Below are 144,179 nucleotides of genomic sequence, written 5' to 3' on the forward strand. Positions count from 1 at the left end.
ATTTGAATTTGTTTTTTGTTTTTTAAACCCTTTTTCCGCAGATGCCGTCTGATGGTTATTGCGCTGTAGTTGGCACCAGTAAGGGCCTTCATTTGGGTCGAAGACCGCCCTGTGTCTTGATGGACAGCCAATCGAATCCTCCGGCTCAGCGCAGTTGTGATTTTTGTGGTCTACCATTTGACCTTTTTGTTCCATAATGCTCAGGATCTTTAAAAATAATTAGAATGACTGATTTACTGCACCCAACCTCAGCAGCAATGGCACGCTGCGAGAGGCCTTGCTTATGCAGCTCCACAATCCGACCACGTTCAAAAAGAGAAAGCTTCTTAGCTTTAGCCATCAGGAAAGCATGACAGTGTGAATGCCTGACAGAAAATAAAAATGTGGAGCAGATTTTGGCTTTTATAGCCTGTGGTCTTAAACTTTTGATCAGGTGATAAACAACTTATTTCAGTTTTTTTTATTGTTGTTTAAATTACAAGTTCCTAATGTTTTTTTGTCTCACTCCCCCTTCTTGTTTTTGCATATTGTAGCTCTACTTAAAACCTCATTAAGATCCAAATGTGCAAAATGCAAATTGTAGCAGTTTTCAACTGATCTTAAGATTTTGATCAGAAGTGTATCACATATAACAAGGATTGCAATGAGATACAGTTGAGGTCAGAAGTTTACATACAGTTGACCCAAAAATATTCAACTCTAATTTTACCTTTTAATTTCAAAGAATTGAATCCAACTGCTCATGGTAATAATTGGGCACAGTGTCACCTTCATTTTATCAATGATCTTTCATAGATTAAAAGCAAAGGATAAATTTGTTAGCTCATTTAATGGAAAATGTCAAAATCATGATGGGTCAAAGGTTTACATACACTGAATAACTTGGTTCAATTCCAGTAGTAGATGGTAAGATAATGTTATGTAATCGTTGGTAATGGTCCACTGCCACCAGGTGACAACCTCATTGATGACTAATTACATAATGATATTTACATAACCATGCCATAGCCCTCCTGAATGTATAAAAGGCCACTCCCCAGTGCTAGGTGGCCACTATGACAATTCTGCAGCATGGGGAAGTCGAAGGAACTTAGCCAAGACCACAGAAGGCGTATAGTGGAGTTGCACAAGGAAGGATTGTCACTTGGAGCAATTTCCAGGCAATTAGATGTGCCACAACCCACCACTCAAACCGTTGTTGCAAAATACAAGAAGCTTGGGACAACAGCTACCCTGCCAAGGAGTGGAAGGAAGAAGAAATTGACGCCAAAAGAGGAGCGAAACATCGTCAGAAAGTTGCAGAAGAGTCCCACAACCACCAAGAGGGAGCTCTGTCATGATTTGAAGGCAGTTGGCAAAGATGTGTCTGTCTCCACTGTTAAACGAGTTCTGCACAAGAATGGTCTCCATGGGTTCCAAGCCAGAAAAAAGCCATTACTCACAGAAAGGCATCGCAAGGCCCGTCTGAAGTTTGCAAGAGAACATGTGAACAAGGAGACTACATTCTGGAAGCAAGTTCTTTGGTCCGACGAGACCAAAATGGAACTGTTTGGCCACAACAAAAACTGGTGAAGCCTTCAATCCGAAGAACACGATACCGACTGTGAAACATGGTGGCAGCAACATCATGTTGTGGGGTTGCTTTGCTTCGTCTGGCACTGGTACACTCCAGAAGATAGAAGGCATCATGAAAAAGGAGCATTACATTGAGATTCTACAGAACAACGTCAAGACGTCTGCCCAGAAATTGAATCTGAAACGGAACTGGATCTTTCAACAGGACAAGATTCTAAACACACAGCCAAAATTGTGACCAAATGGTTCGAAGACAAGAAAATCAAGGTCCTGGACTGGCCTTCACAAAGTCCTGACCTTAATCCTATAGAAAATCTCTGCTCTGAGCTAAAAAAACGTGTCCGTAGACGCAAACCATCAAATTTGACTCAGCTGTACACTTTCTGCCAAGAGGAATGGCCAAAGATTCCAGAAAGCTACTGCAGGAAGCTTATAGACAGTTATCCCAAGCGATTGATGGCAGTTATCAAGGCAAAAGGTGGTTCAACCAAGTATTAAATCATGTTGGAAGGAGGTGTATGTAAACATTTGAGCCGCTGAACTTCAGAAAAATGTCAAACTATGTTATATAATTCTTGAATAAAAAAACTGTCTTCAATAAATCAATCAAGAAAATGAAGTAGACATCTGAAATATATTGTCATAAGAAAACAATATTTGTGGCATAACTGTAACCCGTTAAAATTGTGATTAAATGTTTTTTCCAAGTTGTATGTAAACTTCTGATCTCAACTGTGTACGTCTACGAACAATGAAAAACGGGAGAGGTCCCACCGAGATTTGAACTCGGATCGCTGGATTCAAAGTCCAGAGTGCTAACCATTACACCATGGGACCAAGGGATGGCACTTGCTGGAGTACAGTTGGTTTCTATATGTTACACAGAAACCGTGAGTACTATGTTTTTTGTAAAACGTAAAATTTGTAAAATTTTGTAAAATTGTAGTTCTATTACACGTCACTATGCTATATATATTAGCCATTTAGCAAGTACGAGCCGCACATCAAGCGCTTTGCCAAACATATATTAAAGCGAATATAAACCTATATTCACAGAAGAAAGCATCATGTTGTATACTGTTAATAATGTAATTATTATTAACTATTTATGGTTTAAGCACTGAAGAAGGCGAATTTTCCCACCAATTTTAACGCTAACATTTCTTCATATTCTATTCTTCATATGCCAATCCACTTCCGCATTGGCAAGCAAACATTACCTCTTCCGGTATTTGACAGCATTTTAACAACAAGTCAGGTACTGTACTCTTTCTTTGTAATTTATTATTAGTTTACGTGCCTCGAACAAGCACTCAATTCGGCAACAACGACATGAAACCGCATGAAATGCAACGGTAAAGGGAAAAACGTTCAAACTATAGAATATGTATTAATACACTGTTGGTGTCGCCACTTCCTGTATGTTCTTCGCTTGTTTTGATCTTGATAAGATGTGTTTTCTCACACGTACATCACATTAAAACCGTGAAAACGAGCAACAGTAAGTAAAACGTGTTTAAAAAGAGTTGTCGGGGGCGTGTTGTAATGCTTGTGATAGCTAACTGTTACAGCTTGGGGGCAGCAAATAATCAACAGTTCATTAAGCCCACTATTAGACAAGTCTGTCCAGGAAAGAAAAATCTGTCTTTAAACAGATAAAAATGTTTAGGCAGTCATACAAGTGTTTATGTAACATGGTCTTATTGTGGTTGTAGATTGGCTACATAAGAGGGGCAAACTGTTATAAACAGCTCTGTATGAGGCTAAAGTGCTATATTATCACAATGCAGTATATTTACTGTATCAACTAATGTATACATCAGCAGTTGCATTAAATCTGTCTGTCTTCATCCATACATGCCTCCATAGCTTAAGAGCAAGGTGGTGTGAGGATATGTTAACCTGATGTCCCCCAGCTTAGTCTGTACCAGCAGCAGCTTAATGGGAACACACACACACACACACACAAACACAGTCCTGTAGTTGCAATCCCAAACAAATGAGTAAAAAACTCCTCCCACGTGACCTCCCCTCACTGCAGCTCCTTTTGACCCATTAATTAGCATGAAGACTGGTCAATCAGTTGGACTTTGGGTGAACAGGAATGTGATTGGAATCAATACTTGAAATTGGTCAAGCACACTGAGGGGAATTGATGTTGCTATATTCAAGTAGAAAGTGAAATAATTTATTCTGCTGCCATAATAAAACCCTTGTTAAGATGCACAGGCAATGTTTGAAATAACATTGTAACAGTCTTAACTGTCATGCAAGCGTAAGAAAAAGTTAACCACAGTATAATAAAACTAAAACAAAGTAAAACACTATTTGAAGGTGCCTGGCATAATGGAAAGGAAACAGGAAGGTGTTTGTAGACTGATACTGTCATCTAACGGTGTTTTATAGGTACTGATGGAGTTAATAAAGCCTTGTGTATGTCACAAAAAAGTCAAAGAAATAGCTATCATAGAGTTAATCCTTGAGATCAGCCATCACCAAATGGCAGACGTCGGTCCGGATCCGGACCCAGTGATGACCCTTTACGGACCCGTGACCAATTAAAATAAATGGGAAATATAATAACGTATAAACATGGTCGTGGACCGCTCACAGTGGCAGTCTGAGGACATAATTATTTCAGTTATTACGGTTACATGACAAACGCAGTGACATCACTGCAAATGTGCCAATGAAATGGTTTGTTTACTTGCAGAGCGAAGGAGAACTCCTGGCTTGCTCAAAAGTAAGAACAGTTGATCGAGAAAACCGGACATTTAAAATTGAAAGAACGGGCTACGATCTTCATTCTTCCAGAATCCAGTGCCAAACCGCTGTGTCTCATATGCTCTGAAACTGTAGAGGTGGTCAGAAGCGGAAATGTGACACGACAACCTGACAAAACACACATCATTTGAGGGGAAGTATCCACCGAAGTCGCTTTGAGCCTCGTATGAAAAATCTACGAGAGTCTTAACACATTAATTTACAGCACAGCAACGTGCAAATGAGTGTTCACTAAGGATTGTATGGATATCGGAGCAAAACAAAACATCTTTCACTGACAGGAGAGTTGTGAAGGAGTGCTTCTAGAGATCTTACTCAAAGGTAAACAAAAAGGAATTGTGTGACAAATTTAGGGAAATCTAAATGTCAGCTACAACAATAACAAGAAAATGTTAAACGTTAAGAGAATGTACTGTTGCAGCTTTGTGTTAAAGAGAAGAAATGTGGTCCTGTTTTCTTTTAAATGTAGGGTTGTAGGGTGATGCACAGGGTTTCATTACATTTGATATTCATATGAGCTAGTCTGTTTAAGGCAAACTAACGCAATTTAAGGCAAAATAAATTTTGCTGTACAAAAAAATTGCATAAACAGACCTTACTCAATTTTAATTTAATACCCCTGCTTTAAATGCTCACTAAACCGAAGTCCTGCTGTGGGCTGGCGATCAGTACAGGGTGTACCCCGCCTCTCGCCCGAAGTCAGCTGGGATAGGCTGCAGCTTACCCCCGCGACCCTAATGAGGATAAGCAGCATAGAAAATTGATGGATGGATGAACCGAAGTCTTGCAAGTTTTGCTGACATCAGATATGATGACTGTTTAAACTCCCAAGTTTTGTGTGACTCTTGCGGCATATTTTCCAGAAAATGTTAGTTGAATTCCAAATTGTACAACTTTTGAGGTGCTTTTTTTTTTCCAAATTCCAAATTATATGGCTTTGGAGGCATACTTTTCCTGAAGGTTTGTGCTGCATTCCAAACTGTAGAACCTATAAGTATATTCCTAAATACTGTATGCCTCACATGCTTACTAAACAATTTTTAAAGTATCAAAGTATAAAATGTATAGGTATCACCACTATTGAATCATAATGTAAGATGATCGATGAACAGATGGAATCTGAGTCACAGCTGCCCTGGGATAGACTGACGAAAAAGTGGCTGCGAATGTGCACCTATGGCTCCTCGACCAGGCAAGGTAGGTGAAGTGTCTTGCCCAAGGACACTACAACAGTGACTGGGATGGAGGAAGCAGGGATCGAACCATCACCCTTCCGCTTTCTGCTCTACAATAAAAAATTGTGGGCTTTCTTACAGTGGTACATGTATGCTGTACGTTTTACCTTTATTATCACATCTTTATAAATTATTACTGGAGGGGCGTGATTGGGAGGAATGGCCTCCCAGATCTGAACTCGTGCGGTGTGATGCTATTGGATTTCTGTGAGAACCACAGTTTGTCCATAATAAACAGCATGTTTGAACATAAGTGCACTTGGCACCAGGACACCCTAGACCGCATGTCTATGATCGACTTTGTAGTGGCATCATCAGACCTGCGTCCACATGTTCTGGACACCTGGGTGAAGAGAGGGGCTGAGCTCCGAAGTGATCACCACCTGGTGATGAGTTGGATTAGATGGCAGGGGGGGATGCTGGACAGACCTGGGAGACCCAAACATGTAGTGAGGGTGTGCTGGGAATGTCTGGCAGAGTCTCCTGTTCGTCGAGTCTTCAACTTTCACCTCTGGCAGAGCTTCTCCTGCATCCCAGGGGAGGACGAGGATATCCAATGGTCCAAATGGGCCATATTTTGTGCGTCTGTTGCTGAGGCAGCCGATCAGAGCTGTGCCAGTCATCGGTGCCAGTCATGGCGGCAAGCCCCATACCCAATGGTGGACACCAAAGGTCAGGGCTGCCATCAAGCTGAAGAAGGAGTCCTATCAAGCATGGATGGCTTGTGGGACTTCTGAAGCAGCTGACAGGTAACGGTAGGCCAGGCGGCACGTGGCTTCAGCGGTGGTCGAGACAAAAACTCGGGTGTGGCAGGAGTTTGGTGAGGCCATGGAGCATCACTTTTGGTCAGCCTCAAAGAGGTTCTGGCAAACAGTTCAGCGCCTCAGAAAGGGGAAGTCGTGTCTGGTCCACACTGTTTACAGTGGGGACGGGGGCCTGCTGACCTCGACTGAGGATATAGTTGGACGGTGGAAGGAATATTTTCAGGCCCTTCTCAATCCCGCTGACATACCTTCCATAGAGGAAGCAGAGTCAGAGGACACGAACGCTGACAGTTCCATCACCGTGACAGAGGTATCTGGGGTAGTCAAAACGCTCCCCAGTGGCAAAGCTCCGGGGGTGGACGAGTTTCACCCTGAATTCCTCAAGGCACTGGATGTTGAGGGACTGTCTTGGCTGACACATGTCTTCAACATTGCATGGAAGTCAGGAATAGTACCTCTGGATTGGCAGACCCGGGGTGATGGGATTTTGTAGAAGGGTGTTCGGAGCGTGTGTTCCAACTATAGGGGGATCACACTGCTCAGCCTCCCTGGGAAAGTCTATTCTGGGGTGCTGGAGTCAAGGGTACGGCCGTTAGTCGAACCTCGGTTACAGGAGGTGTAATGTGGTTTTCGTCCCGATCACGGAACACTGGACCAGCGCTACACCCTTGCGAGGGTACTGGAGGGTACATAGGAGTTTGCCCAACCAGACTACATGTGCTTTGTGGACTTGGAAAAGGCATACCACCGTGTCCTGTGGGGGGTGCTCCGGGAGTATGGGATTGGTGTCGCGCAACCTCGTGCCGTTCGGTTCTAGTACAACAGGAGCAGGAGCCTAGTTCGCATTGCCAGCAGTAAGTCGAGCCTGTTTCCGGTGAACGTTGGCTTCCGCCAAGGCTGATCTTTGTAACCAATTCTGTTCATGTACAGAATTCCTAGGCGCAGCCAAGACGTCAAGGGAGTCCAGTTCAGGGGCCTTAGGATCTCCTCTCTGCTATTTGCAGACAATGTGGTCCTGATGGCCTCATCGGGCTGTGACCTTCTGTGTTTACTGGGGTGGTTTGCATCTGAGTGAGAAGTTTCTGGGATGAGACTCAGCACCTCCAAATCCGAGGCCATGGTTGTTCGGAAAAGGGTGGATTGCTCTCTCAGGTTAGGAATGAGGTCCTGCCCCAGGTGGAGGAGTTCAAGTATCTCGGGGTCTTGTTCACAAGTGAGGGAAGGTTGGAGCGTGAGGTTGATTGGCGGATCGGCGCAATGTCTGCAGTGATGCGGTCGCTGTACCGGACAGAACAGAGAGCTGAGCCTGAAGGTAAAGCTCTCAATTTACTGGTCGATCTATGTTCATGTTCCCACCCTCACCTATGGTCATGAGCTTTGGGTCGTGACTGAAAGAACGAGATCGCGGATACAAGCGGCTGAAAGGAGTTTCCTCTGTAGGGTGGCTGGACTCACCCTAAACTAAGAGATAGGGAGAGGAGCACAGTCATCCGGGAGGGTCTCAGAGTAGAGCCGTTGCTCCTTCACATCGAGAGGAGCCAGTTGAGATGGCTCGGGCATCTAGTCCGGGTGCCTCCCGGACGCCTCCCTGGTGAGGTGTTCCGGGCGTGCCCAGCCGGGAGAAGGCCCCGGGGAAGACCGAGGGCATGCTGGCGGGATTATGTCTCACACCTGGCCTGGGAACGCCATGGTGTTCTCCCGGTGGAGCTGGAGGAGGTGGCTGGGGACCGGGAAGTCTGGGCTTCCTTACTGAGACTGCTGCCCCTGTGCCCCCTTACCTGGATAAGCGGAGGACAATGGATGGATGGATGGATAGATATTATTACTGACTATTACTGAATGAGGTGTGTTTTCTGCGAAAAAAAAACAGCCTATTTTTGGAGAAAAAAAAAAAAGAAAATATTTTTTGGATCAAAAATCCACAAATTTGCAGGGCAGTTAATGCTGAATAGCGAAAGTGCAAACCCAAATAAACACCTAAATCACTCACATACAAAATACAGCAATAAAAACACCAACTAACTGGAACTACGTTCCTCATCACTGAAATCTGACCAGAACTCGGCTCACGGGACGAAGGGGATAAGCAACTGTTGATGCACTACACTGCTGATGGGGATGTCATTCAACTTCATGTAGAAAAATTTGAACTAGCCCTTTAAACGGACAAGAAAAGGAAGGACAAAAAATGTTTGATGGAAGCAAAAGAAAAGGATTTCAACTGCAAAAAAACAGCATTGTGATTCACAAGCAGTCAGATGCTAAAGTGATAATGCATTTGTGTTGAATTATCAACAACATTCATTTGTCATCATGAGGCCATAGTCGTTATTAGACATAGCCATCAAAACAGGAATGTTTGTTTTTTTTCACAATCTGGACACTGCTTTGCGGTCTGGCAAAAATTTAACTTTTTGTTTCTTTTTGAGCATTTTTTTTTTTTGCTGGGTTTTGCTTTGCTGGAACTCAGTACTAACCTTGTTCTCATCAAATGGGCTTTTATGGATATGATACAGCCTGTTGCCTTGTGGAGAAACAGAGTGTAAACAGGTATTTCCCACGCCAATAAAAAACAATTAAAAAAAAAATCTGTATAATTCAGGGTGTTGGCTGTGTTTATTCTTAATAGCGTGCTATGTGAAATGGGCTGTGTTTAGCAATACTAATGCTGTGCTATGTGCAAAGCAAACCTCATAACATCTGCGCTCACAATATATTCATTCCTTAGTATGGTTTAGGTTACTCTGTGTGTGCAAATGTAATCGGCCATTACAACGACAGGAAGTGCAAATGGACCAAAAGCGGCGAAAGACAAAACTGTGATAATGTGGGAAGACAGGAGGACCAAGTGCAGGAAGCCAGCAACCTTGGTTTAGTCTGAAGAGGAAGCTAATATCTCATTATGGTGGAGAGACACAGATGTCTTATAATTTTGCAAGGGTAAAAATAAAAAGACTCCTGACATCCTATCCTGATTTATGATACAACTTCTTTCAGATCAAGAAATATTAGTTGAAGACCAAACTGTATGACTTTTCAGACATGTTTTGCCAGACAAATTCCAAATATTGTAATTTTTCTGGCATATTTTCCAGAATAGTTTGGTTGTATTCAAATTTTTAAGACTTTGTCCCAGCATATATATATATATCAAACACATTTAAATATTAGTCAATGTCAACACAACTGAACGCAAAATGCAGTTTTTAAATGAAACGTTTTATTATTAAGGCAGAAAAAAAATCCAAACCGACATGGCCCTGTGTGAAAAAGCCCCTTAATCCTAATAACTGGTTGGGCCACACTTGCAACAAATGCAATCAAGCGTTTGCGATAACTTGCAATGAACCTCTTACAACACTGTGGAGGAATTTTGGCCCAATCATCTTTGCTGAATTGTTGCCACATTGGAGGGTTTTCCAGCATGAAGCGCCTTTTTACGGTCATGCCACAGCATCTCAATAGGATTCAGGTCAGGACTTTGACTAGGCCACTCCAAAGTCTTCATTTTGTTTTTCTTCAGCCATTCAGAGGTGGACTTGCTGGTCTGTTTTGGATCATTGTCCTGCTGCAGAACCCAAGTTGGTTTCAGCTTGAGGTCACGAAACAGATGGCCGGACATTCTCCTTCAGGATTTTTTGGACAGCAGGCCTTCCAGGTCCTGAAGCAGCAAGACAGCCCCAGACCATCACACTACCACCACCATATTTTACTGTTGGTATGATGTTCTTTTTCTGAAAAGTGGCATTACTTTTACACCAAATGTAATGGGACACACACTGTCATGAGTTGTGGTGCTGCTTTGTTGCCTGTTTGTTACCTGTTCTTTGTTGCAGCACACTGCCGACTCATGTGAAGAGCTCATGACACACTTGCAAGCAATTACTCACCTGGACTATTTAGACCCTGGTTTTTCTCTTACCTGTTGCCAGATTGCCTCCTCATGCTCGCGTATTCCTGCACTCCTAGCCTTGTTACCTACCTGTTCCTTAGTACTCTGGTCGTCCCTCCCTTGCTTATTGTAGTACTTGTATTGCCCTGCTTGCCTATCTGCAACAGTGATTTTTGGTTTACACTTTGCTTTGTTTCCTGCTTGGTTTTCAGCAGTGTTTTTTATTCTAGTTAGTTTTCTCCTACTTGGTTTTCAGCAGTGTTTTTTGTTAGGTTCATTTTTCCCATCTGCTAATTCCGTGTTTTTTGGCTCTTTTGTATTTTTTGTGTGGAAATTATAACAAATTTTTGTTATACAGAAACAGTCTCATCTTTGCATCTTCGGATCCTATTACTGGCTACACGCCGCACGTGACACACACCTTCCAAAAAGTTAAACTTTTGTCTCGTCAGACCACAGAATATTTTCCCAAAGGTTTTGGGGATCATCAAGATGTTTGCTGGCAAAAGTGAGACAAGCCTTAATGCTGTTTTGTTCAGCAATGGTTTTGGTCTTGGAACTCTGCCATGCAGGCCGTTTTTGCCCAGTGTTTTTCTTATGGTGGAGTCATGAACACTGACCTTAACCGAGACCTTCAGTTCTTCGGATGTTGTTGTGGGGTCTTTTGTGACCTCTTGGATGAGTCGTTGCTGCGCTCTTGGGTTAATTTTTGCTGGCATCCACTCCTGGAAAGTTCACCACTGTTCCATGTTTTCACCATTTGTGTGTAAAAATGGTGAAATAGCTGTCACTCTGGTTCGCTGGAGTCATATAGGTTTGGATTTTTTTTTTCTCCCTTAATCATTAAAAGTTTCATTTAAAAAATGCATTTTGTGTTCAGTTGTGTTGTCACTGACTAATATTTACATTCGTTTGATCATCTGAAACATGTAAGTCTGACAAACATGCAAAAAAATAAACAAAGACCGTATTTGCCAATTTGTACTAATAGCCTGTCTGACCACAACCAAACATTCATTCACACTGATACACAAGAGGCAGATCTTTCCTGAAAATTTTGTTTCAACTCCTAATTGTTTAACATTTGAAGTATATTTTGTTGGTTGAATCCCAAATGGTATGATTTTTGAATCATTTGTTATCTAAAATGTTTTCTTTGAATTCCAAATTGTATAATATTTGAGGCATATTTTTGCCGAATTGGCTGCACGGTGGCCTAGTGGTTAGCATGTTGGCCACACAGTCAGGAGGTCTGGAATATCTGCCTTCGAATTTCCGTTGAGCACCTCTATGTGGAGTTTGCATGCTCTCCCTGTGCACTGTTGGTTTTCTCCAGGTACTCCGGTTTCCTCCCACATTCCAAAAACATGCATGTTAGGTTAATTGGCGACTCTAAATTGTCCATAGGTATGAATGTGAGTGTGAATGATTGTTAGTCTATATGTGCCCTGTGATTGGCTGACGACCAGTCCGAAGTCAGGTGGGATAGGCTCCAGCATACCCCCGCGACCCTAGTGAGGATAAGTGGCATACAGTAGAAGACGGATGTATGGATTTTCCCTGAATTGTACAATTTAATTTTACAATTTAAACCAACAATTTAAAAAAAATGTTGGCTGAATTCCAACTTCAACTACCATTGAGGTATATTTTTACACAATAAGTTGGTTGAACACCAAAAAGTATGACGTTTGAGGCTTTTTTTTCTTTTAAATTCAAATTCTCCAAGTTTTGGGGCACATTTTTCCAGAGCGTGTTGGTTGAAATATAAAGTTGTTAATTGAGCCATAAATAAGTATCATGGAATTCTGAAGTGATGAGCAAGCACACAAGGGAATGATTCCATAAATAAGAAACCACCAAAGTGCACACCACTGGAGGAAAATTAAATGTGCGGTTTGGGCAAGATCAAATACTACTACAAATAATGATGTAGTGAGTCTGCAGAGTTCACATTAGGTTAATTCCTGTGTGTGCTTCTTCTCTTTTGAATTTGTCAGTGACAACATTGTCTCTGCCCCCTGCCGCTCCTTCCCTCCTCTCAAGCCTGTTATGTGCACAAGTGTAAATTCAGACACACTTTGAGTTAAACATTCACCCCAAGCAGGTTAAGGAGACGACTAAATCCTAGCCAAATTGTCTCATCACACGTTAGCTAAATTATTCTGCATTAAACGTTTACATATAGGGGCTTATATACCTCCTCTTAATTGCTTTTTACCCCCAGATGTCTCTTCATGTAACCCCGCCCCCACCCTCCACACCCCCATGAATGATTTAACCTTGGAATGTCAGGGAGCTTATTGCTTCGCCTGAGGAGGCACAACACAACACCAGCACAGTTAACTCTTTAAAAAATTTAAAATCAGAGTTGGCTTTCATTGCATAACAGCTTACACAGATGTTGTAAGACCTCTTTGGGATGTCACAACAACACGGCAAACAAGAAGCTCGAGTGGAACCTCTGAAGTCAAATTCACTTTTACTATTAACTAGGGATGTCACGAGACACCCAACTCATGGGACGAGACGATGCACGAGATTGGGTCCACGAGAACGTGACGAGTCGAGATGTTAACATTTATTGATAAATTGAATTTATGTAAAAAAATATGACTGGACAAACTTTTACATTTAACTGAATCACAAAACAGTGCAAGTAGGTTTTGAAATGTTTCTTGTCCCACAAATTGACACTAAATTATATTATTGTCAACACCAAATACATAAAACACTAATGTTATGATAATATATAATATTATTACTGTATAATAGTAATGCCATATTTCCTTTAATATGTCATCTTTCACTCTGTAAAGTTGTGGAATTGCCATTGGTGGCATGTATTTTCTCACAGGCAATTTGTATTTTTTTTATTATTATTATTTGTAATTTGTCTGTAAAACGTTTGCAGCATTTCTGGAAATGCTGGCTTTTCAACTGTATTAAAGAGCAGCAATTCCTATATGATGGAGGAAACTACACTTTCTGTGAACACACAACGTTGAACTGCTCTGTTTGTATTTACTTTGACGACCAAACGTCTCAGTGAGTGTTGACTGTCGGGACAAAGGCTCTACATCTTCATATGTAGTTTTTTTTTTTCCCACATGGGAAAACTGGGTCGAGTGGATCTGTTTGAGGTGGGCAAGTTTGTTGTGTTGCCTTTTATGTGGAAACATGCACCAGTCCAGATGATGTCCCATTGACAGACACAAGACATCTTTGCTGTTGGACACAATACGGCAACACCACCATGCTGTCATAGCTAACATTTATTTGAAATTCATGTTCAATAAATAAGTCATTTCTTCTGTAAATGCACAAACTGTATTTTCATTCTTGTGTAAAATGTAGCATTGTTGTAAACTTGTAAATATGAAGTACAACTAGAGAAGCACTAGGGACAGTGCAGACCTCCGCCAAGCACCATAGTCCCCCCCCCATATTGTGAGTCACGCCAAAATAGTAATCCTACATTTTTTGGATTCGTCTTTGATATTTTGTAGAACCTGTTGGTAAGTTGTACTGTATTTTTTTTCCAAGTGCTCTGAGCATTTTTTGTGGAGTTATATTCACAAATGCCGAAAACCTACATGGCCCTGTGTGAAAAAATGATCGCCCCCTAAACCTAATGACTGGTTGGGGCACACTTAGCAGCAACAACTCCGATCAAGCACTTGCGAAAACTTGCAAAGAGTCTCTTACACAGCAGACCAATAATATTGTTTGGCTTTTGTAACAAAACTCATTGAGTCAGGTCCCTACTCCAATAAAGATCTATCCAATAAAAAAAAGTCCATACTATAAAAGATAAAATTGGAAAAAATGTGCGTGCAACATACGTTTAAGGTAGGACTAATCATTTCACATGGTCATAGATCAATTTGTGGTGTGATTTACAATATATGACATTCTTTTTTATCAAACTCGCTTCAGCACAATAGTAATTTCTTGACGTTCCCTAGTATAAACAACCAGCGGTTAGAGCAGCACTTCCTATGCGAGCAGTAGCGCAGGCAGAAATTTTTTATTGGGGTGGCCAAGGTGAGACCATTACTCACATAGTTATGGCAATCAGGCCATGGCCACCATTGGCTACCACGTACTGTAGCTCCGCCACTGCGTGCAAGCTCCCCGCACAATGACACAGCAGTCCAGGCACAGTGAGGTGGAACTATCGCTGTAGCTACAGAGCCGAATATCCGAAGTGCAACGTGAAACTAACTTCACCGCGGACATGTCTGCATGGCGGTGTTGCTGCGTTTTCTTTTTCTTGCAGGTGGCGGGAGTCGAGTGGCAACCAGCTTTGAGCATTACTGCACCTGCCATGTTGGAGTGTGGCTCAGAGTTATCCGCCCGATCTCGTGGCGGAAGCCGATATTATCCCATCTTCAAAATACAGGCGATTGGCAGCCGATCCCGATCCTGAAGATTGAATCGGGACATCACTACTGTATACTGTATGTATGTATGTATTTTTATATGAGTCTTTTCTTTACAGTTTGTTGCCCTCTGGATATTTCTGCTGCTTTGTTTGACCTGTCTACTTTTGTGTTTGGATCTGGTTTGCATAAGAAAAAAAAATACAGTGGTGACCCAGACCATAGTGCCTTGGAGCCAGAGTTATACATAGAAAATTACACACTGGCCTTCCAACCTCTTGGCTGGAAAAGCTGCAACAACACGACACAGTGCACACACATGCATACATGTGTGCAAATACTGTATGTAGATACTGAGTGCATGTATTCCTATTATTGATATGATTAGACATTTATAGTCCTCAATTATGCAAAATGACTTGTTAATGATGTTACAACAGTAATATGTGTCCCTAGAGCCTGCTTATGAGCACTGAACCTGAGAAAAACTGATTTGCTCCCTTACTTGGTCATTTCACTTTTGGAGGACGGATGAAGACCTTCTTTAAAAAGCAGGCTTCGCTACACATCTTAAAATAAAGATAATATGGTGCTCTACCAACTATCCGACAGTCAACTACAGACGTGAGAGCTGTAGGTTTGATCATTTTGTTTTTCAGGCTAAACTGATTTTGCAGTTAAAATGTGAGTGTAATATTAACACTGCATCTCACATAGCTATGCTAGTGTTGCTAATGTTCGTGTCCTTCCCCACTCTTAATGTTATTTGTTAATGCTGAAAAAGGCCACAAAAAGCCAAAGAAAAAACAAAACATGTGAGTGTACCTGACTATAAATAAATACAAAATATGCTCAAAAATTGAACAATTTGGAATTCGACTACAGTGTTCCCTCGCTCTATGGCGGTTCACCTTTCGCAGATTTGCTGTTTCGCTGAACTTTTTTTGTGCTCCTTTTTTTATTACAGCATATGAACACTGTTACAGGCCAAGCCTGGCCCTTTAAGAAGAATTGCATTGTGGGAAGTTGAGTGTCTCTTGACTGTCTCGTCCGTCTGCACCGCCCATTGTTTTCTGCGTCCTGATTGGCTTTAGACCATTGTCAACCAATCCCCATGGTCCTGTGTAATCGCTAGCTTGCTTGCTTGCTACCTTGTACATGAATCTTCGGTTCGAAGGAGGAGGACTGTAACAGGAAGAGTACTGCAGCAATATGTTTCAACAAGGATACAAAAATGCTACAGTACAGCGGACCAGCACCAGGATAAAAAGGCATGGTTGAACTTTTTTGAAAAAAAAGGTGAGGAAAATTTTACTGCCTGTCTAAGAAAAGTGTATAAAGTGTATGGTGAGGGGTTTTACAGGCTTAAAAAAAAAAGAAGTTGTCTACTTCACGGATTTCACTTATTGCGGGCTATTTTGGGAACCTATCATAACCTATATAAACCTATATACTGTACAAGATTTCAGAAAATTCGTCTCAAAAGGTGTACATTTTGCAATTTGGCCATGTTGTTCTGGAAACTGTGCCTGAAAAGTTGTACAGTGTGGAAAATATATGCCTCAATTGTCATGTAATTTCAACATTTTCGGGAAGAATGCGTCTAAAAAAGTACAAAATGATGTGAAAAAATGCCTCAAAAGTTGTATATTTGTAATGCAATCAAACTTTTCTAGAAAATAATGACTTAAAAGTTGTGCAGTTTGGAAATTCAACCAGCATTTTCTGGTATGGAATGCTGATGTGAGTTAGCATTGTTGCTCACATAGCTATGCTAGTGATGCTAGCATAGTTCTCCTTACGTTGTTACGTTGTTGTATGTGATATATGGCATGGCGTCTGTTACGTTGGACAAGTGCAGAATTACAGTGTACAGTCTGAAAAATACAAAAATAAAAAATACTAATATATGGGTGGGGATCTTTTGATTCGTACAACACTAGAACCAGTGCTATAAATAACGATACATAAAACCAAATCCGTTTTGGGTAGGCCTATGTGTATTTATGCAAACCACATTTCAAAAACACCTTAGTAAAAAAAACAGGTCAGTGACCTGCATCCAGTGTGCTGTTGGTTGCAAAATGTGGTTTGAGTGGTATTTTGTAGAACAACAGGAAAACGTCAATGGGAGGAAAGTCACTTGAAATGTATAATTTCATCCTTCAGTGAGCCTGAATCAAAAGAAGACCAAAATTCCTTTAAAAAAAAAAAATTAAAAACAAATAGTGGACACTGTGGAAGAGAAACACTCAGCAAAACGTGTCTGCATTATAAAAAGGACAAACTTAATTTTTTTCTACATCAAGTTTACATGATGACTCGCTCCTCGTGCTGAAGGATGTCATCTCCTGACTTGAGCATCTCTTGATCACTCCTGTCAGCTATCATGTCGGCGTAAATGTCTTTAGAGAGGGGCGGAATAACGATGTTGTTGTTGGGCCTCTTGTCTGACAGAATATTAGGGTCACATTGGAAAAAAAAAAAGAGGGATTTTGAGAATAAAGTCGCACATCTACGCAAATTTAGGAGTCGTAAATTTACAAAAATAAAGTCATAAATTTACGGGAAAAGAAGTCATAACATGACGAGAATGAAGTTGTAAATTTAAGAGAGTAAAGCCGTAATGACGTGTCACACGTGTCAGAGGGAAAATAGGAGTATTAGGGCCACGTTGAAAAAATAAAATAAAATCGGAGATTTATAGTGGTAAATTTACAAGTATAAAGTAGTAAATTAAGAAGAAAAAAAATTCATTTCTGAGAATAAATTCATAAATTTCTGAGAATAAAGTCGTAATATTACATGTAATTGTGTCATACGTGTCAGAGGGAAAATAGAGCATAACTCTTCAGGAAGGAAGGAAACGTTCCTCTTGCTTCACGCAAGCTTTTATTTATAACGTGGCAGCAAAAATGAGCAGTTGAGTACAAACACATCAGCGTGTCTAGCCCTCTCACTTCCACCTTCCTTACCCCGCCTGGTCCACATGCCCAAGGCCAAAGGTCACATAAATCCCTCCTTTTCATAGCTGTCTCAGGCAATGCTTGTAAATACGTTTTTTCTTGTAAATTTACGACTTTATTCTTGAAATCTCAGATTCTTTTTTTTCTCGATGTGGCCCTAGTACTACCTGAGACAGCTATGAAAAGGGTGCACTTATGTGACCTTTGGCCATTGGCAGAGGTGAGAAGGGCTACACATGCTAACCTGTTTGTGCTCAACTGCTCTGTTTTGCTGCCACGTTACAAATAAGAGTTATGCTCTATTTTCCCTCTGACACGTATGACACAATTACATGTAATATTACGACTTTATTCTCAGGAATTTATGAATTTATTCTCGGAAATGAATTTTTTTTCTCCTAAATTTACTACTTTATACTCGTAAATTTACCATTATAAATCTCCGATTTTATTTTTTTCAACGTGGCCCTAATACTCCGTCATACTCTTGAGTGTGTGAATTTATCAGAAGTGATGCTCAGCTTGGGACAAGCCCACTGGGTCAAAGGTCAAAAGCAACATGAGGGAGAAGGGGGGGGTTTAGTGGGATGAGGCAGGGGGCGGTGGTGGTTAGCCTGCAGCGTAAACAAGCAGCGACAGGGATAAAGGAAAGCACCATTGTCAATTTCATTCTGGCCACGAGACGCCCAGCCAAGGAAACGTCCACTAGAAAGAATGGAACAGGAAAAGAATACAAAAGGAGGGGATGGGGGTGCTGTTGTGCAACAACTTGACATTGATCAGTTGTCCAATGATGACGCCGCACCACATTGTCACATGTCTGCAAGCCTCTCACTCACCCGTCTGTCTTGTCTGGCTTCCTCTCTGTCAATGCTGCCTCCACTCAGCAGTAATGGATCCTTTACAGGTTTTTTCCTGTAGGACGTTGCCTGTAGTGTACGTAGCGACATGTTGCCATTTCATCCGAAGCCCAACAAAATGTCTGCATGGGAGCTATGAGCTTGAAAACTGGTCTGAAAAGGAACTGTTTAGAATAAACTCTAAAAAACGTATCTGCATGACAAAAGACAAAAGAAAAAAAAACACGCGCAAGTACGTCACACCGAAAATAACTTTGGTGGAACACAGCGCAGGCAGACGACTTTGGGTTATCATACCCCTCATAAAAAACGGAGGTCATGCGTCACATTCAAGACAATCATGCTCTAACACATATTCAAAAAGGAAAATCCATACTTTGGTACCTTTTAAGAACAATCATGGTATCGTACCCATATAAACACTGAAAAATGCTCATTCCTAACATTCAAAACAATAATGGTGGAACTCAGGGCACATGGAAAATGCAGCTTTTTGAAAATGGGTCCCAAAGTAGAAGATTTTGAAGATGATTGTGATGTCAAAACCATCTAAACACTGAAAAATGTTTGTCTGCGATAATGGAGGAGATGCGCATATGTAGTGTGACCATATTCCAAAAAACAGGACACTCGGCCTGGCAATGAGGAACTCAAAAGAAAATTGTTATACTACAATATAATACAGTATGTACAACCAAAGATACAAGTTCAGAGAGGTATGTTTTATTATGCCTTAAATAATACATATTATATATATATACTTATATATTAATATGCTTTAATAATAATAATAATAATCTTTATGAAGTTTCAATGGGCCGTTCTTTGGAATGAAATAATGATAAAAACACAACAAAATTTGTGGAACACAGAGCAGATGGAGAACACAAACTTTTTAAAAACCGTCCTCAAAATGTACGTTTTTGAAAGCAATTGCATCATCAAACCTGCCAATACGCTGAAAACAATACGAAACAAAACAATAGTGGTTTAATACACGGCAGACGAAACACGCAGACATTTGAAATCGGGTCTCAAAGTGGCAGCTTTTAAAAAATAATGGCGGTATCATACCGGTCCAGTCTCTGAAAAACACTCAACTGGGACAACTGAGGACGCGCATGCGTGACTACGTCCTATTGAAATGGAAAATGGGTGTTTTTTTTTTTAAAGGATGATGTCACACCCGTCTAAACACTGAAGACCACTCTTGTATGAGGACGTGCACATGTGCGACGACCACAAAATCTCAACCCAAATACACATATAGTATTATATAGTCGGATATGCCCCTTTTTCTGCAGTGTCTGATCGATACTGAAATATCGGTACTCCTGATACCAGCTGTTCAGGCTCTGAAATCGATTCTTCAAATCAAAGTACTTTTGATCCTTCAGTCATTTGAGGTAAGGTTTGTCTGAAAACGATAGCGGATCATAAACGGAACTGTGTGAATTGTGAATGTTTTCATTCTTATAGTAGTTCTTAATAATTAATCCTTTATTTTAATAGATTTATTGTTTTACTTATTTTCTTGTTTATTGTTTAAAATACCATTTTCACATATTTTACATGATTTTGTTGTCTGTTTTTACTGTTGTATGTTAGCTTGGCTATATTGTAAATCACCCGGCCACCTCTACATACTTCAGGGTTTAAAATGAATAAATAAACACATGAACTTCATTTAATTATTACACTATTTTTAAATCAATAATCAATTTAATCAGTAAATTTATTATTTGTCTTGTATTTTTCATGTTTTGATGTGAAATACGCAACTTTTTAAGTTTACCAGACACATTAGGTGAATTGGCGCAAAGTATCGGTATCAGATTTTACGCATTACGATATTACGATGTTGCTGCTAAGGGTGGCCCAAACAGTTATTAGGTTTAGGGGGCAATCACTTTTTCACACAGAGCCATGTAGGTTTGGATTTGTTTTTTCTCCCTTAATAATAAAAAGTTTCATTTAAAAACTGCATTTTTAACACATTAAGATGGCAGGAAATATACCACTTAGGCTGTAGAACTTGCTTTATATCTCCTGAGACAAAAATAACGTCAGCAAAACGGCGTGACATTTAACTAAAAGAATAAACTAGAAGGAGAAAATCAAAGAAATGCCACATGAATGTCAGCACAATGTAATAATTCTCACTAGCAATCACAGCATGCTAATGATATGGGAGCGGCTTCGTAATGCTGTTTAGAAGAATGCAAAACAAGATTGTGCTGAGATTTGTCAAATCATGTGTGTTATTTTTGTGCTTACAGTGGACTGCAGCATCAGTGGGATCTTGGTGGTCACACTTTTGCCCTTTTTTGAAAAATTGTTGGTGTCAGATGTTCTAGGATGTAGAAGGCCCTCCATGTACAGTAAGTGAAGAAGTCCAACAGGTGATGTCTGCTGTAAAATACTTAAAAGAAAACGTTGCGATGTTGTTGAAGTGAACTTGTAGACGACAGCTGCATACCAGCGTCTGACTGATGGAATGAACATTAGACACGTTGGACACTCTGTTACTGTTTTTGTTGTCTCTTCCTTGTGCTTATTATGTAACCACTGTTGAACACAAACCAGTATGCTGGTGGACTTCAAATTTGTTTGTTTGGATTTTAACTCAAATGTTCCCGTTGGAAATAATGGGAATCGGATTCATCCATTCCAGGGCTCAACTGTCACCACCATTTAACCCTTTGTTAACTGTACACACAAGTATTCGTGTGTAAAAACTAGTTGGTTACTGTTGATATCAAATACACAATTAGTAAAAGTGTCATTTTTTTTTAGTAATAATAGTAATTTAAATATTATTAATTGCCTCACAAATGTAAAAAGAAAGTAATCTCTGTGAATAATAAAATACAACAATAGAACGCATCCTTTTCAAGTGATATATCAACATAAGTAACTGTCATAAAAGTGTATACAAATGTTAAGGGAAAAAACAATATGTCACAGTTTGCCCTTGTCCGTGCCCTCTGCACTTTCCTGCCTTCTCCTGGGTGTGTCCTTTGTTGCAGGAGCCCTTTCTCCGGCTGGAGGCAGGACTACTGGGCGCACCTGCCCCTGATGATCGTCAACCTCATTTAAGATGAGGGATTGCACCTGGGAGACGCTGGATTATTCTTGATGGTTTGTGCCGCAATTACGGACAGCTCTGTTCTGGCTTTTACCCTGTACACCTGCTCTCTGCAGTTTAGTGGAACTATTCCTTCCCTCCTGTGGACTAAACTATTCCTGGCGTCTCCCAGAGTGTGCGCCCAGTGCTCCTGGTTCTCCAGAAGGAAACCCCAGGCCTCCTCCAAGTCAGGTCTTCATGGTGCTTTTGTGTTCTGCCTTTTTCTCGTGCACCATCGCCTTTTGTTCCATTTAAAAGACATTATTAAAAGACTTGATCACCTGCACACCTGCCTCCTGCCTCTGCATTTGAGGTCCAGCGCCTACCCACACGTAACACAATAAACCAAATTGATTGGCTGTTGATTAACCAGCATAATAATCTTTAACATCTTTCACACAGAAATCACACACATTGAGTGCATCGGAACAGAAGATCCAACATTTATTTGCTGGTGTCTGTGTAAAAGGCACCAGCGGTATTCAGATTGACAACTGCCGAGTTGACTTTGTTCCCCCGTTCTGTGTGGTAGGCGTTCATACAAAAAGTGACACACATGTAAGGTGTACAGGGGCTCAAAATAAGGCTTACCCATGCAGAACTTTAGTCGCAAAATTTTAGCTGTAAAAGAACAGCCAACATTTCTTGTTGTAGCGGAATAGCCTTCCACACAGATGCCATCCCTCTTCTGTTACAGCACTGATACTACCTTGGAAGGAGGAAAATTTCTGACTCGACTTCATCCCCGCATTCTGTGTCCATGTCGTAATGTAACAACATGAAAAAAAACAAAAAAAAAGTTGGGTTTTACTGACAGTGCGAATAGGACTCAAGATAAAAAAGGGTGGCTAACCTAAGCAAAACATTTAGCCTCAATTATACTCCAGCGCAGCGGCGCTAATATAAGTTACGTTGGCAGACTCTGGTCAAAGCCTCAAATCCTCTGGCGAAGCTTGACATACGCCTCCAAAGTATTCTAACTTCGCATCAACGGTGACACGGACTGCAGAGCTGTCTTTTCCTTGTACAGCAGTGCCAAAAGTCTACCATAAAAAGGCTACCATAAATGAAACAATGGAACAATTTGAGGAGCGTCTGACTGAAGGAGTTTGCAAATATGAACACCTATATCGGGGGTCTGCAACCCGCGCCTCTTTCTGATGTGGCTCCAGCTGGTTTATGCTTCTGTGCACTCACTGATGCCGTCACGAGCCTTTCAAAGTTCTGCGTTGGAGTTGAGTGTTATTAGCAATTCTCCACCGAAGTGCTAATGGATCTTTTGACGTGATAGGTCTATGTAATACATACTGTATGTGGATGTCGCTTCAGTCGCCATGGTTTACGACCACTGGAAGCTAAATAATCCAAAAAATTAAAAAAAATAATAAAAAAAGAGAAAAGAGAGTTATGGTTGATCACCCTGTCAATAGAAGATTTGGAATTTATTCGCAGGTGTCAATCCTGCAATCATATAACTGGATGTGGGATGATGTCAGCGCAGTGTCTGTGGTGACATACGAAATACTCGTCGGACTGTGACAGTTTCTTTCAGCACAACAACCTTGCAGAATACCCGACACACAGACATTGTGCTGCTTCTGTTACAGCGCTGATATTACCGCAGAAGGTGGAAAACTGCCGAGTCGACTCAGCCTCCACATCCCCACATTTCCCCCCCATTCTGTGGAGGTGCTGTTTACACTGAACAGTAAAGGTGGAAAAAAGAATCCAGGCAGTGGGAAAGAGGTTAAACTAAGCCAAACACGTGTTGCGCTGTGCAGCATTATGTGACTTACTGACCTCCTGCTCTACTTTTCCACAGCTTGGACAAAATTAGACAAAATGAGGTGAATTCTCAATCGGTTTGTTGAGAGTGGAAGTTGATGAGTGCTGAGAAAGATGAGACATCAGCGAAGAGAATCAAAGTGGCTGTGTGATATCCTTGTGTGTGGGCCTTAGCTCTGGGGAAAGTTTTTGCACCCGCCACTCCCCTCTCGCATTTTGATTGTAGCTAAGGAATTAGTGTAAGGACTGCATTCATCCAAGTAATGGTCCAGTCATGTGTGAGAGCAGGCAGGCCATCAAGAGGCCTGCATGCTTTGGACTGTTTGCTTTTCCAGCTGTTTCCACGACTCAAGGAGAGAGTGCTGTGTGTGTATGTGTGTGTTTGTTTGCAGGGTTGTTAGCTAGTGTGGGGCTATTGAAGTGAGATGGAGGGATTCCAAATTCACAGAGAAGCTTGTTTGTGCTTACTTTGAAGAGGGGGGTTCCCTATTCTATCGGAGTTTATTTACACTGCAGGATGAGAAGGATGTCGTCCTCTGTGTGCGTGCGTGTGTGTGTGTGTGTTTGCGCATGCTCCCCATATAAACACGCCCATATGCCTGGCTGCCCCCCCTCATATAGACTGATCCGGCTCTCAGACACAAAGCCACAAGGGATGGCCTAGATTCCAACGCATGCACACACAGGCACACACAAGCACACAGACAAATCACGCAACCTAACACTTGAGGGGATCACCGTATAATGTATATGTTAAAACCATTAGCGCCCTTCAGTTTAAGTGTATAGTACGTTCCGTAGATCCTTACAGGTTGCTTAATGTTGAATGCTACATGCTGAAAACGTGTCACAAGACTATCCATCCATCCATTTTCTATGCCATCCATCCATCTATTTTCTATGCCGCTTATCCTAATTAGGTCATGGGGGTATGCTGGAGCCTATCCCAGCTAACTTCAGGCGAGAGGCGGTGTACACCCCGGACTGGTCGACAGCCAATCGCAGGGCACATATAGACAAACAACCATTCACACTCACATTCATACCTATGGACAATTTAGAGTCGCCAATTAAGCTAACATGCATGTTTTTGGAATGTGGGAGGAAACCGGAGTACCCGGAGAAAACCCACGCACGCACGGGGAGAACATGCAAACTCCACACAGAGATGCCCAGCAGAGATTCGAACCCAGATCTTCCCGATCTGCTGACTGTGTGCGGTGTGACAGGGCCGTGCGGCTAGCAGAGACAATATATATGCATGTTTTTTCCAGTGCCTTTTACATTATATTTGGAGACAATTGCCTTCAACACAACAGGATGGGAGAAGTAATCTTCACTCCCATGTCTCAGCTTTGCGGGACTGCCCTAAGCACAGGTGTCGTCTCACCTCTGTTCCAGGATGTGAGGATGTGTGTGCAACTATATCAAATTCAAAGTTTTGATAACTGGCCTCAAAGCTGTGTGAAAATGGTCGGGCTATCATACCCATCTAAACACACAAATATGTTCATGAGTACCACCTCTTACTGTTATCAAGACGCCGACACATGCACATGTGCTAGTTATGTTTGTTGTCAGCTAATGACAACATAATGGTCAAGTTTAGCTACTAATGTTAACTATCATGGAAAGAATAGCCTATCATAACCACAAAATGAATGCAAATTGTTGATCGCTTCTGTGAGACTGCTCTTGTGTGTGTGCGTGCATGTGTGTTTGTGTGTGTGTATATGCCACAGACATGTACGTGAATACCAACAGCTGTAAGGGACAGCCATGAATGCCAGTTAATTACGACAATTTTAATGCAGTTTAATTCGTACAGTCGTCCCTCGATTATTGCTGTAAATTGGTTCTCGACCTGACCGTGATAGTGGCAGTCCCCTCCGTGATTTCTGTGAAGTAGGGTTCAATATTAATAAACTGATTATTTTAGCAGTTATAGCATAGAACATCTCTTTATTGCTTCCTAAATACTTGGGATGCTCAGATCAGGGTTTTATGCTGCCGACTGAAATCGAAAAGTCAGGACAGTTAAGGTCCCTTGACTTCCAGGAGGACCCAAAAATAGGTAATTACTAATAAAATTAGTAATTAATTAATAAGGGAGTGGGGGGCCAATGTGTTTTTTTTCATGGGACCCAGAATTCCTGGCTGCACCCTGGCTCTTGCAGTCGATTTGACTAAGACTGTTCTATGAATTCAGCATCTATTTGATGGCAGTTCTACACAGAGCTCTGTTCTCAGCTGTTGACTGGCAGGTATTCAGGTCAATGTCTTTCCATTTCATGTATCCTTTTGCCACATCTTTGAATCTTAAACGCGGTTTTGCTTTGTTTCTAATTCCCTCACAGAGCTGAGAGTAGAGCAGTTGCCGAGCCATCTGAGGTTTTTCTGGATTAGGATGTCAGCCATGCCTGGCAGGCTTGCACAACGCAGAATTTCCTCATTTGTGATCGTCAAACCACTTGATATTCATGATTTCTCTCAGTTGTCTCATCATATAGGCATGTAGCTTTAACCTGTGTCCTGTATATGGTCCTTGCTTCAGCGCCATAGAGGAGGCCACTTCCCTGTATACTTTGCACTTCACCCTGATGGAGACACGCTTATTTTTCCACAAGCGCCATTGAAGTTTGTCAAAAGTGACACTTGCCTTGCTCGGTCTGTTTCGTAGCTCCTTGTCTATTTTAGAAGTGTTTGAGGCTGTGCTTCCAAGGTATGTGAAGTCGGCGGCTTGAACTAGCGGCTCCTGGTCAATTGTGATTGCTTCAGGCTCAGGAGGAGGGTGGAGCAGCTTGATGGGCTGGTGCAGGCATTCTGTCTTCTTCATGATTTTTTTCATGGACCTAGAATTCCTGGTTGTATTCCCCAGATACTGGTTATATGATATGATAAAAGGAGCCATAAAATCACCTTCATTTAGACAAAAACATATTTGACTTACTTTTTGAAGAGAACATATATCACTGGTGAAACTTCCAGAGGATGACACGCCTTCTTTAAGGAGACTTTGGACGTGAGAGTACATTGGTGGAACTTCCAGGTAAGTGAGAGAGCATTCTGCGAACCCGGTGTCATCCACTACTGTGTCATCTTGTCCGATAAAATCAATAATTTTTCGGGTTATTAGCTTAGCCTTATGACTGCCACACACATACGCGCGAGTGTTAGCCACATGGCTGCGTTAGCTGCCGTTTGACTGATGATCACGCCGTGAGCCACGAAAACTCACCGTACTCCGTCAATTGTTTGTTCTTCAAATGCGGTATTAAAGCTTTTTAATGTGCTACCCCCTCAAAATTGTTTCGTGGCATGTGATGGCACTTAAGTTCCATACGGTAGACATGATTGTTATTATTTTGAAGGAAAGCGGGAGTTAGGGCAAGACACTACACCGCACGAAAGGATCGTTGTGAGCTGCAATAGTGCTAGCCACAGGTGATCGGCTTTTGTGATCGGCGTTGAAAGGCATTTATCGGCATATGCCAATCACATGATTTTTCACGGAAATCGGCCGATACTAATCGGTGGCCGATCGATTGGAGCACCACTGGCTTTTACCAAAACGAGGGCCTTGTAAACATGAAATAACACTGCTATAGTCACCTTTACACCGCTATTATTCTTTATTTACACCACATTGCGCAACACCAATATGCAGGCTACATAAAAGATGGCCGCCACTTGCTGCATATAGCAAGCTGGCGAGCAAACAAGTTACCCTCCAATTTATTTGTTCTAAACTTAAGAAGGTGTTTCAAATGGAGTGGGCAAGAAGGAGAAAGGAAGAAGCCAAACACGTAACACTTAAAATAGGCTAGTCGGTGGTGGTGTTCTTATATTTTTTGTTTAAAAAAAATTTGGAGCGAGTTGCATACAGTTCCTTTATGGTGAAAAAAACACAAGTAATTGAGAAAAATGTCTATTTTTTTATAGATGCCATTTTGTCAGTCATACAGTCGCTTTGTCTTGATGTGTGGAGGTGGGGTCGGTAGCATACACACAGAGTGCAGAAGAGTGTAATGTAGTAGAAATTAAATTAGTAGATTGCGATATATTGTCACGCACTTTTCACATTTTTTCATTGTACTTAAAGGTAATGCTAAAATCTCATCTCGTCTCGTCATTGCAGACTCAATCTTGTCTTGTCACGTGAACTGAGTGTCTCGTGACACCCCTAACAGGTACTCACCACTAATCCACCAATGAATGATACTGTCAGATGATTGATGAACAAAGGTTTTTCTTCAACTGTGGCATCGTCTGAGAAAGTTAGATGTAAGTTTCACTTTCGCATAACTATGGTGCGTTCAAGGACTGATGAACAAAGTGTAACATCCCAACACTTGGCGAAAAAACATCAGTGAAGACAGTAAAAATTCTGGGCTGGTACATGTATGCTGGACATTATACCTGTATTATCACATATTTACAAATTACCGGCATTACTGACTTAGGGTGAATGAGATGTCTTTTCTGCTGAAAAACAATTAGAAGAAGAAAAATGATTAAAAAAAATGTTTGACCAAAAATTTGCAAATGGGACAACACAAGATACAGAGCTTTGTGGAATTCCCTTACGCACATGTGCCGTCTTGCCTCTGTTACAGCTCAGATGATGGAAAATTGGTGGAAAAAAGGTCGACTTCGTCCTCTCATTTTGTGGCAGAGCTGTTCTTACAGAACAACAAAAAAACTACTGTATGTCTGAGCAAGAACTATGATAATACTTGAGGTAGGGTTCTAAAATAATTTTAAAAAATCCAAAATGTAAAAAAAAATGAAGAATATGTGTTCTCATTACATAGTACCAATAATAAAACCTTGGGGGTTTGTCATACAGTATAGTGTATTAGGACTCCAACTTATTAGCCTAATAATAAGTATGTACTGTACATGTATACATTTTGGATGTATGTTTATTCTACAGTATCTATATAGGCTATGGGCTACTATCAGTTACCAGTTGTTGCCAACAGAGAGAGGGGATGCTGGAAGTTTCATATATTATGTATAGGTAAATCTTAAATAATTTATTTTCTGCTATGCACAGTTTCAAACACATTTAACATTCAAAAATAAACTCAAGTTCACGCATATTTGATATGCAATTTAAATGAATAACAATGCTAGCAATATAATGTGTGCATTGCTCGTGTTAAATTATGTGTGTTCATTTTTTTATTATTAATATTATGCCTTTTTTGTGTCTTAGACTGTCTCCCCGGATCCTGGCTGCCTGTGACGTCACGACACACCCCTATATGGTAGGGTAGACAGCTGGCGACACAATCTTGATTGAACAGTCCCTCGACCAATGGGAAAAGCGATAGCGCCAGAGTGGCGAGCAGTGATTGGACGCCAAGGGATTATAGATATGTATAGATATGTCTTGTGGCTCAACAGAGGGGGGCGGGGCATTTTTTTTAAGGGAGAGAAGTGCTTGTCCATTTACATTCATACGTGCAAGAAGACTGGATTAATGTTATTTTTCTTATGGACAAATGTAAGTTGTTTTACTCGTTTATGTGTCGTTTGCAGCTGGGTGTTTTTGACTCTGTAGGTTGACGTATTTCTCCATCTCCTTTCGATTCTGTTGAGAAGTAGCTTTAGCAAAAGAAAAGTATGCTAGCTATGTGTTATTGTTCTTTTAATTTTGTTTACTAACAAACTATGCAACGCGGTAATTCACGCACACATGTCCCTGAAAAGGTGTCCGTTTGGCTGCCCACCGGAGATGATTACGTGTGTGACATTGTCGCTTGCTAGCTCCCTTGTAATGGCTAGTTAGTTCGGCTCACACACACAAGCGCGCACGCAGGCACGCACACGCGCGTCAAACTCGGTTGAGAAAAGCGCAACTTTTAGTCAGCACCGCTTGTTTTCGCCTCTTTAACTCCCATAATGCGACATTTATCACCACTTCTCCTGAACGCCGAAGACGTACTTTTAAATTCGGCTGGGACGGACGGTTTTGGACCGCCACGTTGCGTGATTGTTATTATGTTAAAGGTGAAGTGTTGCGTCATGTGCAACTTGTTTGCCTAGTTTGCCCCCCAACCCCCACCCCAAAATACTATTCTTTTCATCGTGGCTTCAGTGAGTTTCTTTTTTTAATCGGTTACATTGACTAAATGACGTGTTTGCATATATTCCAGAATCTACTACCAAGCTTCCTTCTTTCTCCTCCCCCTTGATTGACCGTTACTCTGCCTAATTCACTCCCCCTTTTTTCCCCTCCCTCTTGTTGACAGTTTATACCGAGAAAAAGTTTTTCAGCGGGGAGGATTTCTTAAGCCTGCCTCGGAGAATTTGCCCACCTTGTCTGCAACATTTTTGCCTTCCCCCACCCGTCCTCCTCCTTCTGATACTACGGCACAAAGTGAACGTTGATATGCCACATCAGGTAAGATACAATTGCACTAATGCACGCACACATACATGCTTGGCTATACGTATAATGCATGCTGCTACTATGGAGCACATGGTCTGTACATCATCATGCAGAACCTCCCCTCTCTTTGTTTCCCACCCTCTAAAGCGCCTTCAGTGCACTCTGCAAAGGAGACAGCCCGTGTGATATTTCGCATTGCAGATTGCACACTTTCCAGCTCACACTGGGCCCTGTAATGTTTTTTTATACTTGGTGTTATTGTTTTGGTATGTATGTGAGACAACTGCTGCTTCCCTTTACATTCCACGTGTGTGTGTGCCTGGTACAAAATGAAGACCCCCAAGAAGAGCATTGGATTAGCGTGCATTTGTGATTTAGGCGTGTGAAGAAAAGAAGTGTTGCTGTCATTGGCTAGGATAGACAAAGCGGCATATTTCCATGGACACGAGTGCAGCAGGATTGACTCTTAGCATGAGACAATGCTGTCTATACAAGATTGGATGTGGCGTAAAGCCTAATTTCTTCTTACAAGTCTTTTTCTTATAGCATATAATAGAGAATATACAATATAGCCTTTATTGGTCCTGCAATGGGAGGGAATTCAAGTTCCTCGGCAAAAAAGTAGACAGCAGCAGCACACAAGAACATAGAAGCATGAGTTAGAATTCAAAAAATTACAAATCTAGAATATTTCTGTACACATACACACACATCAGGCTCTGCAGCAGTGTGCGTAACTGTACACACATAATAAAGACTATATATGCAAGTGTGAATGGCAACTGTACATCAGAATGATCAGAATGGCGTTTACATGACAAGTGACTGCACGTCACAAAGTAAATACTAAATATTAGTTGTGTAACGAATACAAATGTTCATATTCGGATCCGACATAAACATACATTTGGCGTTGTGATGCATCTCCACGAGCCCGGGTAGTGTGACTGAAAGTGTACTACACTTTGTACTATATATTTATTTGAGAATTTTATTTATCGGAGAGTTACCTGCCAGCAGGTTGCAATTGCATTTTCTTGATTCATTTTAAAAATCATCACAAAAGTTAAGCAGTTTATGTTTTGCATTTTGTTCCCTCACTGTACCGAAAATGAACCAAAGAGTGGCTTTAATACAGAGGAGCGTACCGAGCTGTGATGACGACGGACGGTTACAGCTCTACTAAATATGCAGCTGTACATTATGAAATAAATACAATACATGCATATGTAAATGACAATTGTACATGACCAAATAAAAGTACTATAGTACTTATTTCATAATGTAGTTGTCATTTACATCTCCATATGGTACTTTAAAGTTTAAATTGCTGTTGTATTTGTTAGTGAGCAGGATTTTTACTCTTTTTCATAACCTTGCATGGCATTTTCTGTCGTTTTTTTAGTTTCTGTGAATAACGCACGAATGCTCAGGGACAAAATAATAATAATGAAAAATCAGCCATATTGCATTGGATATATTGCAGTTTGGTGCTGGTCCAAATGAGTTGTTTGTCTTTGGCGCAGGTCTGTGTCATAGTAACTTATAATAGTGCTAACAAATGCATTCAATTAAAGTAATGGGTGGAGAAATTGTCTGGTATAGGGTCAAACTGTTTATTGTTTTTTCAGTTATGGACATTGTTCACTTTACATTATTCATATAGAATAGATGTTTATTCATATTTATTAACTGTGATTTTAAGTAACATTTTAACATTTGTCATGTAAGTGTAAATGTAAATTAAACAGAGGATAATAAAAGTAAAAATTGGGATTTGGCACTCATCCATGGATGCATGACAGACACGCATCAGCAGATACGTATTGTAAGCAAAGCATTGTGCTCTTTCAGGGTATCCGTGGGGTTGTAAAAAATCAAAAATTCAATCATTTGAATTGAATGCCTTTAACATGTCATAAAATATTGTAAATATGATTTTGAAAGTTTTTTTAAAAAGTATTCATATTACTTTTATTTAAAACAAATGCATACACATAAGTCTCGCTTTCAAATGTTAAACATTTTTGAGGACGCTATAATATAACTACAAAACGGAACTAAAGTGTCTGTGCAACCCGGTCAGAATTGAGCACAACCAGCTTCTGTGCTGTGCATGTGCTGCGGTGTGCAGAGGAGCATGGCAGCGAGAAAACTTAACAAAAGCCCACAGCAAAGCCAAGTTAATTGTAGAAGATGTTTGAGATGATTTAGATATGTTAAGCATTTTGTATTTCACTGTGAAAGACCCATGAATACATTCATATATTTTATAAGTAATCTTGGGCCTTCAATTTTCCTGTACTCTTTTTGACGGTATGAATGTGAAATGTTTAAAATTTTATTCATCATGGTCTTAAAAAGTCTTATATTTGACTCCCTTTGATACATGACATGCATATTGCAGAAGGCGAGTTGTTTATCCTTCCGCCTGAATGCACTGTGCTTTTCAACATTCTTATCTGTCATACAAGTGTAAAAATAAGTTAATTGCTGCTCATAGTAAGTGTGAAATGATGTGTACAGGAATACATTAAGGCCATGTTTTCACAAGAACAAAGTACTAGTAGTAGTTTTTCTTGTCAATCATGCGTACAACGAACAAAGTTCTTTGAAAACGATTCCTCTTCACACACCTGGAGACACACTAATTTGCATACCATGCCACTGCTGTCTTCAAAAACAGCCGTGTTTTTTTTGTTGTTCTCTAAATGTCTTTTATCCAGGTTTTATTTAAAACATTTCCTGTATAATCAGCACCCCTAAAACAAAAAAAAAAATGCATCTCACTGTGTGACGTGCATTCTGTCGTTATTCTTTTATTATCATTTTGGCTTTAGCCATGTTGTACCGAGTAGCCACAACGGGAACATTTGGCGCAGCGCTACCTGTACCTCGCAATAACTTCCATTTCTGGTTCTCTGGTTATCATCATCATCATTTTTCCATCATTGCGGTGCCATCGCAATATTTTTTTCTTTTTAAAAACCCAAAGAAAAAGCAAAACACATCTGATTGAATTGCGACTAGTGTGATGTTAGAGTTTCCACTGTACAACATGGATGGTTTGGTTCATATTGTTACAATGCAGCAGTGCGATTGACATTCCTTATTTACTTTTTTGCAATGTTGGAAATGTAATGTTTTTTTTTTTTTTTTTTGCATTACAGTATATATCCATTACATGGTGCTGTTTCTTAAAGCTCCACTGAAGTACATCAAGCCTCGAGTTTTGTCACATCACTGTGGTGTCCTATAACGGTTGCTCCTACACACCTATTACCTCAATGGGGGGATAGAAGAGCATGTGTGTATTTTTTTTGTCCTCTAATGAGGTGCTTAGCTGAGCATTTTGTTGCTCAGGAGGTTTTTGGACTTAGCGGAGTTGCAGACAAGTTGTAAAATGATAACAGATGCATGCGGGGCCTCACAGTGCAGCGCCCTGTTTTGATATGTAAGCGAATTCCCAACAATGTGTAGCGCACGTGTGCACCAATACTGTACTTACAGGACATACAAAGAATGCTTGCTGCTCACTGTGTTTCTTGTTTACACAGAAATGTGTCATGACAATACAGATGCAATATGACCGAGCTTGTTGCATAGCATCATCTCTGACTTAATGCAGATGCAGTGATAGATGTGCGTGCGTGTTGTGTGTGTGTGAGACTGATTGATGACACAGCTGTTTGTCAAGCCCATGTGACAGGATTCAAAGGTTGTTTCAGAGGTCTATTGACGTGAATCAGTGATTTATTCAGATTTAGCTTAGCGGGACGGTGAGGATGTTGAGGTTGTGCCCTAAATAGGCACTGTTGTCCAGGGAAAAGATTGATTAAAACTGATTTTAGTTTGGGCTGCCATGTCATCCAACCTTTACAACCTTACGTTCAAGCATTGACTCGTGTTTTGCTGTGTTAACATCTGCTTCCATAGTCTTGGGTGGGTGACAATTTTAATTGCTCACACTTTTTCAGCCTGCAAGCTACTTTTAAAATGACCATGTCACAAAGATCTACCTCCTACTCCAATCACAGATAATATATATTTAGTAGTTTTATAAATATGAATATTTAAGGACATCGTACATGTATATGTATATCAGGGGTGCACACTTTGTAGCTTGTGAGTTACAAGTCACCATGATCTACCGCTCACTATAAAACATATAACACGTGTGTGTGTGTGTGTGTGTGTGTGTGTGTCCTGGTCCTGGTCAAAATCCTAAGACTAGAATTTGCATTTTGCACATTTGGATCTTAATGAGGTTTTAAGTAGAGCTACAATATGCAAAAACAAGAAGGGGGAGTAAGACAAAAAGCCTTTTGAAAAAGTAATTGATAGTAATTGATATATACAGTGTATATATATATATATATATATATATATATATATATATATATATATATATATATATATATACACACACACACACACATATACATTTATGTGTATATGTGGGTACACTAAGTCCCCAACTAATGAACACAATTGGTTCCAGATGACCGTTCTTATGTCGAATTGTTCTTAAGTAGGGGAAAAGGTAATATTACCAATTATATAGGTACTACATGTACGTGTATACATATACAGTATATGCGTTTAAGTTTATGAATAGTTAATAGGCCTGCTTAATTCTACACCACCCACAGAACACTACCTCTTTTAGAAGAGTGTAACGACAACGATTTGTCCTTTTTTCAATAACTCCTCCTCCTCCTCCACCACAACGACGTATGCTCGACCACTCCTCTTCAAAGGTAAATAACATTTATCATTACGTATTATTATATCATTTTTATTATTGTTTTTTTCATTAATTATCCTCATTTAATATTACTACTACATCCAAACTCATATTTACATACATGCACATATACTGTATATGTATACACGTACATGTAGTACCTATATCATTGGTAATATTACCTTTTCCCCTACTTAAGAACAATTCGACTTATGAATGGTCGTCTGGAACCAATTGTGTTCGTAAGTTGGGGATTTGGTGTATATGTTTGGCGGTTTGGGGTGGCGCTGTGTGCGTTGCCTCCGGTGGGGCTGCGGTGTTGGGCGTGCAGGGGGTGTCGCCTCTGGGGGTTTGGGTGGACTGGACTGGACGTCCTGGTGGGCCGGGTAGGGCCTGTGGTGTGTCCTCCGGCCCGTGGCTTGCACGAGCCTGTGCTGTGGTGAGTGGTCTATCGGTCATGTGTCCTTGGTCCCTTCCGCTCGGTTTGGGCGGTGTTGGGGTGTGGGCTTGTGGTGCCCTCATCCTTCCTGTTCTGCTGCACCACCTCACATACATATAGGACTTTGGGGGTCGGTCTACGGTCGGGCGTGGTGGGGGAGTGGAGTTGCCTTGCGGAGGCTCCCTTCCCCCCTGCCATGCCACTGACCTGTCGCCCCTCAATTTTAATCGCACTTAAGGTTTGGGGGTGCTGAGCAAGTGAGGGGCCGACCGTGCTGCAGCTGGCCCCCAATTTTAATTGCATCGTTAGCTATCATCCACATACACCCCTATTATATACATGCACACCCTCCCAGGGACACAGACACCACTCCATAATAGACACAATCACACCTTATCACATACACGGGTGGAGCGGGCTGGATTGGGCTACCTCCTGCCTGTTCTGCGGCGCCGGTCCGTCGGGGATGTGGGCGCGGACCTGTCTGCTGGCCATCGCGGCGCAGTGCTCGCCCAGGGTGGCCTGACTTGTGGGGTGCTTTTTTCTGGTTCGCCTGCCCTTCCCTGGGGTGGTCCATTGCGGCCTGTTGATGCTGGGGCCTGCGCTGGGGGGGGGGGCTTGCGGTGCTTCCCTCTGACTGACCTGGGCCGTGGGCACCTCTGCGCTCTTGGGGCGGCAGTCTCCGGGCGGAGGTGCTGGTACTACGGATGGCCCGCATGCCGCTGTGGTGGCTTGTGGTTGCTGCGCTGTGCTGGCTGCTGGGGCGCTGGGCTGTCTGGTGGGGTGGGGCTTGCTCGCGGGACCGTGGGCCTGGGTGACGGGTGGGGGCAAGGGCGTGTGCCCTGGGGCCGGGTCTGCTGGGGGAGTGGTGCTCTGCTGGGCGCTTGGGCATTTGTCGCCGCTGGTCCTTGTGCTCTGCTGGGCCGCTGTCTGCGTCTTTGCCTCCCCCGGTCTGTTTGCGGGCTTGTCGGGGGTGGGGCTTCGGTGCGCAGGTGGTGCGCCGTCGGCTCTGGTGGCATGTGGGCGGTCTGGCTCCTGGTGGCAAGTGGGGTCCGGCTGCTGGTCTCGCCTTCCTGGCTCTGGTGCATGGCCTCCCTGCGGCTTGGGGGTGCGGCACTCCCACTGCCTCTCCGGGATTTGCTGCCCTGCGGGTGTCGGTTGGCGCTGTGTGGTGGTTCGTCTGGCTGCTCGCCTGTTTGCCCACCCGCTTGCTCATTTGCTGGCTTTCCTCCTTGCCAGCTCCTCTGTCTGCCTTGCTGGTAGCGTCCTGCCGTTGGGATGGGGTGGCCTGGGGTTTTCCTGCTCCCTGGTGGTCCGTGTTCTCCACCCCTTGGGTTCTGGGTTGTGTGTCTGGTACCCCGGCGGGGGACGTCTGGCAGCGAGGCGTCCGGGTATCGGGCAGTCGACCACAGTGTGGGTGTGTGTGCGTGTGCATGAGGGTGTGTATGTGCGTGCTTTTATTTATTTATTTATTTATTTATTTATTTATTTATTTTTACTTTTTTTTATAATTTGGGGGGGGGGGGTACACAGGGGTTTACTCCGTGGGGTCAGGTGCTGGGTGTTACATCTCTGCCGCCCGGGCCTCCGTCGGGGGTTGCGGTTGTGGGGGCATCTCTGGGCCTGCTGGTGTGTGGCCCCCGGTGCCCGTCTGCCTTTGTGGGGTGACTGTTTCAATGCAGTATTATCATTGTGGTTGATGATATTATTTTTCCCCTTCCGTCAGGGTCTTTATAGTCATCACAGGGTCCTGTTTGTTTCTGTTGTTGTGTTATTGTTGTGGCTGCTGTTGTCCTTGTCTCTGTCTTTTTTGTCCCCCTCTTATCCCCGCACTCCCTCTCCGTTATCTTTTCTCTTCTTTTCTGTCCCCTCCTGCTCCCGTCTGGCTGCTCCAAATTTGCAAAATAACAAAACATCCAAGTCAAATAAATTCTGTATAACAGGGGAAGTGTATCTCACACTTTTTCCTGGCAGAGTAAATCTGTTGAGCATGGGAGGGCATTCAGATCTACAATTCTATCTGCCTTAAAGGCTGGACAGGACTGGGGGGGAAAAAAATAAAAATCAATTAAAAAAATCAAACTTTACAGTTAAACAAAGTACATGATATCATTCAATAATTCACAATAGCAATATGGAAATGAAGATAATTCCTCAATAGTTGTGCACATAACCTGAGTAGTATGTTTAAAATAGCTACACAGCTTTCAATAGACGTACAGTTCATTTATTGAGTCCCGCTGGCATTTGCTGTCAAATATTGCAGATATACAAGAAATGAAAATGATTATGCAAAAGACTAATGCAGCTGAAATCAAGGCAACATATTAAAAAGGTTCAGCAATGGGCATATTTAAATGAATCATGAAATAATAGTTTCACAAACAAAAGTGTAGAAAACACCCATTTCTATAGAGTAGTTCAGGACACAAATCACAGGCATTAAACAATTTACTTTTCTTTTCTACATAAACAGCCGCTCCAAGTGAATGGATAACTTTTATGATAGATATAGGCATCTTACTGCTGAGTTATTTCATCCGTAATCGTAATAATACAGACGAAAGTTGCATATCCGTGCTTCGCTGGAGACAATCGATTCGCCACTTTACTGCGGAGGCGTAACAACGAATCAGGACGGGATCTTAATGTCAGCTGACTGATGTCTTATGACATCTACAAAGTGAAGTTTATGATGTCAGTGACACGTGATCGACCCACGTTACCTTCGCGATCGACCGGTAGCTTTCCATTAACATAATGGGAACCCCTGCCCTAGAGCCTGTTTATGAACACCAAACGTGACTAAAATCTGTAACATCTTTGCTCAACGTTTGAGAGAAGTGCCGCTTAAACAAGCTCTTTTCAAGTTGCTGGTTTTCATGTCCTGAAGGAAAAACCTTTTTCCTCATTGACATGATACCGCCTCTGACCTGCCCCTAGCTAAATGAGCCCAGCTTGCCCTGTATATACCACCACCACTTCACTGAGGACAGGTTCTTAAAAAAAAAAAGAAAGGAAAAACAGGCTTTGCTTTAAAATAAAGCCTGGAGCTCTGCTAATTATTTGTCAGTCTGTTACAGACGTCAGAGGTGCAAGTTCGATTGTTTTATTTTTCTTCAGCAAATAGGCAAAGCTAGCATGATATTGCTGTTAGCACTGTAGCTCACTTAGCTATGTTAGTGTTTCTAGCATCGAATCTCATGCATTAAGGCTAGATTTTGGACAGCACACTTCCAAGATACTGTTGTGTGACCCCTGAGACTTTGTTTGAGACTTGAGAAATTGTTACCACATTCATTGACATCCAATAGCCTTCATCTTGTTGTGAAAACACCAAACAATGAAATAGAGACGCTCACAGGAATAAAATGAACTAAAATTAAAGGAAACCTTTTTTTGTTGCCATTACCTCTGGTTTCTGGAGCAGAACAAAAACCACAGAGCGGAAACACTACGGTGGCTATTGACTTTCTCGAAGGTAAAAGAGGAAGTGGTCAGACTGTAAACGAGAGACGACTGGAACAACTGCGGTTGCAAATGAACCGCAGCTATTGCATACAGATACAGCTATTTGAGGAGCCCACACTAAACATAACAAAAACAACATAAGATTGAATTTCAGCTGTAGCTGGTCTTTGTTGGATGCAACAGCATAACAAGTTATTATACAGTAGATTCACCTTATTTTAACCTGAATTTCCACTTCACTATATCAAGATGACATGCTCGAGTGGGAAGTCTGTTCACACATGTCATTTATAAAGTCTTTCATGACGCGGCCATGGTGCAAAGAATAAATCACCACTAAAGGAAGTTGGAAAACTCATATTATTTTAATACTGCTTTATTGCATTCACATGTGACTGCTAAATCCTTTACGAACAGGCTCTAATGGGTTCCTTATGGGATGTAGTTTGTGCGGTCACGATGTAAATGTAGCAATGTTGCGGCTGGTGGGATTAGGTCTGGTTTCAAACACTGCCGCCGTAAGGGGCTTGGAGAGATCAGCTGAAATCACAAGCTCACCTAACCGTTTAAGTAGAGGCCTTTTGGAAACTTCAGCATCAACGGACACAGCGTGGAGGTGAACAATGCTAATGACTTAACTTTAGCCTAAGCGCTTCAGTTTGATGCTCCGTTCCCACGAGGCCAAGAATGCGCTCACCACAAAAACCTCTTTGGCGTGCTCAACAGGATACACAGTACTGCCTTTAAACGCTGTTGCACTGCTCCGAGGTGATGAGTTTCATGCTTAATGTTTTTTAAAATTCCTTTTTAATGCCTCTCTCTAAAGACATTTGGTTTGCTGGAAGGAATGGATTCACATACAGTATGTGGTACAACAATGGCAATACTGAAGTAAGAATGCATTTTTTATTGTTTATCCATTCTGCGCTTTTAATAATCACGCCAAGTCCATGGATGTGACTGATTTGACATTATTGCGGGTGCAGAGAGGTGCAGCAACTTTCGTTTTGAATGTTTATTAGCTTCATTTTTATCTCTCAGAATACCTTTGAGCCACTGTTGTTTTAACATGGTCATGCAGGCTCAATGAAGCCAGACAACAAGAGATTGAAATTGCTGCATTTGCAAAGGAAGAAAAACTAATACAGTGAGTAAAGTGAATTAATTTGGCACTCAACTGCTGTAAATGTTGCCGTCATAAAACCTTTAACTGTATGGACAGAGTTTTTAAGTACCATTTTAACATCGATAACTGTCTTACAAGTGTAAAGCAAATGTAGCCTCTGTACAATAAAACTGAAAATATAAAGTGGAACTACTCGCCCCCTTGAAGTCTCCTGACAGACTTTTTTAAAAGCTGTTTAAAAAACAATAATGCATTGCCAGATAGACGGTATGTTTATTTGTAATCAGATTTTTCAGTATGGAACAGTGGTCTTAAGACAGAGGTGCATAATCGTCTAGTTTGCATAATTGGCCATGACAAATGTTCATCTAATTTATATATAATAATGTGTTTGTAAGGAGAGCTAGCAGGTAGTGTGGAGTATTAAACTCTGAAACTGGTGTATGAAATTATTGACCACTTTGGGTTTCCGGTCAGAGAACAGAGTCATCAGATGGACTCATCAACTTTAATTGTTGACATTTAAAGTGTACACACGGGGCATTACTTTAGTTACAGTAAATAAACTCAGTGTCTCCATCTCATATACATATAATAATATATATTATTATAAAAAGTGGTAGAAAATATACTTGCACATAATTAGTAATTAACCTGTATTCTTAAATCAGGTTAGCAATATTAGCAAATTTGTTTAGCAGTCAGATGCTATTTTCTAAATAAACACAGCTGCCATTCCAATGAGAATGATATCATAACATTAGAAAACTCACTTTGGCAATGACTGAAGCACAGATAAATCATAGAAAGCAACTGAGAGAATAGCATTACGGATTGCAACACACACACACAGAAGAATTAATATATGGGAAACACTGACAGAATGACTAATTGACAGACTGATTGGATGTGTTATTGGGCATATCAAAGAATCTTGGTGTATATTTACTGTATAAAAAGTGTATCCAGACCATACACATATTTTATCTTTTGAACTTTTCAGTCCTCTCCTAATGGAAGCTGCATCTAAGTCTTTCTTCTATTGTGAATATAGCCTTGGACTCATTAACTGGATAAGCTACATTTTCACTTGAAGTAAAAAGCTGTTTGATTTCTTGGACTGAATGGACGAGATCTTTAACAAGTTCATTATTGTAGATTTGTAGTTCTAGTTCTTTATCTTGTTTTGTTATTTTACCAGATAATTTACGAATGTGATGTAGAGATAGTTGAGACATGAATAAATCGTTCAGAACTCGCAACTTTTTTACTGAAACTGGGACTCGCGGTAACTCGTCTGTGTTCACTCATTCACTGACTCACTGCTGCTCCTGCTAGCTAAATTAAAAAAGGAAATCAGGTAACGTAATGAATTGTGCGACTGTCACTTTAACTGCATTTGTATAAATGTATTAGCCCTGTGGAAAAAGCGACAGATCTGTTCCTTGCCTCAAATCAACTCTCCTTTTCCCTTCCTGTCTGAGCTGAATCACCGGTGCTTGACTCGAGTTTCACTGATTCACGGATCCTCCACTAAGACTCAAGTGTCACAGGCTCATTGGAAATTGATGTAGAGGAAGACTTGAGTTACAGTGATTCACACTATGTGAGTCATGGTATCATTAAAAATAAATAAATAAATAAATACAAATTCAAATTCAAATATAGCCATTATAAACTTCTTTCACCGTTCCTCCTCAGTGAGTGTAGTCATCATTTTACATGCCACCCCGGAGGTGCTTCTCTCGAGAGTCACAGACAATTGCCCTGAAGTAGAAAAAACAAACGCCACACTATGGCGGACTGGAGCGGTGAAGTTAAATTGAAAGATGTGCCAGCATAGTTTTAAATTAAAAGTGCAGATTCATTTTGGCTTTTATCGTGTGGCTGGGACAAAGCTGGAGCATAAGGACTTTGCATTGTGTAAGAAGTGTCTCAAGAAAACACACAGGCAGCACGACAGACATGCACAGTCACCCCGTTCGTCACCACACTCACGGAGAATACTGTGCCTAGTAAGAGAAATCTTGATTTTTCCATTGAAACGCTAAGTGTTTTTCAATCAAACACGTGTCTACTTAATAGATTTTATATACTTGAGAGTCACGAGATGTTGTGTTTTCTGAATGAGTTTAAAATAGTATCACTGTTTGTCAGACACCTAAAATAAAATCCTCCTTGCAGTTATGTTGCACTAAAAGAGTACTACTGTTTTTGTATTTTTGCTGTTTGTACTCTGATTTAACAATGCTGAAAAATATAAACTTGTATCATATCGTGAGACTCCCAACCCTAATATTTATTCTTTTACATTTTTTTGTTGACTGTACGTAGTTTTATCTTTTGTTTTTATTTGCATTTTTACTATACTCAGCACTTACAGAACTGTAATCTGTTTTTAAAATGTGCCGTATAAATACAGTAGACGCTCCTACAACGTAAATAATCTGTTCAGAGAATGTTTATGTTATCGGGTTTTTATGTTATACGAAGCGTAAAATACATACATACCTAATCCGTTCCAAGATCTTCCCAAACTCACCCCTTTGGCCCTTCAAAATATTCAAAGTCCACCAAATATGGTGGGAAAATATAAGAAAACGTTATCGTAAACATAGTAGAGTAACATTCCAATATAAAATAAGGTAACAAATAAGATTACTGTAAATGAAAGGTGTCACCAAGTGTACCGTACTCTGTTAGTCTGAACTTGCACCGACTTAAAAAGAAAAAAAAAAACTTGCACCGACTTTACATTTGCCAAAGTGAAACCCCTTTTTTATGTTTTCATGAAAGAACTGAAGCTGTACTATAAATCAATATCCTCGGCTAATAACAAGAAAGCTATCGACTATAAATCTGTGCTCCCACTTCAATATCCTTAATTCAATTTAATTTTCATTGCTCATGTCCCCTGGTGTATCTTACTTTAATTCGTATTATTATTATCTTTATTTTTAAAATTTTTTTAAATTTATTTATTAATCAGTTTTCTGTTACGTTTTTATTTCTTTAATCTCGATTTCTGTGTGATTTATTTTATGTGTTTTTGTTATCCAACTGTTATTTTTTAATGCCCATGGTTTGATGCACTGTTAGTGTAATTTGTAAGGCAATAATGAAGTTGATTGGAAAAAAAAGACGCTTTACGTTATATGGAATTTCCTACATAATACGATGCAAAAGCTTTACGTAAATTCTTTACGTTCAGTGGAATTTACATAAAAGGAGGTTTAAGTTATGCAAGGTACTACTGTAAAGTGGATTGGATTGTAATGTTGCATTATTGTGTGATTGATTATTTGCATTTAGTTTTTAATTTGTCAAGAGGCTTCATATCAAGAGGCAAAATATTTTGTACCTAGTTATCTATGTACAAATCTGTTGTATTCATTTTATTATTTTTTTGCATTAGGAGCCGACAGGCGCACCAAAAGACTGAGGATTGGTTTGCTAAAAATGCAACGTTAACTGCAGATTGACTGTCAATAAAGGGTGCAGTTTATCAAGACCAAGTGAGGCTGTCTTTTAGTTTTTCCACAAAGTAATAATTTTGCTTCTAAAGTGTGCAGCATTAACTTTTGCGGGTGTGATTAAATGCCGTTCACCTCGGTGAGTGACTCATAACAACTTGAGTCAGTAAAAGGAATTGAGTTTACCATCACTAATGTGATACCAGATCTTTTTGCCATTGCCTTTAGCAGACTGAATTATTGACAATTATTGCCTTTGCTTTGCGTATTGTTTGATCTACTTTGTTTGTTTGCAGATGTAAAAGTCCAGTTTTAAGCAAATTTTTAAATAATTGGTCCCTAGTCTTAATTCATGTTCTGCATTCCTCATGGAGCCATGGTAGATCACCTTCACTGTTTTTTTTTTTTTTTCAATCATTCAAGAACCTGTTAAGCCAGGTTTTTGTCAGCCCCAAAAAGGTCATCATTAGACTCAATCAATAAGTGCCCCATTTGTCGTTTGGGAACCATGCTTAGCATATTAAGAGTAGCAATTTGGGTTTAAGATATTGGTTCCAGATAGTCCGTGTTTGATTTAGGAAGATTTGCAGAGAGATTTTTTATTACTAGATTTCTCTTTGGGATGTTTAAACATGACTGAGTGTCCTCTATGATTGTTTGACTTTGTTTTATATTGGTTTTTATACACTGGGTAAAGTGATTTGGTCTGGCATTGACTGACCTGAAAGACAGTACTTTTAGACGCAACACGTATCACAGACGTGCCTCCCTCTGTATTGCTTTTGGGGGAACCTGTGTGTAGCTGAACAGCTGGTTGTAGCCCAGCTGGTGGTGCTTGTACCCCAGGTAATCTTTGGAGCCCAGCTGGAGGTAGAGGTAGACCAAGTAGCTGTGGTAGTCGTACAGTCGCCTGCCACCCACTGCGATGATCATTCAGTAAACCTACACATTTTTCAAGAGATGAGATTGTAATGCCTCGTCTAGGGTTAAATTGTTTGCATCATAATAAACTCCTCGTGATAGCTTCTATTCATCTCAAAGTGCAAGAACTGCAATAAAATAAAAGAGCAACACATCACATTGAGGGCAGCTGCACTTCCCTGTTGTTGAAGGCTGGAGGTAGTAAAAATGCCCCATTTCTACAGTGTCTGGTAATGGATCAAACTAAAACACTTGGTTGGTTAATCTCGTAATGATTGACAAAAGCAGTGTTCTTGGTTTTTGGACACTACAGTCTGCCTTGAAAATACTGGGACACCTGTATTGCTTGTGAAATCTGGCCCCTGAACCGTTGCACACCAAAGAGTGAACATTTTTTAAAACATATGCACGCCTTCTGTGTAGCCTCTGCTACTATCTTTTTTGTCAATATATGACATCGTTTCGCTCACCCCGTTATTCAAATTGACTTGAATTTCTCACACAGCTCAATGCGTTCTACAAAATACCCACTGAAACTTTAGAGTGTTTAGCCAAATCACCACCAAATTTGCTACACACCTTTTAGGGGACTGATGAGCACATCTGTACCATTCGAGCAAGATTGGTCGAAAAACGTGGCTGCTATCAAGCAAAACACCTTTGCAGGGCACGGAAGGGACTTAGCAACTAATTGGCCATACAGTGCGTCATTATTGTAAAACTACTGTTTTCCATATACAGTATGCTAGCATGTCTTAGAAAGAATTTTGAGGAAAACCCATGGAGGTGCCACAAATTCCGATCAAACTGTTCACACTGCTGATGCTAACACACTTGGTCGGTTGACCATGTGATGGTGGATACCTATTGACCCAACCACTCCAAGCTGTGCCCTTGATTGTTGGAGGCTTTCTGTTTAACAATTAGCACTACTTCTTTGCACATGTGATGATTTGATCACTATTGTCCTTGGCCTGTTCAAAGCAGAATAATTTATGTGTGTGTCTTTCTGGATCTTTTGTGTGAGAGCCACAAAGTGAGACAGACCAAGATGGACAAGCATGTTTTCTTTTATGGGCCTAAACAATAACTCATTTTGAAAGCCACAGTGTTTCTTATTCACACTTGGATGTTATCACGTTGTTTTACACCCTTCTGCGGTATGTCTCCGTGACCTAATAAAGCGGCGCACTCTGGTGTTGGTCTCCTCAAAATAAAACCCGAACTATTAACATCATAGGGGAAATAGTGGAGTTAGTTCTTGCTTGTATCCATGTTTGTTTCATGTATGCTCACTATTTTAACCAACTTCATCTTTGTTCACTTTGTGCACTATCGGTGTAAAAAGTCTACCATCGTGCGTCTGTGTTTTGTTGACACAAGCTGATGAAATGCTGTACCTTTCTGTCATTCCGTAATAGAGATTACTGTTTCTTCCTTTTTAAATAACTGCTGCAATTGTGTATTATTTATAATAATAATAACAACAACAACAACAATAATAATAATAATAATAATAATAATAATAATAATAATAATAATAATTATGCATTTTATTTGTAAGCCCCTTACAAGGAACCGAAGGACACTGTACATAGACACAGTTAAAAGCAACACATAAAATAAAAAAAAAAGCATGAGGGGGGTGTGGCTGATGCCAATGGAGTTAGTCTATCAAGGAGGATGGAGTGAGAGATTGTGTCAAAGGCCGCACTCAGATTGAGGAGGATGAGGATGGTAAGTAGGCCGGAATCCGCTGCCATGAGGGGGTCTTGAGGAGGGCGGTTTCATTACTGTGTTGGGGGTGGAAGCCAGACTGGAACTGTTCATAGAGGGCATGAGCGTGGATCTGAGAGACAATGTTTTTTTTCCAGTATTTTGGAAATGAATGGGAGGTTTGAAATGAGGCAAAGGTTATTGTAGTTGTTGGGGTCTAAACCTGTTTTTTTGAGTAACGGGGTGACAGCTGCAGTTTTGAATGAAGAGGTCCAGAGGTTAGTGAGGAGTGGTTGATGGTGGAGATGAGAGGGAGCAAAAAGGGGAGGCAGGCTTTGACCAGAGCTTTGGGAAGGGGGTCGAGTTGGCAAGTGGAGGGTTTGAAGAACTGCAACAGGGAGGTGCAGGAGTCCGATCGGTATAAGTGGGGGGTGTAGGTTGTCAGGGGGCTGAAGAATTTTGTTGGAAGAGATGAGTCCAGAAAAATAGGCAGATTTGGCTTGGCCAATGGAGTCCTTGTAGTGGTTTGTGGATAGGTAGACTGGTTTTCCTGCAGAGGCGCTCCAGTTGTCGTCCTCTGGCTTTCTGAGTTTGGAGTTTAGGAGTAAACCATGGGGAAGATTGGGAGAAGGAAACAAGGTGAGTTTTCACAATTTACCTAGTAGTACATCACATGTTTACACTTGCACAAGTGTAAGTAGTAATGTAGTAGTCAAGTTTGTACAGTGGGACCTTGTAAGCGTCATTAATTTGTTCCAGAACGTCCGACTCTCACCGAAACATGCACCAACCGAATCAATTTTTCCCCAAAGAAATCATGTAAATCCAATTAATTTGTTCCAGAATGTGAAGCTTGTTAACACAACACGTTGTTCTAGTTTTACAATTAGAAAACACTTCAAAATGCATATAAATAACACATGAAAGGGATAAATGATGATCTGCTCTGTTTTTAGAATTTTTGTTTTTTACCACAGCTGTCCCCTACTGATTCGGAGGCATACAGCATTTGGCTAACAACCTCCTTAGAAAAAGTGCATGTAAACTGGGACTTCACACTTAGGTGTGAAATGAAAAAATTAACAAACCAAACTATTTTGGTTATCCGGCTAGTTTAGTGCATTGAAACGTAGTCAGTGATCCATGACACCAAAGACTGTGTGTACTTGGTGACGTTATTCAGCTGAAGAGGCTTGATGGTCTGGAACACAGCGCTTACAGTGCTCTTAGTTTCACTCCAAGTGTGAACAAGCTCGGTGCAGCAGGTAGATAACGGCATCATCATCATAATCCATCACCTTAAGTTAACTCTGAACCCTATGGTGCTTTCTCCTTGCCTATTTGCTGAAGAAAAACTAAATGAAGAAGAACTAAATGACTGAGAGCTCCCATGTCTGTAGTTGACTGAGTAACAGCTCCAGGTTTCATTTTAAGATGTGTAGCAAAGCCTGATTTTAATAATTTTTTTTTTTTTCCTACAAAGCCCTTTATCATTGTGAAGTGGTAGGTGTGTACACAGGGCAGGCTCATCTAGGTAGGCGTCAGAAGCGGTATTATGCTTGGGGTTAAATAACGACAAAATAATAATGACATAGTAGGGGTGCATGTTTTGACAAATTGAGTGTGTACCCTTTTTGATAGCTTGGCATACAGAGTGACAAATCAGTTGTAGTCCCAGTTTGAATCACCTTTGGTTTTGTCCATGTGTTTTGATTGACAGCTTTGAAGCATATCTGGCTTTCCTGTGCTAGTTGTTGACGTGTGGAGATGAGGTATATTTGTTGCAAGTGTGTGATTTTCTTGATCAGTAAAAAATAATTGAGAAGAAAAATGTTGTCACCTTCACAAACATGGTTGTGTTTTTGCCAGTCTGGGTTTATTACTCTTCTTCTGTATGCCAGCAAGACTACGTAAAAACTACGTAAAAGATTTTTCACTGAACTTAGTTGAGGGTGTAGTTTATGAGCCCAGGACGAGACTATTAAATTTTAAGGCACAGTTAAAATAAAATACATGTTTTTTTTTTTTAAGACATCAGCTGCTCCCAAATGTTCCTCCACCCCTCCACAGAGGCCTGCAGTAAAAGTTGTCACAGAACGTCCAGTCATTCAAACAACAACCCCCCCATGCGCTCAACTTTAACCCTTGAAAATGCTTAATTTTGGCCATGAATACGTACAATTTGCTTAAGTATGTATATATTTTTTCATTAATAATAGACCATATTCAACCACGAAAAAGCAATAGTTTATTAATTAATAAAATTTTGAAAAACCGTGATAGAGTGAGGTCGCGATGCTCGAACCGCGATGTGGCGAGGGACAGCCTTAAAAAAACACAATCCAAGGTGATGAAGTGTAAAATGTATAATAAAATGGAATAAACATTTTTTTAAATGGAATTTAGGGAAAAATAAAACGGAATTTGGGAAAAAATAGAACGGAATTCAGAGGGCCCTGATAGTCTTCAGGATCTTGGAAGTTTCAAATGACAATCTGATCGTGTTCAAATAAATTGCTTACTCACTCCCATTTCTTCTTTTTGCATTTTGAAGCTGTATTTAGAACCTCCTCAAGATCCAACAAAGCAAAATATAAATTCATGCAATTTTTCAGTTGGTCTTAAAATTTTGATCGGGTGTGCATATATATCTTTTGCATTTTTGCAGTGGATCATTAAAAAAAAAAAGCAGAACACACCTGACATATAGAGGATCTTTGATCTTTTTGGTTAAAAAATATGTTTGACTTGAGCTGTTTTGGAAACCCAGCGTCAGATAACATCTCAAATGTTTATGGTTGTTGCTCTAACATGGATCAACCACCATTTGAAAGTTTGAAGGTCAGTTTAAAGTTAGGGTTGTTGCTAACATATTGATGTTAATTACTTTTGAGAAATGTGACGTACGGCATTGTAAGATATACCACAATTTTGAATTAAAACCTGACTCTTTCTGAAGGACTTCAATCCCACAGTGTCACATTTTTTCTTCAACCTTAGTGCTTGCAGCTTTGAATGGTGTTAGTATTGGTTACATATTGTAATTCCATGAATACCTTGTATTACAGCTCCTCTTTCCCACACACATTTTCCCTCTCACTACTAAAGTTTTACTCCCTTTTTTTTCTTTGAGGAAACTTGGAACTAAATCTGTTTGTGCACTTATGGACTGTCTTGCTGTCTCTACTTATTCTTCTTTGGTTCTCAATTATGGACCGCCTTGTGGTCACTTCATGTTACGATGCATTGTTCACATTGCCATAGTAATTAGAGGGAGTCATACAGTTAGACTTAGTTAATGACGATACACTATAAATGCATCTATTTAAACCACCAAGCTAGTATGTAATGTGTTGTCTTTATTAATCCATATAGACTGCCTACAGCGTTTCTAGTTACTGTTGTTGTATGAAACCAAGAACGCGGTTTTGAAGTTAGCTTTAAGATTTGTTTGTTTACACAGGAAAGTAACAACATGCAGCAATCAGCATCTTCTACAAGTCTATACAGTTACAATAAGTACTTTATCCTCCCCATTGCCATATGGTGTCGATTGCTTGTGTTTGCATTTTGTAATTCTATGCATACATACGGATTTGGGGGAATTAATGTCAGGATTCGGCTGATATGGTTGGAAACATGTACAGTGGATTTTTGTAGTGAACTTCCCCCTGTAAAATGTTCCGTATTATTCAAAATGGGCATTTTAGTGATGGTCTAACAGTGATATGTGTCACGAAAGCCTGTTTATGAGTGTCAAACATGGTCATCTCCCTCATTCGAGGCACTCAAACTGTCGCTTTCTGTCCCGTATTTTCATGATGTCATTCTTCCTCATGATGTAGGATCTTGATGATTTAAACTGAGTTCACACTTCCTAGGTTTGGTTTGGTTTAAACCAGTTCTGGTGTGACTGGTCAAGTTTGAACACTATCATCCGGACCGTGGAATTTTGGAATGGCAAAAAGAGTGTGCAAATAAATTGTGACAATGTACACAGACTGAAAGTCAGCACACTTTACCCATCCCTCATCCCACGTGTTTATGGCAATGCTGGTCACCACAGAGCTGAAGCTGTCACTTAGACTCCGATTCTGTTTTCATATGTGGTGATCCAAACCACTTGTTTAAAAAAAAGCAATATCGCTCATATTTAACAGATGTGGATGTGATGGCTTCAGCAGAGCGTTTACAAATTCTATTTCCATAGTTTCCTGTTGCTTTGTGTTACAATGGTGAAAGTTATGCCTGGTAATGTTGTTATGTGGTTGTTTTTTTTGTTGTTTTTTTTACGAAAATGTTTTTGTTTTTTTCTAATTCCTCTGTCTTCGTTTAAGCCACACAAAGAGATAATACTGCTTGAAAGTGTTGATGGATTGTGTGACATCTTCTTTAGAGAATATGGAGGAACCTTTCAGGGAAAAAAAATAATTTGGAGAAGCCTGACCACAAAAGATTCAACATAGTTCTATGTTCTGATCTTAATTATTCCATTATTTTTCCCAGTTTTCTGTCTGGCCCTGTACTCTTCAGATTTTATTCATGCTATTTATCACTGGTAATAGATGCTGACGTGTCCTTAAATCTTACGTGGATTAATGCAAATCTGAGACAACATTAAGTACCGCATAGATCACTCTCTCACTGTCATCATAATTGATGGTTCAACATGTTGAATAATTACCATGAAGCTGTGGGACCTAGCTAGCTATGGGAAGTTGAGCAACATCCACACAGACCTCCTCCAAGCATAAACACCAGAATGGAAACAGGAATTCAGAACATTCAGAGAGAGATTTTCCCATTTAGTTAAAAATCATATACACCAAGTCCCCAACCAACAAACACAATTGGTTCCAGACGACCGTTCTTAAGTTGAATTATGTCAAAAAAAAATTAATATTACCAATGATATAGGTACTACATGTACGTATATACATATACAGTATATGTGTATGTATATAAATATGAGTTTGGATGCAGTAGTAATATTAAACGAGGATAATTAATGAAAAAACAATAATAAAAGTGATATAATAATACGTAATGATAAATGTTATTTACCTTTGAAGAGCAGTGGTCGAGCTTACGTCGTTGTTAGTGGTGGAGGAGGAGATATTGAAAAAAAGGACAAATGGTCGTCGTCGTTAGACTCTTCTAAAAGAGGTAGTGTTCTGTGGGTGGTGTAGAATTAAGCAGGCCTATTAACTTTTCATAAACTTTAATCACACGCTCTGTCCGGGTTGTATCATACAGCTACAACTTAGCTTTCTCTCCCCTCTTCCTGTTCTCGACCTGTTGGTCCCATTAGCAGTGTCACAGTGCCCTCTACTGGTCAAGCATGTAGCAGTATAAATAATGGAGTTACAGTAATACAAGGCAAAATACATGAAAAAATACACCAGTCGGCTTGTGTTCGTATCTCTGAAAGTTCGCATGTCGGATGTTCGTAAGTTGGGGATTTCATGAGTTCAGCTCATGAAAAATGGGAGCAAAAACAAAAGTGTTGCGTTTATATTTTTGTTGAGTATAAAACAGGTCTTACCTTGTTCTTTTTTATTAAAAAAACTATATTAAACTAAAACTCCTCATTTGATTTATTTATCTTATTTACACGGCTGCATGTCATTTCTCCCCTGCTTTGTGTATTATGCAAGGTGGACACATCTTTATTTATGCAAACATGCTGTGGGTTTAGACTTGGTGGATTATGTTGAAGTCTTTGATTTCTTTCATGAGAGGTGTGGACTATAATGTATAACTGGACTGGTGAGGAGCTATCACATTACAGTAATTAAATCACTCTGCTGTGCTGCGGGCATGTACGTATTTGTAACAAATTTGTGTCGGTGTTCGTCAAAATGTATTCGACTGTATATTGACCATATTGTTATGAGTAGCCAGGACAGAGACATGTGTAACCTTTCGATTGCTATATTGCAGTTCCACTTCTGAATTTATGTTTATGGTCATAATTATCTCCTTTGCCATCACTGTTGTCCTTTTTGCGGTTACAAAAAAACTAAAATGCTAAAGAAAAAACAAAACACACTTGCGGGGTTAACCCTTACTCGGTTGAAATTTCTAAATTCTTAATCCCCAATGGTTGAATCGGGCAACTGGATTCTTCATGTTTGTTGAAGATGTTTCACTTTCAATTAACCTAAAAGGCTTCTTCAGTTCAAAAGTTTTAAGTGTAGTTTCCCTATTTCTGTCCCTTGTGGGTGTGTCAACTGGGGGCGGTCACAATAAGGTTGTTGTTGTTGTTGTTGTTGTTGTTGTTGTTGTGGCTTGGTGTGGCTGGTGAACGAACTACAGTTCGGTAGTCTCGATTCAACCTCTGTGGATTACCATGACCTGGATGACTAAGAATCTACAGACATGTTATCTCTTTGTAGTACAACAAGTGTGTAGTCCATGTCTGTCTAGTGTACAGTCTTAGCCGGTAGCCCTGTGGTAAATATCTAAGTCTGGTTCCTTCATATGTATTGAGGCATTTGTTCTGTTGCATGGTTTATGCTAACACCACAGCTTCCCACTATGAATATTTGTGTTGTGCAACTGAGGTAGTCAGATATATATTTTTTTTGTTTAGCTTTTGCATAATTCATGTCTGAAAGCAGGTGTTGCCGCATGTTTGTAAATGATAGAAACACTGTTTTGACACATGTATGTTTGTCATGTTGTTGTTGTTCAATGCTGCCAGGAACCATATGTTTTTTAAAATAATAATAACATAAATTTCTCACGGTAGCATTTTTTTTCTTCATATTTTAGCATTTGTTAGCGTTGCATATTTCTGCCAATCCAGTCGCCAGTTTTAATAACAGAAGACTGGGCCCTTAGTGTGTGTGTGTGTGTGTGTGTGCGTGCGTGCGTGCGTGTGTGCGTGCGTGCGTGTGCGTGTGTGTGTGTGTGTGTGTGTGTGTGTGTGTGTGTGTGGCAATTTAAGTGTTGCTGTTGTTGTGCACAGGATGTGCTTGGGCTGGTAACTAGACAAGTGCGAGAGAGATGGAGGGACTGAGCATGATGAGTCATTTTCTCTGTAAGAGACTGTTGTTTTCCACTAAGTTATTTTCTTTTATTAATGGGTGCCAGGTAGTGGGTGGGTGGTTTTGTTGTTTTTAACATTTGGTGTAACTTTATAATGCGGAAAACTGGATAAATATATAACATTAGCAAAGACTTGTCCCTATGAAACCCTTTATTCTTTTAATGTGTACCAAAATCTGTGTGAAATGACTTGGCAGAAGGATAAATGCATTTTTTTGAAATTCCATCATGCATTGACAAGTTTTTACCAAAAAAACCTCATCAGTCCACTTTCAACTCGATGATTGCAAAACTTTTGCTCATTCTCTTGTGTAGTCTATGCTATGCAGGGCCGTCTCTGACCAAATTGGGGCCCTAAGCACTATATTTTTTTCTGCTATGAACATCATACACAATAATTGCAATAGGTAAATCTAAGATTTTAGGAGAATGCTCATTTAAAGGTCCTATATTATACTCTCTTTCAACAATTTTTCAAAGCATCTGTGGTCCCACAATAATGTATTGGATGCATGTCCCAAATGCCTAGTCCTGATGCTGGAATTTAGTTAAAAATGTAACGTAGCATTTAATAATGGGACAGTAGGACACAAATGTTAGCAACACCAGCATAATGTGAGCTACAGTGCTGACATTGCGCTCACATTTTAACAGCAACATCATGCTAGCTTAGCCTATATCGCTGAAGAAAAATGAGCGTCCACGTCTGTCGCTGACCTATGGATAGTTGGCAGAGCTTCGGGCTTTAAGATGTGCAGTTAAGCCTGCTTTTTAACAAAGTAGTGATTTCATACACAGGGCACACTCATCTAGCTAGTGGCGAGTTAAGGCGGTATCATGGCTAGGGCTGGTCAACATATATTGATATTTTTTAAATATCGATATTTAATTTAAGCACGATATCAAAACCAACCATATCGTTGATATCGATGTAGACTGGACATGCGCTGTATCTCCCTCATCCCTGCATGCAGGAGAGGAGGGGTGGAGCAGAAGCCCGGCGGCTCCAGTCGAAGCGACAGCGTCGCAATAAGCGGTAGCTCAGTAATGTGGAGGTACTTTGAATTCAGAGCATAAAAAATCCTTTTCACCATCTTAAAACTTGGCACAAACTCCAATACAAGAAATGTGTGGAGCTGCGTGCTGTCTGCCGCGCTCTTGTTGCATTCTTCATGAAAGGAAAAGCAAAGTGGTGTGCTATTATAAAGAGGTGTCCTATCACATTGCGAAGATATGGTCCCTGTTGCAACAATGGAAAAAAACAGCTTTAAAAACCTGCTGAAAACAATGAACTTGGAATGTCCAGCGAGCTTCGCAGTCACTATTATTTAGCACGGCAAGCTCTACCACAAATGTACAAGAAAGTTAGACAGACAGATTTGCTAAGCCTGATGCAGTTGACAGGTTGGTGTTCCTGGCACAAAAATGTTTACCTAAAAATACTACTATTCAATACTCAAAGTATTTTTGAGTTACTGACATTTTAAACAGACCACTCCTTCATATTTTGTTCTTTTGTTATTAGCTGAGGATTTGAGCATAGCTAAAAGTTTGTTTCATCGATACATCAATGTATCGATGATTCCTTACACCCCTACTCTGTTGTGCTGAAAAGCCGCATGGTGTGGGGGATTGAAGGATTGAATGACGTGCTCAGTCTTTCATTGGAGCAGGGAAGTGATAGTAATCTGCCACTGAAACTGCTCTTCTGTTGGGAGATGGTGCTGTGCATTAGATGATGCTGGTTGTCCATGATGGAAAGGAGCAATGCAATGCCTTTTGCTCTGACACAGATGTCAGGCTGTCCAGCTACTGTACTTTACTTCCCAAATAGGACAAGTATCAAGAACAGCATTTTTTCACTGACGAAACATAAAAAAAATCTGAAATTTCCTGCCATTACCAAATGCCAAAAAACTTGTTCGTCCTTTTGTGATCTTCAGGTTGGATTATTGTAACTCTTTGTGAATAGGTTGCCCTAAGAAATCTTTAAAGACCCTTCAGTTGGTCCAAAGCAGTGCCGCACGAGTCTTTTAACGGAACCAGAAGAAGAGATCATATTTCACCCGCACTAGCCTTATTACACTGGTTACCTGTAAAATGTAGAATTCAGTTCAAAATTCTCCTTGACGCTATACAGGGGGCAGACACCCTTTCTCTATTTAAACGTTAACCTGAAAACCCACCTTTTTGCTAAAGTATTTTGTTAGAACTGCCCCCTGATACACTGATATGTATTAGAAACTCCTCTATGTTCCTTGGACTAAGATAGAGGATCTCCTGTTTTCTGGCTTGATCTACCATCTGTCACTCTACTCTATTTTTCTATCTCAATCCACAAGGTCGAGACAGACGGCCGCCCCACAGAGCCTGGATTCTGTTCCAGGTTTCTTCCTCAGAGGGAGTTTTTCCTTGTGTCCATCGCCAATTGCTTACTCGTGCATGTTTTCAATTGGTTCTCTTTTTTTTCCATTTATGAGTGTGACCTTTATGTGTGCCATGAGATAACTGTTGTTGTGATTTGGTGCCATATACATGAATTGAATTCAATTAAATGTGCTGAAGGTTAAGGTATTGAAACGAATGTATTCAGGCTGTCAACAAAATAGCCAGGGATACGGTATACAGTCCAAAAATTGAGAATAAAATGTAGAAGCATCCTGAAGGAACCTTGTAACATGCAAAAAAATGTCATAAATGACCACCTCAATCTGGCGCAGAGTTGAAACCAGTAATTTGAACAACGTTTGCATGACAGAGCTTGGCACTGTAACTCGTTACCAAAGTCATCAGTATTTACAAATCCAGACCTGACAATACGAACGCATTTTTAAAACATGGCACACATTTTGACCCTTGAACACGCCTGGACGTTTCACTGCTCTCAGGTAAGCATTTTGTTGCATTTCAATGGTTTCAGTTTCTTTGTTCAGCCAGCCATTGCCATATGACGCTGGACCATAACAAAGACTTCACTCTGCACATAGCGTGACATGCGCCTCAACATTGACCTTTGAGACTGTGATTGGTTGGCTTGGAGAACATTGGAGAACCCCACCCCCCACCTCAGTACTCATAACATCAGTGATGTTGGGGAGCTGGACACATAGGGAGATGGGGAAGCCTCATTTTTGTCCAGAGTTTTCTAGTTTTCTTGTATCCAGAAAGTCCAAATCGCATCGAATGAACTGTTGGACATACGCTTGTGGTTGTTGCATCTCTGAGGTGTTTACCCTTGCTCAAGAGCGCATTGGCACCTGTCTAATGTAGAATCCTTTGCCCAAGTGTTGAGCTGTTGTCATTTTTATACCGTTGTCTTTTAATTATCTTTTTTTGTCACTGTTTTGGTGCTTCAAGATGGAAGTGGTTTGTGCTATTTAAAAAAAAAAAAAAAAAAAAAAAAAAAAGCAGCACGTGCGCTTGGATGGGTGGATGGTGTTAGTGTATAGAGTTACACTCACATACTTGGCAGTCTAGACGTTCTTAAGGAGCCCCCCCATATTACACGGCTTGGGGGGGGGGGGGGGGGGGGTTTAGCATCCCTGGATTGGATTTTAGGATTAATCTTTATTACTGCTCAAAAAAAGTGCTGGCAGATGCATACGGAACCTTTCCTGTGCCAAATACCATGTAGAGGAAAATGATGAAGTCATGTTTCCATTCAGAATGACTTAAGTATGTATTTATGGCTGACTTAAGGGTGCTGTGCCTCTTTGGCTCCAAATTACACTTTTTTTAAACCAAAAAATCGAAAAACACCACCGGGTAGAAGATATTACCAATCATGGTTTAAAAGGAGAGATTGAACAAATAAATGTCGATATTTGTCACAACTCGAAGTTAAACATTGTAAAAAATGTTCGGCTTGATATGATTTGTGATCATGGCTTTTACACCCTGCTGTCTCGTATACACGTACATGTCCGTAGCACATGCACCGTACACAAAGGCAGTCTCAGAGAAGTGGCGGACAATTTGGAGTCATTGTGTGGCTATGATAGGCTATACATAAAAGTATTAGGTAAAAGTAGCATACTAAAGACAGGGTTTCCACTAAGATTTTTTGAAGGTGTGGTGGTGGGCTGCATGGGAGGGCGGACTGCCGCTGCTCCGTCGTGCTGCTGCTGCGTTTGCAATTTTTTGTTATAACAAATAAAAACTTTTTATGACTCATTTCTTTATTAACTCATTTATTTAACTTTTTCAACAACCAGCAGAACATGAACAGAGAACATTGCAGAACTGCTATTTTAATGGCAAAGTTGCTGAGAGCACTTAAACTGAGAGTCTAAAATGTCAAGCCTCCTTTTGTTACCAAAAGTACAAAATTTTGTACTATTTAATACAAACCTAAATTTAATTTGATGCCTGTTTTAGAATAATCCGAACACATGGGAAATTAATTGTTCAATAATATATTTTTTCATTCAAAATAACACAGTTAACAAAAAAGAATTTAAATGTTTTTGTTATAGAAATCTGTCCTGTATAAACACAGTATAAATTCAGAGTCCAGGGTCATGGTAGAGCAGGTGTATCCAACTTTCAGCACTATTAAAGCTACTTCAGCAAAGGAAAGAAGATGTGATCTATTTGTGTTTTATGTGACTGCCAACATTTAAATTGTACTTTATTTGTACTATATTGTGCTCATTTGTCATTAAATACAGGCATCATGTTTAAATAGAACACCTATATTCTTTGGTGAGCTACTGCTAGCTGACGAGCTAGTGGTTGGAATCCCTTGTGATAGCGTCACTATCATAAAGCTGGACAACTTAGACACACATCTAGTGTTTTGAAGAAAAGCCATAAGTATTATAATGATAACAAGACAGCAAGATTGTTAAGTGACACCTTAAAAAAGTAAGTTGTGATATTGATTGACGATTGATGTACTCCCTGTGCGTGATAGCCACTTGTAGCTCGCCTGTGGGACAAAAACGAGCTGGCCAGCTGCCGCTAGCCAGGCAAAATGTGTAAACAAAAATGCCAGAAAGTCGAATAAGACTGAAACGTGAGCGATCACACATGCTGGCAAGATAGGCTTAGCCTCTGACAAGCTGTCGTCAATTCACTACACATTTTATGGGCGCTGCAATGCTGCCTCTGCCCACCAGAGGGAGTCAGAGGAGCCCAGACCCAGGAGGGAGGCTGACATCATTGCAGGCATGATAAGATGACATTGTGAGTGAGGCTGTTATATTGAGTGGCACAGTATTTAAAAGATTATTAGGAGTTCTGAAGTAAAGGAGATGTCATGTGATTAGAACTTAGCCATAAATTAGCCACACCATTGTATAAGCCGCAGTGTTCAAATTTTAAGAAAAAAGTAGCGGCTTACACACCGGACATTACGGTAATTAAGCTATATATGTATCTATATAGCATATCCATTCATACAATATATTACTTAACATTTTTTTCAAGTTTTTAAAAAAATCTATTTTTACGGTGTGGCGGCTTTTATTTTGTAGTGGCAGTGTGCCACGATCAATTACATGTATTGGAAACCCTTAAAGACAACAATTAAAAAAATAAAATAAAATAAGGTGAAAGAAAAAAATGCACACGCCCCTTTTAACCACCCTTTTCATTTTTTTTATATACTCACCATTATCCAACATCAATAATAACACCTACTTACCATTCCGAAATAAGGAACCCTTTCAGAATTTTTTTTCTGCATGCTTTCAATGGGGAAAAAGTACCTCCATCTGGTGGACAAATTCCTAAATTAAAAATTGAAAGCCAGTAGTCCAAATCAAAATTTTCGCATAAAGCATTGCATTAGATTAGGTTAAGATAAATGAAAAAGATAATTTTCAATGGTTTTCAATGTGTCACTTTTTGCATAGCATCATTTTAGGCTAATTTTAAGGAACAGAGAAGACAACTGTAAAGTGTTTTAAAAATGAATATCTAAAATGGCACACATCGCCAGTGTCTTATAAAGGGACTGTATGAAATGGGTTCCCTGACTGCCTAGTGCTTTTACTGCCTGCCTTGTGAAAAGTATAGATAATTTTTATGTACAATCTGTTGTTTTAAAGAAACCATGACTGGTAACATATACTATAAGAAACCACGACTGGTAACATATACTATCTGGTGGTGGTGGCTGAAAAAATGTAATCTTGAGAAAAATGAATACGGTCACTTTTAAGGGTTAAAGTCAATAATAGCATTCATTTAAGACTGTGTTGTCAGGTTTGGTATGGCCCAGACGAACTTTAGTGCAAAGTCTCTGATAGTGCCGTGCGTTTAGTCAAACGTGAACACTATCTTCCAGAATACGCTGCGTAACAAACAAGGACACCTATTGGAAGAGGGCCCAACAATAGGGAAACAAAGTGGTTCTATGAGCAAAGCCTTTTGAATGACCAGCATGCGGAGCAGGTGTTTGATAAATAACCATATTTTTATTACTCCTGCTTTATTGCCCCCAACAGGCAGTGTTTTCCTTTTTCTTGTTGGGCTGAGTGGAACTTTTTATTTCCTCCAGTTTAGCTGACACTGCATCCTCTGTTGGCTATGTGTAAAAATCCACTCCTGAAACGACATAAGGCCACCAATATACTTCCTGTCGTTCTTTTATTTTTTTTGGTCTATTCTACTTTGACGCTGTGATAAATGATCATCCAATCTCATTTGGACCATGTAGTTGTAGATTTATTTCAAGACTTTACCACTGCCAAATATTTAGTAACTTCAATCTCTCAAAAAAGATGATTTTCATCACGAACAACTGAGAAAAAACAGCATGTGAATTAAATATACTCTGTGAACATTCTAGCTCGTCTAATCTCCTTTACAAACCTATACCGCAATACTTGAAATATAATCAGATTATGCAGTGCTGTGTTAAAGTCTCTCTGATTATGCTTGATTTGGCAATCTCTTGTCACTCCTTGGCTGCAAATGATTTCCTCCCCACCTTTTTTATTTTATTTTGCTAATTATTTGCTGATATAACAATTTCCACATTCTTGTCCCTCGTCTCGGCCCACTCATGCACATTTTACGTGCTGTCTTATTTAGCTGCGGCCGGTGCTGGATTGGTGTGGTTTGTTCTCACCCAGATAACCCTGTCTATCAGGTTAATAATTCACCTTCATTGTTGGCCCTTTGGCCTTATTCCATGTAAACACAAACATAGCGACATGCCAGTTTCATGACACCACATTTGCAAGCTTCAGGTAGAAAAAGGCATTAGATGAATGAACAGTTGTGGTGTAAGATTAGCAGGGAGAAACCTGCTATCATTTAGAATATTATAGAAGCTGTCGTTTAGTCTGTATTTACATCTGTTGTATATTTAAGTTACTCATAACTTGGATGATATCCCCCGCCCAATGATGATTAATAAAGCCTTGCCTTTCTTTGATAAAACACAAAAGTACAAAAGTATTTAGACATAGACAATGACTTCCTGTATGGTAATTATCCAAATACATTGTAGCTCCTTAAAATGGAGATAAACTGCATAAAATTCTTAATTTTTTAAATTCTTGATTGGTAAATGTTATGTTTTTTTGAAACCCCTTAAACCCCTGAAAGTTTGCACTACAATTTCCTCTTGGTTGTTTTTAATATAAAACCTAGTGTTTAAAGGCAAAATAATATAACAATTTCCAAATACTTCTGGACCTTGTGTAACCTTTTTCAACTCTTTCATTTACATTGTGAATAATAAGTCCATAGAAAGTGAATCAAACTAGAGAAACATTTTTGCGCATCTGTATATAAATCTACAAGTCTGCTACAACTTTTCTTTTTCTTTTTCTTTCCAAAATACAGAACTCTAGCGTGATGACGTCTCAGCCGCACAAGCTGCACTGACGTAACTAATTGTTATCAGTTGGATACTGGAGCGTTGGGGGAAAGATGGTTGACCTTGTGTCCGGTGAAAAATAAAAATCGAGTAATGTTTTCAAAGTGGGACCAAGGAGGGAGAGGAAACTGGTGAGAGATATCTAGGATGACAGCCGAGCCAGAGGAGATAGCAACAGCTAGGTTTAGCACTACTGTTACCGACAATGCTAGCAAAGTCTAAATCAGATGGGATCAAACTCTTCTCTTGGCTAGAGTTTGACAACAACCTCATGTTGTGCAAATATTGCAAAGGACTGAAGCATGTCATGTAACTAGTAACATATAACTAGACAAAACAAACCAGCCTCGACGGTGACTGCTACCCTGATAGGCAGGTGATGTTTTCCGAGGTGAATATGAGGAGGCTGCTGAAGATCAAAATGAACATGGCCTACTTGTACACATGCCAGAATGACATTACATTGCATTGGTTTACAAATTCACTTTATACATAAATAGAAGGTATTAATATTATGATTGCAAAAACATTACCTGACATTGTTGTCGTCAGTTGGGTTGATATCAACGCCGTTCTTCTTGTGCAGTGTGATAATTGTTCTTTAGTAATGTAATTGCAAGTCATGTGATGTCAGTCATGTTATGTGAATGTATGTGTAGCTTATTACATGTGTGTATGGCATGCAGTATTCCAGACGATGTATGACACATTAATATTTGTGGACCGCAGAACCAGGGAGATGTAGGCATTATCATGGCACTGTGTTTATACGTATGAGTGCACATGTGTGTTACTGAGTACTTTGTTGCAGTGTTAATAATACAATTGTGTTATTTAAGAAATTTCACATTGCTCCTAAATTTTTTTCTGTCATTTAGGAGCACCTGTGCTCCTAGTGAAAAGGATGAGCGTACAGTCCTGCCTATGGTTTGACACCCATGAAGTTCATCAAAACACAGGACTTGATGGAAAAAGTCCTCTGTGCCAATAGATGGTAATCACATGAGGCGCGGATGTTGAGAGTAGCGTGGGAACTTTATCTCAGCCATGGGAAGGATGTAAATTTTGGGACACATCATCAGTAGTGTACCTTTTGAATCAGTGGGTGTTTCGGCCTTTCAACACTGGACACCCTCATCAAAGGCGGCCAACTTCAGGGTGATCAAGCCTGAACCTGTGTCCCATGCCCAATCATGAGTAAACTAGTGCCTGGAAAATGGAGGGAGATGAGCTAGGGAGTAAGGTCTCGACCTGGGATTAAAAAAAAAAACTGCCCCGCCCACCACGTCATCGCTCAGCCTCCCCACTTCCTCCCAGGGCACACCCCTGAGTAAGGGCAGGATTCAAGATTCAAGAGTTTTATTGTCATATGCACAGTAAAACAGGTAGTTATACTACGCAATGAAATTCTTATTCTGTTCATTCTCCCCAAAAAAAGAAAGAAAACACAAGAAAAAGAGTAAGAACATAAGAAACATTAAAGGAAGGAAGGGGGTAGGTTTAAAACATCTTTAGGGTCGTCAGGTGAGTACCCTTCTTCATTGGTGTTTCGATGATAGGCCCATGACACCTCCAGAGAGCTCATCGGCAACACCTGGCGTCCCAGTTGTGTGCTCCCCTCTGCTTTGAGCCCAGCAAGTGTCCTTGCGCTTGAACCATAGCCACTGGCTGCTTCTTTCGGCCGCTTCAGAGACTGATCTTATTGTCTGTCGCAGAGTCTGTCCATGAATGCCAAGGTCTTTCATAAGCCTGGTGGTAGAAGAAGCCACAAAACCTCTGCATCCTACTTCAGTTGTATAGACCTTGGCCTTCCATCCTCATTGTTCTGCATCTGCTACGAGCAGAATATTGACTTGAAATTTGTCACATCACCCAATGTGTTCTACAAAACGCAATATTACGTTTGGTGCATATTATTATGTGAATGACTGATGTTGCGCGGGTGGGACTTGCAACAAATTGTCCATAAGTCATTGAACATTTGTCTAATGATGTTGAAACATTGAGGATATCTGTATTACATTCCAATGCATTTTCAACACAATCCATAGGGAAATATTTGTCTATGTTGTTCCTTTTCATGCTTTTGGCTTTCTGTCCCTTGAATTCTTTCTACATTTCTCCTCTACGCTGACCTTCCCTTCATTCTCTCTTCCTCCTTGTTTTCCGCATTGCTCTATTCACTGTCTTCACAAGCCACTTTTTGTCTTGTTTTTGTTTTGTTTTTTTTTTTATACTCACAACTCCCTTCCCCTCTCCTTGTCGACTTGCCAACAGTCCGACCGCCTGTTCATTTTCATCCTCTACTGGGAAAACAAGGTCCAAAAGTTCAAAACTTGTGTTGTGGATTGCCAAGGAGAGAGAGGTAGCTCAAGAGAGCGAGGCCAAGCTTGGGACAGAACACATATTATCACCAAATAGATGGAATGTTAATCTAATTAGTAACCCCCTTGTCAGTGAAATGAAAAATAATTGATTACTCACTAACTTTTTGCAGTAATGATCACAGTGACTGAATTAGTGACAGTGTCTCACTAGTCATTGTCTCACTTATCGGAGGTAATGACTGACGCAAGAATTGCAAGGTTTATAGTGTGTCTTTCTGTGTAAATATCCCAAGTTACAATGTGGACACTAGGGATGAGCGAGTACACCACTATCTGTATCTGTATCTGTTTACCCATCTAAATTATCTCTATCTGTATCTATACTTGGAGTGGACAGGCCATAAACCGTAGGTGGGTGTGGTTTGGCCGGAAATGGATGGGGCTTAAATCTGTACATTATTTTTAGCCGGAAATTGACATGGATTGATCAGAAGTTGCGGGGTCGGTCGCTGTGTGTGACTGGCCAATCACAGAGTGTGAAGAGTGAATACATAAAAAGTTACCCAATGATGATTTTCCTTTATCATGATTACGGATAATGATGAGCTGTACTCGTTTCATGCTCGTACTCAGCAAAAATGCATTATCCGTAACAGATACTCGTCTGAAACGAGTATCCGGCTCACACCTAGTGGACATCATCATCATTATTCAAAAATAAATAGAAATGTCATACGGGAGGCACTTGCAGGGGTCAGGCGTGTGTGAGCTTGTTAAGTGCTTGTTGTCGTCCTTCCAGTGAGGAAGCCAGTGTTTTTTGTTTAACTTTATTGAGATTCAAATAGCAGTGACGGCTAGAGCTAGATTTACAAACGAGTCAAATTTAAGATATTTTTATGCTATTTTTATGAATTATGATATTTTTATGAATTTGACTACCAAGATGATTATGTACCCGGCCAGGAAGTGTTCAGACTTTTACTAGAGAAGGGTCCGTGTACTTCATTTTCTGTTAAAATGTAAGAACACAAATGTTTTCAGTTAGTAAAAAATTAATAGGACTAAGAAATATTTGAAAACAATTTGAAAAACATTTTTTAACCAAAGTGAATTGTCTTTTTTTGTTATCCTGACAATGAGCAACCTGTATTAATATACAAAAAAAACCTCCAAAGGAGTCAGTGCCTCAACAGCCATGAACCTCCCCGCACTCACTGTCCATTTGTTCTGTGTTATCACTGTTTCTTGAAGCAATGAAGGATTTTACTATTTGCCAGCTACCTGTAGAGGGCGCACTGAATTCATACCCATCTTGCTACAGTGTGATTTTGTAACAATTGCATCCAAATAAATACATGTTCTTAACAAAGTTAAAGGATTACAGTCATCTTCATAAGTGACCGTTGGAGTTGTCACTGTGCGGAGTGTGCGTGCTAAGCTTTGGCGTGGCTGGCTTGGAGTTTATAGTGGCGGGCTGTTTGTGAGGCCCTCTGTGAGGCAGCTGGTGGTAAAAACGAGGCCATGCTCCCCGTTGTGCTGCCTATAGGGCCTACTTCTCTATGGATTCCATTGCCTCCTCTACTAAGCTGTATACAGCCATGGGCATTGACTCTGCAACTAAGCTGTAAAAGAAAAAACAGTCCCAACAAACCAATCCAGTGATTTTAACTGGTTTGTTTTATTGTGCTAAACTTAGGAGGCTGACATTCACATTAAGATAAATTCTGAAAGAAGAGATTTCTTTCGAGTGTTTTTAGAAATTTGTCAAACTTGTCAGAATTAAGTGCTCTCTTGGACTATCTTGTATAAAGCTAACTATTATATATCATGCCAACATGTAAAGTTATTTTACTTAGCAAATGAAACTATGGCGCAGAATGCGTTCCAGCCCTGCCGAGAGTTTCTGTTTGTGCCCACTTTGCATTGCATTACAGTAAAAAAATGTGTAAATGTGCTAATTATAACTGTACTACTATTATACTGTATTACTCAAACAGAGAATGATAGTCCAGCAACAGTAGGTATGAGGAAAAACGGACCATTTACTTCTTGATACATCTGGTGTATAGTTTTATCACCAATAGGCTTGATATACTGTAGCTAGGCTCGACGTGGTCAAAGAAGTGTTCAAACCCGACATTACTCACCACGATGGGGCTGACTCTTTTCTCTTATAGCCAGTGACTTTTTGCCGCCCTGTGCCAGTTTCTCATGTATTGCAAATGTGTCAAACAGTGGTGGATGTTTCAGGAGGCCATGGGGTTGTGAAAATCCTTTTTCAAATGCAAAATGAGGTTGGTGGTATTAAACTTTCCCGGTTCTGTACCACTACGGAAACTTGTGCATGACAAGTTTTATACTCTGTATCTTTTTTGAGCTTTAATGAAAAACACAGCCACACGGCTGACATCACGCCTACTCCTTGCTAAACACGCTACCTCACGCTGTTGTTCTGATCACGTGGGTTCTGCATGCTGAATAGAAGGGCTGCTACTGGATAGAAGTGCTGGTGCAGAGTATGGAATGGACTGCTTGTATCGGAGTGCCAATATCTGAGATTTTCGATGCAGGCCAATATAATCCCATACTGTTTTTTGGCTGATATTGGACCGATATCAGTATTGGATTGGGACACCCCTGAATGTGAGAGAGCTATTTATCCGAAATGTGAAAACTCGTCATATATAACAAGCAAATTTTTTTTAGTTTAGTAATGATTTTGGAGTACATGAGAAAGCGGAGCGGGCCGCAGTCAGGAGATCGGGAAGACCTGGGATGAAATCTTCGTTGGGCATCTCTGGAGTTTGCATGTTCTCTCCGTGCGGTGTGGGTTTTCTCCGGGTACTCCTGTTTGCTCCCACATTCTAAAAACATGCATGTTAGGTTAATTGGCAACTCTAAATTGTCCGTAGGTTTGAATGTGAGAGTGAATGGTTGATTGTCTATATGTGCCCTGCGATTGACAGGCGACCAGCCCAAGGTGTACCCCGCCTGGGATAGGCTCCAGCATACCCGCATACTAGTGAGGATAAGTGGCATAGAAGATGGATGGATGGATGGATGGATGGATGGATGGTGAAAGCGGAGCTCTTTTTGACCACTTGCTCATTTCTTAACAAGTATATTGCACAGCACAGCAGCAACAATGTTGTAATAGCAGTAAGAAGCAAACTGCTCATCCAGCATTAAAACTGCTGATAAATTAATTGTAAAACAACAGTACGGCAAGTGTAACATGCATGCCTTTCACACCACCAGCTGAGTAGAGAAACCCATATTTTAAAGCGCATGCAGAGGTTAGGTAGATAAAGCTGCTGGGATGCTGATCACTCAGGGTGTCACGAGACGAGAATATATACGAGATTGGGTCTGCAAGAACGAGACGAGACATTTTAACATTACTTTAAAAAAAAAGTCCAATGAAAAAATATTAGGACTGTCAAAGTTAACATGTTAATAACGCGTTAACAGAAGTGTCCTTTAATGGCACTATTTTTCTTTGACGTGTGATTAAGGTTTGACCCTCAGCCCACACCGGATTTTGACGAAGTAGGATGACTGTAGCACCACAAGTGGAAACAAATATTGAGCAGGAAAGGACAAAGAACATTTTTATTGGTAAATTTAGCTTCAAAGCCCTGCCAGAGGTTCTCATAACAAGACCAAAGTTATTTGTATCTATTGTCGCTGCGATTGGAATTGTCACAAACTACGTCGTCGTTGACTTGCCAGAGAGAAGCGAGAAGGTACTGCAGCACTGCTGGTATTTTTTTGTGTGTCATTTATACAGTGGTATTTGGCATACGAGTGTCCCAACTAACAATTGTTTTTTTTTAGATGCGAGCCATATCTTAGCTGACATTTTCCTTTGAACTGAAAGCTAAAATTTGGGTACGGGCTGCTAGTTAACGGTAGGCATAGTCGAGGACAGCTATTTGGGGGTTTATGTTAATGTGACAATAGCTGAAGAGCAAGCAGCGCTAGCATTAGCTAGCATTAGCAACGCACTAGCTACTCATCAACACATCAGTTAAAGATACGTACAAATTAGCGATCTAATTAATCTTTTTTTATTATGTGTTTTGTAAAACTAAGACAGGACAACAATTTATAAGCACGAAACGAATACAGACCCACCATCCACCAGTACGAGCCTGGACTTCGTTTTTCAGGGAGGTTGTGTACCCAACAAATATGCACATTAGCACTCAATACTGTCATGAAATCTTACCTTTATGCATTCCCGCATAGTATCTGCCAAGTGGAACAAAATGCTGCTCGCATTAAACATGCACAAATTGGGGAATTTGTAAATCTATATTATTTTTTTAAATAAAATAATGGCCCATATTTCCAATATTGATATCCCTTTACATAAAATTGGACATAATTGTTGTAGTTGCGTCTGAAATCGTTTACCACAAAGAGATTTACATCCCTACTTATTATAGATAAAAATGTATTCCTATCTGCCATTAAATGTGACTAATTATGAGTTAACTATTGACAAAATGCATTTAAATATTTTAACCGATTGACAGCTCTAAAAAATCTACCAATTTACCTACCAATTCGAAAGGGTTAGAGTTAGGAGGGTTAGGGTTAATTTCAACTATGTTACACCTTTCCTGCCTGTTTGGAGAGACTAGGAAAACAGACATCCTTATGGCAATAAATAAAATAAATAGAATTTATTGAATTCATTTTAATTTATTTTGTGATTAATTAATTTATTATTGTCCCAGGCCTAGTTCCCACGAGACACTTTTTGCTAACGAGGAATCTTGTCACGTTTTAATGTTGTGAGGTCTTGTGACACCCCTACTGATCACTCATGGTACTTTAAATGCTGCTACTGCCATCCTGTGGACAAAAATCGACATCGGGGTTTCCCACAGCCAGAAGTGTCAATACCACTGTTTTTTTGGCCTGGTGCTAACTAGAGACCTCGGCGAGTATTCGCTTTTGTAGACTATGCACCTGATGACTACAGGAGACTGTGTTTTGAGGGTTTTTTAGAACAATGAGCTGCCACAAACAAATGAATGCACTCTGGTGCTATCTTTGCGTAAACCTTAATAAAACGTTAATGTTACATAGTATACAGATTATTTTAATTTATTTTACTTAGCCAGCAAGGTTTTTCAGCAAGGATATGTGCAGGTTACAACATATTCCATTTCTGTTGGTGCTCACTTTGCATTGCACTGAAAATGATTTACTGTCATCTTCTGGAGACTGCACATTGTAAACTCCCTAAAAAGAGTTTGAGTTCTCGGGCATTCCTTTATCTATCTATCTTAGTATGTTAATATGCAAAAACTGTACCCAATAGCTGTGTTTCTCAGTGTGTCATTACGCCAAAAGACAATTTAAACAGTCAGTGAAATATAAGCTTTAGTGTTTTTTGTCACGATATCTTGCCACCTCCAATTCAGAGGTCACAGTTAATTACTTGTCATGCACTATAGATCTGGTACACATTCTGGCGCCGTGGACCATACAATGACACTGCTGTCATGTTTAACCCACTTCAAAAAAACGTGATCATTTGCCGGGGATGCTTTAAATTGACGTAGTCCTTCTTTTACTTTACTTTATCAACCAGCAATTACAACTAATTGAGTTACTGATACAAGCTTTGCAAATTCACTGTAATTCCTTACTGGGCAGACCAATTTGTGTGCGATGCTCAATGGTAATTGTTAATGGTACTTGTGCAAGTAGTCAATACATTGATTGGCTAACCTTCAACAAAAAGCCCACTAATCTTAGCTGACGGGAGGTGTGTTGCATAGTAACACAAGAATGGTATTCTGGAGAAGGTAGAAGGACGAACAATCCTAAGCATGTCTGTCTGACTTGATGTACGGGTGGTCCTAACCACCACACTTGCATGCATTTTTCACTGCTGCTCCATCTGTTGGATTTGGATTTCACCCCTTAAGTTGATTATTGGATGAAGAAAATACCAAAAAGCACGGTATAAAGACTGAACAGCAGTACACAGTGTGAGACAAAAAAGGGCAGCTTGAACAGATGGCTCCTGGGTTCCACTAAAGACCGTATGTCCAAAGACAGGAGGGTTGTTGTTGGTGCTGCAGCCCTCGCTTCAGAGTCTGCTCATGGATAGGAACGACAAATTTACGATAGCTGGAACAGCAGACAGATTCAAAGCTTGAAGGGGCACAGAGGAGGGTTTGGTTGGAGAGAAATAGAAAGGGGAAACGCAAACAGTGACAAGAAACTGGCTTGCTTCACAAGGATTCTTCGTGCAATATTGGTATTTTTTTGTCAGTCTGTTGAAACCAGCTTTTTCAAACACATGCAGCACACCTTAATTACATTGTGTTTGACTTTTAAAGAATTGGATTAATATACCTAGATTATGCAATTAGTTCCCTCATTTATACACTACCAATGATTGATCAGAGCCGATCGATCAGAGTTCTGTACATGTGCCAGGCTCCGCGGCGGGAGATACCCTGAAGCAAATCCCATTTAAATTCACAACAGAGGCAGACACTACTTTCAACATGTCATCTGCGGGATCTCCTGATACCCATTTCTGGGGTGAAGAGGCCTTTTTGCTTCAGCAACTGAAAGAGCTCAACATTTTGAAGTTCATCAATGGACAAAAAACGAGAAATGGAGAAGTATTTAAAAAAATTAATTTTGGTCTGTAAACACGAGACTCGCTCCAGAACTACTTATAGTGTGGCGGGTCACGGTAGAATACACGATATGCTCAATATGGGCCGCACTTGTTTCAGTTGATTGACTGTCACTTCCATCATTTCAAGATAATGATCCTTTTGTAATGTCTGCCTGGAAGTTAAGGATGACGAGCTGTTTGATCAACAATCTCTTCATTGCAAAAACAAATAACACAGCAGGTAGGCCTGTCACGATAATCGCTAAATTAATTTAATCCAACGATAAAAAAACAAAGTCTTATCATTTTGCTGCCTCGATAAAACGACATGTGCATATACTGTATGCCTGTTTGTTTTCATCGTCTCTGTACCACACAGGCTGCATAACAAGAGCGTTCACTCTGCATGTGTCTGTGCGCATTGGTTCTATAGAGGAATGAACAGCGAGAGTGAACCCTATTCTCATTCAGCCTCTTTGTGGAGGTGGGGCTTCTAGTGAGTGGATACACAGATGGAGTGCTAGCAGTTAGCAAGCAAACACTAATATGAATGAAGGCACAAAAGCTGTGCTTTGTAAGCCGAAGGACACAGCCTGTGTGGAGGTGCAGCAGAGCCTTTGTCCCGACAGTCAACTCTTTCCAAAAGAAATGCAACCTTTCAATATGATTGAAAAGCCAACATTTCGGGAAATGTTAGAAATGTTTGACAGACAAATCGCCAGGGAGAACACATGTCACAAACAGCAATTGTTGAACGACATCAGAAATAGTGCATTTTATTCCGCCAACACAGATATGTTGTCCACCTCAAATGACCCCCTACATTAGTTTAACAATACACTACAGAACTGTGTGTGTGCATGTGTGTGTGTGTGTGTGGTTTTTACTGGAGTGTTTTTTTCTTGTTTTTTATTGATTTTGGTTATTATTGGGATTTTTATTTAAGTTCAATTTTTGCAAAATTTTGCTAAGTCCATTTTATTTTCATTGAGATTTTTTTGTTTAATTTATTATGATTTTTTATGTTTATTATGCACTTGACATTCCAATTAGAATGTTAAATATTCTTCGAAAATATATTGTTAAAAGTTTATTGCTTTTGATTTGATACGATGTACTCTTATTATTTTGCCATATAATTAATGAAAAAAATGGTCTCAAAAAATGTTGTCAATAATATTGATTATCGATAATAATTTGTAGGACAATTATCGTCCAGCAAAATTTGTTATTATGACAGGCCTAACACGCTACTGTCGGTGAAAACATCAGCAAACTCAACTCATCTCTGCACACACAAGCGCACACGCACGCACGCACGCACGCACGCACGCACGCACGCACGCACGCACGCACGCACATACACGCCACTATCATAGACGTCGAAAATCATAAAGCGACAGTAATAACTAGCAGTGTAGTGGTTGTTGTTGACTTGGAAATGTTGCGAGTACTTTACCATGTTTTTTTGTTTTATTACTGTTTCATTAAATGCATTTAATTAATGTAAACATGGACTTCACATACACATGTTAAAATGGAAGAGGCTGACTTATTTGGGGAATCTGACTAATTTAGTTCATGTAAACGTAGTGCTTCAAGGCTTGTAGTAACATCCACATTTTGCTATTGAGAATATTGTTGAATTCTGGAACTGGTTTTACATTTGAGGCGCCATCCTCCTCATGAATCAGCAGATTCTGAATCAGAATTTCTGGGCCAGTATCATTTCGCTTTGTGTTTAGCATTGCTGCCAGCAACCACTTTGAACTTCAGCAGTTCGCCAGTTAGGTTGGCTTGCTAGATAGATAGATAGATAGATAGTTTGGATGAGCAAGTACACCAGTATCTGTTCACCCATCTAAATTATCCGTATCTGGATATTTAGATCGGCGTGGGTGTGGTTTAACCAGAAATGGGTGGGACTTAAAACTGTACATTATTTTAAGTCTGAAATTGACATGGATTGATCAAAAGTTGCGATATTTTTGTTTATTTTTCAGCTATATTTGTACTGTCTATGTGTGTAAGTGATCAGTAAGACTTTATTTTTTAATGATCTGTGTGAAGTTGGTGATTCATGCAAACATCCACTTATGGCAAACAGGGAATCTGTCAGAATGAGGCACCGATCAACTCCTCTGTGGCTCGTAAAATGCATTATCTGCAACAGATACACATTTCTAACGAGTATCTGGCTCATCCCCAGTCACAGTAGTGATGTGTCGTTCGTGAATGAATTGGCAATAAGAACCGGCTCCAGGAGAAATTGACATATACAGGTATTCACTTAGTGCCAGCAGCTGTCAGCGCTTGTAACTAGTTTATTTCAAGGAATCTGTACCTCTCGCCTATCCAAGTTAAAGTTGAGGGTGTCAGCAAACTGAAGTGTAGTAATGAACGCCGAAATAGGTCAAAAATTTTGTATTGACAGCAGAGCTCTTGCCATATACTGTACGTCCTTTCCAGTCACCTCCAAAAAAAGGGCCAATTAGTTACACGCCTGTAGTCAAATTTTACACACTTGTTAGCCAGTACCCAAAATTTTGCGGTGATTCGACCAAACACCCTTAATTCACAGTGGGTGCTTTGCAGAGCTTTATACAAAATTTACAGTCGATCTTCAATTTACGGGGTCAAACCTTGGTGGTTTAAAGTTAGTTAGCTAGTTTGGATTTTTTTGACATGAAGTTGTATGACATCCCCATCAGCAGTGTAGTCCGTCAACAGCGACTTACCCCCAACTTGGTCTCCTAAGTCCAGTTCTGGCCAGATTTCGGTGATGAAGAACGTTAGTTCTGCTTAGTTGCTGGGGCCATTTAAGTAGAGTTTGGCTTCTCAAAACAATATGTGTTCAAAAGAGTAACACATTTGAATCGCAACAATGCCTCCTTAAAAAAAAAAAAAAAAAAAACGACCTCAAAACGCTCGCCGTTATATTTGTCTCCCGCCGTATGCCTGCGCACTGTCACCTGTGCATTCATGTGTATGTAATGAACACACTCGTGGTAACTCTGTCACTCTTCTTCCGCAATGGAGCTCCGCGGCCATCTTGTTTACGTATGTGTTCTACAGTGGAAGAAGATGCTAGCGTCTTCAACACATACACATGAATGCACATGTGTCAGACTACGTAGTAACAGCACACCACACGATAGTGTGCATGTTTTGTCAAATTTTTCATTCTTTTGTGTGCAGTTACACTATGGGATGTCCTACATTTTTCTTATGACTAACACATAGAATTTTACCATGGAGCAAATCTGTTTTTCATGTGTTTTCAGCTACGTTGCATCACAATTAATGTCCAAGTGGACTCCAATAACTTACTGCCCATTGCTATCCAGTCCACATCGTTGGGTTGCCAACCTACAGTGTGGACTTGTATTGGGCTTAGTGTATAAATAATGTACATTTAGAAATACAATGATTGATAAGTTAATTAGGTGCGTATTCGGTGCAGATTGGCTGGATGCAATTGAAATAGGAAACATTTGCAGAAAGAAGTATTTTGTGTCAGAACGAGAGCAAATATTTATGTCCTTGGATGAATAAAAGTTTGGAAGCCCTGGTCGACACCAGGAAATAGTTGGCCAGTGATTGTATAAATGTAATTAGGTTTTTCCATGAACTGTCCAGGTAACGAAAGCTAATGCGGAGGGCTGATTGTTTGTTTGTTCATGGGCTTCACCATTTCGTTTGCCTTCATTCCCTTCTTATGTGTTTTTGTCCTGGTTTGACATGCATCAGCGGAGGCTCTGATGCATGTCTGCTGTATCCTTGCAGCCACGTGACCACTTAGCCCGCTTTGCACGCTAAGTTCCTCGCGTGAATCCCCCTCCTCTCTTTTGCCCTCGTTCAGCCGTCTTCCCCTCACATGACTCTTCCTTCTCGCGCAAATTATTTATGTTGTCAACGTGTAAGGATTGTTTCACGTAACCGCAGCTATACGGTTCTTGCAATTGTTTTTCACCCTCACATTGTCTTAATGTGCAGATTCAAGCAACATCTGAATTTAAACAATAGATTTCTTTGCCATTAAGTCAATCATAGGGATTTTCATTTTCTGAAAAGGTGTTGTTTGTGTGTTTACACCTATCACCTGATGACTCATTCAGGAAATAGCGGCTTGTGCTAGTGAGAAACTGCCTCATGCTAAATATGCTAATAGCCCAGCACCTGTTTTTTTTTTTTTTTTTTTTTTTTTTTTATAAGAGGACACCAACCTAGGAACACTTGACCAAGCACATGCTTATATTTTCTCCGACAAAAACACACATTGAGAGGTTAGTGGCATTCATAGGCAGGGATACGCTAGCTTTTATCCTTTTTCTGTAAAGAAGAAGGAACAACAGAGATGAACAATTAATGGCTTTGAACAGTTTTTCTTTTTTTCTCCTTTGGTTTCCACAGTGATGGAGCCCATGACGGTTACTACGTCGGTGGCAGGACCAGATGAGTTCGACCGCAATGCTCCGCGGATCTGTGGGGTGTGTGGCGATAAGGCCACCGGCTTCCACTTCAACGCCATGACCTGTGAGGGCTGCAAGGGCTTCTTCAGGTCAGTGTGATGCTTTGTGTGTCATCAGTCATATCTCATTATAGCTGGGGCATTTATTTACCGAAATTGCAAAGATGAAGAGGTGTTAATTAGAAGCAGGTGATAATTGGAGAAAGGCTGTTCCAAAATTTGAACTGTCGTTATATATAACAAGTACATTTTTGTACTATAATGGTCTGGAATGCATGAAAAAATAGCTCTCTTCACATTTAATTTATTAACAAATATACGTATTTTGCACTACATAGTGGAAACAGAACCAATGTTGTAATAACAGCATTATTACAGGAGGGGAGTTAATTATTAACAACAGAATAGCAAGTATAACACACTTGAGTTTCATACCAACAGCTGAATAGCGACATTTTAAAGCACATGCAGCGGTAGATAGATACAGTAGCTACTGGATGCTGGCTACTCGAGATACTTCAAATGCAACTTCTGCTGTCTTGTGAAGTTAATTAAAAACAACTCAGGAGGTTGCCTACAGCCACAGCTGTGAAGGTTTTTTGACCCGATGCTAATTAGACATCGCTGCGGTTACTTGCTATTGTAGACCACACACCCAGGAGACCCTCTATAGGAGACCCTGTTGCGTTAAATGGAGCATATACGGTATTTGACTTATGTTGCAATCTGTTTCTATTGAATGGGCATACATACTGTTTCTATTAGAGATGGGCATGATAATTGATTAATTTCTCAACTCATTGTTGACAAAACAGAAAAGGCAAAATGGCTTGCATTTATTGTCAGCCACCAGCAGAGGCACTGTAATGTCACTCAACTATTTCTGCAATGGGAAGTTGTACTTTAGCCATGCAACTTCTCCGGGCAGCAATGTTCTGCTCAATTCAACACAGGCGTGGAAACAGGAGTTCAGACCATCCCATTAAAAATTAGATTTCGAAATTGTAGAAATTATTGCTGATTTTGACCATCAAGTAAATGTAGTGAAATGCCCATATGAATCAAACTAAAAATATTCAAATGCTCATTCACTAGTTTGAGCTTCCTGTGGCTTACAAAATTGCATGTGACAATTTGTAGGGGCTGTCCTACAGCAAAACAAAATATAGTTAATGTAAATTCCGTACTATAAGACACTACTTTTAGATCGGGAAGACCTGGGTTTGATTCTCCCTTGGGCACTTCTGTGTGGAGTTTGCATGTTCTCCCCGTGCGCGCGTGTGTTTTCTCAGGGTACTCCGGTTTCCTCCCACATTCCAAAAACATGCATGTTAGGTTAATTGGTGACTCTAAATTGTCCATAGGCATGAATGTGAGTGTGAATGGTTGTTTGTCTATATGTGCCCTGCCATTGGCTGACGACCAGTCCAGGGTGTACCCCGCCTGTCGCCCGAAGTCAGCTGGGATAGGCTCCAGCATGCCCCCGCGACCCTAAAAAGTGGAGAAGCGGTATAGAAAATGGATGGATGGATGGAAGACGCTACTTTTTTCACTCACTTTGAACCCTGGATGTAGATAATTTATGGCTAAAAGAACTACAGTTCCCATGATACTAAGGCTACGTTCACACTACAGGGTATGATGTCCCATTCAGATTATTTTGTTTAAATCAGATTTTTTTTAATGTGGTCGTCCACATCACCAAACAAATGCTACTTGTTAATGTGAACGCAAAGCACCTGGAAAGTGACGTGCATATGCAAAAGCACGACATCACTTGCATTTCCATGTGTTTACGGAAGTAAAGATTGATGCGGTGTGTGCTCTAGTGATGTGCGATACCATTGATTTCATTTCTGATCCGATACTGGGTAAAATTCAGGTATTTGCGATACCGATCCAATACTATGTGGAAATTCACCTTTTGTGTCTGGTACATCTTAAAAAGTAGTGTACAATATTTCAAATTAGAGCATAAAGAATACAAGGGATCATAGAAATTTATTGATTTATTTTAAACCCTGAAGTATACCTCAGTGTACTTCAGTATATATACTGAGGTTGTGGGGTGATTTACAATATAGACAAGCTAATATACAACATAGAAAAAACAAAGGACAAAATCATATAGATGATGTATCAAAAGTATTACTATTTGGATTTCAGAATCGACTTTAGAGCATGAAGAGCTGTATCGGAAGGATCGATATTTCATTATCGATCCGCACATTGGTAGTGTGCTCTCCTTAGTGTGTTTGTGGCAATTTCAAAGATTTTCTGCATCGGGAGTCAATATTTTCTCAACCAAATGATTCTGTATAGAAGATAGAGAATTTTGACTATAGCAGTTCGTAGACAACTTGCTGCCACGTCTGTTCCAAAGCGTGTGTGGGTGTTATGTCGGTGGCAGGAGTGGTGAGACATGACGAGAGCTGCTTCACTAACACTTTTTAAAAATAATTTTCGCATGAGAATATTTTTTGCCTACATCGGTGAGTACCTATATCCAAGTCTTGCACGATAAACCACACCTTTCCATGACTACCTACATCCGTGAGTACCTTTAAAGCCTCGGTAAGCATGGCAATACACGCTTTTTGTTGACGTATAGGTCGGATATTTGCGACCTGACCGTTCATACTGCAGTCGCATGATCTCATCGCATACATATTTATATCCACATACGAATGACGTGTGTCACATTTGAAAAAGTCAGAATTGTGCTGCTCACACTGACATGAAAAAATCAGATACAGGTCAGTTATGAGCAAAAAAATGGGAATTGACCTGCAGTGTGAACATAGCCTTGGATTGCTGAGTCAGGAAGTAGTGAATTGGTGTTGTGAAGTGGACTCTAATATCACATGTTTTGAAGTCTTACGTAGCGGTCGTGTTTTGATCTGATAAATCTTAAGTAAGTTTGAAGTGTAGAGTTCTGCTAGGGGTGCTCAGATCGCGGCAGCTGTTGAACTCTGATGTGGGAAAATAAGCGTCTCACATCTCATTTATTGGAGCTGGGAACACGAGTGTAGGTAGGATTGCAAGGTTGACTGTCATTCTGTGTAAATATCCCTCTATATAACGTGGACACTTGGACAAGTGTGGCCTATACAGTATATGTATAAACTTTTTTTTCTCTTTTAAATTTGGTGGGTGTGGCTAATGTTCAGGTATCAATAATCCAGAATTTACAGTATTACTTACCTTTCCTGTAACTTACTATAATAAACAATTAATATAGCTATAGTTAATGACTGATAGTAAAGAGTCAACCCTGCTTGACTTACCTGTTTTTGTAAGAAGGTGTGTTTTTCTGCTCCCTTCATTAACATGTATGCACCTGTTCAAGCGACATTATTCATCTGTCATCAATTGTTGTTTGTTTTCTCCTCTTTCAGGCACTAACACTTTTTTTCTTACAATACAGTGTTCTTACATGCAATTACCAGATTGTGTTGTGATTGATTGTAATTTCACTAGAAGACTGGATCTGGGTTTTTTTTGGACTTACCGTATTTTCACGACCATAAGGCGCACCGTATTAAAGGGCGCAGTCTCAGTTACAGTGCTATTTCTGTATTTAACACATTTACATACCGTATTATTGGGCGCAGGCAGTCAAACATACGGGCGCTCAGGAGTCAGCGAGTAAGCGATAGTGCTTTATTTCTTTGGGCAGATTAAGAACAGATCTCTCATACAGACCCACTGGAAATCGCGGAAGGTCATCGCAGTCATGGTGCACAACTAAAAACATCATACAGCAACGCAGCAGATAGACAAAAACAGACAAGACACTACCGCTTTTTGTGCAGAACAATAACTAACAACTATGTAGCTCAAACATGTAACTTTAAGAGCATTTGCACCAAAACACTACGGCAAAGCACGCTGGGGAACAGGACGTGGGCCCAGTGACGCTACAATACGCTCGCATGCATGCACGCTAAAACATACGCTAGCATCCATGCTAGCGTATGTTTTTAAAAAGGCAGCAGGAGCAAGACTGAGTTGGGTTGTACTATCTTGAAGTATTTAACAATGTACTCACGTTATGTTTGATCAATCCTCATCCACAAATCAAAGTCCTCATTTTCTGTATCCGAAATGAACAGCGGGGTAAGTTCTCCATCAAACACCAGGTTCCCTCTCGTCATTGTCAGTCAGTGTCGTTGCCGTGCGGCTCCTCAGAAATGTTGCCGGCTTTTGCGAAAGCTCGAACAACAGTGCAAGCAGACACGTTAGCCCAAGCATCCACAATCCATTCACAAATTGTGGCGTAATTTGGCCGTTGCTGCCTCCCAGTCTTAGTGAAGCTGTGTTCTCCATCTATCATCCATCGCTCCCACACCGCTCGCAACTTCAGTTTGAACACCCTGTTTACACCGATGTCCAGCGGTTGAAGTTCCTTCGTCAATCCTCCTGGAATGATGTTAAGCTCCGAGTTCATTTGCTGCACTTGGTTTTTCACAGTGGCTGTGAGGTGGCCGCGCATGGAGTCCCAGATCAACAGGGACGGTGACGCGTGGAAAAAAAACATCCGGTGTCTTTACGTACACGTCACTCAGCCACTCAGCCACTCAGCCACTCAGCCATTTCCTCCTCGTCCATCCAGCCCTTTTGATTGGTCTTAACGATGACTCCGGCTGGAAACTTTTCTTTAGGCAGCGTCTTCCTCTTAAAAATCACTACAGGTGGCAGTTTCTGTCCATTACCATGGCAACCAAGCACAACAGTAAAAGCCGACTTCTCGTGCCCCGTTGTGTGTATCGCTACCGTGCTGGTCCCCTTCTTCTCTACAGTGTGGTTCACCGGGATGTCAAAAGTGAGCGGTGCGTCGTCCATGTTGGTGATGTGGTTGGGCTGGATGTGTTTGTCGGCAATTTTTTTTTACTGCTATCGGAGTTGCTGCGCCATGGTAGTCCTTGCCCGGATGGATAGATGGCGCCGTTTCGTTGATCTTGAATTCTCTAATGGCTGCTCGATTCCCATGTTCCCCCGTGTACTGTAAGTGATAGCTTGCAGTTTAACCTGTGCTTCATAAGCCTGTGTCTTTGTAGGTGGCGTTTTCAAGGGTCCTTAGCCAAACCGATGTTGTTTTGCACAATGCACATACTGGCACTATGTACTACCTACTAGGGGTGTGCCATTAGCGTCCTCTTTCACGCCCACCCTTCCCCCTTTAACGTCCGCATGCTGTCCTCAGTCACGTCCGCCTTTCGTCTATATAAGCAGCGTGTTGGCAGGAAATGCTTCCAGTCAGTCAAGCGGAGCGCTCATCAAAGTCACACAACAACATTAACAGATTTTGGAACTCGGTGTACACATAAGCGCGCCGCATTATAAGGCGCCACATCCATTTTGGAGAAAATTTAAGACTTTTAAGTGCGCCTTATTGTCGTGAAAATACGGTAATTGTGCATATAGCGAAGGTAAAAATTCTATTATCATTATAAGGGTTTTAATTGGACACGTCTTGTTTTACAGTTATTTAATGTGCTTCTCGAGCGGGTTTCCCTTCAATGTAATTGAACTGCAGCCGTAGGTCATAAATTACTGTTGATGAGTGTACCTGATACTTTTCACTCCTGCAGGCGCAGTATGAAGCGTAAGGCCTCCTTTACTTGCCCTTTCAACGGAAGCTGTACCATCACCAAAGACAACCGCCGTCACTGCCAGGCCTGTCGCCTCAAGCGCTGCATTGACATCGGCATGATGAAAGAGTGTGAGTACGCCTATATGACTTGTTGACACTGTAATCTTAGACGAGAACATGTCCTTGCGGGTTTTTCAAAAGATGTTAAACTACATTAAGTACTTTATGTCAGTTGTGTACACTACCGTCAGTGTTTTGAGTTTATGTGGTGGTTAAGTGGTAGTGACTTCATGTGGCTGGGACGAATTAGAGGCAGGTTAGCTTGAAGGAAACTGCACTGGATTTAATCTCATAGTTAAAGACATTCAGAGGGATCTGGCTCAGTCGAATCAAAGGCAGCGTGTAAACGGATCTACTTTACTCCAAGGAGACAGACAATACAAGTAGTTGCTATGAAATGGAAAGGCCATAGCATATGGCGGGCTCAAAGAGAAGTCTAATATAAAAGAGTTTAGCTAGAAGTAATTCATTTATAATTGGCGACAAGGCAAGCAGTAAGTGACATAAAGGAGCCGCAGTGAAGCATGGGGATGGTACTCGAAGCATCAACAATGGCTTTCTATCTTCACACAAAGACATTTATCTGTGTTGTATTTCATTCCCTAACACGGGGGTCAAGAACCTATGGCTCTTTTGATGTCTGCATCTGGCTCTAAAACATTTCTTAACACTATAACATTTTTTTCTTTTCTTTTTTTGCTGACCTTTTAAAGTAAAATGTTACAGAAATCACAGTTGAAAATTATGTTCAAAATATAAAACATTCTAATGCATCTATTAATTTTCTACAGCAATGTTGATGGCTAGAGCCAATGCCATCTGTCCTTGCGATATTTACTGGGTCAGACGCCAAAACACGATTATAGTTAGATAATGCGGTAGCCTATCGGGTCATTGAGAAGTGAAGAAGTAAACGTCACGCCTTTAGTCAGTGTCATGTAGCACAAACATTGTTGACGAAGAGGATAACAAAAAGAAAATAGTGAAAAGAAAGAAAGATGAGGAGTACCATACATTTCAGCCCAATTGGACAGAGGAACTCGGCTTTGTGGAGAGAGTGGGTTTGGCGGTGTGTCCAATATGCAGTGATAAAATTTAATCGACGGTCAAATATAAAGCGGCACTTCCACACACGCCATGCTACATTTGCTTCTAAATGTCCAATGGGGGACAGCCGGAAGAAAGCATGCCAAGAGCTACTGTCCAGAGTGCAAGCTCGTCAGCAGTAACTTCGTGCATGGAGCCGACAAGCTGACTGGTCTTCGGCCAACTTTGCTGGTTCTTTAGCAATAGCGGAAAGCCATACACAGATGGTGAATATGCCAAAACATGCATGCTTGATGTTGCGAATCAACTTTTTGACGACTTTTCAGATAAAGACAAGATAATCAAACAAATAAAAGACATGCCTCTGCCAGCAAGAACTGTTCACGATCGTGCCATCAAGAAGGCAAATCAAGTGGAGGAAACACAAGTGAAGGACATGAAGCTTAACCTCAACACGTATCAACCAGACTAGAAAGCCATCAGCAAAACCATGCAGCACCAGAAGTCACATTAATGGTAAGAAGTATTTATGGGCCTGCAAGCAAAGAGCAGCAGCCCATACTACTATTCCAGTTTTATTATGGGCCCACAAGCAAATCGCAGCAGCCAATACTACTATTCAAAATGTATTATGGGCCTGCAAGTGAAAGCGCAGCAGCCCATACTACTATTCCTCATTAATGCTTATATCAACCTGCTATTAGTTTCGCTGGGTTACAAATATAAAAGGCTTTTCTCTGTATTTTTTCAGTGGCGAAATAAAACCAAAAATAATCTATACATCTAAGAGAAGAGGACTTATAATGTATCCACTTGCGCCATGGATACGATATAAGAAAAAAAAAACGATTATGTTGTAATTACTCAAATCTTTTTTTTGGGAGTGGGGGGTGGGTGAGGTATATTACACATGCGTTGACATGGTGTCAGTCTAGATCCAATGAAAACCCAATGAAAATCCAATGAAATGATTCGTCCTGCAGAGTAATTTGAAACCATAGAAAGAGGTGGGTGGAACGATCCCAATGTCCACATTACCAATACAGTGGGCAAATCGATGACCTGCAAGGATACAACTCTGTACCAGGGGTAATTGCGAGGGTAGGCCCATTCATAATTTCTACTGAAATATTTGTAATTATTTATACTTCAGTATTATTATTAGGGATGTCCCGATCCACATTTTTTGGCTTCCGATCCGATTTTTTTTATCGTCTTGCCAATCCAATCCAATCCGGTACCAATGTTTTTTTTGGTTTATTTTTCAATAATACTAATAAGCTTTTGTTACAAACATGATTTTGTGGGATTGGATATGGTTATGAAAATAGCTCTTCAAAGCATTAAACATAATGCAACGAAAGTATTGCTGAATTTACTTTTTCCATTACACAGCATGACCAACAATATTGTTTGGCTTTTGTAACAAACCTCTATGAGTCAGGTCCTTAATCCAATAAAAGATCCAATAAAAGTCCATCCAATAAAAGATCAAATTGGAAAAAATGGGTGTGCAAAATACTTTTAGGGTAGGACTAATCATTTGACATGGTTATAGACCAATTTGTGGTGTGATTTAGAATATATGACTTTTTTTTAACACATCTCTCTTAGTGCCCTATGAAATCTGTTTTATTTTTTCCCAAATTCCGTTTTTTTTTTTTAGAATTCAGTTTTTTACCTTCTCCAGTTATTTTACCAGCAAGAGTGTGTTCTATTTGGTTTATTGAATAAAATGCAAACATGCTTACATTTATTGATGCAATACACCATTGGCCCATTTTGTCCAGTCATTGAGAAATGGATGTAGCTTAGCTAACTTTTCTAATGCGATGTCAGCCTCAGCACATATTACTACAACATCTTCAACAAACTGTAATGCCTGTGATTCTGATTAAGGAAGATGTAGTCACAGATGTAATTACAATTGCACAATAAGAAAAATATTTTAAAATACATTTTAAAATATGTGGCTTTAATGGCTGTCTTAGCTAAAAGAGCGCTCTTATTTTGAAGGCCGGAATGTGTTGTGTGTGTTCAGAATGGCAATTGACGGTTGATACTCGCTGGTTGCAAGAATAAACGTGCCTCTCGTCTTTTTTTCACTCAGAACTTGCACGTTGTCAATGGGAATTGTAAAATGGTCCTTCCATTAAAGCAGTAAAACACAACACGGTGAAATTATGCCCATCCAATATTCTTATTCAGCCTGATTGGCGTGCACACACACACACAGCTGCACTAGCTAAACTAAGTGAACCCTGCTAAAAAGATCAAAATCTTAAGACCAGTTGAAACATTTCTAGTGTTTGCATTTTGCACATTTGGATCTTAATGAGTTTTAAGTAGAGCTACAATATGCAAAAGCAAAAAGGGGGTGTGAGACAAAATAAAAATGTGGAGCTGGTAATTTAAACAAAAAAAAAACTGAAATAGGTTGTTTATCACCTGATCAAAAGTTTAAGACCACAGGCTATAAAAGCCAAAATCTGCTCAAAAAAAACAAAAAACAAATTCAAAGACCTCGTCTCCTTCAACGCCACAAAACTGCCCGTTTAGACTTTGCCAGGGAGCATCAAACATGGGACATTGAAAGGTGGGAAAAAGTTTTATTCTCTGATAAAATTTTTTTTTACCTTGACGGTTCAGATGGCTTCCAACGTTACTGGCATGACAAGGAGATCCCACCTGAGATGTTTTCTACCCGGCACAGTGGAGGGGGAGAGTCCATCATGATCTGGGCTGCTTTTTCATTCAGTGGAACACTGAAGCTTCAGGTGGTGCAGGGTCGTCAAACGGCGCAAGGCATCCCTCATGACTGAGGGCCATCGTCTGTGTGGTAACAGCTGGGTTTTTCAACAGGACAACGCTGCAGTTCACAATGCTCGCTTGACCAAGGACTTCTTCAGAGAGAATAACATCACTCTTTTGGACCATCCTGCATGTTCCCCTCATTTAAATCCCATAGAGAACATTTGGGGATGGATGGCAAGGGAAGTTTTTAAAAATGGCCATCACTTCCAGACAGTTGATGCCCTTCGTGAAGCCATCTTCACCACTTGGAGCAATGTTCCCACTAGCCTCCTGGAAACACTCGCATCAAGCATGCCCAAACATTTTTTGAAGTGGTTAAGAAGAACGGTGGAGCTACTCATTACTGAGTCCTACTGAGAACATTTTTTGTTCTGGTTTGGAGAGTTTTTTTTATTATTTTTTGAGCGATGGTCTTAAATCTTTGATCAGCTGATAAACAGCCTTTTTCAGTTTAATTGTTGTTTTCAATAAATTACTTTTTCAAAGTGCTTTTTGTGTCACTCCCCCTTCTTGTTTTTGCATATTGTAGCTCTACATAAACCTCATTAAGATCCAAATTTGCAAAATGCAAATTCTCACAATTTTTCAATTGGTCTTAAGATTTTGATCAGGGGTGTAGTGACCTGCAAGAATCTAGTAATTGCGAGGGCAGGCCCATTGAAAACATCCACAGAATGTTTTTTTTTCTAGTTTTATTTATTATTGATTAGCTTCAATATAGCAACATTTTTAAAAAGAATAAATGCAAAGTTGTTGGTCTTGTCTAAAAATACACACATTTAGTTGTATTCAGTGTTAAAAATATTATATGGCTCTCACAAATACACATTTGTACACATATGTGGCTTTAATGGCTGTCTTAGCTAAAAAGCTTCCTGAACACTGCTCTAACATATCCTGTCTAGCTAAAAAGCTAAGCAACAAAGGGGCCTATATTATATAATTGAAGTCAATCGGTTGTCCGTCTCTGATAAAAGCCTTCTGGCTACGCAACAGCGGCGTCTTTTGTTGGCACTCAGCCTGAGAGTGGTGCTCGGTGTCCCGATGCTGCAGGGAAGATGTTCGGCAGTCAGAACCACTGTGGTTAGTGGGGTTTTTTTCTGTATTGTTTTTAATTGTTTCAGTGTGTGATGTGGCTCAAGTTACCCTCACATTTCCAACAGGTAGCTCGTTTCCAGTTTCTGAGTAGTTCGCCAAAGGGTCAAAGAATCATATTTACAGGGCCCTATGATTTCTGCGGAATCACAGACAGAATTGCGGAATTGTCCAATAAAAACAGAATCTACTGTTAAACGTGGAATCTTGCAGACATTCATATATAATGTTAATGAAATGCTGTCATCGCGTTGTCGAAACAGCGACCTGAAATACCGGCAAAAGTTGGAGAAAAAACTTTCTAAACTCTCTTACGGCGCATGAATGGAAGCCAGCGGGGTTAGCTTAGTTTAGCAGAGTATGCTAGTGCGGCTGTATGTGTGCAACTCACTCCGTATCAGTGTTAACACCGTGTTGTGTTTTACCGCTTGTGAATGCAAAGGAGCGTTTTACAATGCCCATTCACGTTGTGGAAGTTCTGAGTGAAATAAGGATGAGAGGCACATTTATTCTTACTCCCAGCTCGTCTTAACATTCAACAGACATTCTCAACACAAAAAACAAACTACTGACCTTCAAAATAAGAGCGCTGTTCACCACATACTGTCTAATTGTGTAAACAAAATGAGTCATAAAAAATATCTTACATTAATAACGCAATTGGAATTGCTTTGATGACTATGTCTTAACCACAAGCACGGACATTACACTTTGTTGAGGATTTTTTAGCAATGTGTACAGAGGCTGTATCCCATTAGAAAAGATTCAAGATTCAAGAGTTTTATTGTCATATGCACAGTAAAACAGGTAGTTCTGCTATGCAATGAAATTCTTGTTCTGTTCATTCTCCCAAAAAAAGAAAGAAAAACACAAGAAAATGAATAAGAACATCAGAAACATAAATACCAGCAAATTAAGCAACAACAACAGAAGAGACATTAATACAAATAAATAAATAAATATATATATAGTGCTACGAGTGTGTGCGTGTGTTGCGTGCGGCGTGTGTGAATGCTTCGTTGAGAAGCCTGATGGCCTGTGGGTAAAAGCTGTTCTCCAGTCTTGTGGTCCTGGACTTCAAACTCCTGTGGTGTCTGCCTGACGGTAGGAGTGTGAATAATGAGTGTTGTGGATGCGTGCTGTCCTTGATGAGGTTGTGTGTTCTGCGTAGGACTCTAGATTTATAAATGTCTTGCAGTGAGGGGAGGGCTGCCCCAACAATGTTCTGTGAGGTCTTGATCACCCACTGGAGTGCCTTCCTATCACGTGTTGTACAGTTACCGTACCAAACAGTGATGGAGGCGGTAAGGACACTTTCGATAGTGCATCTGTAGAAGCAACTCAGGATTTTGGTGGACATGCCAAATTTCCTCAGTCTTCTCAGGAAGTACAGTCTCCTTTGGGACTTCTTGATCATTTGTTGGGTGTTGTGAGACCAGGTGAGGTCCTCGCTGATGTGTGTGCCAATGAACTTGAAGGTTTTCACCCTCTCCACCTCAGTCTCATCAATAAACAGGGGTCTATGCGGCTCCTTTTCCCTTGCTCTTGGGTCGATGATCATCTCTTTAGTCTTATCTGTATTGAGAAGGAGGTTGTTATCATGACACCAAGCTATGAGGTCCGCCACCTCTCTTCTGTATGATGTTTCAACCCCACCAGTGATCAGGCCGATGACTGTAGTGTCATCCGCAAATTTAATGATACTGGTGTTGTTCTGGGAGGCCACGCAATTGTAGGTGAAGAGCGTGTAGAGGAGTGGACTCAGCACACACCCCTGTGGGGTCCCAGGGCTTGCAATTCTTGAGCTGGATGTGCGATTGTGGACTCTGACTGATTGTGAGAAAGTTAAACACCCAGTTACAGAGGGAGGGAGACAGGCCAAGTGTGAGGAGCTTATTTGTGAGTTTGTGGGGGCTGACTGTATTAAAAGCAGAGCTATAGTCTATAAATAGCATTCTGACATATGTGTCCTGGCCCTGTAGGTGAGAAAGGGCTGTGTGGATGGCAGTGTTGACTGCATCATCAGTGGACCGTTTCTGGAGGTATGCAAACTGTAGAGGGTCCACAGTGGCCGGGATGCTCTTTTTGATGTGGGTCATGACTATCCTTTCAAAGCACTTCATAACAATAGGAGTGAGTGCTATAGGGCGATAGTCATTCAAGCAGGTCACATAGCTCATCTTGGGTACGGGCATGATGGTGGTGGATTTAAAGCAGGTCGGTACAGATGCTTGTGCAAGCGACAGGTTAAATATGTCAGCAAGCACATCAGCTAGCTCTGATGAGCAAACCCGAAGTGCACGGCCTGAGATGTTGTCTGGGCCTGCTGCTTTTCGTGGGTTTGTTTTGTTCAACCCTGCGCACATCAGCTGATGTCACCATGGGAGGTGAGTCCTGTGTGCCCAAGCCCAGCCAAGCTCCAACCGTTTCTGAAGTACTGGACAAAATTGGTCAATGATGTATTGCATCAATAACTGGTTAACTGGTAAAATAAGTGTAAAAGGTAAAAAATGGAAAAGGTCAAAGGCATTTTTGAAAGTATCTGTGTTTGTGTCCGTTCATTCCTGCTTGAGATGTCTACTTTTCAATAGTTTCTGACTGCTGACTGGATGAGCCAGGAATAGGGAAGGGGCAAACGGCTGCGGATATATGTCTATGGTTGTTCGTTTCAATAAAGTGATTGTTGATCGACCACCTCTTTGTCATTCTCTCAAGGTCAAGGCAAAAGCTGCAGTATTTTATGTCAACACAAACCATGTCAACGCAAAATGTGTAACCCGAATGAGCAGCTGCAGAATTGGGGGATTACACGTTTCCCACCATGCTTTGTTGTAGTTAAAATGATCCATTTTGACTGTCTTATGCCTCTTTAAGGCGTTATTTTGTGGAGGTGTTTTGAAGTGGTGTCGTTTCTAGCCGTGTACAATTAAATTATTGTTACCTTAAGTCTGAATCTGGCCCCCTTAGTAACAATGGTTGTGCAATTAGTGCTATATTTCATGTTGTGGCCACTTTAGAGCTGTAAGAATATTTGAAACTGAATGAAAGTCCATTTCAAAGTCCAATAAGTTGAAACAAAAAAATTTAACTGAAGGTGAATAGCAGAAAGTAGAAACTGAAAACCTGTCAATGCAACATTTTGCACTGCACTGCACCACAAAGTACTGCAAAATGTATTGAATGCTGTCATGCTGATGACAGTGGGGAGTAGTAGAACTCTGGGGAATTTGAAAAGTCCGACCCCTCTACTAGGTACTTTTTTTTTTCAGGAAAAGCTTGAGGATTAAACTTTGTTGGAATCTCGCAGAGCTTTTTCAAAATCCCTGGTAAACGATAAAACGTCCTGCGGTGAAAAGGGGGCCTGTAAAGGTTCCTAGTTCTTCAGGAAAGTTATTGCTATCAAAATGCTGGGTGTGTATTCATTGTTACATTAAACCGGTTTTCCAACACTGTTCATGACTAACACCAAAGATCTTTTGACGTTTGTTTCACTGTTAAATTAAATTTAGCTGACAGTCAGGGCTACTGGAAGTTAGTTCTGTTAGTTCTTTCTGGTTTTATGTTCCTGATTCAAAGTGGACCTCCATGAAGCTCTCCCTGTTCAGGCTACCACATTCAATTAGTCACTTTACAAAATGTAAACTGTTCTCTCGCCAAGTGCTTTGGGCCCGCTCAAGATGTTTCTGTGATGGTTTGGTTGTTTGTAAAGTAATGCCTAAATAATGCAGCTAGTGGTGCTCAGTCTTGGCAAGAAACTGGTTGGCTCAAACTCCGCCTACAATAGCAGCTTTGATGCTGCGTGCCAAACTGTGACCAAACTGTGCCTATTCACCAGTGACTTTTTTTCATGTTACACAATTGGATGTCCTCGCCACAAGGAGTGGTCTGTGTGTGTGTGCTGGCATTGGGGCGAATTTGGACGGACAGCCAAAGCCTAATTAATGAGGGCAGGTTAAAAGAGACGCAAAACCAAATTAGCTAAGTGGCTGGATTCTTTTGGAGGCCTTTTTACAGCGTACAGTGTAGCCAAACTGTTGGTGTTCCTGTTTTCGCCATGGACCACATCGTGAGGGTTATGAAACGCTGTGCCTGTGGTTGCAGTCCAGAGTGCAATCATTCAAAAGCCACTTCAAACATAGTTGTTTACAGACTCCTAGCAAATGACCAGTGTTTAGTAAAAATAGCACCACCTGAGCACTAAATAATTGTCATCCTTGCCAGCTTATTGGTCAATTCACTGTTTGTGTTTTTTTTTCTCAAGTTTGAGACCAGATGGTAATGCGTAACCTGTATACAGACTCTTATTCTTTCCTTTTAATAGTACACCAGTTCCACATTAACCTAAACAAATACGTTTAAAATCAATGTCAGGCTAAGTACAATGTCTTTAGCTGCAGTTGTACTGGCCACATCATATCTGTGTAAGCTGTGACCCGTGGCTTTGGGCCTTGCTCTTTTTTGGCAGTGGCGGTCCGTCTGGCAGTCGGGCTGTCTGTCTACACAGTTGAGCACTTCATGGGTAATCAGTCACTGTGGCAGAGAGTCAACAGGGATAATACGGGCTGAGGCTTTTTGGGGTAAATGGCGACTACTAGAGCCATCAAAACAGGGCCTAGCTTCCTATTTCTACTACTATGTGCCTTGCTACTACTTTCGTGAGTATATCAAGTTGCTGCACCATTTATCACATGAAGTTGTTATTATTTATCACATACTGTATGTCCATGATTTCATTTCTAGAAATGATTCAAAGTACAGCTGTGAATGTCTTGTCCACAGTCAGTAAAGTGTAAACTTTGTTCCAGGAATGGATTGTGTTTATATGAACAGCATGGACCACAGGCCTGCAGGAATGACAATATTGCCAGAAGCCTCAGCTTCAGATGCACGGAATGCTCCAAACTACAGTGTTTTTTAAAAATATATTTTAGATCAGTTTAAGCAGAACTATACTAGCAGCAGCAGCAGCAGCAGTCGCCTGGTAACCACGTCCGATCCAACACGGCAAAAAAGTGGCTTTCAGTGTGGGGTGACAACAAGCGACATATAAAAAATAAATAAATAAAAAATAAATGGAAAAAAAACAAGAAGTTGTTATGCCGATCGAACTACGCTACTGCCGCATTGACACCTTGCCACACCACACTGGCTACCGACTCGCTTCACCACACACTCGCCCGCAGAGCGTCAGCACCGCGCTCACAATGCCTCAAGCCACTACCAAATGGTTATGCTACATATTGGAGCTGATGCTACTGCTGCTGCTGTTTTTATTTTTGAGTTTGGAAAAGTTATTCCTAGGTGTAGGCGTTCGTTTGTATGTTGCTATGTGAAATCAATGCACCCAGGAAGGAAGTTCCGGTAATGCTTAAAAGGACCAAGATACAGCAAAATACTGTAACTATTGCATGTTATCATGAATTTGCTCGTTACTACATGGTTACAGCATGGATATAAAACCATAAAGTCTTGTTGGACGTTTTTGGAGGTGTTTGTCGACGGCATAGGTGTAGCCCATCAGGTGCAGTAATCTGTTTTTATATCTTTAGAACACACAGAAAAGAGAGAAATGTGTGTTCATTTGTCACATAAGGATTGTGGTTGATGGGCAACATTCCAAAGTGCAGTTTTCCTTTAAGACCAGTTGAAAAACGGCAATAATTTATATTTTGCACTGTTGGATGTACAGTAAGTTTTAAGTAGGGCTTCAAAATGCAAAAAGAAGAAATGGGAGCAAGACAAAAAAAAAGCTGAGTAAACAATTTACTGAAAACAAGCACAAAAGTGAAACATGCTGTTCATCGACTGATCAAAAGTTTAAGACCACCACCTTTGAAAGCCAAAATCATGGCAAAAATGTGGATTCAATGACATTTTCTGTCAAGTATTCACACTGTCATGATCTCTTGACGGCAAAGGCAAAAATGCTTTCTCACAGTTGGATTGTTGAGCTGCTTGAGCAAGGCTTCTCGCAGCACACCATTGCTGCTTAGGTTGGACGCAGTAAGATAGTCATTTGAAACTTTAATATAATTGTATATTATATAATTGTTTATAATTTTGTATATATTGTAATTATAATTTGATATACAGTAATTGTTGACATCTCTGGGGAAGCACTTAGAGCACTTCAACCCAAAAGTCTGCATTTCTGTTTTTATTGCAAGTTGTTCAAAATACAGAATTTAACTTCCTTCAATGGAATACCACTCTTGAAATATTTAAGCACGTTTCCATTGGTGATGAATGGCATATAAGGTTTCCGACGTCACATAACACTGCGCGACATGCGGAGATCGCATGCAAAGCTGGCGATTTCCCCAAAGAGCCCCCCAGTCGTGTCAAATCTAAAATAGTAACTATAAACACTGTTTAAACTATTCGACCATCCTCGGTCGTGCCGCTCTTCCTGCAGTCTCGACTCTTGCAGCAGCATGAATAAGGCAAAAGGCACTTAAACATCCCAGCGCCAGCTGCATTAGCCATATGAAGATGCAGCAAAATACGACAGTTCAACTTCAGGAAATGTATGCTTTTGACATATTTAAAACTTAAATTGCAGCTTCAAGTGTTCCCTTTTTTTTTTGTACAGCCAAAACTGTTGTCAAACATCTGTATATTTCCCCATTATTAATGCTGTTCATTTTGTTGTCAAGTGCCAGACCCTATGGGATGTACTAATTTTTTTTACATGCTTGTAAAGGACATTTGTGGTACCCCTTAAGGGCTGTGCTCAAAATGCTTAACAGGACATGCTAGCATACGTCTAATACAGAAATTGTCAAAGTTTTGTTGTCATTAGACAAATGGTCAATGATTTATGGGCAGTTAGTTGCCAAGTCCTGCTCCTGCCCCTGCAAAGACAATGTGTTTGATGACAGGATGTCTTTAAACTAGAGATGCTCAGTATTGGATGGCTCCCATGAACCATACATACATTTATTAATTATTTTGTAGTGTAGAATGTTAGAAAAGTGATCAAGTGATATTACTCAAACAGAGAGCAATAGTCTGCAACAGTAGTTATGAGAAGAACTCTGCTATTGACTTCTTTATACTGTCCATGTGGGGTATCGTTTTATCCACAATGGAGCGGCAGCTAGGCATAATATAGCTAGGTTTGACATGCCCAATGAAGTGTTTAAACCCGACATTACTCATCACCAACAGGAGCTCACTCTTTTCTGTTATAGCTAATGACTTTTTGCCATCTCGTGAGAGTTTCTCGTGTGATGCTGCTTCATATGTGTGATGAGGTTGGTCGTATTAAACTTCCCCAATTCTGCACAACCATTGAAAACTTGTGCATGACAAGTTTTGCACTCAACTGCGATGTCTTTTTACTGCCACACGGCTGACATCACTCCTGCACTTTGCTATTGTGTTAGCACGCTAGCAAACACTGTTGTAGTGATCACATGGGCTTTATATCGGGTCACTGTTGGATTTGTGAAATGGACTGCAGCAACTGACTGCTTTTTATGCCAATATCGGACATCCCTACTTTAAAGCAATCTTGCTCAAATTTTTCAGACGTGTGTTTGGCAGTCCTTACGGTCCTAACGGTTTGTAATCAAATTTCGTGGTGACTGGGATAAACAACCCAAAGCTACAGTGGGTGTTTTGTAGCTGCGAGTAATTTCAAGTCAATTCGACTTGTGTAGTCAAACTTTGGGATTTAATAACAGCACCACCATGTGGTGTATTTTTCAGAAAATAACAGCACAGCCAACACAATAGGGGTGAATAATACAATGCAAAAGACAAATGTTTTGTAGAGCCAATTTATCAACAAACACTGATTGTATTTATTGCTATGATTGATACACTATAAGGTGTGTTTGTCCCTTGTCTTCCAGTCATCCTCACAGATGAAGAGGTCCAGAGGAAGAAGGACATGATCATGAAGAGGAAGGAGGAGGAGGCGGCCAAGGAAGCGTCCAAGCCTCGGCTTAATGACGAGCAGGCCCAGATCATCACTTCATTGGTGGAAGCTCATCACAAGACTTATGATGCCTCCTATGCAGACTTCTCACGCTTTAGGGTGAGTCCATTTTAACGTTCACCCCTCTCTCGCCAAAGCCACTAAGTCCACTTCATACTGTTGCAGCTAGCAACAAAGACGAGGGTGTGTTTGGGAGGTGAGCTCAATTGAATGTGAAATTGAAGGGTGCACTCACATTTCTGTTGGTCAAGACAAGTTAACCAAAAAAATCACCATAAGGTCCTTTTTAGCTAGTCAAGTTTGATAAATTGCACATGATGAGGTGAAGGAAAGTTGTAGTCAAAGGAGCAGCATCGTGACTTCAAAGCAAGCATGAGTCACAGTCACATGAATCACACACTGCTGCCGCTAGAATAAAATAAATGTGTGGATTTATGGAGGTCTGTTCATGCAGCTACCTCAACTCAAGGTGACTTCCTTTTTGCAATTGTTATGACATTCTCAAGGCCAAACACTTTTTTCTTTGGAGTCTTGACAAAAGCAATATGTGTCAAGACTACACAACATTTGCTTATAATTTCTTTGTAGCTTTTGGAATTCACCATTTACGGTAAGATATACTGTACGTACAGCTTTAATTTCAATGGTGGTTACGTAAGACCCTTTAAACACACCAGTACTCATGAGGACACTGTTGTAAATACTGATGTCATTTGTCGAAGATGTCAAACGTGCTTTTATTATGTGTGTGTCCGTGTGTGTGCATGTGTGTGTGTGCAGCCTCCTGTGCGTGAAGGTCCAGTAACGCGCAGTGCCAGCAGAGCGGCCTCTCTTCACTCTTTGTCTGATGCCTCCTCTGACTCCTTCAATCACTCGCCTGGTGAGTCCCTGCATGAGACTATGGCTGCGTTCACACTAAAAAAATATATATATACACTCTTGATCAAAATCTTAAGACCAGTTGAAAAATTGCTCAAATTTGCATTTTGGACATTTGGATCTTAATGAGGTTTAAGTAGAGCTACAATATGCAAAAGCAAGAAGGGGGAGTGAGACAAAAAGCATTTTGAAAAAGTAATTGATTGAAAACAACAATTAAACTGAAATAGGCTGTTTATCAGCTGATCAAAAGTTTAAGACCATCGCTCAAAAAATAACAAAAAAACTCTCCAAACCAGAAAAAAAATGTTCTCAGTAGGACTCAGTAATGCGTAGCTCCACCGTTCTTGTTAATCACTTCAAAAAAATTTGGGCATGCTTGATGTGAGTGTTTCCAGGAGGCTAGTGGGAACATTGCTCCAAGTGGTGAAGATGGCTTCATGAAGGGCATCAACTGTCTGGAACTGACGGCCATTTTTATAAACTTCCCTTGCCATCCATCCCCAAATGTTCTCTATGGGATTTAAATGAGGGGAACATGCAGGATAGTCCAAAAGAGTGATGTTATTCTCTCTGAAGAAGTCCTTGGTCAAGCGAGCATTGTGAACTGCAGCGTTGTCCTGTTGAAAAACCCAGCTGTTACCACACAGACGAGGGCCCTCAGTCATGAGGGATGCCCGCTGCAACATCTGCACGTCAGCAGCCGCCGTTTGACGACCCCGCACCACCTGAAGCTTCGGTGTTCCACTGAATGAAAAAGCACCCCAGATCATGATGGACCCCCCTCCACTGTGCCGGGTAGAAAACATCTGAGGTGGGATCTCCTTGTCATGCCAGTAACGTTGGAAGCCATCTGGACCGTCAAGATTACATTTTTTCTCATCATGTTTGATGCTCCCTGGCAAAGTCTAAATGAGCAGTTTTGTGGTTTTTGAATTCGTTTTTTGTTTTTTAAACCCTTTTCCCACAGATGCCGTCTGATGGTTATTGCGCTGCAGTCGGCACCAGTAAGGGCCTTAATTTGGGTGAAAGACCGCCCTGTGTCTTGATGGACAGCCAATCAGGTCCTCCAGCTCAGCGCAGGTGTGATTTTTTTTGGGTCTACCACTTGATTTTTTTGTTCCATAATGCTCAGGATCTTTAAAAAAATGCCCAACCTCAGCAGCAATGGCACGCTGCGAGAGGCCTTGCTTATGCAGCTCAACAATCCGACCACGTTGAAAAAGAGAAAGCTTCTTAGCTTTAGCCATCAGGAGGGCATGACAGTGTGAATGCCTGACAGAAAATTAACATTTCGAGCAGATTTTGGCTTTTATAGCCTGTGGTCTTAAACTTTTGATCAACTGATAAACAACCTACTTCATTTTTTTTTTTTTTTTTGTTCCAAAAGTTCAAAATGTTTTTTGTCTCACTCCCCCTTCTTGCTTCTGCATATTGTAGCTCTACTTAAAACCTGATTAAGATCAGGAGTGTATCAGGAGTGTTTTAAGACCAGTTAAAACATTTAAAGAATTTTGCACTGTTGGATCTTAAAGGAAAACCACACTTTTTTTGGAAATTTGCCCATCATCCACAATCCTTATGTGAAACATGAACATATTTCTTTCTCTTTTCTAAGCATTCTAAAGAGAGAAAACAAGTTAGCATGAGGCAGCTAACAGTGGACGTCATGGGACCCACTTATTTTGACGATAAAGCCCTAAAAAAACCCTCAAAACAGCAACATTGTTCCATTTACATAACTGACCTGTATATTAACCAAGCTACAGTGATATTGTTATTGTAGCAGCTAACACGAAGAACTGTATTCTTCTGGTGGAGTAGCATTAGCTCCTATCGACTGTGAAATCAATGCGCCTAGCAAAGAAGTTTTGGTCATGTTTAAAATGATCAAAATAAGGCAAAATACTGTAAGTATTACATGTTATCATGAATGTACCTGTTAATGCATGATCACAGCATGTATATAAAACGATAAAACTTTGTTAAAGGTTTTTTTTTTTTTTTAGAGGGCTTTATCATCAAAATAGGTGGGTCCCATGACGTCCATTGTTAGCTCCCTTATGCTAACTCATTAACTAACACACAGACAAGGGAAATAAATATGTGTTCATGTTTCACATAAGGATTGTGGATGATTCCAAAAAAAGTCCAGTTTTACTTTAGGGAGGTTCTAAGTAGCGCTTTAAAATGCAAAAAGAAGAAATGGGAGTGAGGAAAAAAAAATCAGAGTAAGCAATTTATTGCAAACAACCATTAAAGTGAAATAGGCTGTTCATCAGCTGATCTAAAGTTTAAAACCATAGACTTGAAAAGCCCAAAATCTTGGAAAAATGTGGATTCAGTGTCATCATATGTCAGGTATTCACGCTGTCGTGATCTCTTGATCGCAAACACAAAAAAGCTTTCTCTCTTTTAACGTGGTTGGATTGTTGAGCTACATAAGCAAGGCCTCTCGTAGCGCGCCATTGCTGCTGAGGTTGGACGCAGTAGGACAGTCGTTTGAAACTTCTTAAAAGATCATTTGGGTTATGGAACAAAAAAGTAAAGTGGTAGACACAAAAAAATGACACCACTCGTGAGCCGGAGGATCCAACACAGGACGATCCACGGCCCAAATGAAGGTTGTTATTGGTGCTGAGTGCAGTCCAATAACTGGGGTTGTGGACAAAACCGATGCAACCAGATATCCAGTTTGACAAGTGAGCGATTCGGCTGTGCTGGTAGCAGCCTCCTTTATTAATAGGAATCGGCCATAAATCCTTAGATTAATTGATTGTAGAGACATGCACCAGTTATCCCAAGGCAAGCAATTGCTTGACAGTGTGTCTCTTAAACAGCGAGAGCGCCTGGGCTGCTGGTGAAAGGACTGTCACGCATGCTCCGTAGCTTACCATGACTGAAGATGAGAATGGATGTAAAAAGTATTTGCTAGTCACAGCGAAAGATTTTCAACATATCAGCAAAACAAAAACCCAAAGTTTGAAAAGTCTGGGGATTTTACAAGGACGGGAAACTCGACAAAAGCCACGCCATTTGGAAGACATGCAGAGCAGCTCTGAAAGGTAGCATGACAAATCTTGACCAGCCAGACCAACTGAGCCAAGTATTGCACCCTTCTTCCAAGAGTTGCTGCTTACCTCTTTTGCTTCATAAGTTCTTTACCGTACTTTCAAATGTTGAACCTTTGTTACCTATCGCGAGTGTTGAAAACACTATGCTCAGGCTGAAATATTGCATTTAGTTAGTTTTACTTTCTACTTTGTGTGTGTGTGTGTGTGTGTGTGTGTGTGTGTGTGTGTGTGTTGCACTAAAATACGTAGTCGTTGTTGTCGAATTAGTTGAACAGCATGCCAGTTTAATTGTAAAGTTTAATTTCAACACGTTGTTATTATGCAGCAATGTATGGTCTTGGTTCCACATGTTTTATTGGAGGTCCAAAATTGATATTTGTAACTGTACTTTATTATAAAGGCTGGTTAAAATGTGTTATAATGTATATAAATACCAGGTTCTATTTAAAAAGAAATGTAACTTCTCTGGCTGTGATTTTCTCAGCCTAATCCATGTTTCACCTACTTTCCTCTTTTCACCCTTGTCTAACCTTTGAGCACCACTTTGCTATTTCTGTTGGTTTCAAATGCTTCCACTGCTTCCTGCTAATTCTATCTCCTCTCGAGCAGAGTCGGTGGACACTAAGATGAACTTCAGCAACCTGCTAATGATGTACCAGGATGGCGCCAGCAGCCCCGACTCCAGCGAGGAGGACACCAAGCTGTCCATGCTGCCCCACCTGGCCGACTTGGTCTCCTACAGCATCCAGAAGGTCATAGGGTTCGCCAAGATGATCCCGGGCTTCAGGTACACATTGCGTAATGGCGGCTACTGCAACAGGCATTCTTTTCCTGTAGCTGATGGTCACATTTTACCTTTTTTTTCACTGGCAAGGGGAATGTTCTGCAGCCCCAGATAGGGGGCCTCTCTGATATTTAGTGTGTTAAGTCATCTTCAAAGTGACTTTTTCTCCTATGCTATGCTGTTGACATCAAATGGTCCAAGCAGCACATCAAGAAGGCTAACATGCTTATCTGTTGCTCACATGTAAGTAGGAACGCTGAGAAAGGAGAGGTGCTCTCATCACCATCGAACAAACAGGCAATGCTTTCCCAGAATAGGCCGGAACACCCGCTGAGCTGAGCGATACACTCACTTACTCTGTCAAACACAGCGTGCATTTAAAAACAAGAAGTGACCAGGATGAACTCATTATGCAGTGGCAACTATAACATGTTTATACATACAGTTATTCCACCTGTTGTTGGCTGGCCTTATTGTAGCAGCACTGCGTCATTGCCATTACAGACTTGAGTTTTGTGTGTCATGTGACAGCAAAATACAGTATTTCAATAATAATTCATATTTCCCCACTATCAAAGATCAGTTAAAGCAGTGGTTCCTAGACTTTTTACAGTCGCGTACCCCTTTAGACATTTGTCCTGAAGCCATGTCCCCCCTACTCCTGCACACTTAAAAAACACTGATAGATAATCATCAAGCATGTTTTATTCCAGTTTGATGTTGGCATCCTTCCGTTTGAATGAGTTGAATTGGAGCTTCACTTTTTTGTCCACTCACGATGGCTATGGTTTAATTCTGCATATTCATTTAATACCAAATTGAAGGACAAAGTTTTAACAATCATCATAAAGCAGTATACAAAATAAAAATACATACAATCAACGATCAAAGTGACAGGTTTTCACTGCTGCACCATGCGGGGATTGGAACACCAATACAGTATAAATGAAATATATAAAAGTTCACTGAAAGGAGACAGAGTGCTCTGTTCTTTCTGCTCCGTTCTCCTTGCTCTGTGAGGCTTTCAGGCACACTTGTCATTGACAGTGTTAGGTGCGAATTGTTTTTCATTTTTATTCACATATCCCCTGTGACTAATTGGTATATCCCTGGGGGTACACTGATTTTATGGGTAAAAATGTCCCTTATTTTCTGGACAATTTCCCTTATTTTCCAATGCAAATGTTGGATGATATGCATGCACACCAGTGACCTGGAGACCTGCAAATGTTGTATGATATGCACACCAGTGACCTGGAGACATGCACCCGCTACAGCGTGACCCGCTTGAGAAGAAAATCTCTCAAAGCTTATTACATAGGAGGAGTTATGTTGCTAGTTTTAAGATAATGGTCATGAAACAACTGTTAAAATTGCTTTCACTGTTGTCTTATATTTGGGTCAATACAGTACTTTCGATCTAAAATGTTACAGAAAAATGTAATAATGTTCAACATACAAAATGAGTTTTGTTTTGTTGTGCGTTCAGTGGCTGTTCCAAAGCACTGTGACTAAACGCTCAAGGCAGACGAGTGACTTTGAGGAGGACATCTTTTGAGACTGACTCACTTTACTGTTGGCATTGGTGAAAACAATATTATTTATAGATGTCAAACCGCATCTCCTCCTCCTCAAGGCTACTTTGTAATTTGGACTTTGGACCGACTGGCTTGCCAGTTGTTTTGATGTGATGTCCGTTATGATTTCGTAGAAGTAGTACAGTGCTTTCTGGACTTTTAGTGAGAAGTTCATTTGCAGGTTTGAATTGAATTTTCTGTCTGTAACCAGTTAGAATGTCAATACTCATTGATTTTGCAAATGTTTAAAGGTCCCATAATAAGTCTTAGAGGTGCCACAATAGTGTATTGGAAGTGTGTTGTCCAAAATCTAACCTTTATGCTGGAATTTGGACAGTTTAAAAGTGCTTTTAGTAAGCCATAATGGGAACATGCCGTTTTGTATGTCTGTAGCTTTAATTTGTCCAGACTGTCTCTGACAGTGTGTGACTCCAAGAAGTACGATTGTGCACTTTATCCACTTTTTACATATACACTGTAACTCTGCACTTGCCCAACGTAATAGATGCCATATATCACATACAACAATGTAACTTTAAGGAGAAGGACAGGAGGACACAAACATGAGCATAGTTATGTGAGCAAGAGTGTTAATATTACACTTACATTTTAACAGCAACATCATGCTATCTTAACCTATTTGCTGAAGAAAACAAAATAAAAAGTAGCATGTAGCATGCTGAGTGACTGCTAGTTGGCATAGTTCTAAGCTTTATTTTAAGATGTGTAGCGAAGGCTGTTTTTTTCTCTTAGTTGTTGGATCATATTTCTCACGTTTGGTGCTCATAAACAGACTAGGGATGCATATCAAAGGTAAAACATCATTAAAAAGTCTATTTTTATCAGGAACCTTAAACTTTGGTGGGGTCTTGTACTAAACTTATGACTGTGTCTTTGTGTATTTTAGAGAACTGACAGCAGAAGACCAAATTGCTCTGTTGAAGTCGAGTGCCATTGAGATCATTATGCTGCGCTCCAATCAGTCATTCAGCCTGGAGGACATGTCCTGGAGCTGTGGAGGACCTGACTTTAAATACTGCATCAGCGATGTCACAAAGGGTTGGTTTCAGCTCAATTTGCTTATCTATACAACCGTAAACAGCATCAATGAAGGCATCATTGTGCTTTGTGCCTCTGCCCTAATACAATTCTGACTTATTTCATTTAGTGGTATATCCTGTGGTTGTCACTCTTTGGACAAATCCAATTGACACTTCATGATATGTGTCTGTGAAAATTCTCATTCATCCAGGTGATCATCTCTAGTCAGACTAGAGCTGTCGTATCTCGTCAGACTAGTGTTTGTCCCACCTAGTCATTGAACATGAACTGCTCTGAGAAATGCCCTTCAATGCCCCGAGAAAATTTGTATGCGTTTTAGTGTAATGAATGGGAACATTAATGTCGTGCTGTGTAGCGGGCCACACTCTGGAGCTGTTGGAGCCGCTGGTGAAGTTCCAGGTGGGACTGAAGAAGCTGAATCTGCACGAGGAGGAACACGTCCTGCTCATGGCCATCTGCCTGCTCTCCCCAGGTAGCCTCTTTTGTGTTGCGGTTGTGCTAATTGTGTCCAAGCATAACCAAAAACATTTACCTCCTGTTCACTTCCCACCCTGCTGATTTTATGTCTGCTTTACAACAGATAGACTCTTTTGTAAGAGTGATTTGTCACCAGACAGCCTCAAAGTTGGCAGAATATTTTTCCTAAAGTGTGTCCATGTGGAAAAGGAATGTGAAATTTAAGACATACTGTAGTCTAAGTCCACACCAATCCTTACATCCATAAAGATACGCTGACCGATGCTGCACACTTTCAATCGTAACTTCACTTACAAGAGACAACAGTTTATCCTGTCTGCTGTGGCACAATAGGCAATTAACTTCTGTGCCTAAAAAAGTACCAGTCCCTCTTCTAACATACATACCAATTACATCAAATCATAATGACTGATGCATTGATTAGGCAACAAAATTGTGAAAACACTAACATCCTGGTTGATGGGTGGACTGTCATAAAAGCAAGGAAGTCCGTGCGTAATGGAGAAAATAAAAACGTGGGCGCTGCGACAGCGTTGTGCCTTTGTTTCTGTCTTTATTCTATAAACAATCATGACAAAACTGTCGTGAAAGACAAAATACATTGTCAAGAAGACATGGCGCTTTGTTTGCATTGTGTTAGTGAAGACTCTTGAGCTAGTGTGGCCAAAGGTTTCCAATTGGAACACCTTTTGAACGCCTGATCCTAAGTTTAGAAAAACCTGCATAAAATACTCTTATTTTAAATGGGATTAGGTAAAGACTCAAGCAGTGGCACTATTGTGTTTTCCAGGCTATATATACCTCCAAACAAGTTTTTCTAAATGCACATTTTTCTAAAAAAAAAAAAAAAATCTAGGCGAACCTTAAAAAACATCCTTCTTTTCAGTGCAGTCAAATTCCTATTACTCAGTGCCAATATAGCACTTTGACAGATGCTGACTTGTGGGGATAAAGATTCAGCTTGTTTGCCTTTAAAAGAGCCCACAGTCATGCATCTACTCCAATTTGTTCATGGACAGCTTTATATTTGCTTAAGGTATGAGTTTTTTATGTCAGAAAAATCCCAGAATGAGAAGGGGTTAATGTATCAGTGATTTTAAAAAAAAAGGTTTATCTTCAGATACATATTAAAGGCATACATTACATACAGTGTTGAGCTAATTTAGCTGTGTGCAGTGATTTAATGTTTGTGGAAATTTCACAAAATCCTTACACTCAAATTGCTGCTATAAATAAATGATTTGAATTTATTAACTTTAATAATACTCTTATTTTAGCAGGTTATCTTTGAAGTTTTGATATAATGTTGAAAAGGCTTATGTCATTCACAGTTATAAGTGAGAATATGGCCTAATTTTTTAAAGTTTCAAAAATATGGAGGAAAAAAATAGCCTAAAATCCTGACACTCCTGTAAAGCAAAATACTAGCAACAGAATAGGATGTAACAACAGGAAAAATACCTGGAATATATTGTACGTTCTCTGAGGGTAATTTTCCACACTGAAAATCCCTGTTTTAGACTAATTTCTTGTATTTTACAATATCTACAGTAATCAGATTTGAATCCAAGTCAATCATCGTTATCGCTGAAATGTATGGACTATTGATACAATGAGGGTTAATAAACCTTGGATATTGTCACATGCCTGTCAACATTTGCATTTGAAATTCTCCACCCGTACTGTAAAGACCCGACTGCCTTAGTGGTGCAACTGTGTTATTTTACTGGCATGCGTCTTATTTTGAAGGCCGGAAGCTGCGCTCCTTTCACAGAACTGGAGAGAGGGTTTTTTTTGTTTTTCATTAAAGTTAAAATGCGGGAAACTATTAAAACGGGAGGGTGCCAGGAAAGAAGGCCGAATACGTCGTTTCCTGGTAAAAATGGGAGGGTTGACAGATTTTCCATAGTTATGACTAATGGAATACTGTAGAGTGTCTTCGTATTGTATCATTCCCAAAGTTTGGACAATGAAGTATAAAACAGGGTTTTATGTAACCCGCAATTTAAATGTGAATATGGACTAACGTTTGGTTGAATGTAATCTTTAAAACAAATGCTTAAAACATGTTGAAAAGAAATGTTTGTTATTGTTTACCATAAAATCCAAAAATTCTTGTGATGCCTATCATCAACAGTAAAATGGCAAATATCACAATAACATTAATATCTCTAATATGTTTTCCGATGGCTCTTCCACACTTAAAATGATTTGAATTTTACATCTCTAGCCATATTTGAATCATTAAAATCAATATTGATGCAAGTAGACTAATTAAATCTTGGATAAGCCATGGCTTTAGAATAAATGTCTTTAATGTATTCTCAGTGCAATTAAAATGGCATTTAAAATGTGTGAATGTGAAAATGTGTGAATATGGGCTAACATTAGATGGAGTTCTTTAAAGCGAATGCTTAAAAATATTTTTAAAAATGTTTAAATTGTTACTTTTAGCATCAAATGTAAAACCCTTTTCATGCCTATCATAGAAGTAACCACCACAAAAGCAATAATAGCTTTATATACACTATTGGTCAAAAGTCTTAGAACACTCCAATTTCTCTGGAGAAAAAACCTACATTTTTAAGTGTTAAGATGGTCTGTCTCTCTTCCATTGTTAATTCCCATTTTTCTTGTCATTGTTGTAGCAACAAATGACTTTCTCCAGTACAATGCTGTTCAACTGATGTTCACGAGTGTATAGTACCACAGTGTGTTCTGAACACTGTTTTTATGCAGACAGAGGAGGTAGTAAGTACTCCAGAACATGGAACACCTGTAGGAATTAGTTGCACCAACTGCCAAGGCTTGATCAGCCTCCATTTCTGCAGAACAACTTTAAATTGTTGACCCATTTTGTGGTCCCTGAAACAGGCCTTTTTGTATAATTCTGAAATACACATTATTTTTCAGTTTTGGGTAACCTTACCTTTTTTAAATATTTTTTATTTTTTTATTTTTTTAAACCTCTGGCACTTCACCACTTAACCTTTGTACCATTTCAAGCTATTCATTGGACTTGAACGACTTGAATTTCTATAAATAACTGGAAAAATTGGGGTGTTGACCGGTAGTGTATGTTGCACACTGAATATATATATATATATATATATATATATATATATATATATATATATATATATATATATATATATATATATATATATATATATATATATCCAATCCAATGATTTTTATGTGTATGGAGTAGAATTGGTAAAGTAGAATGAAATCTTGGACTTGCTAATATACCATGTTTGATGACCTGTTTGTGAACTCTTTCAATGTTGTGTGACTGATGTTTTCTTTTCATCCTCCCACTTCCCATGTTCTCTTCCTGTCTTTCCAACTTTCTGCTTCTCATTTTCTCCTCATTGTCCTCATGCTCTCCTCACGGAAATGTGCACCATTCCTTCATTCCTTCTCCAGATCGCCCCGGTGTGCAGGACCACGGCCGCATTGAGCAGCTCCAGGACCGCCTGTCGGAGGCACTGCAGGCCTATATCCGAGTTAACCACCCGGGCGGACGCCTCCTCTACGCCAAGATGATCCAGAAGCTGGCCGACCTGCGCAGCCTCAACGAGGAGCACTCCAAGCAGTACCGCTCACTCTCTTTCCAGCCCGAGCATAGCATGCAGCTCACCCCGCTCGTGCTGGAAGTCTTTGGCAGCGAGGTGTCATAGCAGGAGGCAACAGCAGCAAAAAAATAAAATAAAAAAAAAAAACCCTGCCACCACTCTCTCCCCATAACACACCGCCGGAAAAATACCCTGGCTTTGATCATATGCCACACTTCTCCTCCTCCTCTGGATCGCACTCGGATAACAAGTTACCATCTTCTTGGATGGATCATCATGGATGGAAGTGACTCCCTTCATCCTCGTGACATTGCTCCATTGGAATAGAGTGTGCTTTTATGTATCGTCCAAACAAGCGTAGAAGAAGGCTTTGCAGGTCACAAACAAGATTGACGTGGTGGGCCAAGGAGGGGGAAAAAGCACAGGAAAAGGAGAGCCTTACTACGGTTGTAATTCCTTGCTCTCCGGGACAAAAGGGAATTTTGCAGGAATGTATGTATAATGCTACATAAATGAAATGTATAAGCTGAATTAGAAGAAGATATATTCTAAAAAAAAAATATATATATATATATATATTTAAGAGAGAGTTGAGAGGAAGCAACGAGTTGTAGTGTCGAGGAATTGAAGGCCGCTGCTTAGCTATGAGTCATCTTTAAATTCTGACGTGTGTGTTTGTGTGTAAGAGGAGTCCTTGTGTGTGTGTGTGTGTGTGTGTGAGAGAGAGAGAGAGAGAGAGGGAGAGAGAGAGAGTAATAACAAATGGACCACAAGGGGGGTGTGAGGCCTCGGCGCAGGGAAGGAAATAACTTCTCTGTTTTTATTTTTTTGTTTTTCTGGACCTGTGAAGTTTGTCGACTGATGACATCACGTTTTGTCGGATAATGACTGGGACTATCCGCCGTATATGTTGGGCTGCTAAAGAAGACAGCGACAAGATAGTTTGCTTGCTGTTATCTCAGGGAAAAAAAGTTTTGTCTGATGACGACGATGATTTATGATAGTGTGATGATGGCGTGCGTGGCGTAAGCTAATACAATCATAAGACGCTAGATTGTTTTCAAAGCTCTCGGCATCACTGTGATTTAATAGAAAGCAATTAACGTAAGCTACTAATTAGAGAACCACATTTAAAGGTCAAAGGTAAAGTTTATTTCCATTAATGCATGAGCTAAAAGTGCGGCCCATTTTTTGTGTTGGCCCTCTGAACCATTACAAACGATTTGCTTTGTCATGTATAACACAAAGCTGAGATGTAGGCTGTTTGTTCTTTAAAAATATTTTGCATATTTGGATCTGCGCTGAATTGGTTTTAGGATGTTAAGTTACCAAAAAAAGTGTCTCCCGCATACTTAGTTTTTTCTGTATGTGGCTCTTGGTGGAAAAAGTTTGGACATCCCTGGTGTAAAAGCTACTTTTTACAAATTTCTTTTAAAAACACCATCAGTACATATCAGTGTTCTCAACACGGTGCGCAGGCCTACAGCTCCCCCTTGTGGACGAACTTTGTAAATACCACTTGCTCAGTCTGGTTCTGTACATATTTAGAATTTAATGTAGGGAAACAAAAAATACTAAGAGAATTCAAGATGCTTTATGCAACAGGGACATGTATGTGTGGATGGAGTGGACACCTATGGTCAACATCACTGACATCTTCATGTGTTGACAGCTATTCAAGTATGACTCATTTTTGCGTTGTCACCACAAGGTGTCCTTTCCATCCATCCATTCCAAGATAATTGATTTTTTCCCGTCTCTTGGTAGTAAATGAATAAGCTTTTCATTTTTGATTTGGGTGCAAATCTGTTGCTCCAATAGGGATTGTCTACCTTGTGCTTGGCTTGCTTAGCGAGGAGTACCCAGGAGACTGTTTTTTTTCATGTTCCTTTGATGTTGTTCCAACCATATTCCTCAGAATCCTCCTGAACCACCTTATCAACAAAACCTTAAGGGAAAGAGTGACACTTTGGCCAGGACACACACCGAACAGAGTGATGGTCCACTCACACTGCCTCAGAATGACTGTCACACAATCATTAGCCAATGGCAAACCAGCATGGGCGTGCCTCTTCATCATCAAGTATCCTACTACTACTACTTCTACTACTACTACTACTACTACTGTTGCCTCAATCATCTCAGCTTTAACTCAACAGCCAACAAGGTTCTGCTTCTTCTTTGGTGCACCAAGGGCTGATGGGAGCAGCTGCCGTGGACGTGCCGTTTAAGCCTGTGAAAGAGTGTTTTAAATCCCACTCCCCTGCTAAACCAACAAGCAACATGGACCTCCCTCATGACTTTGTATAGAGCCTTTAACAGGAAGGATATGCAGTGACTGAACCCAAAGTGGTCAACATGACCTTTCTCACTACTCTGGCTCACTTTTGCAGACATTCTACAAACAAATGTTTGCCATCAACATCACCTGTTCTACTAAAAAAGGAATTCTCGGGGCGGGCGACTCGGAGGACTGGAGAACGTTCATATTTTAGGGTTCTGAGGATAAAGCCAAATTGTGATCTGTCTCTTTAATACGAGTCTCCCGTCCCATTCAGCCAGGTTTGCAGCTCCACCTCAGTCGCCTTACTTAAAGGGTGCTTGCACTCTAGTACACTTTGGTCCCTTTTTAATTGGACTCTGGTTTGTTTTTTCCCCTTGGTGTGGTCCATTCGTACTGTGTTGCAGGTGTCAATGCAGTAATTGAGCTCGGAAATTGCCACATTAGAGATGTAATGATATTTCCCAGTGCGCTTTCACACAACATGGAATCCCGCTGTCCCATGACTACTTTGTATCATTGATGTATGCAGTGGTGGCGACAATTATTTTCAACAAGGGATGGAAAAAAGAGTTTTCGGTGTTAGGCTTCACACTCCTGGACCATTGCGGAACACTCTTTTACACAGTAGCTGTCCCGCCTCTCTTACTACTTCTGAAGTTGTAAAATTGGCAGGTCAACTGAAAAAGACTACTTTTAGAAACTTTTATGGGTAGTGTGATGGGGCCCCAGAGGAACTCAATTAAGATTAACTTGCTCCGTTGTTGTTAGCGTTGTTTTTAGCATCGACAAACAACTTGGTGATTTTGTTTGGACCGCCGATTGCGCTAGCGACACCTACAAGACTTGTGCTATGAGCTAAACACACATTATGATCGATAAAGACGTGGATTGGTCGTAAATATGCAAACTCTTCAACTTTAGATTTGCCTATTGCACAGTGTATGCCTATCTTAGTGGTCCTTCACGGTTTGCTCTGCTTAGCGTACCATCAAAAGCTAAATTGCTCAATATGTCTCACCTTTAAGGGCACTTGGCTTTTTGCTAGTGTACGAAACCTGCTAGATTATCCATATAATCAACAAATCACAGTTTTGCTTTGTGTTTTGTTCATCAGAGCTGATTAACTCGCGAGTCCCTCCAGAGAAGAGAACAAGCTCTAGTGTTTTGTGTTGGTGCATTTTGATTTGCTTTAATGTTTGCAAAAGAACCAAAATCCAAGGGAAAAATGTCCACAAACTGGGACCAGAGAAAGTGTCCACTAGTTGTGAAAGCACCCTTCCAGAAACCTCACCCGCTAATGGAAATGGATACCTCAATCATGTCATGGAATGACTTTTTCACAATAGCCTTGAAGGGAACCAAACATCAGCTCCTAAACCACACACACACACACACACACACACACACATACTCCTTTAAAGGAGAATTGCTGTACAGTAGTTGTGTCCCAATGTCAGTAGACTGTTCGATGTGTGAGTGGATCCCAATGTTTGGATGTTCTTATTTCTCTATCATCAAGTCTTTTGTCTGCAGCTTAGCTTTACTAGTTAGCGCAGCATTAACCAAACATACTACCTCTCCCTTCAGCACATACAGTCAGTATATATATAACTCTTATCTGTTATTTTGTGTCCCAACACGATTGTGTTTCCCCTTTTTTTAATTTAACACTAACTGAAAGGATTAAAAAAAAAATGTACAGTCATTTTCCTGGATGAGATTACCTCAACATATCTCCACATAGGCCTACGGAATAAGTCGATCATAAGCCTGTTTTTTTACATTTTTGTGATATGTGATTTAGATGATAGATAAAATGCACTTAAAACTGGAATGAAGCGTCACCCCAAGGTTATGTTAGCTGGTGGCCCCCATAGAAGTTGGATTGTAGTATGAGGAGGTGTTTAATTTTCACCATATGTACCATATGTACACACGAGTGATAATCAACAATTCTATTTTTATTATATTTATTCAAGCAAAGCTAATCAAAGCCAGAAATAATTTTAAAAGTAGCGTTGGTAAAAAATAAATTAAACCTGAGCCTATTCCAAGTCTGGAATAGAGTGCTGTGGAGAATTAGAATACAATTTTAAAAAATCAAATTATGTATATTTTTTTATGTATTTATTAAGTCTGTTAGATCAGAGTAAGATAAATTCAGTACATTAAAAAATTTAAATAAACATTTTTTGGCCCCCCATTTATGAGTAAAGTATAAGGGAGAGCCACTATTAGGGCCACACTGAAAAGAGCAACCAAAATCTCCTGGAATAATTTTTAAAACTTGGAATATTTTGAGTCAGGTTGTATTTTCTTTCTTGAGAAATTAAGAATTGTATTACAGTAAAGTCAAGAGTATTCTCAAAAAATATGAGAATAAAGTCATATTTTCCCCTGAAAACATTGTACAATTATGAAAATAAAGTAGTAATTTTAGAGAGTTTATTTACATTGAAAAAATGCAACTTTATTTCTGTAATATTACGCATAATGTTTTTAGTGTAATATGACTTTTTTTCTAATAACTTTCTAACTTTACTCCCATAATACTAGAGCTAAGTTTATTGATAATTTTCAAGTTTTCTCGTAATACAATTTGTCTTTTTTTTTCCTCACAGTAATATGACTTCACTGTTGTACTGCACATTTTTGTTGTAATATTTCAACTTATCCTATAGCAATATTACGACTTTAATTGCATACAATTTAACAGTGAATACAATACTTGTCTTGTAATATTCTGACTACCCTACTAGCGGGACATTATTTTAGCAACATTACGACTTGACGTCATATCAAAAGAAATGAAAAACAAATTCAGATATTTTGACTTCATTTGCATAAAATGTGGAATTTTGTTTGAGTAATATTGCAACTTTATTCCGTCAGCATTACGACTTTATTCTTGTGGTATTGTTTGTTTTCAGTGTGGCCAAAATATACAGACGATTGTCAGGAAGTTGTTGATGTGAAGGCACCACCCCCTTGGAGTAAGTCCACTTGTGTGTCACCGTGGAACCCATTTAAGTCTACGCTCTTTACGTTGACCGACTCATCAAGTCCTGGTCCCCAGTATTCTTTTTATTACTAAAAAAAAAGTGTCCACTTAAGCCAAAGTCGACATTTTAGATACGGTGTCAAAAACCTTGTGTCTCTGGCCAGAGTCACAAGCCAATGTGCAAGCAATGGCTAGTGTGGGTTTGGCTTATGCTGACAACCGCCTATGTTGGCATAAGTCAGCCAATTCGAGGGATGTCGACTTAAACGGGTTCCACTGTATTCAAAGATGCATTAGTTGTGTTTGGTCCTTTGGGTGTTTATGGAAAAAATCAGAACAATGGATGCCAATACACTGATGGACAGACTTACACAAAAGGGAACATTAATACGTCATTATTGATGTAATCATTTAGAAACTGACTGTGTCGTAACTTTCTCAACAAGATTGTAACATTGGGATCCTTTTTTTTTTTTTTTTTTTTAAGATCACAAAGCTACAATGATGTTAAGGTTATCTTAGCTCCTCCCACTCCAAGACCAACCACAACAGCAGCAGCAACAACACAGCAACTCTTTCAGCCTTCTCTGTCTTACACTTGTTAGCTGCTTGCTGCAGGAATCCTTCACCTTTCTACTGTGAATTACACACACACACACACACACAGACTTTAGTCAGCATCACTATTACATCACATGTTGCTCTCCTCAGGTTTATTTGACACCTTCGGCCACCAAATTCATTACATAATCTTTTAAAGTACTAATTTGTACTGTTGGTCCAAACTTCAATTTGAACAAATTCATCACCAGTTTCATTAGAGTGGCTGAGTTTCTCTGTCATTATGGCCACCATTGGGTTTTCAGCTCAATTTGGGTTTGTATTGTCAGCAAGGGCACCGACTAACACCAAATACTGTTGCAATAGCTGGTCCGAAACGAAACTGCAATTCACCAACTTGAACACTAGGTGATTAAAAAAACTAAACCAACCACTTATGTGACTTGAATTAATTTTCAGCTATTAATGATAACTGGCACCTTACATAATAGAAATGACATCAATAATCTATAAAGTCAAAGTAGTATAATTCATGCGGTAGGTCCTTCCAGCAATTATTAAAATTGATCACCATCTTACATAATAAAAATTAACAGACTCAAAATACGACAAAGGCTTGTGCACACACGTGCACATGCACAACGTAAGTGTCATTTAATTATGTGATCAATCCTCCTACCAGTTATTACTCATGACCACCACCTACCACACACACACACACACAAAAACACTCAAAACTAGTCTACAGTCAAAACCGGTAGGTTTGCTCACACGTGGGCGTGTTGTAGAAGTCATGCCAGTTATTAATGATAACTGACACAATAGAAATCAAATTCCTTGGAACGATTGTTGATGCGCATTGAAGTGCATCTCAATGAATTACAATCTTTGAAAAATGTATTTTATCAGAACTTATTTTCTGTAGATTCACTACTACACTGCTTGAGCCTATAATTTACTTTTGTACAATACTCTAAATTATTGAGATGCACCAGTATGTGTTGTATAGTTAATGCAATCAGTCCTCCCAGTTATTAATAACCACCACCTTGCTCAATACAAATAAACAGAAGGACTCAAAATATCCACCAAATGAAAGCCCACTGTACATGTGCTCATGCGTGAGCACATGTACAACATACAGTAGGCATGTTCTGTCATTAATGGGATTGATCCGCCTGCTGTTTATGCATAACTGCCACCTTACATCATAGAAATAAGCCACAAATTGAGCAAAGTTGCCATTAAAGCAGCTTTTATTGTGTAATTCTGAGAAAACGATGCGAATGGAGCGGCCACTGATTTGTTTTTGAACCTGAGGAGAGAACAGATTAGTTTTAGGATGCGTTTCTTTCTTCCGCTACCTCTTTTTTGCTCATGTACTTGTACAAGACACGATCAAACTTACAGATGTTGGACACCGTAAGAAAGAACACACTACCGTGTACTGTGTGTACTGTGTGTACTGCGTGTACTTGTTTCTCCTTCACCAGCAGTTCTTTGCCAGTGATGCACTTCTGTAAATGCTCCGTCTTGTGTGATCTTCTATTTGTCCTCCATTTGTCAACAATCTCAAAACGATGCTATTGCTCAGCCCAGTTGTACCTTGGTGTGCCTAGAACCCACAGCCTTATTTTGGGACAATATCAGGGGTTTTAATGCAGGACCATCTTGTCTGTAGACACTTTCATCACTTTCTTTACGTTCCTTCTCAAATATAATCACTTCAGTATGTCTGCAGCTTGATTCTATATATATATTTAATTACCAGGAGGTCATCATTAATCAGAACAACTGTAAACAATATTTACATTTTCTTTAGTTGTAACATTTTGGTATAAATGAAATTGATAAGCTCAGCAGACCGTGACCTCTGGTGAAAATAATAAAAATGATCATTAATATTTAGTCCCAAGATAAGTACCTTTTGAACACGTGAACGCCACCATGCAGTAAAAAAAAAAAAACAGCAGACCTCATCGCGTTCTCATTTGTCAACATCACACAGTTGCCATGTCGTCACTCTAGATGACGCGCTCTTCAACAAGGAGTACTGTTATACATACAGGAAGTCAACCGCTGTCTGTCCGTTTTTGTTGTTGTGCGTCGCCGTTTTTCTTTGTCTCTTCTCCTTCTTTCATCCTTGCAGTTGATCTATTATACTTTCATTACATGCATTGTATTTAGTTCTACAAAAAAAAAAAGTACTGGTGATAATAATGTGTCGAGCAAATCACAAATAAAGCAGCTGTACATAATGATGCAAACACATTTGTTTAAGCTTTTTTTTAAACTAATTAACAAAACAAGATTGAACACGATCACGTAATTACAATATTCCACATAAAACAAATGTAAGACATTGTTTGATGTGCCATGACAAGAACTATATTTCTACTTCTAAGCATACTGTATATACATGATTAAAATTATTAATTTTGCACATGACACTAATAAAATGAAGCTTTCTGTGTGAAGATTGTGTGCAGTATTCTGTCGGTCATTGTATTCTATTTAAATCTACATACAGTATTTAGATGCAGATGGTTTACGCCTTTGGTCGGCAGAGGGCGCTCACATCCCACCTTGGTGTTGCGCAGAATGAATTCTTAATGACTTACTTCATTATTATGCGGTCCGTCTTGGTCAGTAGGAAGCAGTACAGCATATGGACTAAAGTATTGGGACGGGTCCATGTGACGTTGCTGAGCTCCTTTAACGGTCGCAAGCAGGAGGCTCGATTTTTCTTTCTTTAAAACCCTCACGGTTTTAAAAGCAAGGCAAGAATCGTACCGATTGTCCACTAATCCACACTTTTTCAGGGTTTTATGTCCCACATTTTATGTAAAATTGATTTGGAATGATGCCTGAAATGATCTGGTCTGTGGGATGCTGCTGGGTCCACGGTCATTATGGTACATGTTTGTTTCTCTCTGTAATTGCTAACAAGTCAACATTAGCATCATGATGTGTTTTCACTGCAGATGTTTTTGCCACCACAAGCCAGCGTGTGAACGTCAGCGAGTGTAGATAGAGTGACGCTTATCTACGTCAGCTTTATGATTTATAGTTAAGAGTTGTGCTTGAGGCAGGAAAAAAAAGGCGTCTGAAGTGTTCTCACATTCCTGCGTAATTCTCGGGAAACAACACTGACACACAGGAGGCATGCACAGGCGTGAACACACACACACACAACTCAGTGTGACGTGTTCACGTTTACTGGAATGCTACAGGATGTCCTAATACTGCAACAAATCAGGATGTTAAAAAAAGAGATAAAGATGCATTACAGTGTTCCCATGTTTATCACGGGGGATAGGTTCGCAAAATAGCCTGCAATAAGTGAAATCTGTGAAGTAGCCAACTTCATTTTTTACAATTATGTATGTTTTAAGGTTGTAAAACCCCTCACCATACACTTTGTTCACTTTTCTCAGACAGAAATGAACATTTTCTCACATTTCTCTCTTGTTTAAACACTCTAAGCTCAAATTTCGTTTGAATTTTAATGATCAACCTTCTAGGTTGGACACGATAAATTTTAAGTGACTCACATGTATTTCACTCATCTGACCATGCTTCGTTCCGGCGCCGTTCAGCTGTAGCGTTTTTGTATACTTGTTAAAACGGTTGATGGCGCCCTAAAGCCGGTTAGCTGCTTCTTCTATTGTTAATTGGTGGTTAGCAAACAGCTCACATGGTTACCTAGTTTGCTTGCGACCACTGACCACAACAGGAAATGGCACAAAGAAGACAGTGGTGTACAGCCAATCAGGACGCACGACACAATGGCCGGGATCTTCCTTAGCCATTCAGGGCTGCTGTGGCTTTTCCTGGCACATACACGCATCGTGAGACAAGGTGAAGGGACGACATCTTCTCCAGCTGCACACGTCTTCAACTCTCACATGAGTAATGGTAATTAATGGTAATGGTTTACCATGCATACTACATGCATACAAGTTACAATGGAATACATCACATACAGTAGTACAATTCACAGTTCCACACGTCCAAAAGGAGTAGGAAGAAGCAAAGTTTATTTAATCCTATACCCCCCATCTATTCCACATCTAGTACAGTACATTTATGCACCTCCTGTATTCCATACGTGTTTTTTTTATACATACAGGAGTGATAAGATAACATCCACAATATGTGGATGTAATTATTAAGATTTTTTCATAATAAATAGAAATCATATATAATAATCAGTGTAATAATAAATGAATAATGATGAATAGACACAAACATAACATAAGTTCAAGACTCTTCTTCCTTGTATTTATAACATCAGCTGCTTGTATTGTTTCTTAAAATCGCTCATCTTAGTGCTTTGTTTGAGTTCCTTACTCAATCCGTTCCATAATTTGATTCCACATACTGAAATGCAGTACTGTGGGTTTTGAGCATTGTTCTCGCTTATACATATTTCTCCTGTCTTGTAGAAAAATAGTTTTTGACATTGTTGGGTAACAGGTCATTGTTTGAGTTATTGTTTGCTTTATGCATTTTTTTAGTTGTTTGAAAATTTACTAAATCAGCAAATTTTAATATTTGTGATTTTAGAAAAAGAGGATTTGTGTGTTCTCTATACGCGGCGTTATGGATTATCCTAACCACATTTTTTTTTTTTGCAATACATTTAGGGAGTGAAGTGTACTTTTATAGTTATTGCTGTCACGTTGTGGCTTACGCCAACGAAAAAGATTGGAACCCGTGATGCAGAATGACACAGCGCTAGTAAAAAATCTATTTATTAAACAAGAAAATAATACAACCAACAGAAATGACTACTAGAAAGTACAACGAAGGAACGCAGGGCATGAGCCAAAACAACAAAGAACAAAAAACACTGCTAGGCAGGAAAAAAGGTACTCACAGAACAAAAAGAGCTGCAGGAAAAAGGTGCAGAGCAGGTAGAGGCAGTACAAATAACAATGGCAGAAAATACGCGAGCAAGGGGACCAGTTGGGAGCCAAGGGACGAGGAACAGGAAGCAGGGTTGGCAAGGGAATAACTGGCAACTGGGTAGTGACTGAGCAGAGGTATATATGGAGCGTAGCAGATTGATCGCAGGTGTTCCTAATCACTCAGAGCAGCCATGACACTGCAGGGACAAAAACAGAGGCGGCAGCAGAGTGCAACACACGGAACATGACAGTACCCCCCCCCCTCACAAGTCGCCCCTTGGCGGCATACCTGGTTTGTCGGGATGGAGAGAGTGGAAGTCGCTGATGAGTGTTGGGTCCAGGATACAGGAGCGGGAGACCCATGAGCGCTCCTCTGGTCCGTACCCCTCCCAGTCGACCAGGTACTGCACCCCCCTACCCCTCTTCCTCGAGTCTAAAATGGCCCTTACCGTATACGCTGGGAGGCCATCGATCATCCGCGGAGGAGGCGGAGGCTCAGCAGGAGGACACAGTGGACTGGAGGATACAGGTTTAAGACGAGACACATGGAAGACTGGATGAATCTTGAGTGATGAAGGTAACTTGAGTCTGATGGCAGCTGGACTGATGATGGATTCAATCGTGTATGGTCCCACGAATCTGGGTGCCAGTTTCCTATTGGTGTTGGCTAAGGGTAAGTCCTTGGAGGATAGCCATACTTCTTGGCCGGGTTGATAGTTCGGGGCCGGGGTCCTGTGACGATCTGCCAACCTGCGGTTGCGAGTTGAAGTGCGGGCTAAGGCTGCTCTGGTCTCACGCCAAATCCGGCGGGCCCGGCGGATGTACTGATGGACAGAGGGGACAGCTACTTCTTTTTCTTGAGCTGGAAACAAGGGTGGTTGGAATCCCAGGGCAGCTTTAAAGGGTGACATGCCTGTGGCTGTGCAGACGAGTGAATTGTGGGCATACTCGACCCAGGGGAGGTGGGTGGACCATGAAGATGGATTCCGATGGCAGACACACCTGAGAGCGGCCTCCAAGTCCTGGTTGGCCCGCTCAGTCTGGCCGTTGGTCTGGGGATGGTATCCTGAGGATAAGCTCACCGAAGCTCCCAATGTCTTGCAGAACGCCTTCCATGCTTTAGACGCAAATTTAGGCCCCCGGTCCGACACAAGGTCCATAGGGATGCCGTGTAGACGAAATACATGTTTGACCAGCAGGCGAGCTGTTTCCATAGAGGACGGCAACCTGGAAAGTGCAATAAAGTGTGCCATTTTCGAGAATCTGTCGACAATATTCAATATGACTGTGTGTCCTCGGGATGCCGGTAGGCCTGTGATGAAGTCCAGTGCAATGTGGGACCAAGGGCGGGACGGAACTGGGAGAGGTTGGAGCAGTCCTGCCGGCGACTGGTGAGAAGACTTGCTTCTGGCGCAGACTGAGCAGGCGGCCACGAAAGCTTTGACGTCTGAAAACATGGAGGGCCACCAAAATCTTTGTGCCAGGATAAATCTGGTGCGTCCCACTCCTGGATGGCAAGCCAACTTCGAATTATGTCCCCATTGTAAAACCTCTGACCTGAGACTGTCGGGCACGAACAACTTATCCTCCGGGCAAGTGTCAGGAATGGTAGTCCCGGAGTTGGCCTCTGAAACTTTTCTCCCCACCTCCCACTGGAGAGCCCCCAACACCCGGGCCACAGGCACGATGGTGTCCGGAGTCGTAGATCCTGGAGAGCACGTCAGGTTTGACGTTGCGGGACCCCGGCCTGTAGGTGATAGTGAAGTCAAACCTGGTTAGGAAAAGCGACCAGCGAGCTTGGCAAGAATTCAGTCTGTGTGCTGATCTGATGTAAGCTAGATTCTTGTGGTCAGTGAAAACGGTGAATGGTTTGGCTGCGCCCTCCAGCCAATGCCTCCATTCCCTCAGCGCAAGAACGATGGCCAGCAGCTCTCTATTCCCCACGTCGTAGTTTCCCTCTGCTTTGGTAAGGCGACGCGAGAAGAATGCACACGGGTGGAGCCTCTGGTCGGCCGGGGATCTCTGGGACAGGACCGCTCCCACTCCTGTATCCGAGGCGTCAACCTCAACGAAAAATTGAGCAGAGGGGTCAGGATGAGACAGTATGGGGCTGAAGTGAACAGCTGCTTAAGCCTACAAAATGCACTTTCGGCCTCAGTGGACCATACAAATGGTTTATTAACTGATGTTAGCCTTGTCAGAGGTTCGGCAATAGCACTGAAATTCCGGATAAACCTCCTATAGAAGTTGGCGAACCCCAAGAACCTCTGCAAAGGCTTCCTTGCTGTAGGAGATGGCCAATCGACCACGGCCTGAATCTTGGCGGGGTCGGCTCGAAGCTTGCCGCTCTCCACAATATAACCCAAAAAAGACACCGACTCTGCGTGGAATTCACATTTCTCGACTTTGACGTAAAGTCTGTTTTCCAACAATCGAAGTAGGATTTGACGGACTTGTCGTATGTGTTCCTGTAAATTATGAGAAAAAAATCAAGATATCGTCGAGGTACACAAAGCAATTCTTATTGATGAGGTCGCTAAGAACATCATTAATGAGGTTTTGAAAGACAGCTGGAGCGTTGGTTAATCCGAAGGGCATAACAAGGTATTCGAAATGGCCCAAAGGCGTATTGAATGCTGTCTTCCACTCGTCTCCCTCCCGAATCCGTACCAGGTGATACGCACATCTAAGATCGAGTTTGGTGAAAAACTTAGCGTTGTGCAGAGTGGAAAAGGCCGAATCCATCAATGGGAGCGGGTAACTGTTACGAACGGTGATGTCATTGAGTCCCCGATAGTCAATACAGGGACGGAGAGATTTATCCTTCTTCTCAACAAAAAAGAATCCCGCCCCCACTGGTGACGTGGATGGCCGGATAAGACCTGCTGCGAGAGATGAAGAAATGTATTCCTTAAGGGACGCGAACTCGGGACCAGAAATGTTGTATAAACGAGAACTAGGAAGAGTGGCGTTAGGTAGGAGATTAATAACACAATCGTAGGGTCTGTGTGGAGGAAGAGCCTGGGCTAGGTCTTTGCTAAAAACTGGTTTGAGATCGTGGTAGCAGGGGGGTACTTTAGTCAAATCGATCTCTTCCAACTTTTTAGTCATGACGGGAGTCTTGATCATGGCGGCACGTAGGCAGTTACTATGACAAAAGCTACTCCAATTAGCTATGCGGTTGTTATTCCAGTCGATAGAGGGGTTATGAAGTTTGAGCCACGTGAGGCCAAGAACTACGGGAGCGGCTTGTGAGGGAATAATAAAGAATCTGATCTTCTCTACATGATTACCCGATAATTGCAACGAAATGGACTCAGTCTGGTGAGTGACGGTGGCGAGTTGAAGCCCCTCAAGCGAGTGCACTTTCTTAGGAACAGGTAGCTCAATGCATTTAATGTCCAATTCCTTAGCTAGATTAGTGTCGATAAAGCTATCATCAGCCCCAGAGTCCACCAAAGCCATTATATTGTGTTTACCCCCCTTAACAGAGATTATACCCTCAATTTGAAGTCTTTGTGTGTCATACTGACAGTCCGTGTGCGTCCTTTCATACTCACACTCAGTGAGAGGCTTGCCTTCTTCAGCCCTGACAGAAGTCTTGGTCTTCACAGGTAGCTCCTCGCCGTCCGAGCAGGGTGTGGGGCGGCGGGTTGGACGCACTGGGCACCTGGCTATATGGTGATTAGGTTCCCCGCAGTAGAGGCAGAGGTGGAGGCGGCGACGGCGAGCCCTCTCAGCGGATGTGAGGCGTCGTCCTCCCAGCTGCATAGGCACCTCTCCATTGTCGGAGCTGGCGTGACTCGGCGAAAAATCCCATCTGCGCTTGCCGGGATCCTGTAGTGGCGTATAGGTCCTGCTGCGCGAGGTGCGTGAATCTCCGGCTGGTTTGTCTCCTTCGAGCAACTCCCGGTCACGCTCCCTCAAACGATTGTCCAGGCGTATAGTGAAACCGATGAGTTCGTCCAAAGTTTTAGGAGTCTCACGTACCGCTAGCTCATCCTTGAGTCGCGGTTGCAAAGCCTTGCGAAAAATTCCGCGCAACGCGGCATCATCATACCCGCTCTCGGTGGCCAAAACCCGGAAGCTTACTGAAAAAGCGGCCACGGAACGTCCCTTTTGCCTCATGTCGAGCAAGCGATCCCCTGCTTCACTTCCTCTAACAGGGTGGTCAAAAACCTTCCGCATTTCAGACAAAAAATAGGGGTAAGACAAATGCGCGGCGGGTTTAGCATTGCTGATTGCCACAGCCCAGGCGGCAGCTTCGTCGGTCAATAGGCTCATAATAAACGCTACCCTGGCAGAGTCAGTAGCGTATGTGGACGGCTGTTGGTCAAAAACCAGCGAGCATTGGTGAAGAAACTGGTTGCACGACACAGACTCACCCGAAAAACGAGGAGGGTGGGGTATGCTTGGTTCACGTGTCGTGGGGGATATAGCGTCGGTTGCAATGTTGCTTACCGGTGGAACGACCGGAACAGCAGGTGGAGAAGAGCTAAGCGGTCCCACAGCGAGTGCTTGTTCCAAACGCTGGTCGATAGATCCGACACTAGTAGCGAGAGCCGCGATGGCGTCCATCATCTCGCGTAAGGACTTCTCGTGATTACCCACCAGCTGTCCTTGATGAGACAGGGCGGAGCGCAGGTGTTCTAATTCTGCGGGTTCCATAATTGGCCAGTTATTCTGTCACGTTGTGGCTTACGCCAACGAAAAAGATTGGAACCCGTGATGCAGAATGACACAGCGCTAGTAAAAAATCTATTTAATAAACAAGAAAAAATACAACCAACAGAAATGACTACTAGAAAGTACAACGAAGGAACACAGGGCATGAGCCAAAACAACAAAGAACAAAAAACACTGCTAGGCAGGAAAAAAGGTACTCACAGAACAAAAAGAGCTGCAGGAAAAAGGTGCAGAGCAGGTAGAGGCAGTACAAATAACAATGGCAGAAAATACGCGAGCAAGGGGACCAGTTGGGAGCCAAGGGACGAGGAACAGGAAGCAGGGTTGGCAAGGGAATAACTGGCAACTGGGTAGTGACTGAGCAGAGGTATATATGGAGCGTAGCAGATTGATCGCAGGTGTTCCTAATCACTCATCAGAGCAGCCATGACACTGCAGGGACAAAAACAGAGGCGGCAGCAGAGTGCAACACACGGAACATGACAATTGCCCCATATCTCCACACAATAAGTTAGATATGGCAATACCAGAGAGCTGTAAAGAGTGTGGCGTAATTTTTGATCAAGAACAAACTTTGCTTTTTTCAGTGTTTGGAGGGAATAGGAAGAAGCAGAGCTTATTTAATCCTACCCCCACTTCGTATTACATCGATTGCTAATACATCCATGTGTATACATACAAACACACACACACACACATATATATACAGTATATATATATATACACTTACATATGCACATACACAAGTACACACATATATACATATACAGTACACACATATATAGTATAGAGATTTCCAGCTAAATTTTTTCATCTATTGTGATCCCCCAAAATTTCTTTTCGTTCCCCTTTCAATGTCCACACCATCAATTTGTATTTGCGCGTACGTGTCCTTTCTGCATCCATCCATTTTCTATCCTCTTTAGGGTCGCGGGTATGCTGGAGCCTATCCCAGCTGACTACGGGCAACAGGCGGGGTACACCCTGGACTGGTCGCCAGCCAATGGCAGGGCACATATAGACAAACAACCATTCACACTCACATTCATACCTATGGACAATTTAGAGTCTCCAATTAACCTAACATGCATGTTTTGGAATGTGGGAGGAAACCGGAGTACCCGGAGAAAACCCACACATGCACGGGGAGAACATGCAAACTCCACACAGAAATGCCCAATGGAGATTTGAACCCAGATCTTCCCGATCTCCTGACTGTGTGGCCAACATGCTAACCACACGGCCACCGTGCGGCCACGTGTCCTTTCTCCTATTACCAAATAGCATTATTTTAGTTTTACTAGGTTCGAGGATAATCTATTTTTATCAAAACCATCTTTTTAATATACAACATCCTCTACTGGTAGCAGTAGTGAATACAGTAACGGAAACATACAACAGAGCATCGATATATTGCTGTAATACACCACAAGGACACAGAACACAATGAGCGTTCATACACTGTTAAAAAAAAAAAACATGCAAAATCAGCGAAGCAGAGTCCGCGAAAGGTGAACCGCTATGTAGCGAGGGAACACTGTACTGGAAAGACAATATTAATCTCCAGTAATAAAGCTCACTCAGAAGTCACAACATTAGGTACACCTGTGGAAGGTGGACTTGGTGTTATTATGTCATATTGGTCAGCTTTGGGCCTCCTGTCACAATGTTTGGTTTTGATTGCTGTTGCATACAATGAAAGCAATGCCATGTGCAAGCCAAGCCAGTAGGTGGCAATGTCAGGATCCACACAAAGTTACAGTTTTCTAGTACATTAAAGCTCCCGAAAAGCAGGAAAAATAACACCATAAATGCTGTAAAATGCGAGGTGTTTATTTACCTGAACTAAAAAGAACTGGGCGTTCATTGGAAGCAGGCGATACCTGGAGAGAGGCTGTTATTATAATAATTGTTATGATTTGGAATGCATAAGAAAGTTGAAAAGAAAATTGAGCTCTCTTTAACAAGCATATTGACCAGGACAGCAACAATAGAACCAATGTTGTAATAGCTGTAATGAGCAAACTGCTCAGCCAGCATGAATAGTACTGATGAGTTCATTGTAGACAGTACGGCAAGTATAACACTCATGACTTTCACACCAACATTTTAAAGCGCATGCAGGGGTTGATGAAGTTGCTAAATGCTGAACAGTCATGATACTTCAAATGCGGCTATCTTATTTCATCATTTTTTTGAAGGAGGTTGCCTACAGCCACAGCTTAATGCCAATAGAGGCGTTAATTGGAGCATTTACTGTAATAATAAGCCTGAATGCTGTTGAGCAGCGTGAGTGCAGCCCTTATAGTGTGCAATAAGTGCAAAACAAAGTCTCTCACACACACACACACACACATATATATATATTGGAGGGCTTGTTGAGCAGGAGTGGGGTCGTTTGGGAGGGTGGGGGTGATTGCTGGAAACACAGAGGATCATGGGACTGTAGAAGGGGGAGTGAGCGAGGTAGGGGTGGGACGGGAGTTGCGGTATATCGTTGCTGACGCACAAGCGAAACACAGGAGGGGAGGGATGGAAAAGGAATCTCTGGCTGGGATCACCAAAACCTCGAGACGAGGTCAGAAAGCCACTGGCGACATGACGCACACACACATGCACACACACACATGCATGCACGCAAGCTAGTAAAGTGTTAGAGCAACAACACTGATACAACTTGCATAGCTGATATCAATCAGGAATGGAGAATAAATGTGTTCTTCACATACGACTGCTGCTTCCTTCACTGTCATCACTCTTTGTCACTCTTTCAATGTGTGTGTGTGTGTGTGTGTGTGTGTGTGTGTGCATGCAAATACCTTCATGTGTGATATGCAACTATCAATGGAACATCTGAGAGTTACACTTGCCAAATGCAAATATTTGCCTTTGAAGTAGTAACGACAGTGCATGAAAGATATTCATGACAAAAATACTGATCATTTTCTTTTTTTTTATATTTTGAAAGTTTAAAAAACTCATTTGTCCTGGGTGTGACTGATTTGTGCTCATGCTTCTTCTTTGCATTTTCCAGTATTAACCTGGAATAGTCACGACAGTGCATGATATGCTATTATGCCCCTCAATACAACTGAAATTGTGTTTCTTACTATACATTTTATTTGGTTTAAAAAAAAAATATTATTATTTTAATGATGCCCAAAAAAAAGATCAAATCTAAGTTTGCTTATTTACTTTTTAAAGGGCTGGGTTTTGCACAAAATTAGAGTAAATTCTATTGCGAACACCAGTATCATTTAAAATGATTCTTCAAAGTTACATTCTAAATAAATAAAATCCACATCAGGCCAGTGGGGGAAATAAGTATTTGACGCCTTGCTGATTTTTGCAGGTTTGCCAAAGAATGCAATGATCTGTAATTTTAATCATCCTGTACATTTTAACAATGAGAGACGGAATCTCAAAGAAAATTCCATAAAATCACATCATATGAATTTTAAAAAATCAATAACCGTCTGATGAGGAAAAATAATGATTTGACTCCGTACCAAAAAGCAAGTATTGTGACTCCCACAAGCCAGTTAGTCTTTTTTTTTAAGACACACACACCCAATCCCAAATATGACGTACATCAAATACACCTGCCTCACCTCGTTACCTGTGTAAAAGACATCCGTCCACACCCAAACAGCCAGATCCCAACATCTCCACCATGGGAAAGACCAAAGAGCTGTCTAAGGACATCAGGGACCCGCACAAGGCTGGGATGGGCTACAAGACAATCAGGAACTTTAAGAGAAAGGATCACATGTCGATGCACTTATATAAGAAGCACCGCACCAGCGCCAACCTTCCTCGGTCCGGGCCCTTCATGCAAGATCTCGGAATGGTTGGCCATCCCAGAACCACACGGGGGGAAGTGAAGGCAGCTGGGGCCACAGTTACAAAAGATACGCTTGGTAACACACTACGGTGTCATGGATTGAAATCCCACAGCGCACGCAAGGGCCCCCCTGCTCAAGAAGACACATATACAGGCCCGCCTCAAGTTTGCCATTGACCGCCTGGACAACTCAGAAAAGGCCTCTCAGAAGGTGATGTGGTCAGAACCTTTTGGGTTCAACTCAACTCACCATGTTTGGAGGGCAAAGAACACCATCCCCACCGTCAAGCATCATCCTTCAGGGGCGCTTTTGAGCCAAGGACAACTTCAGACGACTCCACTGCCAAAGCAACAAAAGAGTGGCTGAAGAAGCACATCAAGGTTATGGAGTGGCCTCGCCAGTCTCCAGTCCTGAATCGAAAGTCTTGAAGGGATTCAAATTTGGGTTGACGGGCAACAGCCTCAAACCTGAATGATTTGGAGGCTGTCTGCAGAGAGGAGTGGCGCAACATCCCTGCCGGCATGTGCACAATCCTTGTCACCAACTATGTGTAAAAAAACATTTGACACCTCTATTAATATTAACATGCTGTTTGTCCAGGGGGTCAAATACTTATTTTTGACCAAAAATATGCATCCTCTTCTTCCACTTTTTCGGTGATATTTTGTTTCCCACTGTCTAAAGGAACCTATCATTAAAGTCAAGTAGGCAACCCTGCAAAATCAGCAAGTGGTCAAATACTTATTTCCCCCATTGTAATGATGAAAATGAATTTGCATGTTTTCTGCGTGCAAATACAATACAAGCTGCACTCTGTGTGCAAATACACTATACACTGTAGTGTGTACATACTGTATGTGTGTGTGTGTGTGTGTTCTAGACATTGGGAGCGTGGGAATGCGGTGAAGCATTCTTGTGGTATTCTGAATGTTTGTTATTAAATATTACCACAAGGGAGCGCGACCAAACCCCAGACACTCCTCAGCTGCCTCCGCCTCGCTCACTCCCTCGCCTCCTCCTCGTCCTCCTCCAACAACAATGAAAGCAAAGTCGGTTGACATAAAAATGACACCATTGGAGCAAAAGGCCAAAGTGTGGCGCCTTCAATAACCAAAAAGGTTGTAAAATAAAAATAAAAAGCATGGGGGCATTAGCTTGTAATTAGGTTTACGCTACAAGACATAAATAACACACCCGGTCGCTTTAAAGCTGATAATGACTTCAATTAAATTGGGCAGTTTCTCTATTCATTAATTATTTCTGTGCAGAGCGAAACCTAGCTAGCCTCGGCTTCGTTACTTATTTTACCCATTGTTATAAATCTGGTTTCTTTGACGTTTGCCATGTTAGGATGGAATAGTCCCGATATTGCATGATAGATTAAACCTTTTCCCTCAATTTTCATTGTTTTTAAAAAGGCATTAATTCTGGGCTTAATGTACATTCAGCGTACTGTCATTCCTGCATTCCTACTCCAGCAGTGATGCTGACTTAAAGTGCTCTGCCAGTGCTGTATCAGACTGTAAGTCAATGGGCGCCAGCTGTACATCACTGGGTGTATTATCCACAGTGCAAGCAAAGGGAGAGGAAATTAGGTGCATTTCATTCTCAATGTTTTTGAAATCTTCAAATCGCCTTGATAACTCGCCGTGCAGGTCTCCTAACATGTATGAGTACCTTCAGGGGTGACCAGTTGATAGTTTTGGATTTGCATGTGAGTGAGAGTGTTGTTCTCTAGTTGACTTAAACGAAACTGCAACTTTCTCATCAAAGCCTTCACAAGGTTCTGCATTTATGAACAAAAAGGCCTTTGCCTTGCAGTTTAGTGTTCAGTTCATTCATTCAGTGCACCACATCCACAACAAATGCTAAAGCGTCCACCCAGTCCACATCTGAGAGCTCAGAGATGTTGTTGCCTTTCATCTCACAAAACTCTTGAATCTCTGCTTTCAGGTCCCAAAATCTTTCAACACATTGCCCAGGCTGAGCCATCTGACAGCTGTGTGGTGCCTGACGTCACCATGTTCATTATCAGGCTCCTCTAAAAGTGCAACAAACTGCCTGTGATTCAGTGCTCGTGCCCTGATAAAGTTAACTGTTTTAGTTACAACATCAACAACAGGGTTACGATTTAGCACTGACTTGCACAACACATGCTGATGTGTATAAACACCCATTTATGCCCTGCGTCAACTTCTGTCACTTTATCTTGGATCTGTTTCAAAGGTCCGACATTTTTCCCTGTTAGATTCGGACAACCATCTGTAGTGACGCCTACCAGTCTGTCCCATTTCAGTCCAAGCTTGTCCCGTGCATGCGTTTACCTCCTTGAACAGATCACTCCCTGTTGTTGTTCCTTTCATTGGCCTCATTGCTGCTAGCTCCTCCGTAATCTTGAAGTCCCGCGTTATTCCTCGGAGAAATACAAGTAATTGGGCAGCGTCACGGATATCACAGCTCTCATCCAAAGCCAAGGAGAAAAAGTCAAAACTTCCCACTCCACTTTTGAGTTAAAGTTCGAGATTCTCCACGATGTCCTCTACCCTTCTGGTCACAGTTCGCCTGGACAGCGGGACTTTCTCAAATGCTTCTTTATTCTCCGGGCATATTAGTGCTGCAGAATCCATCAAGCACTCTTTGACAAACTCACCCTCTGAGAATGCCATCCATCCATCCATCCATCCATCCATCCATCCAACCATCCATCCATCCATCTCCTACCGCTTATCCGAGATCGGGTGGCGGGGTCAGCAGCCTAAGCAGGGAGGCCCAGATTTTCCTCTACCCGTCCACTTCGTCCAGCTCCTCCCGGCAGATCCCGAGGCGTTCCCGGGCCATTTGGGAGGCATAGTCTCTCCAACGTGTCCTGGGTCTTCCCCGAGGCCTTCTACCGGTCTGACGTGCCCTGAACACCTCCCAAGGGAGGCGTCTGGGATGCATCCTGACCAGATGCCCAAGCCACCTCATCTGGCTCCTCTCAATTTGGAGGAGTAGCGGTTCTACTCCGAGTCTCTCCTGGATGACAGTACTTCTCACCTTAAGTCTAAGGGAGAGCCCAGCCACCCTACGGAGAAAACTCATTCCGGCCGCTTGATCTTGTCCTTTCAGTCACTACCCAAAGCTCATGACCATAGTGAGCTGGGTGGCACTCTCTAAGAATGGCTTCCAGTTTTTAGCGATTTTGTGAGCTATTACAAAGCTGGTCTTGGTCGCTGCATCCCGGGCTGCATGTAGCTTGGTATCCTTGTTGTTTTGTTCGCTTCGCTAGAAAATCTTCCGATGTGCGCGATCCTTTTCTTATGTGGGACTTCCACTCGCTCCATCCGGATAAACCAGGGAGCGCCTTATAAGAGGGGGGTGGGATACCGTCATGAGCTGTGGTGCTGCTTTGCTGCCCTCTGTCTGTCAATTGTTGCAGCACACTGCCTACTGGCATGGGAGGAGCTTATGACACACCTGCAATCAATTACTCACCTTGGACTAACTCTCTGGTCTTCCCTTCCCGTTTTCTATAAGTGTATTCTGCTTGCCGGTCTGTAGCAGTGGCTTGTTGGTTGTACTTTGCTTGTGATATCCTGCTTGGTTTTCAGCAGCGTTTTTAGTTCTTGTAGTTTTCTCCTGTTCGGTTCTCACCAGTGTTTTTTGTTAACTTAGCTTTTTGTCTCCCTGCTATCCCCGTGTCTAGCAGCATCCTGAGTTAGTTAGTTGCTTTCTGTATTTTTCCCGTGGCTCGACCCGGAAGCTTTGTGTTGTACTTTTTGCTTTTTTGTATCTTTTCTGCTTTTGTTTTTACTTTTTGTGGACTTTGGAATAAACTTTTGTTACACAGACACTGTCTCTTCTCCGCATCTTGGGATCCTTATTACTGGCTTGACGCCGCCCGTGACAAAATGTGCAAAATGCTTGTCTTTATAGTTTGCAGTGTTATGCTAGGTAAAGTCACGTGCATGATAATAATGAAAAAATATTCATCACTTTCATATTTTTAAATATTTTCAGATTTTATAAAAATGTTGGAGGAAAAATACATTCATTGTGAAAAAATTAAAACATTGATATACTGTACAGTACATTAGATTTAGGTTTGGGAATTCTTGTCCATGGCCTAGATACTAAACTACATTCATGTAAAAACTGAATGTTGGTGTAAATAAAATTTACAAAAAAACAAGTATCATGAAGCTGGCGGGAAGTATCCCCATGGATACACACTCTGCATACCTAACCTGCTCCAGACCAGATTTGGAAAAGACTTCAAAATGTGTAAAGTTGATGCACACTACTCTTAGAGCAACAGGTACCGATCATTGTTTTGTTGTTGCTGTTCTTAGTGTGTGCCGTTGTGTCCCTTACAGCAGTGGTCCCCAACCTACCGGGCCGCGGGTCATTTGGTACCGGGGCGCGCAGAAAGAAAAAATAATTTCCATTACTTTATTTTTTAAAGTTTTATTTTGAAAAGTGTCCGAATTCTCTCTGTTACATCCGTCTCACTTGACGCATGTCCATTGTGCGTGTGCTAACTTTATCTCATGCCGCACAGATAGACTACTACTGTATTTTTATCATTTTTCTTTCACCTCATATTTGGTGTCAAATGCTGATACTATGTGGGAATGCATAAAGGTAAGTTTTGATGACTTATTGAGTGCTAATGTGCACATTTGTCTCAAGTTAATTCATGCTAGCACACTGCCTTTTACCACACACGTCAAACAGCCATGTAATAATCTCTCTGGAAAAACTTGACTGGAACTTGAACTGGTGGATGGTGGGTCAGCATTCATTTTGTACTTTTAATTTGATGTTATTCATGTCTTAGTTTTACACAATACGTCATAAATTAGATACATTAGATCGCTATAATGTACGAAGGTTGGGGACCATTGCCTTGCAGGTAGAGCGTGTTAATAAATATATTTTTAAACCGAAGTGCATTTCTTGCATAGTTATAGGCTGATAAAATGTCATATTTTCTAGGATATATCATACAATATCCCGCTGGGGTTTTATTAATATCCTTTTGTCTCAGTTGCATGGATTTTTGGTGCAATGTTCAGCATTCCTCTGGCTGCACTAACATTGGCATTGTTACTGTGGCTTGTGGGAGAGTTCCAAGATGGACGCTTCATACCATCTTTTTTTGGATTCTGACATTATTATTTTGTCGCTCACAAAACCTTCAAGTCATTGAGTGTCATTGCTTGTTTGGTTGTTTCTATGGTTGAACTTAAGCAAACTAACAATAAAACACAGCAGACACAAACATAGCGACGTGCTCTCACTTGACAATGTAGTGGGAACATGTAGCACATTTCAATGCTTAGAATTGGAGTAAAAGTCCTGCCGCAACAAATTTAACAAACACGGTGGGCATGTATTGCAACCAAGTGGTCCACCAAAAATTAAACAGTCCGTTGCAGGAGGCATATTTGACCATCATGAACAAAAACATAATGTTTAAAGTCAAGTTTTAATAGTGTTAATTGTTATGTGCAGTTGCAATCCAGGTGTAATCCAATCCATGCTTGTAAATTATGTTGAATTTTAAAATATACACATTCTCAATAGATGGCCAATCACACAAAAATATATAATACCGGTATATAAACTGCTCCAAAAAAATAAAGCGAACATCTAATCAATTACAATGTCCATCACACTTCTGTGAAATCAAACTGTCCGTTGAGGAAGCAACGCAGATTGACAATCAATTTCACATGCTGTTGTGCCAACAGGTGGACAGCAAGACACCCCCAATAATAATGATAATAATAATAATAACAAATTTCATTTCCATTGATAATTTTTGTGTGATTTTGTTTTCAGCACATTAAAATATGTAAAGAACTAAGTATTTAATAAGAATATTTCATTCATTCAGATCTTGGATGTGTTATTCGAGAAAAGCTGTCTCGCGAGATAAGGGAGCCAGAAGCCAATCAGACTGTGAACTATGGCATCACTGCTGTGAATGGTAATCCACATAATACGGAAGTGGCAGTGCACGAGGCAGGATTGAAACCTGACAATCCTACTGTACCTACCTCGGTGTTCCCAGCGTCAACTGTTTGTTCCATCGGAGTTGAACCGCTAGTGCCTTGTTAATGTCCATGTAGAAGCTGTAGTATTTCTACATTTGATCAAAGTTACTTAAGATTTGTCAGATCAAAACACATATATGTTTGCACTTGTCTGCACCCTTAATCACTGAGCGGATCTATTTATACTCGTTACATTTGGCTGTGTGCCAACTTTACAAGCACCGGAAGTTAGTTCTTGATGCGCCAAGTTAGTGGCAGAAATGAAAGTCAGGCCTATAGGGAAGATAAAGGGCGTGTCTTGCTTCACTAATAATGGTACTGTGGCGACCAACTCGCTTCATAACACACCTCATATGTAGAAGAGATCTATGTAGCGACATGGTCACTATATTTAGCGAGTAGGGGTGTGCATTCAAAGTGAAAGACGGGACATGCGTCATGCCTCTATTATTGCTTTATTATTATTATTATTACTATAGCGCGCACCAGTATGTAAGCCGCACCCGCTAAATTTAAAGGGAAAAAAAGACTTGTACATATATAGGCTGCACCTGTGTATAAGCCGCAGGCGCCCATGTCATAACATGGGCTATTTAGTACACAGAAAGATGTTACACATATTTTTAAAACTATTTTTTAACTGTTGATTAAATAAACAGAACATTGCACCACATTGTTATATTGCCTTATCACTTTCCTATGTATTTACAATTGGCAAAGAGTACATTTGGAATACAGGAAGTGAACAAATGTATTGCAACTGATGTGAAATGAATGAGGAGTAGGATTAAATAAGCTTTGCTTCTTCCTACTCCTTTTTGGACATGTGGAACTGTGAATTGTACCATGTGATGTATTCCAATGTAACTTGTACGCATGTTCAAAATTAATTAATTTAACCATTATCATTACCATTACCATACCAACAGTAGCCTATTCATTGCCGTCCTCCTCCTCCTCCTGGGAACTAAAACCACTACACAATCACAATTGAGCAGCCTCATAACTCCGTCGTCACACACTCTCTCTCTCTTTCGTTGTCGCTCTTTGTCTCAAGCCATTAGCCATTTAGCTTGAGTTAAAGCTCTTCATCACGTGGTAGTCCAGCTATTCTAAACAACCTAGTTATAGTGGACGGTTGGTGTTTTGAGTAGTCCAAACAGAAGCTGTAGTAATTGCACGCTTGATTAAAGTTACTTAAGATGTGTCAGAGATCACTGCATAAGACTTCAAAACGTGATATTAGCTTCCACTTTATTTGCCCACGTTCCTACTTGCTGAAGCTGCACTCTAAGCATCATGGGAAATGTCTTTTTTATCCATAAATTAGCCACATCATTGTACAATCTGCAGGGTTCTAAGCATGAGAAAAAAGTAGCGGCCGATACACTGGAAATTACGGTAAATACAAGTGGTCAACAAAGCTGAAATATCCGCCACGCAGGCGAGCGGGAGTGGAGCTCCACTTCCGATTTCTTTCTGTGCAGAAGTATGGCCGTGCATTGCAGGTTTGAAAGCTGCAAAAACACCTCCACAATACAACCCAACCAGCAACAGAGACAAGTGGTAAAGACAAAAACAGTGAGCTTGTGTTGTTCAACTACAAGCTGTAACTGTTAATGCTGCACTTCAGCCAATTAGGACTTACATATACAGTACTATCGTATGACAACATATATTATTATTATTATTGTTATTATTAGTGTCATTATTATTAATAAACAATACTGGCCCTCACAGTGTCTGACAAAAAAAATCTGTCCTTTCAAGTCCCCACTGAAGGCCCGGGTACCAAATGTACCACACGGCACTGCTAACGACACATCAACTTAAATGATGAGTAGTAGCAGCTACAACATTATTTGAACTTTTTTCATTTTTAGTTTTTGTTTCAATTTGTGGAAAGAAGTTCAACTGTTAAAAGCATCATGCGTAGGTCATGTATACAAAGTTACAAAATTACAACATTTCCAAATGTACCTGCATTGTTTTGTGACCCAGTTAAATAAAAATTGTTGTTTTTCTGTTTAAAAGATACATTTTGAGTTGTTCGACCCGTGATCTATTCTAAACTGTGGTACGAGCACCATTGCTGGTACGCAGGTTCATAGTGCTATGAAACATCGAAGATTTATTTCTTCCGTTGCCTGGTTTAATTGTAAATGACGACATGTTTGAAAAGTTCGGAAAAATACTAAATTACTATTAGGATGGAATAAGTTTGATTGCATTTGTACGTGCAAAAAGACGTTACGCAAGAAACACGTTAGAACACTACTACTCCAAGTATGGCACTGGTAGTAGGCAGGCTTCATATCGAGGTACGCAGAAGCAACCTCATACTGATAACTCGCCTCATTCGGCACGAGCCAATTACCTGCGAGTACAAGCCACATGTTCAAAGCTAAATGATGATAACAAAAGCAGCGGCGCTTGCCGAGCCAAGACATTTTGAGGTGGTACTTGGTTTAAGAAGTTTGAGAACTATTACTGAAATAACGCTTTTCTGTAATATATAGCACAACAATGTGTTTACATTGCATTATATTGGTATAAAATCCTCTTAAATGGTCCTAAAAATAGGTAGGAGATACCATAACTTAGCCCAAATTCTAACCTCAAACTCTTTCTTCTGTTTCCAGTCAAAGTTTGTGTTGCTGTTTTTTTTTAGTTTTTTAATTCCCTGCCAAAGAGACATTGGGAGCACATTTAGAGATCATCTAAACAGGAAATCACAAATCCACTACGGGGAGTTCTAATTTTAGTTGTAATATGTTTTTTAATTTGTTTTTACTGGGAATGGCAGATGGAGGAATTCCAATGGTATCAAACAACCGGTCACAGTTTATCTTGGTTTTTTTTGAGGATTTGTATGTTATGGCGAGATGTTCACTTCCAGTAAATACACTGATTCCCATTGTAGAGAATGGATTTGCCGTGAGTCCTTTCCCAATTCCATCTGTTAACATGCTTCTAACTTTCTTCCTTCCTGTTTGCTCTTGTCATCTCCAGCTTTTTTTCTCTCTCTTATAGAAGTACGCGAGAGAGCACAATGCTTTTCTGCACAAAGCAGTCGTATTTATCCCTGCGGTTTTCCAAAAGTTTATTTTAGGTTCTCTTCAGGGACGACACATCTGCGGGAAAGAAGCGAGCAGGGTGCTTTCCCTGCAGGATCATCATCATCTCGCGGGTAAAAATAGGAAGGTCTTTTTCTGGGCAATGGAAATAAAAGATTGGTGAGTTCCTCTTGTGGGTGCTCCAGAACCACCACTCATTTGTTTGTTTTTGCCTTTCCCCTTTGAAACATTCCACATGTGGAAACATCATATCAACTACGTGTCAAGTCCAAAACGTACACATTCTTTGTCCTCGTGAACTTGATGGCCGTCATTGTAGGATGTGTGTGGGTTGACAGGAATTCTAGGACGGGGAAAACTACTCCTGTTCCTTTCTGACATCTTGGTTTGACCTGTTTTTGACATCCTGCCTGGTTCTGCAATCTACTACTACTGCTGCTACCGTTGTACTACAGTCTAAACCCCATTTAGACTGTCTGGGAAAGCTGGTGTTTTTCTGCCTTTTTTCCAGGTTGCTGTTCTGTGTAAACAGCACTGACATGAATGGAGCCAATCCGGCTATTGCCACGTTTTGGGCTGCTATCAAAGCTGTATCTGTTCGCTCACAAAGATCCCGCAAAATAGCCGGATCAGAGCCATAATGGAAGATCTGACATTTATTCTCCAGTGGATTTCACACAGAATGGCATAAAATGGCATATTTCCATAGTTCTGTGCACTTTCACACAGCAACGCAACATTCTGCTATCTGATTAGATGCGTAATGCTATATTAAGTATACAGTAGATCCCCACTATACGCAATTGTTACCTTTTAAGACCGCTAACGAATAGCAAACATACATGACTAATTGAGAGGCCCACTAATCTCTCTGCTGTATCTAGGCACCACTGTACACCACACAGTTTAGCACCTCCCACTCCAAAACCTCCTGCCGGCTTGAGGTTCTCTGATTCCTGTTCAATAAAAATGACTTTTGTAATTATCAGATTAGATTCAGCTACAGTGACCCTCACCATCTCTTCAATTGCCATTGTTCACTCGTGAGGATGGAAGCTATCAAACTAATTGCACACACTTACTAAAGGCATTTTAAATTGTACACTCCAAACTGGGGTCCTGGTTTTTCACTATTCCCTTTCACACAAGCGCTGTCCCTTCTAGGTACGGCTATGATACAACCACCGAAGCGGTCAAATTTCCGGGTCACAGAATGGAAGACAGATGGCTTTTCCAGTGCAGTATAAAAGGGTGTAAGACAAACATTTTATATGGTGTATATCGTTGCACATTTAATGATCTTACTGCAGGCTGTCGTGTTGCTGTGTGAAAGTGCACACAGTTGAGCCAATATTTCTCGTTGAAAGCAGCTTGATGAGTGGTCAGTGTTGATGTGAGGACATGAAACACTGTTGGCATCCTCATCATCACACTTGACACGCTCCTAAATAACTTACTAGTACTCGTGCCAGTACTCATGCCTTCTAAAGGTCAAGTGCCTCCAGTGTCTAGCACATCACACTCACAGTACCTTACTTTTTAAGCTGTCCGATCTGGTCACAACACTGCAGAAGATACAAGCATGCATTCATGCCACATAGTTTAGAGCACATAAAGATTTACAGCTGCTACAGCCTTGCGGCAATAAATTCTAAGTAATATAAGAGACATGATTGGAATTTGATGACTTTCACGCAGAAAAAGGTTCACAAATAGCTCTGCCTCTATAAAGCTGTCTGCTCAGGGTAGGAAGATGAATAGTTTCTTTTTTTTTATATTTTATAGAGTAATGACAGATTCACAATACAAATCGGCCTCCAAAGTACTGTTACAAAGTAACAGTAAGTATTAATTTCTACTAAAAATAACCCTGGATCAGCCTATGATATTGGTGGACCAGCCAGGACACCACCCATGTTGCTGTGATGCCTCTATAGCTACCCCGCAAAATATTCTACATCAGGCACAACAGTAGATCTGGCATTTATCCACCTGTGCTTTTTATACGGATCCCAAGTGGGATACTGCCTTAACTCTGCGCACTTTGACACAGCAAAATAATATATACTTATAAATGATATAAAATACATGGTAGGCGATCGCTTTCAATGCATCAGTGTAGAATCTTAAACTTCACATTCCGGTTACAGCATTGTGGATTACCCTTTCACACTGGCGCCATCCCACCTCTGAAGGCGAAATATTGCCCGTTCAACTTTGTGTACCTCCATTTTGTGTTAGTGCCGTTTACCAGGAAAACAGGAAAAAAGCCTTTACAGTGCCATCCTGCTTCTACTGCTAACCCACTACATACAAAAGGGTGAAAATTAGTCAGAACATGCGCCTCTACTGTGTTGCCTGTGCTAAGAGTTTTCTGGCAAATACACCACATGGTGGCGCTGCTATCAAACGCCAAAGACCCCCATAAATGAGACTGACTTGGAATTTCTCACACAAGCTCAATGCGCTCTCCGAAAACACCCAGTGTAACTTTAGGAAGGCGCCAACGCGTGTGTGTAAAATCTGAGCAAGATTGGTTGAAAAACATGGCCACCATCAAACGAAACGTCTTTGCAGGGACGTAGCAAATAGCTGACAACAGACCCCCTCAACAGTAAGTCAATATTGTAGGGGTGGGCAGGTCTAGTAGTCTAGTAGTCCAAAAGTGACCAAATCAGTCTGTAGAAAAGGGTCATTCTGTATGTGCAGGTCCCCTGTCAAAGAGGAAATGACTTCACACACTCTTGGAGCCTGTGCAGTGCCTAGGAGTAACACACACTGGTAACACAGAGGTAACACACACACACACACACACACTCGTGCAGACACGCAGTACCTACAACACCATGAAAGTGTGTAAACATCCACAGCAGGCATCCACACACAATGCACAAACTCAACTCAAGACTTGAAGTGACACATTTTCTAAGTACATACACTGAGTGTGTGTGTGTGTGTGTTATTTATTTAGCTTGCCTTGCCTGTGAGAGTTAAAAATGGAATGTTTCAGCTACATAAAACACTTCCTGTTTTGACGACTTCCTCGCCGTTCCCTCAGCAAAATAGTCCCAAAGCCCCACAGCAGACAGTCTGACACACAGGAGAAAAAAATATCATATGTTTCAGTTCAAATGATTGTGCACACTGTAGAGCTGTCACATTCTCTTCATGTTATTTTGAAATTTTATAGTCCCCAACAGGTTACTTGTGCAGTGATTTTCTTATGCTTGCTGCATTTTACAGCTTTGTAATGAGTTGAGATTGTTTTTAACGTGAGTTGTGATCAAAAGTTATTCGAAAAATGCAATTTGTGGTTGTGTAAGAACAACAAAAGTGTATCAGTACAAACTTTGGCACCAGCTGAAACCTAGGTCAAATTCTATTATAGAATCACCCTCAAAAGGGTCTACGTCGGAACCCCCAACGTCTTACGCCACAAAAGTAGTACAAGTTTGAGTTTAACGAGATTTTTCTGAAAAAGAAAGAGTACCCACATTTTGCACAGTTTGGAATTCAACCAACATTTTTGAGGAATAAAATGACATAATAAATACACAATAAAAATCATACAATTTGATTTTCAAAAATGTCTCTAACCAACATTTTGTGTAACAATGCATCTCAAAAGTCATACAATTTGGAATTCAACTTTTCTAGATAACTATGCCTAAAAAAATATATAATTTGGAATTCAACCAAAAATGTGAAAAATGGCCAAAAGTCAGACACTTTGGAATTCAACCAAAATGTTTTTCAGAAATATGCCCTAAAAGTCATACAATTTGGTACTCAACCAACATTTTGTGGATAAATTCATCTCAAAAGTTATACGATTTGGGATTCAACTTGAATTTTCTAAATAAATATGTCCTAAAATCATACAATTTGGGAATCAACCAAAATGTTCTGCAGAAATACAGTATGCCCTAAAAGTCATACAATTTGGAATTCCCCTAAAAGTCATGCAATTTGGAATTCAACCAACATTTTGTGGTTAAATTAATCTCAAAAGTCATAAAATATGGAATTCAACTATGCTTTTCTACATAATTATGTCCTAAAAGTCACACATTTTGGAATTCAACCAACATTTCCTGGAAAAATATGCCTGAAATCATTGTCATCATTGATGAGGCAAGCTAAAGCAAATATGGCAGGAAATTGACTACCATTATGCATTGTGAAACTAATGGTTCCCATACAGAGGTGAGGCAAAAACATTAAATATCTATTCCACATCAATTTCCACAGGTTTGACTATTCATTTGCTGTTTTAATAAATGTGTTAAAAAAAAGGAAACACTAGAAAGTTAAGCTGCTCAGTACAACCAAAGCAACAGATGCTTAGAGATAACATACAAATATGATTAGAAGTCATAACCATATAAAAATACACTGCAAACATATTGAATTTATGTCTGTTGTGTATAAAACACAATCTGATGTCAATTGCATCGGCATTTTGTGACATGCAAACGTTTGGCAATGATATTAAGCAATGCAACTTACAATTCAGCTGCTGTGATTTCCAAAGTATAACACCTCATTGTGCACCAAACACATTTTGCTGCATCCAAAACATTTACTTTGACCAAACTCTGACAAAACGTTACACCCTATTAACGTAAGTACAGCGTCCGCACACAATGTAACTGATTCGAGGAAGACTATGCAAATGAGCTGATGTCTGCATTGACACACAGCGTTAACTTCAGAGGATTTCCCTGTTATTTCTCCGTTTTTTTTCAGACAATAACAAAAGTGACCCTGATTCAAAATAAGAAATATGGCATAGTGTCCATGATGCGCATTACAATCCGATTTTCTACTGATTTTTTTTTTTTTAATCAATACACTTTGGCGAACTATCTTTTATACATCATGTTTCAGCAGAAAATTAAGTGTGTTATTCTTGTGCTAACTAACAGTGTTTTGAAGAACACAGTGTTGAGTCTCGCACAGTTTGAAGCAGGGTTCCACCCACTAACTCTGTGTTACATTCAATATACTGTAGGTCAACATTATGTCACGGCCTTATCACCCCAAAAACACAGAAAATGGTAAGCTGTGAAAAAGAACTTCACAGAAAAAGCGTCACCATAGTATATGGTAATAAATGTAATGCACAATAGTGCACAATGTCATTTTTCCATTACTGTTTATGTGCATGCTCAGAAAAACTATGGAAACGGTAAGGCACTTGTTAATCACACCAAAAATTTGAGGCGCCCGTGTACAAATGCTTTTGAAAGAGAACAAGTGATACTTTATTTTAATATGCAATAAATAAAATTGGTTGGAAAATAACACATTTTTGCTTGGTACTGTATGTCATGCAGTTTTTATGTCATATTGGTACCCCTGCTATTAGGTAATGCTCTCAGACCATTGTTTTTTTGTTTTTTTATTATCTCAGCTTCAGTTTTCTCGCAGAAAAAGTCCAACACAGTGTATTTAGCTGAGGAATTTCATAGCATGTACACAAAACTGCTCACTATTCTAAACAATAAACAAAGCTATGCAACTAAAGGGCACCATGTTACATACACCATCATCTTCTCCCCCAAATCTCTTTCATGTTGTGACATTCAGCTGAAAAACTAACATGAATGTCTACTCTGAGCAGATGCAGATGGGACGGTAACATTTCAAAGAAATTACAACCCGCTTAACCACGCTGTCACCACAACGATGCCTCTTATATAAAAGTGCCATCTGAAACATCTGCGTGTACTGTATACGAACAACAAAAACCAACAAGCTTTTTTGATTTTTTTTTTTTTTTTTGTATGTACCCCAACCCACTACCACCACCCCCACCCTTAATTTTGTAATGTTTGTCCGCCCACACATTCCACTTCTTCTGTCTAATCCCTGCAGCTGTTGCCCTTACTCACGCTGCGGCCTCCTTTGGACAAAACCCATCTGTATATATATCTATGTGGGAATGTCACATGAGGAAAAGCTCTATTCTGGGAGGGCTACAAAAGGGTGAAAGAAAAGGAGGATGGGAAATGGGAAAAAAAAGGTGAATTCCTGTTAAGTTATCCCACGAGAGAACAATTTTGGCATGTTCTCCCAGACCCATTGTGTTCGGCGTTTACCTCCTTCCTCCATTCATCCATCCTCACATCCTAACAAAATACAAGCTGGCTCTGCGTTTGGGAGATCACAAATCTATCAGCCACATCATGAATGTCAGTACAAGAGAGACAATTTTGTGGCACTGTAATAGGTCAGAAAAATGGGTTTGGATAGGAGTCATTTTGGCTTATTTTAAGCAAACAATATGAAGCAATTTCACCCTATAATGAAAACCTCAAAATAATTTTGTATATGAAGACTGGATCACTGGTTGCCGCCTGGTCCAAATTGCACTGAATCCTTATGAGTACCCCCACGTTGTTAAAAATGCCTGGCGTAGCCTCCTAAAAGGTCGACCAGCTCATACGGTGGGACCTCAAATCTCAATTGCCTCAAAGCTTGTAAATTTGGCGTCCTGACAAAATATTTTGGATATTAAACTGTCATAAAGTGTGATGCCAGTTTCAAAGAATTGGGCAATGTGCAAGGACTTTGGTCTATTGTTAGTGAGTGTTTCAGTGCCTTGATAGTCCAAGATTCACCAGTAGCCAAGTGGAAAGTTTGTTCTTTTCTACAATGTTTACCACTGTCGTTTTATCGGTCAATCCTCTACCATATATGCCAACCCTCCCCATATGTGTGTGCTCCCCGTGTCACAGCTGTCACGGATTTCTCTCAGTTTCCGAAGTCGCTTTTTCATGCAACCAGTTTCACCTGGTCCAATACACCCGGACCACTGCCCAGAAGGTCATATGATGCCATAAGAGAGTACTGCTCTGTTTTAGACCTGCCTACTGCATGCCTATCACTAGATATAAACCCCCTTATTTCAATGTCCCAAGGGTACCAATTCTGATCTATATTCCCATTCTCATCTTTGGTAGTGACCAAAAGGACACAGACACAAGTGGCCAGAATATATGTCCTCCGCAGGGTGTCTTTCAGCTGAACCTGAAAGTAGGGTAAGGAGCCTCCCAGACATCTCTCCCAAGGGAGGTGCGCCAAGCATGTCGAAATAGCAAGAGGTCTTGGACTGACCTAGGACACCCTTGGTGTACTACGTCTCATAACTGGCCTTTGGAAAGCTGTAATGTCCCTAGGACTAGGTAAGGACTAGGTAAGTGCTGGGCGTTCCTACTTAAGACCTGTTTCCGCTCTCTTTCTACCCACGGATCCTGTAGTCCAGAGGTCTCCAGCAACCGCAGCCCGGTACCGGTTTATTTCAGAAGCAATGATAAAAAAAAATAGATAAGAATATAAATAACTGAACATACAGTCATCCCTCGTTTATCGCGGTTAACTGGTTTCAGAACCGACAGCGATAAGTGAATTTCTGTGAAGTACAATTCAATATTAATTAACAGAATATTTTAATAGTTAGAGCATAGAAAACCTGTTTATGACTTTCTAAATAAGGGTTTTAACATTATTAGAGCCGCATAATCGATCTTTTTTTTCCTATATCATATCCATGGTGGAAGTGGACAATTTATAATCCCTCTTTTCTTTGTTCCATAAATTGTTTTATTTTACCACTGAAAAAATACACACAAAAGCGTTTGCTAGGAAGATATGATGGATGGATGGTATTTCTCCTTTTAAAAACAAACTGAAGCTGAATCCTCAAGATTAATTCATCATTGCACTCTGCTATGGTTGTTTACATTGAAATATAACTGCATTTTATGTGTTTTATTCTGCACATTCTATACTTTTATGTCTGTGCTAAGTGCATTGCATAAGTTTTTACATAGCTCAGTCTTGGTGGATAAGACAATAGAAACATCCGAATTCTAAGAGTCACTTATAAAATAACCTCCCAACATATTACATATATGAATTATAGTTATTGAACATTTATGTTCATACATTAAAAAAAATAACTACCACAGCACGTGACGTCGCAGAAGTGCTGTCGTAAAAATTTGCTAAAGAAGGAAGTGACATAGTACTCGCGCATGCGTGTCACCGATTGCGTTCCGGGTACGTATTGCGTAGTGACAGGGACGTAACAGACGGACGTTGCTAGAAAAGCAAGCTACCGAGCTAACTAGTTAGCTTCTCAAATTAACTCATTCTACAGTTGAGAAAGTGTTTCAAACTGAATGGGGAATAAGGACAAAGAAGCCAAAAACCAGAATCCAGAAAACTGCATCTAATTTGTCTTTCAATATGTTTTGACTAATAATAGGCAATAAATAATAAACAATAAGTATAGCAACTTTTGATCAATCCATGTCAATTTCAGACTTTAAAATACTGTACCTCTTTAAGCCCCGCCCATTTCCAGTTAAACCACGCCCACTTCCCGTTTATGCCCCACTCTGAATACAGATACGGATAGAGATAGTGTTGCCCTCGCTCATCCCTATTATTCAGCCCTATGTGTACTGTGTATGTGTGTAAGTGATCTGTAAGACTTTATTATTTAATGATCTGTGTGAAGTTGGTGATTCATACAAACATCCAGTGATGGCAAACAGGGAAATAATTTGTCAGCCTTGTTCACTGTAGTTTTCTCAAAAGCACCGCATTCAGTACTACAAGCAAACTTCTCCAACTTTATACCAGAGTGAATAGAAAAGAGTGAATATGTAAGTAGTTAGCCACTGAAGATTTTCCTTCATCACAATTACAGATAATGACGAACTGTACTGGTTTCATGCTTGTACTCGTCCAAAAAGCATTGGGCCTCATTCACGAACATCTTCTTAAAAGTCTTCTTAAGAACTGTACTTAAGAAGGCACGGGTTGGAAACTGCGCCACATTCACGACACGTTCTTAAGTAGAGATAATCGTTCGCACCGGTGTTCTTAGGTTGATGAATGCCAACTGCGATGTAAGGCCTAATTTACATAGGTCACCGCCTATTATTTCCTATATAAGGTAAAAAATGTGCCGTGCGCAACCGGCAGCTGGAGGCGGAGATGGCAACGCGCAAGGGCAAGACTGAGGAGCAGCTGGACAACGAACGAAAGAAAAAGTTCAATTGTACAGAAATAGAGGTGCTTTTACAAGGAGTGACCGAACACAAGACCACCTTATTTTCACGTGTATCCACCGGTCATCAGGCCATCCAAAAAGAGTCGGCATGGAGCACCATTGCAGGCAACATAAATGCCGTTTCCACAGAGAAACGCGCCACCGCAGAGGTTAAAAAGAAGTGGTTTGACTTAAAATAGACTAAAAAAAGACGCCGTATTAGACGCTGCCTAATTAATACAGCAGCCCCGTGCTCTGGCTCAAGACGTGGCTGGGGGCGCATGTCGTTATCTGGGGGTGCTACGTGCGCAATAGACACACCACGTTTCATTGCGATGTTATTCTGATGATCCTGCACACCTGCAAGAACAGAGAGGGAAGCCTGAAGCCTGAAGCGGGACATCAAATATTCATGGCTTTCAGCAAATAAATCTAATGGTCCCTTTACATTCTCTCTCTGCGCAGCACACGTCCAGCCAGCTACTTTTTTTTTTTGATGAATTGGGATTTGAATATATATTTATCCATGGAGTATATTTTAGTTGTTTTGATGATAAATAATTGTTGGGATATTTTATTTGCACTACATTTTTTGGGATCAGGTTGCAAAATCCATCATGAGGGCGATTGCGCATTGAAAGTGCAAGCTTTGCTTGTGCGTAAGAGTCCTCCTGAGCATTCGTAGAATTTGTTCTTAGATCTAAGAACTGTGAGTTAAGAACACGTTTCGTGAATGCCAAAAATCTTCGTAAGAAGGCTTTAAGAACACATTTGTGCGTAAGAACGTTTCGTGAATGAGGCCCATCCTAATGACTACCACCTAAACTCGTGCAAGACGTGCAGTCTGTCTTATATATTAGTCTAACAAACTACCAAATAAATAAAAAGAAACAGAATAAGAAATGGCGTCCTCACAGTTTGACTACCTGAAGATTGACTGGGAAGCTCCGGACCTGTGCAAAGAGTTTGAAAGATTTTGTTTTCGCCGGAACCCTCGCAGAGCTAATGGCTAAGAGGAAGGCAGGCTGGCTTGGCACATGGATCGGCGAACAAGGTAGGGAAATCTACAAAACGCTGTCCTGGGCAGATGGAGACCAAGACGAAATATGGCCAAAGAAAAAAAAGAATAGCCAGACATCGTTTCAAGCAAAGATAGCAAGGCCTAAGTGAAACCTTTGACGTGTTTCAGAAAGACTTGAAAGCTATTCTAATGGAGTGACAGAAAAGCGTGTACAGGAGAGACTGCTTCATAAAGGACAAGACTTAACTCTGCCTAAAGCCATTGAACTTGCTCAGCAGTTTGAGCTCTCTCAAAAAGGAATGAAGATTCACAGGAGGGAAGACACGTGTCAATGGTGTCAACAAAGACAAAACACTTTGCTTCCACCAAGAAAATGCACAGTAAAAGAAACACTCAACCCACACTGGAAGCACAAGCACCAGTCAAGCATGCTAAAACCTACATAAGTTGTGGAAAAGACCCCATGCACAAGTGGAATCAAGGGAAACGTCCTGCAAAAGGCTCTCTGTATTCTTACTGCCACAAGCCAAATCACTGAATGACTGTGTGTCGGAAGCATGTAATAAATGCAGTGAGGGTTGAGCCAGAGCAATATGAAGAGGAGGAAATACTGAATATAAATCCGACACAGACTGAGGATGATCCAGGTGATAAGTGGACCGCTGCAGTTGATGTAATGTCACAAGAAGTCGTGTTCAGAATAGACATATGTTCCAGGTGCAATACGTTAACTTTGGACAGGTAACAGCAGCTTGAGCATCAAGGAGAATTAAAACGCTCCAGTCAAGTACTCCGCTCCTACTCAAACCACAAGATAAAACCTGTTGCTGCAGTTGACCCCCCAACAAAGCATAAATCACACAAAGTGAATGCAGTGTATGAGATAGTGGATATTGTACAAGAAAATGGAGTCAGTGGTGCCACAGCTGAAGAGCTGAGACTAATTATCTGAATTGACAAGCTACAAGCTGCACCAGACAAGACTGACAAGAATAACACTGTCACATCTTCTCATGTTGTTCCAGCTGGCCTGAGTGAGTTTCCAGAACTAACCCACACCACCGGAACCCTTCCAGGCACCTACCCCATCAAAATTGATCCGGATGCCAAGGGCGTGGTCCATCCTGTCCACCGACAGCCAGCTGCACTAAGGGAACAGATAGTGGACAAGTTAAAAGAAATGGAGAACGATGGTTACGTTATAAAAGTTGACCGACCAACAGAGTGGGTGGGTTCCATCATGGTTGCTGCAGTGGCAAAATGGCAAAATAAGAATCTGCATTAACCCCAGTGACGTGAACAAAGTTATAAAAAGAGAACGTCACACCATGCGCACCATAGAAGAAATCATCTCCATGATTCCGGGTGCCAAAATCTTCACAGTCTTGGATGCAAAGTCAGGTTTTCTTCAGATCAAGCTGGATGCAGCATCATCTTACCTCACAACATTCGACACTCCAAACAGTTGGTACAGATGACTGAGGCTACCTTTTGGCCTAAAAATATTAATAATATAAAAATAACAAATTACCATCTGCACGTTTGTTTCTCACGCCAAAGGCTAATGACCCCTGCTCATTCAAACGCATACTAGACCAGGCCAAAGACAGACAAGAGAGCAGGCAGCCCCCGAGTCTCTCCCCAACCCGGCAATGAAGTGAGAATACAGCCACATCCTGGATGCAGTGC

At 40.7% G+C, this 144,179-nt stretch overlaps 1 protein-coding gene and 1 non-coding gene across 2 annotated transcripts; one reads left to right on the forward strand and one right to left on the reverse strand.

Annotated features, from left to right (window-relative positions):
• Window positions 1-2,340: 2,340 nt before the first annotated feature.
• On the reverse strand, window positions 2,341-2,412 carry trnaq-uug (transfer RNA glutamine (anticodon UUG)). The gene has a single exon. It is a non-coding gene; the product is annotated as a tRNA-Gln (tRNA).
• Window positions 2,413-28,777: 26,365 nt separating this feature from the next.
• LOC129178387 (vitamin D3 receptor A) lies at window positions 28,778-112,298 on the forward strand. The gene is made up of 10 exons (XM_054770588.1): window positions 28,778-28,885; window positions 29,634-29,785; window positions 73,949-74,096; window positions 79,601-79,731; window positions 92,478-92,662; window positions 93,344-93,443; window positions 97,126-97,303; window positions 99,785-99,936; window positions 100,295-100,411; window positions 103,846-112,298. The coding sequence occupies exons 3-10, from the start codon at window positions 73,951-73,953 to the stop codon at window positions 104,097-104,099; spliced, it is 1,263 nt and encodes a 420-aa protein (XP_054626563.1). The 5' UTR covers window positions 28,778-28,885; window positions 29,634-29,785; window positions 73,949-73,950; the 3' UTR covers window positions 104,100-112,298.
• The last annotated feature ends 31,881 nt before the right edge of the window (window positions 112,299-144,179 follow it).

This window comes from Dunckerocampus dactyliophorus, chromosome 1 (assembly GCF_027744805.1).
Source record: "Dunckerocampus dactyliophorus isolate RoL2022-P2 chromosome 1, RoL_Ddac_1.1, whole genome shotgun sequence".
NCBI lineage: Eukaryota > Metazoa > Chordata > Actinopteri > Syngnathiformes > Syngnathidae > Dunckerocampus > Dunckerocampus dactyliophorus.

Coding starts and splice junctions, on each gene's coding strand:
- LOC129178387 (XM_054770588.1), top strand. CDS start 73,951: ATGGAGCCCATGACGGTTACTACGTCGGTGGCAGGACCAGATGAGTTC. Junction 93,444..97,125: donor CTCCTTCAATCACTCGCCTG/GTGAGTCCCTGC, acceptor CCTCTCGAGCAG/AGTCGGTGGACACTAAGATG. Junction 100,412..103,845: donor CATCTGCCTGCTCTCCCCAG/GTAGCCTCTTTT, acceptor TTCCTTCTCCAG/ATCGCCCCGGTGTGCAGGAC.